Source organism: Daucus carota, chromosome 2 (assembly GCF_001625215.2).
Source record: "Daucus carota subsp. sativus chromosome 2, DH1 v3.0, whole genome shotgun sequence".
Lineage (NCBI taxonomy): Eukaryota > Viridiplantae > Streptophyta > Magnoliopsida > Apiales > Apiaceae > Daucus > Daucus carota.
In genome coordinates, this window is record NC_030382.2 from 48,318,652 (window position 1) to 48,441,049 (window position 122,398).

The window sequence follows — 122,398 nt, forward strand, 5'->3', positions numbered from 1 at the left end:
AATAATGTGACCCACTTGTATATACATCAATCACGTGATTAGAATTTTTCCACTAATCTGCCACATCATTTGGTAAAAAAAATTCGGGATACGTAACATTATTCTTTTAGAAAATATCAAAAGAATTTCAAATTCTTAAAATATTAACTTTTCATGAAGTATATAGAAATTGCTTGACAAAAAAAAGTATATAGAAATTCATTCGACAGTTAATCGTATTTAAAAAATTGAAAAATTAAAATTTAGCTACTGAAAACCAAACCGAATCAAAATTATTTCGATTATTTGAGTACGGTTTTCGGTAGGGGTGTACGCGGTTCGGATCGGATCGGTTTTAAGGTCAAAGTCGAACCAAACCGCAAATAGTGATTTTAGAAAATCTACAACCACAACCACATTTGCGGTTGCGATTAACCACACAATTTCAAACGCGGTTTAGCGATTTATGCGGATTAGTTTGCAGTTCAACCACATATTATAAACATATAATAATAAGGCAGGTGCTCAAGTGAGAACTACATGCATATGTGAGATATGAGAACTAATCTCAGCCACATATTCAATCTGATCTAACGGCCCCACCAGGGGCAGCACATAGGAATACAATAGACCAGCCCACGCACAGCCCCAGCTATCCCCTACTGTTTTTAATTTGATTTTTCATGTCAATCGGTAAACTTCTTTCAAAATCTGACTTCACTGAATTTTTATTTATCTCCCAACGAGCAATTTGCATACCATATGTGCTATGTTTCGACAAAATTCTCATTTTAATCTCATTTTAAAGGTTCTCACTAGAGTAACCCTCTATATAATAATTTAAGAAAAATAAATGCGAACTATTACAAAATATTACACACCTTAAATTCAAATTAAATCATCATTTTTACACAAAAGTAAAATAAATGAGTCTTAATAGATAATAGGGCTTTTTTTATTTATAACCACGTTTTCAATCTTATTTTCAAAAATACTACCTTATTTAAAATATTTTCAAAAATAACGTGGTTGCATATGCAACCATATATGCAACTACAAATCCTGATTTCAAGTTTCAGTCTTCAAATGTCATTTTCGACCTCATCTTTGAGATCGATATATATATATATATATATATATATATATATATATATATATATATATATATTTGAAAATAAGATTGGAGAAGATAGTATTTTTGAAAATAAGATTGAAAAAACAGTATACAAGATAATTCCCCTAGATAACACATGATTTGGATTTTATATATATATATATATATATATATATATATATATATTTGAAAATAAGATTGGAGAAGATAGTATTTTTGAAAATAAGATTGAAAAAACAGTATACAAGATAATTCCCCTATATAACACATGATTTGGAATTTTGTAACTAGGAGAAGATGAGAATATGAGAATTAATCCATGCACATCTATGGAGCAGTCGCAGAAGCACTTGAATCATGAATCAATCCAAATCTTCATCTATGTCCAGGTGAACAAATTCTGTAAATACATTTAGAGATCTTATAATATCATAAAATTAATATTATATAAATATATTTATGTATAATTTATTAATTTATATAGTATAATAATATATGTTTGAAAATATAAATGATTATAAATATATATTTGCGGCTTGTGGTTGCGGTTTTACGATTTTTAAATATTTAAAACCGCATCCGGACCACAAATAAGTGATTATCTAAAACATAATTCGCAACTAACCCCATGTTACGGTTATCCGCACAATGCGGTTCGGATGCGATCTGTGCAAGCGATCAATGCGGTTAAGCGGATTGTCTATATAACCCTAGTTTTCGGTTAACCGAACCTAATACTCACCGTGTATATAAAATATAATTTATTTTTAAATTTTCTTTTCTAAATGAAAAAATAATTTATACCGCTGGAAGGCCTGCCGAAATATTTGTCCCCGACTATAACATTAATTTGAAAAAAAGGTAAGTAGTAAATTGCCTGCAGAAAACGTCGCAGCCACAACTTCTGTGTAGTAGTAACCGTCGGCAGAGTTCGGTTGAGTGAAGTAACACCAACACGGCGGTTATTAACTTACTATTCATGATTTTGCATTATAGACAGCCCTCTCTCATCTCTACCACTAATCTTTCCAAGGATAGCCTACCAACTTTGTTAGTGACAGACATCGGGTCCCATTCCCATATTTATTCTGGTTGCTGTTTGATGTTACTCTTATCTACTACCTCCATTAGCGTTTAGTCTCTCTTGCTTTAACTTCACTAATCACATAATCACCACTCTGTAAGCACTGTTTTTCTCTTTATTAATCAAGTTTAAGGTTCTGTTTTCAGCATTATTCACTTCTCACTCTCTGTTCCCACTTCACAGCTTTGTGTTAATATACAATTTACCAGCTGAGTTCCCACATTTTTGGCAGATTCTGCTGACTGGCTGTGTGATTTTTGTAGTGATTAGAGATGGGGTGGAAGCATGTTGTCTCCTTGTCTTATTTCTGGGCTGCCCTTCAGGTTTCAAATCAATTTTTTCGTATAATTTGCCTAAAATCTCAAAGTATTCAATACATCTTATTACTGTAGTAGTACTAGTTTAATTTGTTTGTACCTAAGAATATGTTTGTTTTGTTAATCTCAACCATTCAAATAGAAGAAGATATCAGTGACAACTGCTATGTTTCTTTCCCATGTTTAATTGTTTATCCAGGAACGGCTATTTTGGTGATATTATATGATTGTGTGACAAAGAATTAGTACACAAACTTTTTCAGAATGAACACCAAGAATATTAAGATGCTTTTTTCTTAATGCTTGGAATACCAGCTTAAAGTAATTTTATTCTTTATAAAGGAAATGTGTGTGTTTATCAGGCTTGAAGTGCTTTTTGGGATTCTTGTACAGATAATTTGCGTGATTAATTTTCAGTTTGGCGTTTTCACATGTCAAATTTAAGATTCCTAAGTTGGAATATGCTGAGGATTTTCGTGGAATCCATTTGAGCTCATATGAGTAGCCAAGTAGGGATAAACTTTCCGTGTATCTTATTAAGGTCATATTTCTGAGTGAGACATACTGTTATGTTTGTTTTCAGTTTTTGGGAGATATTGGAATTTTTATGAGTAACTTTTAAGTAAATAAATATTGTAAACAATTCTTATGCTTTTCTTTGTGCAAGTCCTTTTTTTTTCTCTTTAATTACTATCCTGTTCCTCGTGGAAGCTTAATCTGATGAATTATAGTGACTTTAAAGCGAGTCATATCATTGTATTTTTCACTGTTAACAGGGAAGTACAAGGGACGTTGAGCTAGGCACGTACACTATCAAGTCTCATGGAGCGACACTCGCAAGGAATCACAGTAATGATTGGCTTATTTTGCTCTTGCTTATGGTCATAGAGATCATCCTGTATGTTATACACCCATTCTATCGCTTTGTTGGGAAGGATATGATGACAGACCTTAGATATCCAATGAAGGACAACACAGTGCCCGTATGGGCTGTTCCAGTGAGTTTGTTGTAGAAATCATAGTTGATTGAATGCGATTACTGCAATATTTCCATATCATGTAGTTGACTATCAATCTAGATACCTCTTCTATCATATTCAATTATCTAAATTAGTAGAACCTATGAGACAATTTTCGCTGTGATTCAGATGTATGCTGTTTTGTTGCCTATTGTTGTTTTCAATATTTTCTATATTCGGAGGAGAAATGTCTATGACCTGCACCACAGCATTTTAGGTAAGTTATAATACTTTGTGCAATAATCTCCTGCTACAAGGTGTGCACAATATGCAATGATCTGAACATGCGCTTGTATCAGGTCTGCTATTTGCTGTGCTGATAACTGCCGTTCTTACGGATTCAATAAAGAATGCAGTTGGAAGACCGCGGCCTGACTTCTTCTGGCGCTGCTTTCCTGATGGAAAAGATGTACAGAAGCCTAAACTCTTCACATTAATACTATAATAACACATCAGTGCTGTTCTGTTTTTAACAAATTGAATTCTGTCAGCTGTCTGAAATCATGGTAACCACTTACAGATCTGATTAGTTTTACAAATACCAAAGTGGCTTTTCTATGGAAAGGTCACCTATTTTCCTAATATTGAAGGTGTCAGAATGATATTATGTTTTTCCTTTTAGAATGTTAGCTATCTTTGTTTACCTTATCACTGACTTTCAAATAATTTTTTCTGCTTCGTATTTAGGTATATGATCTCTGGGGAAATGTTGTATGTCATGGTAAAGATAGTGAGATAAGAGAAGGACATAAGAGTTTTCCGAGTGGTCATACTTCATGTAAGCACTTCTCGCCTTAACTAATTGTAATTTCAGTCTAAGGTGTTGAGTTACTAGTATAAACTGCATGAAAGCCTTATGCAAGACACTTACTCAAGTTATACAAGACATGAATTGACACATCGAGCAGATGAGCACTAGCATCTAATTCTTCTGTAGTGCGCTTGCGAGCTATGAGGCATTTATGAAAACCTATGTAATCTTCTATACTTGCTGACTTGTTATCCAGATAATCACATGTCAAAAAATTTCAGTTTCTAATACTTTTGATTTAACAGTTAAGTGAAGTCGGTGAATTTGCATATTTAACTTGTAGTATGATGCTGTGCAGACTTGAACGAATTCAACCATTTGACAAAGAAGTGATGATATTGCAGGGTCCTTTGCAGGTCTGGGGTTTCTATCATTATACTTGTCAGGGAAAATACAAGCATTTGATTGCCGAGGGCACATTTCAAAATTATGCATTGTTTTTCTTCCTCTTCTTGTCGCCTCTCTAGTTGGTGTTTCTCGTGTGGATGATTATTGGCACCATTGGCAGGATGTGTTTGCTGGGGGATTTCTAGGTTTTTTTTCTTCCAACGTTTCATTTCCTTGTCATCAGTTGTAGTTTAAATCTTATTGACTAAAAGCATTTCTTTGCAGGGCTAGTTGTCGCCACAATTTGCTATCTCCAATTCTTCGCGCCGCCTTATAACACTGAAGGTAAACTGATAAAGCTTTTTTAGTATGTGTTCTTTCGTTTGTGGAAATTAAGTTATAACATATACTGATATATATATTACTATGCCTTGCGTATTTATGTTTAGTTTACTTTGTCATTATCACCTGCCTACAAGCTTAACATCCAATGTGATATTTCGTTTATATTGTTTCAGGGTGGAGCCCTTATGCACATTTTCAAGCATTAGAAGAGTTGCGCACAAATTCACAGCAACCACCACTGAGAGATGTCGAAGCTGTGAGAAATAACAATAACCTTATGTTGAAATCTCTAGGTCACAATTTAAACTCACCGCCGCTGCTGCAAGATGTTGATGTCGAATCTGGGAGACCGTAAAACCTCTGACCTTGCTTTAGGTTGTTTTAGCTAGAAATTAGAACAGTTGATCGTAGAAGTGTAAATGGTGTGGTAAGAACAACTGCCTTACTAGCCATATGGCTACTTAAAATAGTATCAAGTTTGTTTATGTAAAATACTAAAATTAGGCTGAGCATTCGGTCGGTTCGGTCTAAAACCGAACCGAAATAACCGAAAACCGAAATGTAACTTTTTTATTAAACGGAACCGAACCGAATTATCTATTAAACCGAACCGAAACCGAACCGAAATAATTCGGTTAATTCGGTTTCGGTTATGAGAAAACCGAATTTTCCTGAAAAACAAGCAAAAACAGGATCTGCTATGCGGCCACCATCTGCAAAACAAGAAAAAACAAAACAAAAAAAATTTAGTCCACATTAGTCTTGTACAGGCAGGAGCCAGAAGATTTTGTTTAGTTCAAATGCAATCAATCGCACTACATTATATCACTCATAGTTTATTAAAAATCGATCAACATACGGTATATAAGATACAGTACCTTTGAATCTTTGATTTGAGTCTTAAATACTAGACATGGATTCTTGAAATCGGCGAGCGGCAGCTAGTGACTGAGTACCAGGGGAGAGGCGGATGCGTGGAATTAGGTTAGAAATGTGTTGGTATGAGACTCTCTGGGTAAGTATGTTATATTATTCCATAAACTATTTCTATATTATACATATATATTATAATTTAAAAATAATACATATATAATTCGGTTATTTCGGTTATAACCAGTGTTCTAAAAATCCCCGATTTAACCGATAAATCCCCGATTAATCCTCTGCAAGGTCGGCCACCGATCTGATTTTTGAAATCCGATTAATCCTTATATATATTTCATAATCGAAGTATATGTGATAAATTATTAAAATTAAAATACTATATTACTTTAAATATAAATAATTATAGTGTTTATGAATATAGTAAATATATTAGTTACTAAATAGTTAATATAATAATAACTAAATATTAAATAATAATTTAATATTAAAATAAACCCGATTTTAACTCCGATTAATCTTTCCGATTAATCTCCGATTTCCGATTAATCCTTGAATCGGTAGCTCAACCGATTAGGTCCGATTCCCGATTTCTGTAACAATGGTTATAACCGTATTTATAATTTTAATAACCGAACCGAACCGAATTGTTATTCGGTTAATAACCGAAAACCTAGCTAAAATCTAGCTATTCAAGGTATTTTGCTTCAACTATCCTCGACAGATTAACTGGCCATCTTTTATGCTTTCAGTAATAGAAAATGCGCCTTACAAAAAAAAAAAAAGTAATAGAAAATGCGAATAACTTGATTTTCTCCCCAAAATCAAAGAAACACGGTGTAAAAATATGTTCAAGTGTTTAACTACCATATCTAACTGTAACTGGATCTTATTGTTTAAATGATCAATAAGATACTATTGTGCTGGTATCTGATCATTTTATCTTCTGTGGCCAGATTTGTCATTTGTGTTTATGATCGTTTCGTCCGAAAAGTAAATCAGGAAAACCAGATATTTCTATACACGCTAAGTAACTACCTAGAAAAGTTTATATGATAGTTAAAGGTGTAATTAGTACCGGTGCCATTTTACGGTTCAATTTTCGCTTGACGGAAAAGTTATGCAAGAATGTGATAACTATCGAGTCTGCAAATTATATTCACAAGAGAAGAAATTTCTGAAGTTCATTCACAAGAGACTTCTGAAAACGTTCAAAACATTTGAACCACGAATCCGGTCACTAGATTACAATTCGTTTATAAATTTGACAGGTCACGTCTCAGATGACACGCAACTGTCCTGGCTTTTAGATCAACGGCTAAAATTACGAGTACTTTTCTCGTTTGATTATTCTACCTGACCGGCTGAGCTAAGGTTGAAATTCTAAATAAGATTATATATTATATATTTGAAAACCTATTTCAAAATTGAGCTGTGTTCTGCAGGTGTAAATCATTTTTTTTAAATATTAATCGAAATTTTAAATGAATAAGGAAATTGAATATAGTTAAAATTAGAGATATAATATTATTATATTTAAATAAAAATACATGTAGTACTAAGAGTTTAAACTTATAATATAAATATAATCAAATTTTTTTATTTTTAATATTTTAAATTAGAAAATTAAAAGGTCACCTCATTGCTTATTTCGTGTATTACTTGATTTAGTAGCCCGCTTATTTTTAAAAGCATTTAGTCACGTGTTTAGATCCAAAGTCCATGCATTTTTTTTTATTTTTTTGATAAAAAAAGTCGATGCATTTTAATCAGCTATTCGGTTTATACGACCGTTTAATGCTCTTTTTCATGTAAATATATTTTTGAAATACTAATGTTAAATTGATTTTACTATTTTTTTGTGTGTGTTTGAGTATTGATGCAACTGTTCTACCGAATTAATTTATAAACAAGTAATTGCATATTTACTAATTGATATCGGTATTTATTACCAGCTCAATAATGGTACTCTAGATGATTCGGCCAGATATTAGGATATCTTTAAAGCTTATTGATTGAAACGATGATAACTACTCCCTCTGTTTGTGTTTATTAGACGTTTTAGAAAAATGCACTTTTTTGTAATTATCAGTCGTTCTCAGTGTATAATGCAATGTCAACTATCTCATTTCTTAGTTCCCCTTATTTATTGCCTATATTTATAATCAGATGTCACAAATGGTGTGTAAAATGAAGGGGCATCAATGTAAAATAATGCCTTCTTAATGATAGTTTAACTATTCCAATAAATTTTCATTCTAATAAATCAAAACAGAGGGAGTATTAATTATCTGAAATTAATGAACTTGTGAAATTTATATTATTTTAACAATGTTGTTTATAATGATTAACTAACCTTAAAGTTATACTAATATTTTTAATTTTTATAAAATTAATAAATAGGAGAGAAGATGTAAACTCTCAAAAGTGCAAACTCTATTTAATACACATTTTAAAACCCAATTATAGGAATTCATGTCTTTATATGATTTGCCTATGGGCACATCTAAACATCAAATTTCATGTATGTAATTCGTGTTAATTGGCTAGCACTTAATAATAATAGTGGCCCTCTACATACACAAAAACTTCACCGATCAAAGCAAATAAAATATATCAAATTTAGTGCATAACATGTGTCCATGGCACACACTAGCCAAGCCGTTTTTGTTAATACCCCTATGCTGTCTTTTCCATTAGAACTACTTTTAGGAAAAGTAGATTTTTCCATACTTTTACGAAAAATGATTTTCAATTTTTCTAAAAAATTATCATAAATTTCACTATCAAATTTTATTAAAAATATTGTCTTTTTTATATATTCTGAAAATATATAAATATTAGAAAAAAAAAATACTAAACAACTGCGTGGTAGTATAATTTTTTTAACATCACAATAATTTTTAACGGTAATCTCAATCAAACCGTTTACTCCGCCGAAAACGCCAAATGAAGCTCATCTTTACAGTCGCCTCACCTCAACTTGCTTGTTTGACCATGCTGTCCATAACTTCCATCTTTCATAAACAAATAGATACACTCCACCAACAATGCGGACAGAATCTTTATATTGACAAAGAATCACCGAGTCACAAATATATTTCGCATCCATACACCGATACGCAAATCAATAGGAAACATAGAAAGAGAGTCAACTAACAAACACTCCGATAAACCCATCTCGCGTTCTTACAAATCTCACAAATGGGCTGGGCCAACACCGATGAAATGGCCCTCCCCTCTCATCATTCACTCCCAAGCTCCTCCGTTGATTCAGGCCATGCTCGTCTCAATGAGCTCGGCTACAAACAAGAACTCAAGCGTGACCTCTCGTATATTCTATTTTCCTTACATTTTTTTAATTTAGTTTGTTATGAAATATGAAGTATGATTGTTGTGTTTGGTTCGGATTGCAGGGTGCTGTCAAATTTTGCATTTTCGTTTTCGATTATTTCGGTTATTACTGGTATAACTACGCTGTACAATACTGGGCTGAGGTTTGGTGGACCTGTGGCTATAGTGTATGGCTGGGTTGTTACGGGCTGTTTTACTATGATTGTTGGTTTGTCCATGGCTGAGATTTGTTCTTCTTATCCTACTTCTGGTGGACTTTATTATTGGAGTGCTAAACTTGCTGGCCCAAATTGGGCTCCCTTTGCTTCTTGGATCACTGGATGGTAATTTTATTCCTCCTATCTTTATTCATTTCCACGTTTATATATGTAGATATTGTTATGCTTGGGATGTTGATAGGATCTAGCAATTTTGTTCGTCATATCATACTAAAACCAGAAATGTGATGTTTTAGTCAATTTGAATATTGTACTTGCTCGTAGTGTTTATTTGGTAATAGTCAAATGCACTTTTTTAAACATATTTGGTCAGGCCTCCTCAAACCATCGACGTCTTTGTTGCCGGGGAAGGATTAGTGTCACTAGACTACTAGAAATTCAGTTAACTGGTTTTGTGTGTTGCAATGTTCATATACAAAGAGAGCTTCATTACGACTACAGTTTTTTTGAACAAGCACAAGTTACGGCAGTATACGTGGTTTTCATAATTCAAATGTACTTATAATCTTAGATACAAGTGTTACTTGATGGTTATATATTTTAAAAAAATGATCATATATGGACGTGATTCTAGCTCTGTTACAAGGCCAAGGTGGGATTCGGTGAAAGAGGTCCGTGTAAATATATGGTATAGGATCATGTGTAATTTTCTAATGTCACCTGGGTGAAAATCCTGACCGGTCCCAGCCTAATAGGTTTGAAAGAATGTCTATTGAGTGTTTGCACTCTTCCTTACCGTATATTTCATATTAGTTTTGTAATATGAGTGGTCTTTAACTGATAGTACGAAGTTGAAACCCTTATAACAAAATTGAAACAGATAATAATATTACCGCACAAGCCCCTCGTATATTATGATTGGTGTATGCAGTTCACTTTCGACACATAATGTTGAGGAAAATCTAACAAAAGTAAAATGCACTTTTAGTTACATACAGTATGCTGATCATTGTCTGTGGTTTATGTGCATAGTGTCTGATATCTGTAAATTTTTGCTTTTCATTTAATGATGCAGGTATAACATTGTTGGTCAGGTAATTTCAAATTCTCCATTAAGTTCAAAGCGTATAAAAAGCTACAATGGCTTCATTTCCAGTATCATTTTCTGTTAGCTCTAGTCATTAGAAAGACCATTCTGTGCAGTGGGCTGTTACAACAAGCGTCAATTATTCACTTGCGGAGCTGATTCAAGTAATGATTCTCCTTAGCACAGGAGGAAAGAATGGAGGTGGATATGAAGGCTCTAAATATGTAGTTATTGGTATTCACGGTGGCCTTCTTCTCGTACATGCTATCATAAACAGTCTTTCTATCTCTTGGTTATCGTTTTTTGGACAGCTTGCTGCTGGATGGAACATTCTAGGTAGGAGAAATCATACAAGTCAATTTGCTTTCACATCCATCCTTTCTTATAATATTCTTACCGGTGCTTGCAACTGTAGGTGTCTTTGTTCTTATGATTCTTATTCCATCTGTTGCAACGGAAAAGGCCAACGCCGAGTTTGTATTCACTCATTTTAATACTGAAAATACTGATGGAGTGAATGGTAGACTCTACATATTCCTGTTAGGGCTCCTCATGAGTCAATACACTTTAACAGGATATGATGCATCTGCCCATATGGTAAGTCCTGTTTTCTTATTCATGACCCACACAATGACGCAAATGTCCCCTGCTCTGCCAATTGCAGTACATTTTTCAAAATTTAGATTCCTTAAAAATTGATTTCAATCTCTACTCCCCTTCTGTAAGAACTATATAAAGTATATGCCCGTAGAGAAATATGATATACACGACTTCTCTTATGAATATCATTACAATTGAATGTAGTACTTAGGCAGCTTTTATATGCAAACATTTACTTTCTTTTATCCAGTTTAACACATGATGATTCACACTGCTACATCTAAATACATTCTTCCAGTCGGAGGAAACAAGGAGTGCAGACATAAATGGGCCAAGAGGAATCATCAGTTCTATTGGCATATCAATTATTGTTGGATGGGGTTACATACTTGGTATCACCTTTGCAGTTACTGACATCCCATACCTCTTGGACGAGGGTAACGATGCTGGTGGTTATGCCATTGCGGAGGTATTTTATCAAGCATTCAAGAGTAGATATGGAAGTGGAGTTGGAGGAATCATTTGTCTAGGCGTGGTTGCTGTTGCTATATTCTTCTGTGCTATGAGTTCAGTTACAAGCAACTCCAGGTATATTTAGTAGATTGTTTTGTATGGTGGATTATGTATAGATTAGTTTGTTGAAACCCTTCTAAGATGAGCTTATTTACAGGATGGCTTATGCATTTTCGAGAGATGGAGCTATGCCATTATCTTCTCTATGGCATAAAGTAAACGGCCAAGAAGTCCCCTTGAATGCAGTTTGGCTTTCTGCTTTCATATCATTTTGCATGGCCCTGACGGTACTAGTATATCAGTAGTTATTATTTATCATCGTTTTGCTTTCACAGATTTAGTTGTAAAATCTGCTTTCGATAATAGTCTTGTGATTTTTCTTCTGAGATATTGTTCCTAAATGATAAATATGTGGATTTTCTGGATTCAGAGAATTAGTTTTCTTAGTAAATTATATCCTTATAAAAAAATTAAAAACTTTCGGGTTGTGCCTCCTTTTTGCTTTATCTGCACATAGACTGTTGCAAACCTTCAAAAATTAGCTCACTATGCAATATACCATATTATTATGTTAATGTTAAATATTTTGGATGAATAATCTTTAATGTAATTTTTCTACGCATAGACTGCACTTCTTTTTCTGTACTTTTGGGGGCCAACTGTCTACTTATATCTGAGTATTTGCAGTCACTTGGGAGTGAAGTGGCGTTTGAAGCAATGGTATCAATAGCAACTATCGGGCTTTACATTGCTTATGCAATACCCATTTTCCTCAGAGTAACTCTGGCTCGAAGATCTTTCAAGGCAGGACCTTTTAACTTGGGGAATTACGGAGTTGTTGTTGGTTGGACTGCCGTCCTATGGGTTGCATTCATCTCTGTCCTCTTTTCATTGCCTGTAGCCTATCCCGTTACTCGAGAGACGCTGAACTATACTCCAGTTGCAGTTGGTGGTCTGTTCATTCTCACAGTCTCCTATTGGATCTTGAGTGCTCGGCACTGGTTTAAGGGTCCTATAACAAATATTGATAGATGAATTAGACAGACTACTATTTACACATCCTATTTCTAAGAAAAGGCAGTTCATCATTTTTTTTTTGTAATGTCAATTGTTTGTGGATACAAGGAAAATGTATTAAAAATTGTGTGAACAGTTACAACAAGTTTTATACTATATACAAGCCCCGAATGCAGACATGACATCTGATGTATAACACACACAGTCACACACATATGCAATTATGAGTGATGTCTTTACTTTACAGCCTGGGTTTTGAACATGCAAGGAGGATAGCTTGCTTGTGGTCTGTGGGTAGAGACTCCTCGGTCTAATTTAACTAATGTTTGTGTTGTGATGTACGGAAAATTATAATTCTTATATTGATGTAAATTGTAAATTTTTATTAAGCTAATTATAAATTACATGTCATGGTAAATCAAATGTTTAATTTAAGATAAGCAAAGATATTACTTGAATTAATATTTATTTATAACGTTTTTTTAAAACATATATTAATTTGTTTGTATATAAACAATGACATTATTTTAGTGTTTTTTTGGAGATTAATTTCAGGACTTTTATTCCTGGGGATAGATATCTTGGATATCTTTGGCTGATTATGTACACGTACAATTAACGGATTAAAAAGACAAAGGTTGTTTGGAAATTAGCGGTTAGCTGTTAGCGGATAAAATTAGCTGTTTTGACTAGTTGATTAAATTAAATGTTTTGACTAGCGGATTGAATTGGCTTTTTCTCGTAAAACTGTTTAGTAAATAGCTGATTGATTAGTTTTATCTGATACAAACCAAAACCGCTAATCCAAAAAACTCCTCAAAATAATTTTTTCAAAATTAGCTTTTTAGATCCAAACCTCTGTTTCATTCCGTTAAATACCAAACATTAATATTAGCTTATTTTAGTGGTCAAACCTCTAAAGCACCTCAATCCTCCGATTTTACCCCCTGATTTTACCCCAAACCAGGGTCAAAGTAATTCAAAAGTCGATTCAGCTGGTACATTACACGCCAGCAGTGCCTTTGAAGGCTCCGGGACGTATCGGGTTTCGGCGGGACAATAAGAATTAAAAAATTTATTCAATACGTCATTCAGCTGCTAAAACCCCATCTAATTGTATTCGAGAGTGAAGCACAGAAATATTCTTATTTGAAACGATGGTAGTTCTCGCCCTTCTTCTTCATTTGAATTTCTCTAGGGTTTCAAATTTTAATTTGTATCTATACTTCTATGTATGTATGTATCATAATCTCTCCTCAATTTAATCTTACAGGAAGATCCTAACGAAGAACTCGAGCCTCTGTTTGATTACAGCCGCGTCCAGCCTCTTGATCTTGTTTGTTTAGACGGTTCGTTTCTAATTTTCCATATACATATATATGATTCCGCGTGTGTACTTATGTAATGTTTGAAATTGAATTGAATTGAATTTTTAGATGACGATGATTGCGTTCGAATTCCTCCTAAAAAACAGAAGTTCACGGATGGAGACAAGTCGTCGGATGTAAGTTCTATTGTTTCTAGGTGTAGCTTAATGCTGTTTTTATGTTACTATAGCCTAGCTTAATTTTTGCTCATTTGATTGATTTGTATGGTTGTTTAATGTGTGTACTCTCTTTTTTCTTTTGTGAATTAGGCTGATAATCTAGCTGGTAAGGCAGTTATAAAAATTGATGATTGTGATGATGAGGAGGATTGGTTGCCTTCTCCGGTGAAAATCTCGATGGATACAAAGAAGCTTGAAGAGGATTCTATTATTAAAGCTATTAGGTATCTTTCTTACTCGGTTAATAATTTTTGTAAGGGGATTATCTGAATTTTGTAAGAGGATTATCTGTCGAAATGGTTTATGTTTCAATTGTCGATTTAATGCATGTTGAAACAACGTTATTTTGGCAGATAAGAGGAAACTGATTCATTAATCAAATTGAAACCATTTTTTTGTTGGCCAATTAAGAAGAAACAGTGAGCGTATGATTAATGATTAATGGCGTCTATTAGCTATATAATACAGTATCAACTTGAGCATCAATTGGCAGGAGCTTTTAGCTAATTCTAAGGCAATGTGTAACTTCTTAGTCTAGAATTGGATGTTTAGGAATGGGGGGCATCCGAATCCGACTTTGTTCTTTTTATGTATCTATTGAATTTTCTTGTTTGCTTTTGAACACATTATTACTACTTGTTAAATATATTGTCTGGCTTCAAATTTTTAGATTAAGCTTGAACATATCACTATTAGGTTTCTTAAAATTTGAATTCTCTCCATCTACTTTAAGGACAAGCAGGGCTGCAATTAGTTGAGATTTATTTAGAAGCAAGATTTGGTAAAGATAGTTCATCTTTGATTTAAAAGATGAATAAGCTGAGCACAAATTTACTTTTAAGCTGGGAAGCAGGGGTGCAGCACTTAGGTGGTGCACTGCGATGTATGTATATGTGTCTATATATATATGTATGTATATGTGTACAACGATGTATGTATATGTGTCTATATATATGACTAATTGTCTCTTGACTTTGACCCTTAGATTGACTAATTGATTTTTTTTGTGTATTAACTGTTAATATCATTTTGAAATGATTGAGTTAGTTTAATAATTATGTTTAATATATATCTTTTAATTGTCTTTAATCATTAAACATGACGACTTTATGAATATAATTATTTAGATTAACCAATATCTAACTCTTGAATTATAATATATATAATATATAAAACATATAATTAATATTTTAATATTTTAGAATCCACCAGAACCCGAATTCTCGTATTCTCCTATTGCACACCCCTGCACCTAGTGTTATTAAAGGCAAAAAGCGCAGTGAAGCATAAGGGGACTCTTGTAACTTAAGCGCGAATAGCAAAGCGAAGCATGTGCGTTTTTAAATGTAGCACACTACACACACACACACACACTTAAAAAAACACAGAATATTGTCATGACACTTCATTTTTCATAAAAAAAAATGATTTGTTAAGATTATAATTATATAGTTAAACACCGATTAAACTTGATATCCGAATCGAACATTTAAGCTCATCTAAATTATTAATATGAAATATTATAGAATCCAGAATGGAATCTAGAACAGAATCCATAATAGAATTATATATTTTTGCACGATTAATTTTACATAGAATCATGTTATTTTTAATCCATATTTATTATTGAACATGTTAGATATTATTGTTCTACATAATAAAAGGTTAATTAGTTTAAAATTAGAATTTAATTCAAGTTTTAGATGAGATTCTATAATAGATTCTAAAGTGTTCTCCTTTTAAGGTTGTTCTAAATTGAGGCCTAATGGGATGGGGTGGGGTCAAGTATTAACTCTTGAGCTTGTCCGGAGCCCCTCTAAGCCCTGTCAGAAGCCTTAGTAAGGCTTTAGTGGGCCCGATGTGGATTGAGTGGGGTCGGGGTGGGACCCGGGTGGGTGATGTCATATAGGACTAGTTTCCCTTAGTTTTCCGGTGCTTTTAAGAGAATGGGGAGGTTTGTGGGCCCCGAGGATGGACCCCGAACTGCGCAGGGGTGAGGCTTAGTGGGACGGGCTGGGGTCAAGTATTAACTTTTGAGCTTGTCTGGAGCCCCTCTAGGGTCTGTCCGGAGTCTTAATGAGGCTCTAGTGGGCCCGGGGCGGATTGAGTCGGGTCGGGGTGGGCACTAGTGTAACACATTATAGCACGTGTTACACCTAAATGTATTTTGCTAAATAGATAAGTTATAATCAAATTTCCATGACTAATCTAGCAAAAGACTTGAGGTGATGATAGGTGTATGCTGTTGTGTGTTTCATTCATCAACAAAGACTTGTACAAGACCCTTGCAAGAAAATAATTGTGTCCATGTTTTCACCAACTCCCTTATTCCGAACCTGTAGTTGACTTTAGGATACTTTTTTCCACAGTTTTTCACAAAGAAAATGAATATCTTTGTGATACTTTTTATTTCAAGTGCACTTCTCCTTAAAGTTCTGTATACCTGTAAATATGTATGCACATCGTAGTTCACACACTTCTTACTGTATATTATTATGGCATTCTCTGCATTCAGTAGGGCCAGTAGGCATTATAATTACCAAATTCGAAGTCATGTATTAGCACCTCATTGTGGCGTCATGGGCACCTGGTTTAGAGTCTGGATCTGACTTTCTACTTTATTATACTACTAATACTTTTATGTTTCCTTATTGTAGCAGAACTACACTTTTCTTATAACTTTGGAGACAATAATATTTGTTTCACCTTTAATTTTTTGTAGGATACATTCAGTTCTAACCTAGAAGAGATTTCTTCTCCAGATTTTTCTAACCTGAGGTTTAATGTTTATGTATATAGGTTGAAGAAGCAGGAGCTTCTGTCTTATGCTCAATCAGCTGAAGATATTCTGCAAAATGTTGACGAGCCTGTTAAGAAGGATTCAGACACTTCACTGCATATCTCTTCAGATTGCGCGGCGGAGCCCCAGCCGAAGCCTGCCAGTGAAAGAGCTAAGATAGTAATTGGTATTCAGGACAAAGATGAAGTCAAGCACTTTAGGGTGTATATGGTACATATAATTTTCCAATCATAGACTTGCCTGCCTTCTTATAGTGACATGTCTTGGTAGGACTCGGCTTTTTTACATGTTATTAACCTGAAAGATGTGATTACCTGATATTGACTTCAAGTCTCTGAGTTTAAAGTGTCTGCGTACTGAATAAAAATGGCCTATAGTGTGTTCCTGTAAAACATGCTTGCAGTTGTCGGTTGGTATATGCTATTCCCTCTGGCCCGCTTATATTTTCCCTGTTTTCTTAGTTTTTTTGTCCCAAACACACAGTTAATAAGTATAAAATGTTAAATTTGTTACTATATTCGAAAAATAATTCGCATTAGTAGTAACTTGTAGTTCATTTAATATGATTGAATAATAGATGGACGCTAGTCAATGGACAGGAAAAACGGGACAGAGGGTGTATTTTATTGCTCGAGTGAATTGTGAGATAAAAGGCATGTATTACTGCTACGTTGATGCATCTATTATATCTTTATATTTATATTTTCATCATGTATATACAGGATGATAAGTTTGAAAAACTTATCAAGATGTATGCTGACAAATTAAAGCTTGACATACAAACAATAGCCTTCTCTTTTGATGGTGATAAAATTAGCCCAACAGCTACCCCTGCAGACCTTGGGATGGAAGATGAGGACATCCTCGAGGTGCATGTGAAGGCAAGATGATCTAGGTAACGTTAACTGTCTCATGCTCTGTTATATGTTTATCCTTTACTGCTGGCTGTTATTATTTATTCTTGTAATCTCTTTTCCCTGGTTATATCTTTTGAGAATAAAATGAATTAAGGATCCTTCCTTATTTAGCCCAAAAGGGCATGAAGTCAAATCCGGGCATTTCATCTTATCACCGAATCAGTTACAAGATAACATTCAGTATTTGTTGACTATTTTGACAATAATGTAGACTTCATTAGTTTCTCATTCATTTTAGCAAGTCACTAATGAACTCCTTTACTAAAATGCATCCTGTTTTATTTGCCATTATCAAATGCATTGTTTGCTTAATGAATGTTGGTGTTGCATTTACAAGTAACATGCATGAACATGTATATGTCGACATAATATAGGCTTCTGACTATTTATAACTAAGTACCGGATAAGTTTTGGTATAAGACCCGGACTCTTCATCTCACCGTTAGAAACCCGTTCTGGATAATTGGACACTGAGCAAGTGAAATAATACATAGTTCTGATTGTGTTGTTGAGTCTAACACTTGTAGACAAATAGATACTCTTTTTTTTTTTTTTTTTGACAAACAAAGGATTTATTAATATGAATCGTAAACCCAGCCGGGACAAACCCCCGAACTGTCAACTACAATCTGATTGTGAAACAAAAAACGAACTAAACAAATAGTCGTTTTGTTTTCAGATCGCTTAACAAATAGAATATTCATATTCTTTGATCTAAAAAGTGTTACAACAATATCTCGAGCAATCCAACCTACATCAGTTATGAAACTAGTAGTCTCGCAATTGACCTTCACGTAAGCATCATCTGTAGCCCAATGTTCAGAACTATCAGTCAAATCAACTGATCCTGGAGCACCAAACGTCCCCAAAACATGAACAATTATTTGTTGTGAAAGGTGAGCTCTTGCGGTATCCACCATCGTTCCGAAATCGATGCGAGTCTTACCGATCTCCCAAAATACCGTATAAATCCTTTTCAGATTGATAATTGAACGACACATCAAGACACATAAAAATACGAAAACATAACAAACTGACATCCCAAAAAGATGGGCACACACTGACATCCCAAAACAATGGGCACACAACCTTGATAACAAGGTACTCAAACAAGATTAGATCTTGGTTTTATTGAAAAACTAGTAAAATAATAGAGGGGATGAGAGAACGAAGAGGTTAATTGATGAGAAGATGAAGATCTGGGAGGCGGAGAAGTTACGGCTGAAACCCTAATACGGGAGTCGACTCTCAAAACGAGAGAAAAAAGATATCGTCACGTAGCTTACTGTATTGGACAATTGTCAAATAGATACTCTTAAGTAGACCATGTAAGGTATCATATAAAATTATATTTTAAAGTATAGTCTTGGTGACTTTTTTTTGGTTTTTTTTTTTCCTTGTGTGGGAGTCTCGGTGACATTTGAATTCTGTCTCACAGATAAGTTGGAGGTGTTGGCAAACTTGGTTAGACTTTGTACCTGTCTTTTGCACCCCAGCAATCTCTCTGTTGCTGCTCATTTTCAGGCATATTGAATGCTCAACCAGCTGCTCATTTTTGGCTTTCAATCGCACATTGACATTGACAGACTGCGTATTTCTAAAGAAGTGTACGAGGATAAAATCCTTTACTTTTGAAATACAAGTTCAGGGACCAACATTTTTGTCATTTCATGTAGCATTTTCTTCTCAAATTATTATAGAATAGCATTAAAACAAACAATATTAGTGCTTGTGATAATGTTTTAAAAGCAGGTGATGTAAATTGTTGCTTTCATAAATAGACATGTGAAAGGTGATGAATTAACATATCTAACAAATATGAAATCATGAGACAAGTGGTAAGTGCTAACTAACACCAAACAGATTATAGGTATGGTTTTAGTGAAGATCTATAAAAATGGTTAACTACTAGTAGTAATACTGAAGCGATCCACTTTCAAGTTTTGCTTCTGTGTTACATATTGTCATAGTGTTAAATTAGCCAGTACATAGCTAGATCTAGTGATTGTCTTTTTGTTATTCCATCAATGCTCCTTTGCTGTAACTATGAGAATGATGCAAACTGTTACCAAATTAATTATTTTTTTGTGTTGACAATACAAAAGTTTCTGTTACTACATAATTACCTTAACTAAAATTTTCCTTCAAATTAAATTTTCCTTTTTAATAGAAACAAAATTTTCCTTTTTTTTTTTTGCCAAAATTTTCCTTTTATTTAGAACTTCCATTACCATCACTAAGCCGATCCAAGCGTCGGATACATTTCCCGCCAAAACCACTTGAAATCTGACGGACGATAAAACTTTAGCATGGTCCTCCCGTCCAATCTAACGCACGAAAATCATCCTTTCGAAATTATTTACATTCCCAACACTCGCAAGCAAGCTATTTTATCTAGACGAAATTACCCTCGTAAACACAAGCATGAGCTAGTCTAGCAAATTAATCGCAAGGGCAATTCTAGTAACGAAATTCCGTTTCACTTACAGTTGCGCGTTACATACATATACACACACACAGAAGTATACTCGAGTGCCTGCAATTTGCAAGTATAAACCCTAGCTAGAAGCATGTTTCTGTACATTTCTTCCATCACTTTCTCTCTCTAACCCTGTCTCCCCCTCCCTCAACTCTCTCTCTCTCTCTCTCTCCCTCTCCGTCTCCCCCCCCTCTCTCTCTCTCTCACACACACACACTCTCTCTCCATCTATCTCTGAACATCTACAAGCTAGGTTGAACTAAGATACTACAGCGCGCCATCGATCATCGGCTTCAGGTAATTCGATTGCACTCTCATTTATGTACATAATTCTTCTCTAATTAAGAAATTTGATGATCATTATTCATTTGATTGAGCTTGTTTATTGTGATTAAAGCTACAAATTGATCTATTTCCTTATGAAGCTTTCGTGTTTGTTTTGTTGTTCATTTCCTGCGTAGATTAATTTGTTCGTACATGAACCTGTTATTCGAGTATTATTTGTTTCGAACTTGATTTCCATCAGGTCGTGTTATAAACGAACAAAAATAACTAATTACGATACACTCGCACAATTGAGTGTGCTTATGATTTAACGTTTCCTGTAAGTAATTGATTGATCATTACTTTCTCGATTATCATACTCCATGACATGATTAGTGAATTATATAGATTATAGATACGCTTCTGTTGCTTGAATTTCGTAATAGTTGCAGAGATTTGATGTATAGTGTATAATGTTCAATGTTCTTCTCTGATTATGCAATTTAATATATAGTTTTCATCTGATCGAGCTTATTTTCCTATGATTTAAACAGAGAATGATCCTTTTTATTTCGAGGTTCCATTCATTCCTCATAGCTGTTTTGTTTTTACTCCTAAGGATATTATTTGTTCCTTTAGGCAGCTTGATATTCAAGTATTAATTCTAATTTAATTTCTTTATGAATTCTTGCTATTAACAAACAAATTCCGGCTAACACTTGATTAGAAATATTGTTTGTGTGACAATTTCTGTAAGTGATATCATTCTTGGTTGGTAATGTGATTAGTGAATTATATAGAGTATATACATGCTGCACCCTTTTAAATTCTGTGTTCTGTAGTAGTTGCAGAGATTTGATGAAATATGATGTTTATTATTTGATTATTTATATACATATAGTTTACATATACGCTACAGTTGCTTGAGTCTCGTAGTAGTTGCAGATATCTGATATAGTGTATGGTGTTCGTAATTTGATGAGTGAAATATAGAGTATATATATCCATCACTGCTCCTTTGTTGCAACTATGATTAATATAGCAAACTATTACCAAGTTAATTTTTTTGTGTTGATAATACAAAAGTTTCTGTTACTGCATAATTGCTTTAATTAAAATTTTCCTTTCATTTAAAACTTCCATTACCATCACTGAGCCAATCCAAGCGTCGGATACATTTACCGCCAAAACCACTTGAAATTAACGGACAATAAAACTCTAGCTTGGGGTCCCACCATCCAATCTAAGGCACGAAAATCATCTTTTCGAAATTATTTACATCCCCAAACACTTGCAAAGCAAGCTAATTTATCCAGACAAAATTACCCTCTTAAACACAAGCATAAGCTGGTCTACCAAATTAATCGCAAGGGAAATTATAGTAACGATATCCCGTTTCACTTACAGTTGCGTGTTATATACATATACACACACAGAAGTATACTCGAGTGCCTGCAATTCGCAAGTATAAACCCTAGCTAGAAGCATGTTTCTGTACATTTCTTCCATCACTTTTTCTCTCTAACCCCGGCTCCCCCCCCCCCCCCCCCCCCCCCCCCTCTCTCTCCATCTCTCTCTGAATATCTAAAAGCTAGGTTGAACTAAGATACTGCAGTGCGCCACCGATCATTGACTTCAGATAATTCGGTTGCACTTATTTATCTGCATAATTTTTCTTTAATTAAGCAATTTGATGATCAGTATTCATTTGATTGAACTTGTTTATTGTGTGATTAAAGCTACAAATTGATCTATTTCCTTATGAAGCTTTCGTGTTTGTGTAGTTGTTCATCTCCTGCGTAGATTAATTTGTTCGTCCATGAATCTGTTATTCAAGTATTAGATTTGATTCGAAATTGATTTCCATCAAGTCGTGTTATAAAAGAACAAAAATAACTAATTACGACACACTACACACAATTGAGTGTAGTTATGATTTAACGTTTAAGTAAGTGATTGATTGATCATTACTTTCTCGATTACCATCCTCCACGGTATGATTAGTGAATTATATAGATTATAGATACGCTTCTGTCGCTTGAACTCCGTACTAGTTGCAGAGATTTGATGAATAGTGTATAATGTTCTTCTCTGATTATGCAATTTAATATATAGTTTTCATCTGATCGAGCTTATTTTCTTATGATTTAAGCAAAGGATGATCGTTTTTATTTCGAAGTTCTATTTTTCGTCGTATCTGTTTTGTTTTTACTCCTGTGGATATATTATTTGTTCCTTTAGGCAGCTTGATATTCAAGTATTAATTCTAATTCAAATTTAATTTATTCATGCATTCCTGCTATTAACAAACAAATGCTGCCGAACACATGATTAAAATTATTGTTTGTGTGACATTTCCTGTAAGTGATTGCTCGATAGATACTTTTTCATTCTTGGTTACGTGAATAGTGAATTATATAGAGAATATACATGCTGCACCTTCTTAAATTCTGTACTCTATACTCTGCAGAGATTCGATGAATATGATGTTTATTATTTGATTATTGATATGCATATAGTTTACATACACGCTACAGTTGCTTGAGTCTCGTAGTAGTTGCAGAGATCTGATATAGTGTGTGATGTTTATAATTCGATGAGTGATGTATAGAGTATATACATTCATAAATGCTTGAATTTTGTTCTAGGTGCAGAAATTTGATGAATATCGTATCATGTAAACAGTTACTTTGCTATTTTTTGCAGAATCAAGATGCAGAAAGAAAAGCCAGCAAGCCACTGCAGATTTCACGATCATCCATCACTCTGTTCTCCATATTTCTGTCAATCAGACAGCTACGATTACCCCTCACTTTATCCAAATCTCAGTTCACACGTTCAATTCTCACCGTACTCACCTGGTTCCATTGATTACAGTTATCCGCCTCCATACTTGTTCACAGATCAGCAGGAGGACTTAAAAAAGCAGAAGAGTTGGTGCCTCTCTCGCCTTTGTGAGACGACTAAAGAAGCAGAAGCTCTCCGTCAAGAGAACATTAATCTCCAGATTGCTAACAATGAACTGAACAAGCAATTCAACAATCTGTTGATGCTCCAATCGTCTTCTACTCTCCAGAATTCTCGGGTTGCTCCGGTTCATGAGTATGTCAGTGCAGCGCCTGAGCCTGCTGCTTACCCCTCCAGTTCACTTATTGATGGTTTCGGACGTATAAATATTGGTGGTATGGCTGAAAAGCAGGTGGCAAGGAATCAAGAGCCTGATAACAGTGAGAATCTGGATGTGAATAGAGTTTCGCTGCCAAAAAGTATTTCGGTCAGGTCTAATGGTTATTTGAAGACGGTGCAGGATGTTGGGAGCAGTAGCAGGGGAGGTGGTCAAGTTCATGTGCCAAACCGGATTAAACCGGTGAAAGCAGCGGTAATAAATTTCTTGACATTCTAATTACCTACTTTAGATAACATATTTCACTATTAACAAAATCTGAATAGGTTTGTGGATAGTACTTGATGGAATAGTGCCCCTTGTTATGCTGGAGTAAGAGTAATTTATAACAATCTTAATAGATATCACTGAGTTGTGTAATTTAGCTCTGGTAAATTTTGGATGCTCTAACAAATTACACAAGTGAGGCCTGCTTGTTTTAATATAGATGAGTTGGATAGAAAGCAGAGTTTATAGGGATTGTTTTATATATTTTAAACTTGTGATGAGATGCAGAAGTAGGATATATGTTAATCTCACAGGCACCTTTTTGTTAAAAAATCATGATAATCTGATTATAGATTAATCCCATCCTACAGTCGTGAATCATCCCTAAACAGAAAATGTGCTGGTTCTTTTAGCAATTACTTGAGTTATCACTGAATTGTAATCTTGGAGCAACAATATATTGCAGCCATTAGCAAATTGCACAATACAGGATACTTCTTTGTGATACTGAACTAGAATCTTTTACTTAAAAATAGCATGTCTCTAATTTCTTGGTTTCAAAATACTGTTGAAATAAGCAAGTAGGAGATAAGTTGGGCTCATACGCTTACCTCTGATAATTTGTTTAGAGGTTCATCCCATCCGACAGGTTAATGCTTTTTGTGAATTAATTCCTTAACAAAGAAGGTGTGGTTACTGTTACTATCTGCTTAAATTACCATTGAGTTGCGAGTATGTTGCAATAACTGATTGATGATGGATATATAATGATGCAGCAAAGGGTTTATGTTCGTGGAGGGAGAAGAGAGGAGAAGCCACTTGAATTACAAGTGTACAATCAAGGAGTGACAAAAACAGAGCTTTGCAATAAATGGCAGCAGACTGGAGCATGCCCATACGGAAGTAACTGTCAGTTTGCTCATGGCATTGAGGAACTCCGTCCAGTCCTTCGCCATCCCCGTTACAAGACTGAGGTGTGCTTTATGGTCCTCAATGGCGAACCGTGCCCCTATGGTCATCGTTGCCACTTCCGCCATTCCCTAACTGACCAGGAGAAACTCATAGCGCATCAGTCTAAGACTCTATGAGGTCAGTGCAAAGAGGCTGAAATAATTGGTACTGCGAATATGAACATCTTACAATAAGTGTTGCTTAGGCAAAAAAGAAAGAGGAAGACTTTGATTGGTTAAAAACAAAATGCTTGTTTATGATTCACATTATCTCTATCTATATGATTAAAGTGAAACTGTAGTTCAGAGCGAGTAATATGAGGACCAAATCTGGAGCTGCTAAGGTTGATGATATACATGTTTAAGTACTGTAATCCTATTGCGGGTGTATAGCAATAGTGATATAAGCAATTAAGCATATTCCAGCTTTCAGTGGTCACTAAATATTTCATTTTAATCCTGTGGAATGTCCCGGATATGGATAGATTTATCCATATTTTTATACTACGTTTTACAAGAAGTTATGAAACATGTACAATTGTACTAATGTTTCTGCGTAGCTGGAAGTTGATGCATAACTCTTGATGTATGATAGGTTTTCTCAGTTACCAAGTCATGCAATTTATGTGTATTTTGTTATGATATTGCTCCTGAAGGATATCAATAATTGTGTCGTAGCATTGCTGTAAGATTATATTAATAGCTTGATGACAATTTTGATTGAACTGGTGGAAAAAAAAAGAGATTGAATGGGAAAAAATGAGGCAGATACATTTAGTTTTGGTTTATACACAAAGTGTTTACCACGTGGTTATGTTAAGTTATCAGTTGTCGGAACAAATAATTTAGTTACCGACCCTTAAACTGTTGTTGCTGCGGGAATAAATTTGTAATGGTGTACTAGGCGGACCAGAATTTTATTAATTAGGGGCTTGATTAATATATAAAGAGTTTAAAATTTTCAAATACATAATAATATTCTCATAAGCAATTTTTTCTTAATTTATTGACTTCACCAAGTCCAAGTCTTGTATAGTTTAGTTAATGGGCTCAGTTCAATATAAAAACAGATGGGTTCACTTTAATTTTAATGAGTAAAAATAAAAAAAAAAAAATAACAAAAAAATTTATAATATTATGACTCATGGTGGGCTGAAGCCCCTGAGCCCACTTCACATCTGGGTGTATATATTGCTAGCGATAGGTCAGGTTTGGTAGAACTTCAAGCTTTCCTCACCCAGATTAGATGCAAAAGACCAGAAACTTGTGCAGATCTCATCTACTCGCTTCTGCAATACACCTCTACACAGTTTTTACATATCTATATCTATAATTAGAACGAGAGAGAGAGAGACAGAGAGATGAATAAGTGGGAAGAGGTAGATCTGGATGAAGTCGATTGGATGGTGTGATAGGGAAAGAATAAGTTTGTACTAATAATTTCTGTGAATCAGGAAGGGAAGTTACAAACGTTATCATCTTCTTTCCTATTCCACCCATCCCATTGATTTCATCTACTTCCTCCCCTTCCCCTTTTTTCTTAGCCTTCCTTTTTCTTCCAGATCTAAGATTGGCTCTTTCGTTCTTATCTTTTTTGGATGTAATATTATTAACCTTGTTTTCACATCTTTCTATTAAGTTGCACACTCATATATGTATTTGATGATATATGAGCATACACATGATTAATCACTGAAATTACATATTGATAAGATGTGATAACTTGAAATCCTACTTCTGTTACAAAACATGGCAACGAAAGACTTGTAGGTAGGGTTTGTTCTCTTTGATCTGACAAATGACATTTGAGTTTAGATTAAACCTTTGCTTTCGTTAGTAAGCCTATTGGGCAGCCGTTAATCGTTATCATATCCGTGTTGTATGAACTATGAACTGTGCCTAATTCTCATTAGGTAACTATGAACTCTGCCTAATTCTCATTAGGTGGGCTTGAATCGGATTTATTACTCTCACATAAATAATAAATAATAATAATAATAATAAGTCCCTTTTTAATTATCACATTGCGTAAAAAACACACATCTTAGGAATTATATTGTGTAACTTGTTTGCATGCATACATCTAATTTTTTACTTAAATTAAATAAATGACATAAAAATGGAAAGTAAATAAATTAATAAAATGTTTGGATTTAAATTTGAAGCTCGGGAGAAAAATTAGCGTTCTCAACTTTTAAAAAAGACTAGCATTCTTGACATAAGCAACTTCTGCTTTCCGGAAACAACCTTGTTAAATTAACAATAAGCAACTTCTGCTTTACTAATTGGGATTTGGATCTCATCAGTGATATATTTGAAGAGAGAGATCGTGATTGTATTTTTAATACAGTGGTAGAGCAAGACTTGGACACTGATGTGTTGAGTTGGAAATTGGAAGCTTCAGGCCAATTCTCAGTTAAAAGTGCTTATAAAATGTTACAAAAACAGAAAGGGTACTGGGAGCAGAGTCTCGATGGTGATTTCTGGAAAAGATTATGGAAAGTTCCAGCTCCTCCTAAAGTGCTTAATTTTGTTTGGAGGGCGATTAATTCTGCTCTTCCTACAAAGGTTCAATTGCAGTCTAAACACGTTCAAATTAACAGTATCTGCCCAGTCTGCAATGAGGGGGATGAGTCAATATTACATGCTTTGGTTCAGTGTAGGGTGGCAGCTAATTGTTGGAAGTGTGTTGATCGTAACATTGGAGGAAATGTGAACATGGATTTCTCATCATGGTTGAAGGACAGAATGGAAGGACAGGACAAAGGTAACATTGCAAAAGTTGTAACGCTGTGTTGGTCGATTTGGAGAGCCAGAAATGATTTAGTATGGAATAATGTGCCTGTTTGGTTGAGAGAAGCAGAAGCTGCTTCTGGCTTCTGCTTCTCTTGACCCGTTTGTGTAAAGAAGTAAAAGCACTTTTAAGAAGCTGAGAATGCTAGCTTCTCTCTCACGGCTTCTGCTTCTTTTCCAAACATTTTATTAACTTATTTACTTCTCACTTCTACTCCACTTCTTTACTATAAGCAAGAAGTCACTTCTTTTAAGCTAACCCAAACGGCCCCAATAAAAGGTGGAAAGATCTGAAAATTGTTGCCAAGGCGTGGGAATATCTTTCACAGTGGACAGCAGCTCAAAGTAGGTCTTCAGGACCATCACTTCAACCTTCATTTCCAGGTGATGGTGCAATTCTTTGGGTAAAGCCACAATTAAATGAAGTAAAGATATCAGCAGACGCAGCAGTGTTTCAGGACCAGGGCCAGTCAGGTATAGGTCTTATTGCTAGAGACCATCACGGACATCTTCTTTTAGCTCGTACCAGAAGCTTTCCAGCAGTGATAAATCCAAGTTTGGCTGAGGCAATGGCGGTTAAGGAAGCATTAAGTTGGGCCAAAGAAATGCGGGGGAGATCAGTTACTGTTGAATCTGACTGTTTGGTGGTAATTCAAATGATCCGTAGTGCTGCTCCCATGAGATCAAGGGTAGGGCAGGTAATAGAGGAGTGTAGAAAATTGGTTTCTGATATTAACAACTTGAAGTTGCAGTTTGTAAAACGGTCTGCGAATATGTCAGCTCACGAATTAGCACGTGGGTCACATATGTATCCTGATCGTATTTTTGATTGGATTTCTGTTCCGATCAATGTCAAAAAATGTATTCAGAATGATTTGATTTAATAAAATCTTGCATTTCGTCAAAAAAAAAAAAGAAGTAAATATTAAAAAATATGTATAAATATGTATTGAATGCAGATGAGTAAAGTAATATGATGTTGAAAACAAAATTCATTCGATTAATAAATGAATTTATCCCGAGATTACATATTCAACTCAAATGTTGATAGATTTAGAAATATTATAGTAAATTAAAATATTTTAGAATAATATTTCAAATTATTTTTATTGAAAAATTGATATAAAAATGAAATAAACATAGGACAAGAATAAACGTATAAATACAAAATATATGATAGATTGATAGTTATATATACGTGGTTTATATATAAATATCATGTACTCATATTGCTCGAATTATTCATAAACAAACTCATATTTGACTCATTTATTTATATATTGTTTTGACTAATTTGATTTAGAGCATCTCTAAGGGCTAAGACCTGTTAGGTAAAATATCTATGTGTCATCTGAGTGGCACTTTTAGATGATATGTAAAAAAAATACTCTCCAACCATCACCTTTTAGCAAAAGAAATATAGATAATTATGTTTGATTCAATAGATTTGTTGAACTAGGAAAGCTATTATGTATATTTTTAATTTGACATAATTATACATAATCCCATTGGAGTGTTTTTCTCAAGTGTTAGCAAAAAACTTGTATAAACAATTTACATAACCATTATAACTAACAAATTTAAAAAACATCTTTGGAAATGTTCGATATTCTCGAGATGAGTTGGAGTCGAAATCCATAACTGACCATCAGTGGATAAAAGCTAAATTCTATAGGTAATCATGGATTTGACCTCACCGGACTAACCGCTAAAGGCTTCAGGTACCCAGCCCGAGCCCAGTTCATCAGAATTCAGAAAACCTACTCAAACACCGCTGCATGGTTAACAGTAGACCTGACAATTTGGTACACGACACGAACACGATACGAAAAGTTTGGATTTGGTTTTCAATATTTTGTACACGAAAGTACATGAATACGAAAAGTACATGTTACTATTAGTGTCGGGTTCGGTTTTTGATATAAGTACACGAACTAAATAAATAAATATAAATTAAAAAAATATATTATACTTATTTATATATATTCTTTAATCAATTTTAGTTCTGTTATTTCAATTCTGTTATCTTATGAATTTATTATATGTCTAATCTATTGTTTGTCATAGAAAAATTGTAAAAATAATAGATTTATTGTGAAATCCGTGTACAAATGTGTATTTCGTGTACATTTTACACGGACTGTTCGTGGTACATGGAAGGTACACGAAATTTTTCGTGTACTTAACGTGTACGGTTCGTGTTGACACGAAATAATTCGGTTCGTGTACGTGTTCCAGAACATGTACACGAAACTGAAACAGTTCGGGTTCAGGTTTAGAGTTCAGTACACAAAAACACGAAAGTACACGACACCAACTGTTTGCTATGTATAGTTAACAGTTCTGACTCCTTTTAAGTTTTTATCGATTCTCAAGTTGTGTTTGACAGGTGTAGTGTATGATAATTGGTCGAAAGAAATGAAATTTGAATTGTAATCTATACTATAATATAATAAGCCAACATAGGTATAATTTGTAGTCGTCCAAATTTTTGGTTTGGTCATTTTCCTTTATAACTACACGTCTGCAACAAGTAGAGTTCTGTTCCCCTTACATCATTAAACAGTTTCATACTGTTCAAATTACAAACACTTTGTCATTAATCAACCAATTGATAATTAATTAAATTTTTAAGAGTGAATATAATCAGCCAATTAATATAATTTAATAAAATTTTAATTCATTAATACTAAAACACTAATAAAATAATATTAAAATTTAAATTATAAATAATAAATATACAAATATATAGTCGGCCGTGCTTTGCACGGGTTTAAGGCTAGTATAATTAAATATTTGAAATAGTATTATTTTTTTCATATTCTGTTTTTATAATTTTAACCCTCCTGTCAGGATCAGGAATAAATATTTCATTTCCTATCGTCCCATTTCCAATCAAATCGCATCATAAATAATTTATATTCAATCATTTAGTTTTCATATTTACTTTCTACGCATCATTTCATATTGATTTTTCATTCATTTTATTTTATTTCATCCATTCGTCCTAACCTAACCAAACAGAACATTAAATTCCTCATCTAGACACCTACTTGCTATATATTTTATAACTGTATATTTATATTTTCCGTTCTCGCCAAAATATAAAAAGGTTGAATTAAAGTTTAAAACAAGATTAAACCATATAATGTAATTTACACCAGATAAAAAGAGCTGGGCAATATACAAGCTAGAAAACTCGGCAGAGATATAGAATTTTACAAACTAGAAGTGAAGTCGTTTAGTTACCGTCCTAAAAGGAAAAAAAAAAAAGCGCTGTAAATGTACAAACTACCCTTCACTCTCGAGTAAAAAGACGACAAGTAAAGGCTACAATTACAAAGACTAACTTTACATGTACAAAAACTCATCAAGTAAGCTTCAAGTCAAAGCGAACCAGTTTAAGAGATCCTCGGTCACGCGCCGCTCTTTCATACCCACGCGCTCATCGGAAACCTTTAACGGCGCTCTACACAGCGGGCAGTTGAAGTTAAGATGATCCAACCACCCATCAAAGCACTCTTTATGAAACACGTGGCAGCACGCTAACTTGCGCACATGATCACCTTCACTAAACCGGTTCAAGCACACAATACAATCCGAACCGGAGACCCCTTCATCTTTAGTATTAGTACTATACGTGTAAGAAAAAAGGCGGTTGATATTGAGCTGCTCGGCCAGGACTATTAGACCGGCTAAGCGCGAACCGATCGGGTTGAGTGCATTATTATTATCATGCACCACCTCGTGGCTTGAATGAAAATGGGGAGGAGAAAAAGAGTGTAGGATAGCGGAGGAAAGAGAGCGAAGATAACTTACGCAGTTGGCGATGAGAATAACAACAAGGATTGGAAGTGATTCCGATGAGACGTTGGTTAGCTCGTTTTGTAAACCCATATTTGTAAATATTTGTGAATTAGAAATAATAGTACTACTAGTTTGAAGTTTCTTAGCTTAATCCCAACATCACTACGTGTGTGTGTTTATATACCCAAGGAAAAGGAGGTACTTGTAAACTATTGCTACCAATCGGCAATAGTCTGTCACAATAATTTCTATTACTAAAAAATTGATATGAGATTTTGCATGAATATTTAAATAAAGTCATATCATTTATATTAGGAAAAGTAAATGTTTCAGATAATTATTTCAATATTTTTACCTCTTCAGTAAAAATTCGCTTGTAATTAGTTAAGAGCACTTGTCATTGAAGTTTGAACAATTGTTTTTTTTTATATTATACCAAATATAGATACTCCCTCCGTCCCCCTCAATTGTTTACATTTTATTGTTAAATATGAGATAGTAGGGGTAAATAGTGGGTGTAATGATGAGAAAAACTTACTATTTATAGTAACGTAAGGAAATGAGAGGGACATCCCAAAATATTAACCGTAAAAAAATGAGAGGGATAAACGGAGTACTATATTTGACACAGTGTTAGCAGGATTGATTATCAAAATCAATAATTAAAAAATTAATTCAATATCTTAAGTTATAGTTGTGTGGTGTGTGATACTCTCAGTTTAAATGTAGTTAAATATTTTGAACATCTTAGTAAAATAAATATAATGAAAACAAATTACAGTAAAAAATAAACAATATCATAATAATAATGGATAGAGTTGTGACCTAAGTCTATTTTTTATTTAATTAAATTTCAAATCACGACAAAAAGTTTTTATAACCAAGTTTACTACAAAGTATGAACAAACGATATATATATTCTCCAAAATCCATGTAACAACTCATCAACTCCCATGTCATATATGTTCCGATCTCGATCTCCCTCTCCTGATAGCCAAGAATATGACAACACGTTATATTGATTGATAAAAGAAACGTAGAATTTTACCATCGAATTCGAAACAAAGAAATGTCTAGTTGAGAAGTGACAGCGAAGGGGTGCTTAAATTTGTGTACATAATTAACAAACTGAATTAGTGTCTCTAATATCTGAAACATACAAATATGTTCACACATGAGTTGATAGTACTCATCTTTTTTTATTGTAATCTAGCACTTGATAATTATTGTTACCAAAATAAAAGACGCGTTTGGGCGGTGGAAGGTAGGCATAAAGGAGATTTGCCGTGATCCTCGGGGATTAAATTATTAAACTTCACTTAGTAAACTAATCCCTCAAGGAGGTAGCATTTAATTAATCACTACTATAATGAATTAATTACACCTAATTATAGGAGTATTAGATTAGAGTTAGACGACATGGGAGAAGAATTGAAAACACAACACCGTTGACGAAGATTTGCATATCCGCCGCCCACACTTGTTAAGGTCAATAGAATCGCTTATTACAACTTGATAATTATTTGATGATACGATATATAAAAATAAGTCGGCGTAATTTCCTCTCCATCTCGTTCGTACACAGGTTTTGTGATCGGGTATTTACTATATACATGATATAAATCGAGTTGTAAATTCGAATTTGCTGCCTAGTACATATACAAATTCGAATAACGCACTTTCAACGGGAGTTCTGTATAGAATGACGAGTGATCGGACGCATTATAGAAGGGCAATTCTTGAATATATAAACGGAGAAAGGTGATGGGACTTGATCCCTACTCCAATTACTTAACTAATAAACAGATTCATGCACCGTAAAAATGAGGACGTCAACTTACATTACGTATTATTGTAAAAAATATTTTCGCATCTGTGTAAATTTTGATGAACCTTCGGTTGTCTTTTTCGCCGGGTGCAGGCACCGGCAACAAATATATATGCACAGGGTACGATTTTTATTTTTTTTTGAGAAACGTGACTTATAGCCTTACAAATGAGTATCTGTTCTAAGATATTCTCGGGGTGAGTCAGGATCGAAACCAGTACCTGGGACGTCTAAGGATGAGCTCTTAACCATTGAGCTATCCAACCGTGCTCCACAGGGTACGATTTTAAGTTAGGACAATTGTTATACTTGCAAGCTTTTATATGGAAGATTTTAAGTTAGGACAATTGTTATACTTGCAAGCTTTTATATGGAATTCCTGAGTTGCTTTTTGTACTTCATCTAACATTAAGACCGTTGGACTAAAATTATAACTTAATGTGACTTATGTGATGAGCTGAGAGTTTAAAATGTCAGTTCGGATAATTTTAACTTATTAAAGACATAAAAGTTATTAAAAATATAAAGATAAAAATACCAATTAAGTTACTGAAAAAAATACCTCAAATTAACTTCTAACTTTAAATCAGCTTTCGACTTATATTTTATTTTAACCCACTTATTACACACACATACATTTTCAGCTTAAAATTGAATAACTCTAAGAGGCTCCTTTTCCGATTCAATGTACCTTGTAACTTGATTACTGATTAGCTTCGCGCAAGTAATTTCTTTTATTCATTATTGCACTTTCTATAGATTTTCCAATCATGTAAAACTTGATCAAAAGTTTCCACGAGTTCCTCGTGAAAAGAAAGGTCTACGCAAACCTCACTCTTTTAAGTTTTACTTGCAAGCAAACATATTTGGTAAAAAAGTTTATTTTATTTTTTTTGTTCACTTCTCAACAAAATAACAATGGCAACTTACATATATATGGCTAACCACGAATCAGGTTGTCAAACATTTGTTGTATTTTGGTATCTCGAAATGGATTTGAATTTCAAAACAGATTACAGGCCCCAAAGCACGACTCCAGCAACAAGAGCAATATTTGGTTCCAGTTATAAAACCACGTTATGTGCTATTTTTCACTGGTATGTCATCATTTCTGAATCTAATTTTATATTTTCAGTTAATAGCACCACCACTGCATTTGCTCCAACAAAGCAACTACAAGATTCCATGGCATATAATAATAAAATAATCAAAAAATATGCATGTAACCTTCTTTTTTGTTAGTTTTACATACGTTTTTTTAGGTTTAGAATTTAAGGGGGGTGGGGGTGTTGAGGATTTGAACCCAGACAATGGTATGTCCATATACGAAGTCTGCTATATCAAGTTTTTATTTTCCTATGCGGAAAAAGCAGTCTAGCCTTTCAAGAAGCAGCCCCTCCTACTCTTTTCTGTAGTTCCTGGGGAAAAAAAATTGAGTAGAAGAAACGGAGATGAGGATACTTGCAGGGCTTTTTAAGGTACCTTCTAACTACTAGACATGTAATACATACCAGATTGATGGCAGCAATTGATAGACGCTGCCTTTCTTTCTTTTCTCTTTGGCACTCAGCGCACCAACTTGGTGCGTGCCTTTCGTACTTCTTCATCTCTCTAAAGACAGAGCTGGATTCCGACAATTGATACAGATTAGAGAGCAACTTTATTAAGATTTAAGACATACTTGATCCTATATTGAAAAGGACGATAATAATCATATAATGAAACAGACAAATGTTATAATTTATTTATTTTTGAAAAACAAGGAATCAAGGATGCATGCAAGGTGTTCATTACCAAACAAAAAAACGCACCAAGTATATCCCTCTTAACGCGCGGGTCTGGGGAGGGTAAGATGTTCATTGATATACTAAAAACTGGCTACGCAAAGACTTGACTTTCAGATCAGCAAAAATCTGTGAAACTTAACATCTTCAAATGTATAATGGCTTACCACAACATGCCAAACATAGATTACTTTTGACTGACTCTATTCTATACGAGTTGTCACCCATCCACAAAGGTGATCAAAGGAGTCCTCTCAATGTGTGGTGTTTGAACTACAAAACACCAACACCACTCCAAAACCTTAACACACACCATTACAGTATTCCCTATTCTATGCCTCCACTAATGTGTATACAAGGCTCGATCTAAGACAGGTCCCATCCTTGCAAAACCCTTTTCAGAGAACTGAGCTAGAGTTTGGCACATTCCATTGTAACATAACACAAAAATAACCATTACATAATACCCTACTCCACATTCCCCTATTGTGTATTTAAATTAAAATTAATACCCGTCCTTGAAAAACCCTCTTCAGAGCAATTAGTTAGGGTTTGGCACATTATATTGTATAGGGTTTAGCACATTCCATTGTAACGTAATACAAAAAAGCCAGTCTTATATATATATGTAAACTGAAAAAGTTAAGAAAGGAGGGACGGGTTAATTTATTAAACCATGACCACAGGTAGTTACAACTTTATATAATCCATTCATTTCAACAAACAAGTGGTAATTTAAGATCTGATTAATGATACTTTAACATCTGCACATAAATGAAAACAGTAAGGTTTTGATGATAAGTAGCATTCTCTTTCGCAAAAGGAGGCTTACCCTTTTGATAAGGAGAATCTTTATAATACTTGACTAAATTTTTTAAAAAAATTTCATTCAATCACTGAAATTTTGTATTCATTTCTTAGTCATACAAGCATTTACTGAAATTTAGTATTCATTTCTTAGTCATACAAGCATTTATTATAAAGAGCATGTTAAACTTTCAAACAAGTTATAAAAGTCAAATAAGTGAATAAAAGGATTTCTGTACCTTCTGCACCATACAAGCATATTTACTCTGTGCCCAGATGTGGTTGATCTAGCACCATGGCGATGACGACCACGATGAATAACAGCACGCCCAGGGACATGTGAGTAATCAAAAATTTCCTATGAAAACACAAATATCAAATGAGCCTAAATTAGTGAAGACATCCCAATACCTTCCTATGATATAAGTTCACGAGCAAAATTTTGAAGTTTTGACAGACTAAAATACACATACCTCTGGCTTACTTTCCACATTTACATGCTTATCACATCGCACACCACGGAAGAACAGCTCACCACCAGAAAATTGCTCGCCCAAGCAGACATTCAGAGTTACTTCAGAGTCATCCACATGAAAGCCTGCCATGGAATAGTTGATTAAATTTTGACTTGTTCAAGGCTAAGCTATCATTTTTATAACATTAGGCTAACAGTCATTGAGTGATAAATTATCCACCAATGTGATAGGAAGTCTAGTTCACCTACCAAGATCCGCATCTCTATCTGTCCCATACTCAACGACAAAGCCATGATGTGAATCGAGTGTGGCTCCACCAACTTCAGGAAAGAAAACTGCACAAATCATATATCGCATCATTAAAAAGAATTAAGAAAGCAAATAATTCAGTTTATTGACCAGATAAGATCATTTTGCTTCAATTCAGTAGATATGAGCACATATTTAATACTTTTAGACATGGGACGTATAAAATCTTCCATCAACTTGTCAAGCATTGTTTCCAGGCCAAAGTCATCAAGAACAGCACCATATGCATTCATTGTGTTTGGTCGCATAATTCTGAATTTTGTATCCCGTACCCAACGCTCAAAGTGTTCCACCTATGCAATCAGAACCTGATGAGAAAACATAAAAGCTAAACTAAAAAGTAACTGACAGAGCAGATCAAAATTTTAACAGTAATAGATGATACCTCATCTAGCAGCATTTCACAGAAACGTGGCTGCAGCATTTCAAATGTTAAAACCCCTGGAGACGGTTCTGATATGATACTTCGAAAAGCCTCCTCTGTGTTCTCACTGATGGCCTTGGTAAAAGAAGATACAAAGAAGGCTGCGGGATTCATGTGATAAAGCTCCCGATGCATAGGCTGCGAAAGAAACAAGGTTACTCAAGAAAGGAACATAAATGTTTGTGCAGACTGCATGATCTATGGACTACAGCTTTTCTAGCTTAAACTTAAGCTTATTGATGTATGGCCTAATGTTTACATAGTTATACTTAGTGTTGCTTAGTCAACTATTGCAATTTACTCCAAACGAATATAACTTTATCCCCAACACCGTCCAGAACACTTCAGGTCAAATTTGATACAATCCTACCTCTTCCACTAAAAATTTCGAGAGGATTATTTAGCCCAAGATTTTTCGGATTAACTTAATCAAATATCAAAAGAAAAAATCTTCCTTAAACAAGTAAAACTTCTGTCTAGCAGTACCCAGCACATTAATAGCATGGATTATACCTGATAGTTGGACATAATTTTGTCCTTGTATTCCTTGTTCTTTTTGACCTGTTAAATGGTAAATAAAAGAGTCAAGCTTTAACTGATCATAGCATATGCACAAATCCTTCTCACAAAAAAAACAGCAAAACCAGGTAAATGCGCTAAAATACTTATCAAAAGTCAAGACACACATTTTGCAAACTCAAGTTTATATACCACAGCTAACCTAGTAAATTAAGCCTAAAACCAAATTTATGGGCCTTTCAACCCCCTTGCATCCCCCCCCCCCCCTTTTTTCCCGCTACAATTTCGTGTTTTCCCATAGCTATGAGTCAATAATCAAATGGAAAAACACAAAGCTTAAAAAAATTGTGCAATTTCATTTCATCAGAATGTAGTTAATAACGCTGAAACTAAAATCAAGAGCATATAAAACATAACCAAAGCCCTCCTAATATTTCCGCTAACCATCCACTTAAAAAATAATAATATTCTGTTCAATTTCCTGCACTTGCGAAAACCTAAAAATCTGTGTCGAACAGACAATTCAAATCACAAACTAACATCCACACACATACAAAACACAAAAATTAATTATAAAAGGGTAAACTCACACGACTGCGTTCACCGTCCGGCGCGTAACGCAGGAGAAGCTGGCGCATATAATAAGCCTTGGTACTCCGATTGGCACCGAGCATAGTGGACGGCAAATAACGCTCGAGAGAGCTGTAAAGGAGGGGATTAAACTCCATTTCGATGCCATCGTATCGATCTGGATTGTGCTCCGTGTTAGGGTTCAGGCGAAGACGGAGATGAGAAGGCGCGCTCGACGGAACGACGCCGTTTCCGTGGCTGTTACTTGCAGCAGACGCGTCGGGAGCCATGGGTGAGTGATTGTCTTTCCTCGGATCCACTGCTCCGTTAGACATGGTAACGGAGGGAAAGCAGTGAAATTGAGAATTAGGGTTTGCAGAAGTTTCAGAGTGCTGTTGCTATACTTTATTCATTATTTACTTTATTCATTATTTTCTCGTAAAAGGTTGGGACTTTTGTCTACGTGGACTTGTGGATATTGTTGACACGATGTCGTTTCAAACATGAAGATTCATTGTTTCTTCTTTCTTTTTTTTGTCATAAACGTGAAGATTCATTATTCATCCTTTTTGAAGCAATTCATTATTAATCCTTCTTTCTATGTTAGATTTGTGTCAGATCGGTGGTTTTTTATGCTAGATTGTTGACTAAATAATACTCCCTCCGTCAGTGGCGGAACCAGGATTGAGAGTTATGAGCGCTGAACTATTTCGTTATCCACATTTTCATAAATAGTTTTGTCGACAGTATAATCATATTATCATTCAGTCATGCATCTCTCATCCTATTACATTGATAAGTCTTAATTGTTTTTATAGCGGAAAAAACTCTCTCGACAGTAGCAATGACAACGAGTGAAATCATAGCTAACTCAACCAGAAGATAAACTACGGGATAAGCAATGTGTCTGTGTGTATTAACCATCATGACAGAAAAATTTTCTATACTTTGAAGTCCATATTACTCTTTATCCGCTTTTTATCATTTGAAATAAAGTGCCAAATCATTATGATTCTTTGTTGTAAAGCTTATGACAAATCATTAGTAATTGTCATGATAACTTTCATCAAAAGAACTCTGTTGAGTTAGGGTAGTATCAAGCGTGTGCATATGACTTATGAGAGCATGTCCAAAAACTTCTTCATATGGGCTTTTTAGCCAAAATTTGAAGAATACGGAGATGAAATGAACTCCAACAAGCTCCTAGTACCTCTTCAAAAACTTAGGAGCTCTATTTGCTTCCTCAACAATGAGGAGCACACTCTCCCTCCTAACTATATGTTATATTATTTTTCCTATGTTCAAAGCACTCAGCATGCATGATACAGTTTGTAGGTATGCATATTTTAATAACAGATATAGATAGAGAGCTTTGTAGGAAATATTGTTGGATATGTTGTGTAATTTTACCTCTTAAATAGTTAAGAGTTGATTGTTTATATTATTTTTAGAGAAAATTTAAGGAGTTTGTTGGAGTTGCTCTGAGTATATCTCTTTGAATGTATTTGTTAATTAGATTCTGTTTAGACTAAGAGCCTTCTTTTTTCTTTTTTTTTACAATAATTTCCCCCTTAACATCACAAATTCAGCGGGGGCTGGCAAAAAAATTTACACTGTTTTTTCAAGGTCAGGGAGAGCTCTAGCCTCCCCTAGCCCCCCTCTGGTTCCGCCACTGCCCTCCGTCCCCCTCATTTGTTTATATCGGGGGACGGGGGCTCGACACGCATTCTAATGCTCTCGTAAAATGTAATTTGATAAATTATTTTGGATTTTTTTCTTCTGAATAAAAATTTGATGTTTATATTTTTATACAAAAAAGACAAATTATAAAAATAAATTATAGAACTATGTTTTATATGCGTCTTAAAATGTATGTCAAGCCGTGCAAAAAAAACTGTAAAAAAATGAGAAGAACGGAAGGAGTACAAACAAAAATATGTACTTGTCAATAAAAAGCACCCGTTTCACATTCACTCGAGGAGGCGATGATTTAGTAGCAATGGGTAATAAAATGATTTTTTGGTACATCACATTCATGTATGATAATTATTAATATTTTGTAAGAGCATTATCAACAGATTAGCTATATCATGTCTTAAGCTAAAATTTTAAGAAACATGGACAAAAATTCACTTCAACAAAGTCCCTACTCATTTCCTAAATTTTAAAATCTACTTTTCATTCGTCATAAATAGGTAATCCCTAACTCATTTCTCATTTGTTTTTTAATGATTAAATATTACACTCTCACTTTTTGGACACTCTTTCCCATATTTTTCTTATTATCTTTTTGTTGAAAATTTAAATTTAATACTATAATAAATAGTTATTGTTGGAGTTGTCAATCAATATGGGATCCCTGTTTCTTAGAATTTGAATTGTATGATATTTAATATGAGTTTGAACGTATTTTCAAAAATATGATTGTATTTGATTGTTATTATTAAAAGTAAATGATATTCATATATTGGTGAACTTTTTATATTTTGTAAAATTATATATATATATATATATATATATATATATATATTTATTTATTTATTTATTTATTTGAAATTTCATTTGAAAACAATGTTTTTTCGTGAAAAAAAATGAAATTTTAAGGAACGTTGTTTGAAATCTGAAAAATCTACATTGAATAAATTTATTCAAAATCAGTTCATTAAAATTTGTTAACATAACTGAATAAATTTCCTAGATTACGAGGGGCCCTTCTTTGCGAAATCACATAACTCAAAAATGTGATAATGATAATTAAAAAGTAAAGAAATGTAGAAACTGAAAATATAAACAAATTGAAAAAAAACAGATGACGCCTATTGTGTTTAGTGAGACAACATATCCCTATCTATCACGTTGACCAAGTGAATTACATGATAGATTCATATATCTTAAATATCTTAGCTCATAAGAAGTCGTATACATTAATTATTATTAATTTTCTTTATTACTAATAATATATTTAATATGTTTGTGATGTAATGGTCTACACAACGATTTTATCTATCCGGTAAACCTGTGATGTATCGATTTGTTAGACAAACTGATCACATATATGTGGATATATTTATACATTGATCACATACATCTGGATATATTTATATAATTGCATGTTCGTACGATCAATATAATTTAAATTCAAATTCAATCTTATTTAACATTAAAGATGGTGAGACTTTGTAAACCTTATCAATATTATAAGGTCCAGCATAAATAATAGGTTAAACATATGACTATACACTCAATTGTATATACATACTACATCCTATCACTATATTCACTGAGATTATACTATTTAATCTATATTGTATATATACACGTAATGTCAAATAATACTTAGTCCACTCTAAGTCGACAAGATCATAGTACATGATACATTACACACGATCAATGTCTATCGCAATTCACCATTTCATTTTAAAAATATTTTTTTCTTTTTATGTAAAAGTCATGATCTTTTTCATATAAATCATATCCGACTAACGCAATTATGTATATATTTTATTTATACTTAACTATATACTTTTTAAAATATTTCTAAATAACCTGAATATCACATTCATTTAGATACCAATTTTTAATATTAGTAGACTTAACGTTATATTATCTTTTTATTCGTGGTAATGTTATATTATCTTTTTATTCGTGGTTGACAGATGGCACTGCAGAATTTTGACAATTATGATAACAGTATTATAAGATAATCGGATTTCAACCGTTTTAAATATTATTTTTTCTTAAAATAATCCTTTGTTGTTCTTCACGTGTTTTTCTTTTCATATTTTGTTTTTTTTTTCTAAATTTTTTTCATATTTTGTTTCATAAAACTCTTTAAACCTTTATTACTTATAAACATGTGTGCATGCTTGTATGCATGTGTTATGTGAAAATATAAACGATACAAATTATTTTTTAACAAATATGAGATCTATTTCCACAATCTCAGCCCAATTTCGTTCAATTAGAACTTATATACACGCACACACACATTCTTAAAATGAAAAATAAATACAAAATAAGAAAAACCGCCTTTATATAATATCATCTCCCACTATATAACATCATTCGTTCAATTCCGAGACCTATAAAAATCTCATTGAACATATTTTAGACAACTCAAAGAAGCAAATTTCAGTCTCATTATAGTCCACCGCGAGATCTATCACAGGCTCCACGACCCTTCTCGCTTTCCGCATTTATATTTAGTTTTTATTTTAATGATTTGTATTACTGTAAAATCACATATATAAAAATAAAAATATAAATATTAAAACTACATTATATTTTATTTAATATCAAAAAATATAGACTCCAGCACCCCCATTTTAAATGTCTCTATATTAGTATAATATAAATATAAATATCGTAATTTACTCATTTGTTTAATTTCAGTAAAATGAAAAGGGGTGTATTTGTCATTTAGGTGGGGATGGAGATCGCGGTAGTCCCTAGTGTGCTGCTCTGTCTTGTTATTGATGTGAGTCCTCGAAATTGCGGACTATACAAGGAGAGAAGATCGAAGGAGAAAACAACGTCTTCTCATTTCATCACCTAACTGCCTCTTTGCTCCTTTTATAAGCCACTCTCTCTCTCCTCTCCCTCTCTCTGCGCATATACATACGAGAAGTTATGGCGGCTACGAGTGCTGTTAAGCTGAACGCAACGTCGTGGATCGCTCAACAACCCTTTAACCAACGCACTGGATCCGCCTCTTTTTCACCTTCTGCTCGGAGAGTCTCCGTCGTTCGTGCCGGATCTTACTCCGATGAACTTGTCAAGACCGCTGTATGTATTCATCTCCTCTACTCATCTCTCTCCTTTTTTATATATAGTGTATAAGTCGTTTACATGTATGTGCTTCGTGTAAATGAATGAATGTCAAATTTCTTTTACTATCGATTCAATCATTTTTAAACCTATTCGTTCTGTTTGATGTTTCATTTCTTAATTTTTGCATCAATTTAGTATCATTTTTACTGTAATTCACTCAAATAATATAATCCCGATGTCATTTTTCTGTTGGTGGGAAATATACTAATTAGGCAAACACCTTTGTCATAACACAACTTGCTTACTATTGCTATCCAAACAACAAAGTTGATTATCTTTTGTAATTGTTTTTGTAAAATTTAGAATAGGCAAATTTTCCCTTATCGTTGTTTGTTCGGTACTGTCCTTTTCTCGATCACCTTAAGTCTTCAATTTTATATACAAAGGATGTGCTATTGCTTATATGCATAAAAGTATCTGCCATAGTTCTTAAATTGCTTTCCCTAAATCGCGGTAAAACTTTTTCATGTAAAAGAAATCTATGAACTTATTATCTTTTAATGCTATAAAGAAAACCTTTTGAATACTAAGAATTGTTCATATGAATCATAGCATTGGGAATTTTGTGTTGTATCATATATTTTTTTAGGTTCACATTCACTTTACATTCATTAAGAAGAGAGATCAAGTTTGCATATACATGAAGCAACAGTGGTGATTTTCTTCAGAAAATTTTACCTTTTTATTTCACAAAAATCATGCAAGGTTAAGTAAACCATACAATGATGACAAGTTAACTCATCATCATTGATGTTATCAGTTTGATCTAATCTTTATTGTTTTGTTTCTTGTGATAGAAAACAATTGCATCCCCTGGCCGCGGTATCCTTGCTATTGACGAGTCAAATGCAACATGTGGAAAGAGATTGGCCTCTATTGGATTGGACAATACAGAGGTCAACAGACAGGCTTATAGGCAACTTCTGCTGACAACTCCTGGTCTAGGTGAATATATTTCTGGGGCCATTATGTTTGAAGAAACCCTCTACCAGTCAACAACAGATGGAAAGAAAATGGTTGACTGCTTGATTGAACAGAATATCGTACCTGGCATCAAAGTTGATAAGGTTTTCTCTCGCTTTCTTTTGATTACTCTTCTTTCTCTCTGGAGCATACTTTAATGACTACGTGCATATTATTTTCGTCCAAAATTATGTATATAAAGAGTTTGTTTATCTTCCACTTGTGTTCAGGGTTTGGTTCCTCTACCAGGTTCCAACAATGAGTCGTGGTGCCAAGGATTGGATGGACTGGCTTCTAGATCAGCTGAATACTACAATCAAGGTGCCCGCTTTGCAAAGTGGTATGTTATCTCTAGTCAACATATATTAAAATACCTAAGAAAATTTCCCTCTTAGTTGGTTTAGTAAAAAGAACCATTGAACAGCATGTCTAAAATTTATAGATGCGTTTTCTTTAATCTAGGCGCACAGTTGTCAGCATTCCTTGTGGTCCTTCTGCATTGGCCGTTAAAGAAGCTGCATGGGGGCTTGCACGTTATGCTGCCATATCTCAGGTGTCTCTTCATTACGGGCCTTTTAATTAGATTAATTTTGATTATTTGTGTTGAAATTAGCAAATAGAATATAAAGTTGGATGATATACAATTGTTTGGCGTAATTCATTTTGTCAAGGTTTTCATCTGGAAGGATCTAATAATCAAATCACTCTGGGTTTACAGTTGTTCAAGAATTAAAGTTATTCCTTAGTAGGCGGGACTCCTTCTACTATTCAATTTGCACCACAGACAGTCAGTATAGTGTGTTAGTGTCTAGTTTTATTCATGACATGTGGTTTTTACTGGGAGATATAGAGGGCGTCATTATGTTCAAGCTGCTTCTATAAGAGGTTTCTAAACATCTTCATTTCCCTTAAATCACTATGCAAGGCTACACTTGCTGTTTTGGTTGTCTAAATTTAAATGCTCACTACCAATTTTTCATTTTGCATGTCTAGTATTGTCATATATGAATACTGAATATATATTTATTCTTTGTTTAACTTTATTAAATAAAACCTAAAAGTTTCACCATTTTTTATGCCATATTCTGCAGGATAATGGTCTTGTGCCCATAGTAGAGCCTGAGATTCTTCTTGATGGTGACCACTCAATTGATAGGACACTAGAAGTCGCTGAGAAAGTATGGTCAGAAGTCTTCTATTACTTGGCACAGAACAATGTGATGTTTGAGGGTATCTTACTCAAACCAAGTATGGTAACTCCAGGAGCTGAACACAAGGAGAAGGCTTCTCCAGAGACAGTTGCCAAATATACACTCACTATGCTTAAGAGGAGAGTACCTCCTGCAGTTCCAGGAATCATGGTACGTGATTTCAGTAATTTCTTAAATCTGACGTTTTTGTTTTTACATGATTTTAACCTATATGTATGGCCATGATACGCGATTTAGACGATGACCCAGCAATTGCTGATTATGAGCTGCAATCTTTAGTATTAATGGTCCAAGAGACAGATCTTATTTGAATTGCTGTTTGGCCATATGCATGAATTTGATGAAACAGAGTCTTTTTTATGTTATAAAAGTATGTCATGGTCATGAATTGAGAACTTAGATCTCAGGTCTTATATACTTGGGTGATTATCTTTTCGAGAATTAAGTACTTGGGTTGGGTTCTTGACAATCTTTTAAAGTCAAAAAGTCAATTCGTCATCTCTTGATAATGAGCTGCAATCATTGTGCTATCCAATGAAACCAATATTATTGGAGTCACTACCTGGCCAATGTATGAGTTTGATGCAACATTAACTATTTATCATGTTTTAGAACCCAAAGCTTGGATCACATTTCTTGAATACTTGCCAAAATAAATAAATTAAGCACCTTGCTTCTGTTCTTTTGATCTCAACTTATAGTCTCCTCTTGAATTTGGTTGTTTTTAAGATGATAATTTAAGTTTGCAGTTAGATCATGCATTCTGGATATCCTAACAGAATACTTGATTATAATTTGTATAGTTCTTGTCTGGAGGACAATCTGAAATGGAAGCTACACTAAACCTAAACGCAATGAATCAGACACCCAACCCCTGGCACGTATCTTTCTCCTATGCACGTGCTCTGCAGAACACGGTCCTAAAGACATGGCAAGGACTTCCTGAAAATGTTGATGCTGCTAAGCAATCGCTTCTGGTTCGAGCAAAGGCCAATTCTCTTGCACAACTTGGCAAGTACACTGCTGAGGGTGAGAGTGATGATGCTAAGAAAGGGATGTTTGTTAAAGGCTATACCTACTGAGTCCAAATTTAGTGGCATATTATAGCACTTGCAGAGTACTGTTTTATCTGTACTATACCGGTGGCAACTTGTTTTTTGTAGCTATGAATGCTGAGAAAGACTTGCTCCAGACAAGTTTGATTTAGCCTACATACTTCAACTGTTTTGAATAAGGACTTGTATGAAGAAAATTTCATTTTGTAACCCATTAAAAATGGGATTACTGTCAGCTGAGAAAACTGTGTTCCATCTTAAAGCCTTTAATTTTTCTTTTAAATTTTTGAATATGATGAGATTATTGTATTATATTTTTCTTTGGTACTTCATGGTCTCAGGATCATCTAGAGCGTACTGAAGTTCTAACTGGAGACAGACATATCTCTCATCCCTAAGCTGTCTTTTCCTTGAGGGGTTTGATGCTTCATTTGTTAAGACTTTTTAGCCAGCAGTTTCTAGAGATGTTGTCGAGCATCACCGACCAGGACCGTAACTTAAAAGAACCATACTGGATGATGAAACACAAATGACCAGTTGAGTATAATAATGATAGAACATAATTTTTTTTCAGAGAGAGAATCCTTCAACTGCTCATGCTGAACATTTTATTTCATTCTAAATATTTTATATTTAAATTCCATTCTAAAATTTTAGTCCAGGATACTCAAATTTCTTTTTCATCTATATCAATATGTCATTTCAGGTACTGATCATATAAATTTTTTATATAAAAAAAAGCCCCTCTCAGAGGATTCCTATGTCCGCCGCCTGATGTTTGAGTTCTTGGATTCTTTAGCAGGATTGAGAGCATTTTGCTAAATGGAAATGTTGGAGAATCATGTTGACTGTCTCTTGCACTCTGCAACATAGAGCTACCTGTGTAAATCAGGTTTGGACATGGTATACTATCCATTTGCTTGTTACATATGTTTTTATTCGCTTTAGTTCTGAATTAATCAAGAACATATATTCTTTGTTTTAGCCTTATACAAGGGTTATTCCCCAAATTTGTGCCCAGGGGTTGATACTCTTTTGAACCGCTTTTGTTTTATCATGTAATATTCTTGTTCTAACAGTCATGCAAATTGCACCAGAGTTGGAGGAGAAACCAATACTGAATTTGCGATCTTTCATTCTTTTAATTGATTATGCCTTGCAGCTGAACATGACATTCAATTTTGTGTTTTTAATTTGTCTGCATCGTCTTGTTGCCTTGTATATATGTATGAATATAGGATATTTGTATAAACCAATGTTTTTTAAGGGTCCTAAACAATCTCTGGAATCTCTTTATTACACACAACCATTAATATCCATCATCTCATATTTTATGCAGGGGACCAAATATTAGATGAACCTTGGCACAGGTTTGGTTATTTGAATCATAATTTGCTTTCTTAATTTAAGTATCTTCTTGTTGTTTTCTGTATTCTGAATACTTGAGAAACGATATCCTCAAATCCGTCCGGGTAATTTTGGATGAGCAGGCTGAATTCCTCAAGTTAATCACGATTCTTTAGGGCGGAAATGGCTTTTTGTAAAGCTTTTTCTTCCATATTGTCCTTCCCCTAACGATCTCTTCACTTTTATGCTCTCCTTTCGTTTGGAGAAGATGTGTATACCTTAGTTCCCTTCCTTCTATGGAATTAAGGAGTCCATTTCCTCTTAGAATTTCTGAAGGTAGTGAGTATCCATTTATTGGACTGTCATTACAAGTTTGATGAACCCCATTGAAAATTCCAACTTCATCAGGATCAGCTAGGGATTGAACTACATCTGAATTGCCGCATTCTCTTCTGTACTCTAGAATAATGCTAGTCAACTGGTTCTCCTCCATAAACTTCTCCGGGATTGTCTGTAAAACCACAACATACATCAGGTTTTTCTTTACACTTAAATTGTAACTGAAATTGCATATGCATAATATTGCATTACCTCGAGCATCCACCCTACATACTTGACGTTGTTTACATGGTGGTTCATGTCTAAGTCTCCCCTCTTGGCCTATAAATTAGAAAAAAATTATTAGCTCGTTTATAGTCTTTGTAGGATTTAGACTGTGTTTATCAAGTTGAAAAAGCGATTCAAATTCTGTCTGCAGACTGCGTGAACATGTACTTATGTAAACGCTACTCAAAATTGTTAACCTTCAAGTTTGAGGTAACATATTTGGCACTGTCATCTAGTTTCTCAATCTTTTCTGGTACATCTTCTTCAAATGCTCGCTTCTCAATAAACCACGGGCCTATTTCAGCCCTCACCTCGTCTGGCATTTTTGAGAGGCGCCTGGTTTTTTGGTTCATCATTACCCATGTACTATTTTATCACTAAACCATTAGTCCTGTTGTATCAACATAACCTGTTGTAATATGGCTTGAAGGACTCGGATCTCATGACATACCTTGTTGCACGTGCATAAACGATGCCAGTGTTGTGAGATCTGAGCTGCCAGTCACGTCTCATCCCATTTTTACCTGATGCCCCAACCCAGGTGTCTAGTTCCAGGACCTCTCCCCTGCAGAAATCCATTAATACGCTTGTTTAAAACTTCATCCGCTTATGATAATGGTTGTAAATGACACGGATTAGAATAGTTCCTTACCATATTGGATAATGGTCTATTTGCAGATGCATTCTTGAGACAACCCATATGAGATCATTTCTTGTCATTCCATGTGTAGCACCAAATCCATCTCCAAGAAGTCCTGACATCCACACATGATTAAGCGCTGTTTCCTGCGTGATTACGTGCACATTAATTCAGTATACGCACTTGCATGATGCATCACCGTTACATATTTACACAACCAAACAAGTTTACCTGGAGCAGATTAAGTATGCTTCCTATTGTTGCAGTTTTGTCAGGCCCGACCTCATACGAACGAATAACAACCTTCTGTCTGTACCCGACATCCTCTTCAATCATGACTGCCTGACGGTAAGGATCACGAAGTTGCTTCGTGGTTGGGATATTCTGGCGCAGCTGCTCCACACTAATGCGGCCATTTTCACTCCCAGTCACAGATGAACAACTTGCTGGTATGCTCGTAGTGCCATTAATTTTGACATGATCCATAACCATCTTACACGAGTTGTCTACTCTTCTTGGCCTCGAACACCAGACACTGTAGCTAAAAAGATAGGACTGGCAAGCTGCCATAACTCCTATCTTGTTGAAGAGAGCTAAAGTTTGGAAAGGAGCTTGGGGAATTCATTGGTTATATAGTTAGGTGACAACGTAATATCCGAGGAAATAGTGCTTACATGACAAAAGAAGAGCTAGTTTAGAAAACAATGTAATCCAAGCGGACAATATCAATGTCCAACATTTGCCTTTTGTAAACTAGAGTGAGGGGATTCTGTAGTTCTAATCGATGCGTGGGGTGAAGAAAACAAAATGAGCATAATTTAAGTAGCTTCTTGAATCTATTTATTCTTGCTCTCTCGGTGGCCACCGCAAGATTCATAGAGATATTTCCTTGCTCTAGGAACATCACATTGGTAGCTTGTAATCTTGGTAGTTGTTCAAACTGATTCTTCTGGTTGTTATGCTGAACGGTATAATTAGTGTGTGTACACTAATGTCAGAATTAAGTAATTATAAATATAACAGTAAAATTTTAAGAGGTTATGAAAAGATAACTAATGGTGCATCACAGAATGAAACATTGTACATATGGGGATCCTCTGTTCTGAATAAGATGTTAAACTCGAGATTTTGCTGGCTATGGAAAGAGGTAATTGTTGGGTATAGAAGAAATCTGTAATTATGCACATGGACAAGCATGTAAATTTAATCAGTAATCTTTTGTTTCTTGGTTAATCTACTGTTGTGAGTCGCAGGTTATTATATGACAAGATATTTTTTGGGGTTAAATTTTTAATGATTATTCTCTTACAAATATAATATGGACTCGTGTATGAATTTCAATTTCATTATTTAAAATATGTATGTTTCAAGAGTTATTTTGATACTGCTTGGCCGCGTTCACAAAATTTTGGCAAAAAAATTAGATATCATGTTGAAGTAAAATTTATATAAAAATAGAAATGTTTTATCATTTAATTAAAGATAATAATTATAGATAATCTTGACTATTTACACCGAACATCCAAATAGTGTGACATAAGATTATCATATTAAAATATCATATATTATTATAACATTTTGGATAATTATAAATTATTATTTTAGAACATAACCAATTATTAAAATTTTGAATTATTAAAATTAATATGTTAGGATATAATTGATTTTATTATATTTAAACCAATCAATTTAGTCAATATAGTCTAAGATGACCTGATAAAAAGTAATATAATTATGATAATCCTATATGATAAATTGTAAACTTTTTAATCTTATTTTTTATTTATGAATTAATAAGGTAAAATCATGACCTAGAAAAAGAAACTAATCAATTTTCTCCTTTGCTAAATTGCATTCCTACTCAACCCGTCGTGGCGTCGTTCATTCTTCAACCTGACCCTGGGCCCAAGACATCTAAAAAAGCAATCCAGCCCAACCGAATTATCGTGACCCAACGTCTTGCGTCATGCCAAGATGCGTGATCAATTCTCACGATTTTTCTAAATTTATCACCACCCAAGTTGCACAAGGACCAGACATTGTTTTGTAGACAGACACATACACACATTCTGTGTAGCGTATTCATACATGTTTTGAAGGTGGGCATGGGAACGATGAGTGGTCTTGGTCTGAATTTACAACCCCTCAATCATCATTTGAAACACCCACCTTGTTGTTTTAATAAATCAAACACATATAAACCACTTTCTTCTTCTCTCCTTAATTTCACCTCAAGCTTTCCTAAATTGGGGTCTTCAAGTAAAAGGGGTGATTTTTTCAAGAAAGTTGTTTGCTACGCTGTTGAAGATGCCACTGAAACTACATCACAGCTAGGTGTGATTTTTTCTTTTAAGATTTTTTTTTCTTATGATGAGCCTGCATTCAGCTGCTATTCTTACTACTTTGCTATGGATTAATGTCTACTGTTTTTGTCAGTAAGTGTTTTATGATTTTTTGTTTACCGAAGATTGTATCTTGTTTGTTTTGAATATTATTGCGTGAATCATATTAAGTAGCTGGAAAATGGTTTAGTGGAGTTAAGAATGGTAGGAATTGTTATTTGGAAAAAGGCTCTAAATTTGGTGGGACTTGGGAGGATGATGAATTTCATGATTAAGGTGTACCAGTGATGTCTAATGATGCTTCAGTTTGGTGGAGAATATGGAAAAGAGGTGGAAATGAGATATAAGTTATGAAAAAAATTAAACTTACAAAAGAAGTATGGAGCATATGAGACCAAGGAAATGATCATAAAATTTGTGAGGATATTAGTTGGAGGAAGTAAGTAATATCCTTTTCTAGTTTAGGGTCTATAAGCTCTAGTTTTAACTTGTAGAATAGAATGGATGAAAGAATCATTTTTTTGATATATGTCCCCAAAATGTTTTATTCATGCCGTTCCCACGTGATCCATTATTCCAAACTAAAGGTGCACAGTAAACTGGTAACTCTGTTACGGTAGCAACAGGAGGTCATGTAAATGGAGCACTGTCATCAGAGTTGGATGAGTTGGACTACTTTGTAGTGTATTCTGGATTTTGTATATGCACAGGCTTGTGAAAAAGTTTTAAAATTATTGATGAAAATAATTAGTTAGTTAGTGCTACCAGAAATAATTTTTTTTGTTATTCTCTTTCACCTTGCATCCTCAGCTATATTCTGCCTCCTTCCTATCCCGTCCCTGTATTTTTGTCTTTGATGTTTTCTTGTTATAGCAAAAGATTATTAGATATCATTGCGGAATATGTTAAAGAAGAGATATTTATTACCTCTGTGTTGGTACGTGCAATGAGCGAATGTTAACCTTAATATCAGTAGCCAGTACACTCTAAATTACATTTGGAATACCATACTGTCATCCTTCTGTTTTATATCTAAAACAATTCAATACTCTCCGAATATAGGTTGGAAAAGAAAGTAATACACTTGTGGAACACACATCAAACATCGGATATGCATGTCGTAGTGATTAATAATTCTGTATGGAAGATAGTGTCATATTTTCTCTGTTTACAAAGATCAACAATGAAGTTGCGAGATGCCGTGGTTTTTGGTAACCTAGTCAAATGTGACTTACTTTGGCACTTGGTGCCGTGACGGAACCACCTCACAAAATTGCTGGACAAAATTTTCAGCTATGTCTACTAATTTGATTACCTTACAAGCCAACTACACCTCGCCTCCATCTGCTTCTTTTTTTGTGTGTGTCCTCTCATAAGTCTTGTGTTTGCAACTTACCATCTTTTTGACTGAGATTGTTAAAATCAACTATTTATTTCTGATTTAGAGGTGCCTGATGGTACAAGCAACGGTGCAGTACAGAATACTGATTCAGAGAATGGAAGTGCCCTGTATAATTTTCTTTATCCCAGTAAAGAACTCCTTCCAGAAGATAAAGAAATGACCATATATGATCACTTAGAGGAGCTGCGGGAGAGAATTTTTGTATCAGTTTTGGCTGTTGGAGCTGCTATATTGGGTTGCTTTGCCTATTCCAAAGACCTTATTATGATTCTAGAAGCTCCTGTCAGATCAGAGGGTGTTAGATTTCTTCAACTAGCTCCTGGAGAGTTTTTCTTCACAACTTTAAAGGTTTGTTTCATATACTATATGATAACTTGAAATTAATTATGTATCTCGTGAGCCACTTTTTTTGTTCTGGCCATTTGCTTTTCGTGCATGAGCACCCATTATTTAATTCTCTTTGTTTTCCATTTACTGTCAGAGATGCTAATTTTGCTGATCTTTTTCATTATAATGATACATACATTACTAAAAAGCTGAAATGTTGACTTTTCAAGCATACAAGGTGATGGACGAAGTTGCCATTATAGATACATTACTGCTGACCTGTATTCTGGACCCCCTCCGAAATAAAAGAAATACTACTTTTTTTGAAGTTGATATATTTTATAGGTATAGGCCTATAGGGAGTGAGGAGGTAGAGTCGAACCTCCTGGTGTCACCTTTGCGACTTTGCCACTGCTCCAACACTCCTTGATTCTCTAAATACCGCGTATAAGTAATGGATAATTAAAGATGATTTCTGAATAATGCACATTTTTTACTGGAGCTACTTATCTTCACGTCAATGATGGACTGAAGGACACTTTTTCATATTCCTGTGACTAATTTCTTGCCCAAAAGAAGTTTATTTGATTTTTTTGACTAAATTCTAGAAGGTCGGAGGGGACACCAGGCCATGCTGGAGCTACTTATCTTCATGTCAGTGAAGGACTAAAGGACACTTTTTCATATTCCTGTGCCTATTTCTTGCCCAAAAGAAGTTTATGTGATTTTTTTGATTAAGTGTGCTGTATTATTACATGTCAAAATATGTGTGCAACTAGTGGCAGTAACACCTAAATAACATGAGAACCTGTACAATTAATTTTGGTGGCCTTGTGCTGAGTTTAGATCACCTTACAATCTGAGAATTTTTTTATGAATTCTGAAACATTGATTTAAGAATCTGCTATGTACAAATTGACAAATTTTTATTTGAATTTCTTTATTGCCAAAATCCTGCTCAAAAGCGAATAATTTTTGCCACAGTAGCTTCTGAGTAGGATACCTCTTTAACTAATGAAGTAATACAAATTCATAAATGTACTGCAGGTATCAGGATATTGTGGTCTTCTTTTAGGGAGCCCTGTGATTCTTTATGAGATCATAGCTTTTATTTTGCCCGGTTTGACAAGGTCTGAGAGAAGATTCCTAGGACCAATTGTTTTAGGATCATCAGTACTTTTTTACACAGGAGTTGTCTTCTCATACCTGGTTCTCACGCCAGCAGCTTTGAACTTCTTTATTAACTATGCAGAAGGGGTTGTGGAATCACTGTGGTCTATTGATCAGTATTTCGAATTTGTGCTAGTCCTCATGTTCAGCACAGGTTTATCATTCCAGGTAATCATCATTCTTTCACATTATTGTTTTCTTCTTCTTTAAGGGGCCTATGGGTTAGTCCCTATTCTTATAAGAACCTAGCACCCATTGCCACATACAGATTGGAGCCCTTCTGACTTTTTTCTAAAGTTTCTCAAAGAAAGGTTATTTGCGACTTAAATATGTTCAGCAGTTACCTCACCAACCCATTTATAAGGGCAGAAAGCCCACCATATTAGTTATTTAGTGCTTCCCGTCATTCTTCCATATGGACTAAATAATGAAATTAAAAAGCTGAGTTTTAACTGCATGAAAGAGAATAATGAGATTTTTTTTGGTTTATTTGACTTGGGAACAGGGGAAATGAAAATTGATAAAAGAAATATTGTGCTGTGGCACTATATCCAATTTTAAAAGCTAGTACAACTTTTATGTTACACTAGTTTGGAAGTTAAACAACCTAATGGCTAGTCGTAGTCTTAATTGTGTTTTTCACAACTGTTTATGCATTTCTTTCCAGGTTCCAGTAATACAACTCCTTCTGGGACAAGTTGGCCTAGTGTCTGGAGATCAAATGCTATCAATATGGAGATACGTTGTTGTGGGCGCTGTAGTTGCAGCTGCTATAGTCACACCATCGACGGATCCTCTTACGCAAATACTCCTTGCTGGACCACTCGTGGGCCTTTACTTTGGCGGTGCATGGACAGTAAAGCTTATAGGAAGGTGATAATTATATAGATTATACACAGCCACAAATTAGAGAGGCTCTGTTTTGGGATCCAGTTGTTTATATAACTGAAAATTTGCATATCATCTGTAAATGATATTTCTTTTACCATTATACCATTGTGCTATTAAATTAATTACGTCACTCCCTGGTGAACTAGATTGCATGTAGTAAAATTAAATGAGCAAACTAGGCAGATCTTGTACGGTGTATACTCTACAGTATCTGATTACACATTATCAGAAATTTAATTCACTTGAGGGTAGTACTGGAATCCTGCCAAATCCATATATATATGACATTCAAGAAAAAAAGTACGAAAAATGGCAATTATAAAAGTTTAGAGAAGACATGATACGTATTTGCATTGTTAAAGTTTTTAGGAAGTAATGGATGTCATATGGTTTGAGACTTGATCCCTTTTATGAAATCTTTCCGGGTCTTTTCAACTCGGGTGAACATTTACGAGATGGTGAGTTTCAAAACCTTGACCCTTTAAATCAAGATAAGACCTCAATTTCACTGAGACATCTCTCAGACTACTCACCCTGCTTTCTTCTCAACTCAAAGGGCACAAAATGGTATGAAAATGAATAATTAATAAATCAGAGATTTATGGTACATACAGAAACCATATATAGAAACCATATATCATTGATTTAAATTTTCTTTTATTGGTGTAATTGACCAACGGTACTCAAAAAGGACTTGCACTTTCTTAATATCGTCCGGCAGGCCTAAAGGCTAAAGCCTCGATACTTGGAAGTACAACTTGGCAAATAAGTGCATGGAGATCTTAAGGATCAGCCATAGACCAATATTCAGATAGTAAATTAAACGCGGAAAAAAAAAAAAAAAAACCACGAGAAATTCACTTGTTACCAACATAAGATAGTTTACAGTGTCAAATTTCAAGTACAAGTGCAAAACACAATGAGGTAGATCACTTTCGCTTCCAAATGGGATGAACCTAATTTAAATAATAATAAATTTTCTTTTACACGCCTCAATCTATTCACACCTGACACATCCCATCTTTCATCAATCTGAGCTGCAAAACTCTCATAGAAGATATCCACACATTCTGCTCAATCAACAGAATCGACAGAAAATTTTCATGCTTTATTCTGAGCAACAATTGCGTTCCGAATTGCATACTGAGGAGATATGGCATTCCCATTCACAAGCATTTGATCCAAGAAATCCACACGAATTGATTTGAACTGGTAATACTGCATGTCCAACATAGCAAATGATCAAACTCGTCACTCCCACTGCTGATTAATCAATGATTTGAACTAGCAACTGAATAGTTTTGTTACTACACTTGTTTGCAAAAGCAGTATGTACTAACAATTTTATGCATCTAAACACTCTCACTGCTCCACAAAGGTAATCTATAATAAAATTAGATTGTATTGACAATCTCTAAATTGTTTATTTTGAATAATCTTCATATATAGTACGTGCTCCTGGCAGTGATTCAGCTAAAAACCTGAGAACAGTCACTCTTAACATGTGCAGAACAATATAACATAGAAAATGTAAAAAAAAAATTGCAAAGTAATTGCCCCGCAGCAACAGTTGTTGTCACTGTTACGCTAAAACGTGTTATCCATAGAACGTACTGATAGTACTACTCCATATATACTATAGACATATAAACAGACACAAATTATTGTTTGGGTACATCTATCCACACGACTGTATGTTAGATTCTCAATCTCAACAGGACTTAATTCCCAGAATATAAAGTACATTATATTAAGGACTGAGAGCGCAAACCTTTTCCTTCCAAGAAAAGTTCACAAAATGGTAACAAGGTGCCAATAAAGTGACCTGATCTCCTTCTTTAATCTGAAAGGAATAAAAAAAAAATTCATTGCCGGTCTTTAGCATTTACTAATCAAATAACCATTTGTAATCAGCATAGTTCTCATCGAAGATATATGAAAAAAAGTAATTCCAAGAAAGAGAGTCTGCCATGGAAAAATTATAAATTATTAACATAAACTAACTTACAGCATCATTGCGCATCCCATACACCGTAAGAATGAAGCACACTTGATCTGAATCACAAACAAGAAAGTATCTGCAAAATCATTGCACCATTTTTATTTCCTATCAACTAAACAAATTATAAAGATCCTAACTGCATATACGTGTTTACATTACCGAATACAATTTTTACATGGGAATTTAAAGATATTTAGCATGGGCAACCTACAATGGAGTTGTACTTTCATGCTTGATAAAGAACATGACTTTTCCAAGAATCGCAATTGTTCTGTTCAGACCTTCCGATAGACGATCTATGGTCCCTCTTCTGTATGAAGAATTTACTACAACAGAAAACAATATTAAGCATAGAATGCTAAAAAGAAAGTACAATCTGCTAACTTAAAGCTATGAATGAGTTGCATACAATTAATTGCAGCTAATGATGAAGTCAAAGAAGCGAGACGTTTAGCCTTTGTCTGTCCCTGGATACAAAGTAAGGTAATTCGTTATACAGATATTTCACTAAGCAGAATATAATTGAGGTAATTAGTTATACAAATTTTGCACACATAATTCATTCAGACAGTTGTACTGATGCAAACTTTGTCAATTAGTATCTGCATGGTTTCTCCTACAATCAGCACCTCTTCTTCTGCATGTATTTTCAAGGTGCAAGAACAGCACTGAGATAATGCTGACATGCCTGTCTCCAGATAAAACACAGACAGTCTTCCTGTAGAGTCCTGATAGGTTTCTGAACAGACAGCTTCCTGAACTTATTAGGAGATGGCATTCCCCTAATTATAGAGAAAGAGGATTATACAGAGTAAATACTTTTCTGGATTGGAGGCTGTGATCCTGTGTATTTAAGTTGCATATCAAACTACTTTAAACTATGTGAATCAGGATAGATTGCATGTTGCATTCTCTTAAAAGGTAGAATTGACTGAAAAAAATGTATTAGAAACACATTCCTCCATCTTGTTTTGCCTCATTAAGGCATAGCCTAGGAGCCAACCATCACTACATATTAAATTACCAATACACAAACACATCGATTTCATAAAGGCCACATAACACATTATATATAAAAAGTCCTTCAAAGGGTTGACATGTGTACTTGCAACTCACCCTTAAAAAGCTATCGAGTTTGTCAAGAAGACTTATCAATTTGTCAGCCTCCTCAGTAGCATTGAGACCAGGATCCTTTGATGCAGCAGCTTCAAATCCACTAAGGGCCCTCTCATAGTTCTCCAAATATTTGTTTACCTGAATATATATTATTGACAATAATATAATAATGTCAGAGCTAAAGGACTCTAATATATTATCTTCCACCAGAAAAAAAGGTGGATACAAAGGGAGATTAAAAATTCAACACATAGGTCATTAGATTGAGGATAAAAACAAAAATCACAGACTGAGTGACTAAGCAGACAACAATAAAAGAAGCTCTAAATTTAGGACTACAGAAACAATGTAAACCAAATTAGTGTTGTCAGAACAAATTTGTTGCGTACATAATTCTGTCATTCTATTATGTTAACGATGTATCTTGTGGTCAGCTATCTCAAACGTACAGCCAACACATGAGAGGAATCAAGAAAACTAAGGAGGCCTATCTTTTGTTAATACAAAATAGTAAAAGATGTCACTTTTGGTTAGGAGCATGCCACAAAAACAACACAGTAACATAAGTAGTGAATGTACCTGTTAGGATCTAGGGTCTAGAAATGGAGAGATAGAGGTATTTTTAGCATTTTCTGGTTTAATAAGAGAGAAATAAGCAGATATAGCAGTTATGTAGAGAGAGATATAAGTGATTGATTGTAGAAGTAAGAGAGAATAGGTGAGAAATGAAGAACACAACTTGTAGAGAAAGCTAGGGTTTTAGAGACAGAAAGCAGTTACAGAGAGAGAAAGTGAACAGAATTCCAGAGAGAGAAAGAGATGGTTGAAACTAGTTCCATTTTCTGATAAATTGTTCAACATACTGAATTCCAACTACTTGATAACTATTTATACTAGTCTGCTTCATTGTAAAATTTTAAAGACTATAATACCCTTAATAACATTGTAAAGACTATATACCCTTATTACACCCCTTCTATATTAGTAACACAGCAGAGTTCTGACAGTACAACAGTGAAATCAGTTCTCTGACCTCATGTGCTTCTTATAATGCTCAGGATAGATTATTACAAGCTATAAATAACTCACAAGAGGAATCTAACAAAATATGATCGGTTAAATTGAAGTTGGAGATGTATGATCAGTGGCATGGCTGTACCAAAATTTTCAGGTGAATAGTTTACAGACGAATTTGCAATTCAATTTTCCAGATACATATAGATCCTTTTCTATTACTTCCCTCTTTCTTATTGTTCGAAATTAGAAGGCAAAACTGTCATTTCATATGTTAAGATAAATCACAAGCTACCTCGTTTTATTTTTGAACAGCTTATGATCTTCTTGTTAAGAGTATAGTAGGATACAATGCAATGCAAAGAGCTTCAAAGCTCCTGTGTACTATGCATACTCAACTTAGCCACTGGTTCCCCTCATGTAATCAACATTATTTAAAAAGTAGATGGAGGGATAATGGAACTCAGAAATAAAAGAAGGCCCAAGGTTTAAGATGAAAAATTGAAGAAAACAGGTAGCCGTAAAACCTGATCTTGATCTGGCCACAGGTTCACTAAATATGCTTTTCACGTTAGTACATCACTCCATAAAGAGTTAGATAACAGATTACTCGATACAGACCCAAGATTGATATTTCATATTTCTTTTAAATAAATCCAAGATATGTACTACTTGACCTTGAGTAGCAGGAATTTCCTAATATCCCATCAGGATAAAACTATATTGCTAGATTTTATAGGTTTGCTTTTTCTCTATTAAGCTGTGAAGCAGGGATACTCCACTATACTGAAGAATCGCAGGGGGTGCACGCACCGTGCGGGGGTGCGGCGCGGTGCGCCACCTGGCGTAGCACCGTATTTTGATGCCCGATACGTGGGGGTGTGGGAAATCCGTAGTTTCATAATATATTAAAAATTTGCCGAATTCCCGTATCCCCGCACTCATGCTTCCGGGCTATTAAGTATACTATCAGAAAGAGGAAAAACAATTGGATGATATGATAAACTATCACAGAGAGAAAGAGAGAGATAAAGAGATGGAAAGTTACAGTAGCACAGTTGAAGTATAGATCTGGATTAGACTTCATTCCCTCATCTTTCTCCTGAAATGTATCAGAAGTTATTAATCATTATAACAAATCAATATGGCTAGCAAAATTTCTTCTAGCACACAATCACATGAGAAATATTTTGCTTTCTTAATTGTGCACACTTACAGCATTCTGATATGCTTTTAAAGATTGCAGAAGCTTGCTATGATCCCATGCTCCAGTCACAAAAAAACAGGTGAGGCATGCATTTCCTAGGTTGTCTGTTCGGCACGGAGATATATAAAGTCATGATAGAGGAAAATTAATAAATAATAATAATAATAATGAGGGGAAAAACAACAATTAGTGGTCTCTCTAGCTAATTCTATCAAGATGTACTGAATAAGCTTTAATATGTAATAAAGTGTTCTAATGAAGGCATGCCACCAAACTGGTTACCAGTTATTACTTACACCAAGAATTCCCGTCCTTTACATCCAGAGCAATAGCTTCTTTTGCATGTTTGATGCTTTCTTGTACAATTTCTTCCTGATTATCAGCACCTAGAAAATAGATAAAAAATACATGTTAACATATATGTATGACAAGGCTTTTATACTATTATCTTGCTACAAATTGATACATCTTAAACCAAATTGAACAACATAAACCATGCATGCTCCAGAATTACTAAAAATTCAAACAAATATTGAAAGCCTAGATTCTATCTCTCAATTGGGGTTCTATATAGACGTTCTAATAACCAAACTGCAAAATGAGGCATGGCTGGGTACATATTGAAAAGCATAATAAAGATACAATCTTGCCTTGGGCCATTCTTCTTTCAAGCATTGATAACTGACAAAGTATCTTTTTGTTTGAACCCTGCAAAACATAGAAATTAGTCTACGTCGAGCAATTGACGTCTATGCATGAAGGCAGAGTTATGCTATTTAATAATATTAAAATTGTTGTAATGTCATAAATAACCTTGCTCAGTGCAAGAGTCAAGCAGTTCTTTGCTGAAGGTAGATCTCCTTTTTTCCAGATGCAGTTGCCTAAGCATAGCCAAGCATCCACAAGAGATGGATTTAACTTGACCTAAAAAATGAAACAGCCAGCTTAAAAAACAATACAACCTAAACAAAAGGAAATCACAACAGTGCAATCTTTGCTTACAGCTTTCGAGAGATGGTCCTCTGCTTCTTTTTTATAATCAGGAAATACATCCATGATCTTTCCTTTCAAATATTCATGTGTTGCACGTGTTGCAGGTAATCTCCTATGATCTGAAAAAATAATAGGATAATCAAGTCACAAGTAACACTGTGAATGACGATCACTAAGCACCTATTTGGCTTCATAACAAAATAAATGTCTTATGTTTTAAAAAACATAAAAACAGTTTCCAGGAAAAAATGTAGTGTTTGGTCCTGTTTTTAAAAACAGTTTTCAGAATAAATACAAGAGAACAGTTTTCAAAAATATAGAAAACAGAAAACATCGGATTGTGTTTCCTGAAAACAAAAAACTGTAAAACAATACCAAGCACCTCCTAAATTTCTAAAACAGAAGAACTCAGTAATCCTCAGCTTCAGCCACCAATCAGAAGTTATTATTGAGTGTCTACAGTATATAAACATCCAGGATTTCCGAAGACCACCATAAAAATGTACTTGAACAACATGCTAAGATACCATACAAGAAACACCTCTATTCTAACACCTGAAAAAATATTTAAAATCCTTGGTATCTTCATCATATCCCATTTATCAGTTAAGACTTAAGAGTGAAGACCAATTAGTTTATATCTTATTAATTATTACTATGGAACTGAATTTGCGTATGAAATTAAAGAAGATTTAATACAAGTAGCTGAAGTGTCTGAAATGACTAAAGAGGACTTACTGAATAACATTCAGTGTTTCAATTCTTAATTGCAAATATCGTGACGCCCTCCTTGTAATATATGAAACTTCTATAACAAAATCAATCTAACTATAGCTCTCAAGTCATCGAAATTGCAGACCTACTAAACTACTATATCCATTTGAAAAATGCATATTATATATAACATTCTAAAACATAGACAAAAGAATAAAATCAAACCTAGGAAAGCACGCGAGTAAAGACTACTTTAATAAGTGATGCTTCATAGAACATATCGCATAAAACTTCACAATCAATACAGAATGCGTAGCTTAAATGATACAAAATGAGTAAGTTTAGTTGTAATTGAGCAGTCAGGCTAGTATAATTTATATAAAACTGACCGGAAGGAATGGAATCGAGAAGATTGAGAGCGAGATGAGATTGGGACTGGAGAGCAGCAATTTTGTGATTTGGATCGAGCGGGAAATAAGTGTCGCGTAATAAGTAAAGCTCGTCAGCAGCTTTTGCTGCTTGGTCCATTATACTCTCTGCTGAGTCGTTTGTGCTGCTAATGCTCATCTCTCCAACACAAAATTTAGTTGGGAAGATCTATCTGGCTAGTATAATTTACTTGACCCACTCGCAAATCGATTTGAATATTTAGCCCCTCGGTGCTATTCTGTTTTCTCAGATTGACCCCGGTATTACCGATGTTCTATGTTTTTCAAACCCGGCCCAGATCCGACTACGTGTCCTGCAGTGGCAGGTAGAGGTGGCAAAATGTGTGATTGGTTTGGTTTTGGTTCTCATAAAATGGATGTGGTTTGAATAAATGAACCAAAACCATTTTCAAACCATATATTAAAAAATATGGTTATGGTTTTAGTTTGGATCATGGGTAAACTAGTTTAATAATATCTATTAGGCTACTCATCATATAATAAGAATACGGGACTGATTTAAGCCCAATAGTCTGGTTTCAATGGTTATAAACAGAATGGGCAAGTTAATTATAACCAAGTAATGACCCGAGCTGTGAGTTTGTGAATGTGATGAAGGAGTTCGCATTCGGTACAAAGTGATAAAAGGCACCATGCTGGAGTGAGTGGAGTGCGACACCGCATTGTTTGGTGACCACAGCTGCCCAGAACTTCATATTTCTTGAAAATATGGTTAAAATATGGTTAGATCCATATTTTGTGAGAAATGTGAGACCAAAAACCAAACCAAATCCATTTTTATAAATGTGATTTCATATTGATCCAAATTTATAATTTTGGTTTGGTTTGGATTGGTTTAATGGTTTTAGAACCATATTGCCACCTCTAGTGGCAGGGATGGCAATTTCATGGGTCCACTTATGGCCCAGAAAAACCAACATCAAATTAAAATCGATAAAAATCAATCCGAAAGGTGAAATCGAACCGATGTTGCAGATTGGATGTGGTTATTGGTTAAAGCAAATGAATCGAATTATTATTTAAATATTTAAATTTTATATTTATATATATAATTTATATGAATTTTAAAATAATTTGGAAAATATTCAAAAATCACAAGTAGATGAAAGGGCTAGGGTATGAGACTAAATTCAAAAATTAATATCCAAGTTTAAAGAAAATCCTTGGCTAAATAATAGCAACAATAAACAGGTACAAGTACTTAAAATCAGGTCATGTACTTTTCTAATCTTAAATATATTATTTTTAGTCAATAAAATGATAGTTTTTTATCATCATGTTTACTGCTCTAAGGAATTGTGGAAGCTTGTAGTGATAATCTTAAACACTTTGAGGAAGTGTTAATAGTGTTTGCTAGTCGATCTGCGAATAGCGTAGCTCATGAGTTAGCTCGGGCTGCACATTCTATGTCAGGTCCCATGGAGTGGTTTAATACTGCTCCGGATTTTATCTCATGTAATATTGATTTAGAGTCTCTTTAATATAAGCAAGTACCTTTTACTCAAAAAAAAAAAGGAGATTGACAAATATATGTATAGGTTTGGAACAACATACCGCGATCATAGTTGATTCATAAAGAGATCGACAAATATATCCCTTTTGATTATATATTCGCTCAAAATTCATCCCTCTGCTTGTATATTTATATTTTTGTCATGATGTTTCTGATCTATATCAAGGATTGTAGTTTTACAAAAAGTAAGTAATTTTTTTGTAGTTTTCTCCTTCTTGTCATCGAAGCGTCTACTTATTTGTATTTTTTTACTAAGCATGCTAGTGTGCGTTGATTATTATGTCTATACTACATGTATCAACTAGTCTCCTTTGTATATTATTTTAAATTCATAAATTTGTCAGTTCTATAAGCAATTATAAGCAAACTTTTTTTTTCTTTGTTAATCAAATATTAAAATTATCGCATTCCAGTAGCCTAAAACTGCGCATCTCATTCTTAATTGTAAATTGGAATGTGTGATAATATATTTCTTAATATTTTTACTTGATATAATATAATTAAATTTAAAATATTATAACTCTTCGTAAAATCTCAACTGAAATAAATATAAGAAATGTAATTATTTACTATTTTTATCAATTTTTTATTTGAAATTTTGACTTTTGACACAAATTTTAAATATTTTAACAGTTAGACAAAAACATTATTTTTAATTCTTATTATTTGAATAAAAATATTGAATCAAAATTTAAGTTACAAATAAGTCAAATCTAAATGATAATTATTACAATACATATGCCAAACATGTCAAAATAAGAAAAATAAGATAATTACTTTATGTTCGATGTATTGGATTATAACTACGATGAACAACATATCGAATGAAGAACATGAACAACATTTCAAACATGAACTCGATGACTAAATGAAAGAAAGAAGAAGGAACATTCATATCTTGATTATTGAGATATACATCATGTATGATTAACCAAACGGATTTCGTATTAATTTTATGACATAAGGAAATTTACGTTTGACACGAGATGCAACAGCTTAACAGTAACTGGAACTTATTTATGGTTAGATACGCAACAGAGGTATTTTTTATCACATACTGTACATGGTGCCATGAGGAATGTTATTATATGCTTGCAGTGATAATAGTATAATAGCTAGAAATAATCGTACGCATACTTCTAATATGTTCCTCCAGGTCCTCGAGGACCTCGACTATGAAATAGAATGGATATTCATCGGTAAAATATATAAGTTTAAATTGCGAGAATAAATAAAAATAATTAAATTCCTAAACAAGCTCTAATCCAGAAAATTAAAACATTAATATCTTAAAAAAGAAAGAAATATATAATCCATTCGTATAAAGTATTAACTCAAATCCCATATCTTCTTCCTCTTCCGGAGATATAAAACGCATTAATGTTCTCAGCTCTGTATGTGTATCAGCACGCGGATACAGGTTATTATCGTGTGTAAGAACAAAATAAAATAGTTTTCCCTACCGTCTACAGAGTGTATGAAGAGTGTTGCCACTATTTTATCATAACCTGCCTTGCCTACTCAACTTCCTTTCCTTTCCCCCTGCCTTTCTCTCTAACTTGTTTCTCATCTTGTCTTAAACTTATCTGTCACTTAACCACTCATGCACTAAAAAATAAAAATAGAAATATGTCATAAATTCTATCCCACCTCTATAAAAAACAAAAGCACTAGTTCATTTCCATCATCCAGGAATACAACTAGTCTTAAACCTCATGGGAAACTATGCCTCTTTATGCACTTCACTTGTCTCCCCTACAGCCAAAGCTTCCAAGGTCATCTTCCCCGGCGGGGAAGTGCGCCAATTCCGCCGTCCAGTGAAGGTGGCTGAGCTCATGCTCGACTCCCCCAACTCGTTTCTAGTCAACACGAAGTCACTGAATACTGGAAAGAGATTTACGCCTCTCTCAGCTGATGATGATCTGGAGTTTGGTCATGTCTATATTATGTTTCCTATGAGGAGGCTCAAGTCCGTGGTCACCCGGGATGATATGGCCAGGCTCTTCATGGTCGCAAACCCCACGCCAAGTAAATTTGCCGGGGCTGGCCATAACAAGGTCAGGGCTGTGCCAGAATCTCCACCTGTGGCGTCGCCAGAAAGCGACACTCAAGATTCTAGATTTAGCTTTGAAGGAATTGAGGGGTTCTATCCAGGGGAGTTGAAGTATAAATTATCGGTGTCGAGGTCTAGAAAACCCTTGTTGGATACTATTACAGAAGAGCCAGCGCGTTCATGGTAACAAACTTTCAGTTGTTTCCCCGGGTGTAATTCTACTTCATCCCCGCATTCTGTAAAGAGAATTAAAACAGCAAAGTTAAATTACAGACCTAGAATACATGAACATTTGATTTACTTTGATAATTTCTACAATTTTTAAATTTCAAAACACTCAATATCCTTGAATTTGAAATCAGAAAAAGAAAAACACAAATCTCAATTGAATACGTTTTTGTCCTGTGAAATGCTGGAATATACACAATAAAAACTTGAGAGTCGCACCTGATTCTTCTCTTTTCCCCTGTATCACTTAGCTGGAGAATTCTTCACTAGTTTTCGAAAAAATTCATGGAGGTAATAGAAGTGGGCTTGTTCAACATTTACACCGCAGCTGCAGACTGTCAAGTTCACTCATCAGTGATAGCCTTGTCCATCAAATGTTGTTATCTGAAATTGGAAGACACTGTGTCATAGTAACTGTACTACGGTGCTTCTCATCAGGACAAAAGCTTGGAATTATTATGGAAGAATCTTGGTCTGCAGCAGTTTCTATATTAAATCTAGCATCAGAGAAACACTGATATTTTAAGTTTGTTCTGTTTATGTTTCTCCTGTGGTAGTCATGCAGTTCATGAGTCACGGCATACTCTTCCTGTCGGTCTGTCACTGATGGTGGATCAGATCATTACTATTTTCCATATTTTTCATGTTCCGGTTATCCGGTTCATGGTTCTACTGACATCAAGGAGTACCCTTTTCGTACATCAGATGATTCTTTTTATCTATTATTCGCGCTGACAGTACCTTGACAATTTTTCTTATCCCAAATTAGATGAGCTTCTCTTCTCTCAATATACAATTATCAACAAGCTTCCAAAATTACCCTCTCTTGTTTGTCGTTTCCAATGTATAATGATACTATAAAAGTCAATACAATAAATACGGGTAAATATGTGAAATTAGCAAAAAGGTTATTTAAATTGGGATGAAGGGAGTACTTGCTTCTGTTCTAATAAGTACCATTAGATTCTGTTTTTTGTCAAGAAAACTCCATATCAAGTGGCAAGTAAAACCTAAAACATTAAAATCTGGAAGCTTCTATGATTAATAAAATGTAAAAAACATTAAATGATGGACAATAGTAACAAGGACCAATACATGACCAGCATCATACTACCCACAGACATCTGAGTTGCAACAAGTATTTAGCATAAGAATAAAACTGAAAATTACACTCTGGTTTTCTACTCAACAAATACATGTAAAAATGAGAAAAAAATCTATTCAAAACTTGACAAGGTATAAAACTGTACACTCCATCTTGTCTAATAATGTAAAAGCTGTAGATAGTATAGAAGAGACCTCACTACTAGTGACACATGATAAAAGGTTTGCAATAAGGTTGAGAAGGGAACCTGATCTACACCTACTTTTCCACTAATTCTAATTCATTGAAATATATAAGGTATTTCTATATAACAGTCTAGACTCCAGCTTCTGCTTCTTCTGAAATATACGCAGAACAAAACATATACGAATGCTTCGTACCACCTTCTAGCAAAAATCCAACCCCTTTTCTAGATATTTCCACAACAATTACTCCCATGACTTTTTTTATCCCATTCATTTTCCTCTCGAAAAAATAGTTTGAGAAACGTCTTCTTGTAGTACTCCAGAATTAATGGATTACAAACTCTCCAAACAATCATATGTTTTTTAGAGAGTGTAGATGGTGTAAGTACTTCCAATTCTTCTGCTTTAGACGCCAGTAGCAAGCGAGTGCTCCAAATGCACAAGCTGCTACAACAATTGCAAGTGCAGCCCCCCAAGGAACACGTGCATGAGTTGAAGTTCCTGATTCTTTGACAACTGCCTTGTTTCTTCCAGCATCACCAGGAAGTTTCTCATCCTTGTACTCTGTCAGGAGTCTCTTCCCGTAATAGTTAGCCAAGAAGTTGAAAACCTCATCATGGTTCCATCTAATTTGACTGTACGCACCACTCTTGTGGCTCTGAACAAAATAGCAAGAAGGGCAAAGTTCTTTCGGAGGCCAAAACATTTTTGGGAATTTAGGATCACCGGTTCCTAGAGAGGCTTCATCTCTCATCAGTCTCTCATTAACTTTGTTATGTGCAGTCCACAACCAGAGGGCATAATCACGGGTTCTGTTGAAAGGACTAGAAACACTGCAATGGTATATAACAGTCAGCCCATTGAACTTTAAAGTTTACTAAAAATCTTGAACTTGCAATATTACCTTGAACACATGTCATAGAAATGTTCTCTACACTCCTCACAGATGAAGAAATTGTGAATAAACTCACAAGTAGCTGTAAATGCCATCTGACTCTCTCGATTCTCAATTCTAACAGAAAGTGAATGTAGCAAAACCCACAACCCACAACTGCAGAAAAAAGAAATAGCCATTAAGAAATGACTAAGGATGTAATTGTAAGAACTTTAGACAATTGACTAGCAATTGTGGTTGGAGGGTATTCAAAATACACCAAAACTCACATTGCTGTCATTGGTCATAACTTGTAATCAAGTTACAGAATATTCAAAATACACCAAAACTCACATTGCTGTCATTGGTCATAACTTGTAAATTGTAATCAAGTTACAGAATATTCAAAATACACCAAAACTCACATTGCTGTCATTTTAATTTGAGTAATATCGTTAAAAATTATATTGTAATGGTCAAAATTTGCATGGTATATCAATTCATGAACTACCACTGCAGTATATATCCACATAATCTACCTCCCAAAAACTAACAATGTAGCCCATTTTTAGATGTCATATTCCATGTTCATGTCTAGGATATAACTACTAGCACTTGCCATCTTGGATGGCTACCAGAGAGGTCTTTGGCTTAACTAGTACCCCCGCCTGGTCCTGAGGGTGGTTTAGAGGGGCAGTGGCCAAGGGCCCAAAATCTAAAGGGGGACCAATTTTTGTATATTTTACAATTTTTTTTGCTAAGCATCTTAATAGTGAAAAAATATTTAAGTAAAAAACTCTTTATCATTGATGCATTTCATCCTTTACAAATCACAATACCAATATCATTCAGTTTCTCATTCTCACCAAAATGGCAAGATTAAGGACATTTTTCAAATTTTCATAACAATTATCTGCATCCTTGCTGCACTCATATGTTTTTTCAGTATTTCTAAAATAAGTTGTTAACATCAAACCTTCTTAAAACTTTAACTTTGTCAAAACTTTGATCCTGAGAGTTTTTTTTCCTATGATGTCTGCTCAACTCTCTGCTCTGCCCTTCTACACGATACTTATAATAGCTAGGTATTTCATGTTGTCAGTCTACAGATGGTAGCTAAAATAACGTATGATTTTTGACAATGATGTCATAATTTGTTTGTTCATATTTTCGGACTCTGACTCTGTAATCTATGCTATTTCATATTTGTGTGCTATCTTGTACTCCCTCTATCCCAAATTAGTAGTTACATTCTTCTTATCTAAAAAAAAACTGAAATATAATTCATGGGACTATCTTTTCTGTACACCCTAAAAATACGTGTATGAAGTGAAAGTGACTACTAAATTCATACAGATAAATACACGAGAAAATTTGACCTCTGTAAATTTTTTGTTAAAAATGCCCCAATTAATACTTGCCTAGGGCCCCAAAAATATAAGGACATTGAATTCTTAACAGTTGTATAGGAAACGGAGTTTAAGAAAAGGCAAGAGAGCGGAAGAAAAATAGAAAAGATAAAGATAAGCTTATATTTGAATAATCTATTTGAATAGAAAAGATAAAGATAAAGATAAAGATCATCATCTATTTAAATAATCTAATCAAAATCAATGAAGAACCAATATGAATCATAAAGATAAGCTTATATTGTTTACCTAAAGCCTCTGGTATCGTTCTTGCTACCGCGACAAAAACTCTGCAATGTAAATTTACAGTAATTTTCATTACTACAAAGAAAATCATATTTGCATTGTATGTATGAGTAGTTTCTAGCAGATATAAAGTTGCAAATTAATAGCAAAGATTTAAAGTACAGTTTACTGTAATAACCTTTGGAGTTTTACTAGTTCGGTGATGGCCGAATGGGAAGGTATGTAACTAGTGAAGTAAATAGGATATTCTCTATGGTACCACCGTACAATCGGCTTTTGCCAAAGGTACCCTGAGATTTTTTTGCTTACATCTATGGTAACCCCTTACATTTGGTTTTTCACATATAATACCCTTAATTTAAGTGGAATGTAACAAATTTTATTTCAGATTGTAATCCAAATTGTATATTTGAAATCTTTGTAAAAAAGTACATGAAAGAGACTCTTAAATCATGTAAACCGGAATCAAAATGAGTGAGATATAAATGATCAGAGTTCGGTTATGGAGTTTGAATATATCTCACTCATTTTAACTCTGTTTACATGATTCAAAGGTCTATTTCATATATTTTTTTGTAAAGAATTCAAATATACGATTTGTTTACGGTCTTAAATCAATTATATGACGTTTTACATAATATGAGGGTATTATATGTGAAAACCAAATGTACAAGGTTACCACATATAGAAGTCAAAACTGTGATGGTACTATTGATAAAAGCCAATTGTATAGTGGTACCATAGAGAATATTCCGGAGTAAATTGACAATGGCTGCATACTTTGTATACTGCAAAGCCTTTCATGCTAAACGAGTTGGGGTCACTCAAATTTGCATACTTTTTCCCCAATGAAGGTAGTAATGTTGATTAGTTTCAATAGAATTGTGATATTAGTACAGCAATTAACCAAAAAAATTATTAGTATTATTAATCGCTTGGCTGCAATAAATAAAGTAAAACTTGCAATGAAAATTAGATATCACACAATCAAACAACTAATTCCAGGAAAATATCCACAGAATATTTACTGGGAAACTTGTCAATTATTGAGATGTCACACAAAGAATACCTATACTTTACTAAACTTGACTTAGACTCACCCAATAACCACGAGGAATTTCGCTACCGCAAATCTGAGAATTACCAATGGTGCTCTTTCCACTACTAGTCATACACTCTTCTTCCTTGCCTGACAAGATATCTAATGGGCACAAATCGTCAAAGTTCACAAGTATATCAGCACTTCCTTTTCGGCACCTGATACAAAAAGCCGGAGCCAAAAAATAAAAGATATTGCAAAATGTTGTGACTTGGTTATGGACACAACACGGGTTGTACTGACCTCCTAGAGGGATGATGAGCAGCAATAAGTTGAAGAAATTCTATAAAAAATGCCCGTGTCTTAAATTTTATCATCTGGATAAGTGCACAAGTATAGTAAGTTACTGAAAATGAAACATTAAAATGAAGAAAACAGCAATAGTACATACCTTGTGTTCAAAGATCAAGTCAAAGGCCATATATGTTGCTTCCTCAGTATCATTATATAGAGCACGTGCAATCTTTTCCACGACAGGTGATTGAAAAGTCAATATCCTCATCCATGTAAAAAGCAATGCAATGTGTCAAATTGATATAGTCTAATACTTACGGACCTGTTTCCGATCTGAGATATCTGCTCTAACATCCTCATCTACGTCTCTCAGGTCGTCCACGCTGTATGAGCTGTCATTAGAGACAAAAGATAAAACACTTGAGAGCAATTAAAGAAACTATATTACATAACCTGCTTACTTGCATCTCTTTAGCATTATATTATACCTATTTTAATGCTACTAAGAAGACATAACCTGCCAGAATAATGACATAACTCAAGATAAAGATCTAAGAAACCTTGTTAGTGTCATTCCACCCTTGCACATTCAACATAATGTTTTGGCAGTGCAACCTCTGGCAGTAAAAGTTTGTTACTCTTCTAACAGAGACACTATAAGGGTCTTATGTTTACATGTTCCCTCTAGATAGTAAACTTCGTATCTTGTCCACCATAAACCCCCACCCCCGAATCTCACTTAAAGGTACTTAACGCTCTAAGATCGGGGCATATATTACGCAAGTTCAACTATGCATTTATCTTATAAGTAGCTTAACAGCAACAACTTGCATTTCATATGCCTACGACAATGATAAGATTTTTTATTTTTTTTTGCTTTCAGGACTAGTAGTATTATATAACTTTTGAAAGTTCACTTTCCTGTATAATCAACGATATTACATTCATCCTACTTCCGTGATGTAAAATATGCAAAAGTATGCTAAAAATATGAGTGATTTCTTACCTGCCTATTCGCTTATTAATCCATATCAGTACTCGGTCTGCTGTCTTTCTATCATCAATAAAGAGTATTGTAGTATTCCCCTTCTTACTGAAGGAAGCAAAATGAGAAGGAGGTCCCCAAAAAAGCATGGGGAACCGATCAACAGAGAATTTATCGCAAAGATTGGTGTTTATCTGTGCTGCCAAACATGTAGAAAAGGGAGGACTGATCACTAATATAGAAGATAATATTGAGAATTAATAAAACTCAAAAATCTACATTGAAAAGATGATACATACTTAAAGCGAGGAAACAAAAAAATTCATCAACGAGAACCTAGTGGGCATGTTTAAGCGTGGTATAAAAGGGAAGATTTCACCCCCCATCCTAGCTATTTTTATGGGTTAGAATAATAGAATGAGAGCGGAAATATACTTGATATACATGATGAAAAAGCTCAATAAATCAAATCTATCAGTTGCAATAAAGAAAATATTACTGAAGCTAAACCAGCATTCTTAGTTTTTTTACCCAGCATCAATCTTGTTGACTTTTTTAACTATACTACTAGTTGTTTCTAAAAAGATTCCTATATCAACGAACATACAATTTACACAGGCCAACTCGATTTACGTTCTTGCCCGAGCAAGAAATTACGCGTAGTTATGTATCACCTGTATTGCCTCAATATATAATACAAAATGGTGCCTTTGGCAGATATTTCACTTTTTAATACATGTGGCTAGTTGTCATAATAGGCTTAATTATCACAGGAAACTGAAAAGACAACTGAACAGGGAGCAATAAAGTTTATTACACCTGCAAGAAGAAAATAAGATCTACGAAAATTTAAACTAAAGCTGTAACACAAAACATGATAGCAGGCAATTTACCCTGCTGGCCTGCTCTCTAAGCAAAAGAAGCACTTACCTGATAATGGTTTCATAATAAAAGGCTTCTGATTCAATTCCCAAGAAGAAAGAAGTGAACAGGAGGAAAGTCAGGCTGTCGCGAGAATTTTGAGTGGCTAAGTAAGGATTGCCGTTAGGCTTAAGCCTAGAGGACTCGTAGCTGCACTTAGAGCAAGGAACCAAGAGTGTGCAAGGGATAGAATGTTTTATTCAATTAAGAAGACAGAAGCACCCAGGAAGCCTGGGCGCCCACTCAGAGACAGCAAGGAAGTTAGCATAGGCATCTCACCAAAAGCACGAAACTGGCGCCTCATTATAGAGCGTTGGAGAATAGGATTTATCTTGTTCTCTAGAGGTTAGGTGAAGTTCTTCAAGGGAAGGGTAAGCTCTCTGCTCTATTTACTTGCAATGCTATTCAGCTTCGCGTCCCCTGAAAGTCAGCAACCTTCGTCACCGTCAGTGTTTGGTATTCTCTTGATAGCTTCCATAGTTTATTTTAGGCCTTTGGTGTAATCCTTTTCGTGCAGCTGTAGGACAGACAGCCACCTATAGGGGGCAGGGTGGGGTGGGAGGTCCTGCTCAACCTCAGATTGTGGCCAATCTTTCTAACCGCACGCAGGGCACGCTTAGAGGCTAGAGTGTATTAAACTCATCACTACCTCGTAAGGGCTTTGAGGTTGATTAATTAGTACAATGCTTCAATTGATTTTCAGCATCAAATGATATAAAGGGAATCAACTACATGGAAATAGAGTTGTTCTTGAAGTATAACAGATATTCCCTAACAATTTGAATACACTTTTAACTTTTAAGGTATCTAATTCGCATGTCCTTATTGGTTCTCTAAAGATTACACTTAACATGACACACTTATATATTAAGTCATTTATATTTCAAGGAATTGGAAGACCAACTACTTCAGTGTATAATTCACAATAGAGTTGAAAAGGAGTGTATACACTCACAACCACAACAGACACTTCAGTTTGGACTTACAGCAGTAGATTGAGCGCCGTATATCTTTAATTCTATCTTAAAGAAAATCAAAATATTGTTAGGTCCCCCTGAAAGAGCAAATCAACTCAAACAAACCTCTTTGACTCCACTGATGCATCACTATCTCAGCAGTTCAAATTGGTCATAATCACTGAGATGATGAATTGTATACAGGTTTGTTGTTCCTCCTAGCATTATAGCTTAGTGGATACCCTTTAAACCTTAATGAGATTAAGGGTTCAAGCCTCTTAATGCATGGGTGTGTGAGAATTCTAAATTGCACATTTTGAAGGCGTGGTAAATTATGATCATATATGCATTTCAAAGATAATTATAGAATATAATCATATCTGTGTTCTCCAGTGGGCAGTACTTTGGCACACATTTTAAATCAATAAGCTCAAGAAAAGACATAACTAAATATATCTTCATGTTCACTACATCTATTATTTCAAACTTGTAACATCAAGATATAAAAATACAAATCTGAATCAGAAACGTTATATGTGCCTACTGTTACCAATCAACTCCCACTGATTAAATATCATTAGGACCGCCAGTTTTCAGCAAGAACCAATAGCAATAAAAAAAATGGTACATTGCCATTCTTACAAAGAGATAATGAACAAAGAATTATAGCAATACCTTTTCTGCACAGTCAACCCTGGTCACCAGTATCATCCCTGGATGAACTGCATTCGCTCCGTTGAAAAGCTTGGCAACTTTTTCATAGTGGGGCTGTAAGAATTGAACAACATTAAAAGATATAAAACAGAACCACAAATGTATCAGCATGAAAGATGCACATATACATACTTTATAGTTTCTGCAAGCTGGACACCTGCAAGACCAAAAATAACATGTCAAAAATCAAAGGACTGAAACATATACTTGAAGATATAAACAGAGTATTTGGAGTTTACCAGCCAAAAGATCTACTACAGTACAACTATATTAAATTTGTTAACTACATTGCAAAATCGCCTCTAATTCTTTAGGACCATTTTTTAGTGAAACCTCTGTCTCAGCCAATGCTGATCAGTTTTAAGATAACATGTCTTGCAATTGTTGTTCAGCATATCCACTAACCTCACAACTCTTGTCGAATCACATCGTAAAATGTCATTCATATTTTGTTTGGTTGGAGTGAATAAAACTGGGTGAATGGAATGAATTATACTATTTTATGGATAAACATTCATGTCCTTTTGTTCCTTCATTCTATTCCTAGCTAATTGAACTAAAGCTCATACAGCTCAAGGACCCACTAATTTGAGAAGAAATGGTCCATTATCCACCCACTCATTTTCTTCACACATCTCATCATAGAAAATTTGCACTACCTCCTTTTTTAAGAATATTTACTTTTATTTCCGTCTTTATTACCAATTCTCCCATTTCATCTTCCCAACCAAACAAAGCATAATAATTCCAAGATAGTGTAAATATGGGCACATATCTAATCTGCATCACCCGAATTTGTGAGCAAGTCCAACAGTGTCCTAGAGCTTCTTTATAAGTATTATTGAAAAAGAAAGAAAAGAATCTTAGTGATTTGGGACAATGTTTTGTAAATCAACTCAAACAACAATCCTTGTACTTGTTTCTTATCATTGAAATAATAATAAATTTGAATTCTATCGACGTTTTGGAAAGAGTAAAGAAGTGTTGAAAAGGTGAAAGATGATTATTATATTGATATACATGAAATAATCAAATAAAGGATGACTAGTGATTCCTCAATCAAAAAATACGGAATGGTTAGAGTCTCTAGTGTTTTAGGAATCATTAGAAGACACTCTTGAAGAACTATCTTTTGTTGTATTCCCTATATTACAACTTATATGGAGGACATGTGCTTTTAAGCATCACAACAACATGTAGATAGTATCTAATAAAACAAGCCAGTCCAAGTGCCATCATCATAATTCAAACATTAAAAACTCCTCTACGGCTTCAATTTCCGGAACGATGACCTGTAGCTAAAATAGTCATATCGATCAGACTCAGACTCAAACTTTTGGTGAGCTACAAATTCCCAAACAACGCGAAGAAAGCATCTTCCATGTATACAATCCAAAATCATTTTAAATTACTTTAAACTAAATGACAAAGATTAACAATTACTTTAAAATGCATGCAGAAAATAGAACAGCTAAAAAGATCTCCATCATTAATAGTACATCAACATACTAAACCTAAAAAGCAAAACAAACATTAACGAGTATATAAGGCCTATTACTATATAAAAAAAATTACCAATGAGCAAAGAATTCAACAATGGCGAAAGGGGCCTTTGTTTTCCCAAGAACATCATTGAAATCGGTGATGTTTAGATCAACAGCATAATCATGATCCCCTGTTTTTGCACTCGTAATATTTGTTTTTGCGTTTAAAGCTCGAAGAAGTGATCGAGATCTGAATGAAAGTGGAAAAGAAGATGATGAAGCTTGAAAGCTCAAAAGTAGCAGAAACAGAAACATCGTTAATGCATTCATCGAATGCGAATGATACATAACGATGTGTAGACACGAAGATGTAAGAATGCGTTCTTTCTGTTTCTTGAATTGTTTCTTGAATCAGTTGGTGTGATTTGGTTATCGACGTCTTGTGTAGCTTATTTTAATTTTTTCTAGATAATATTATTAAATTACGTTTTTACTATTAAAAGTAGTACGGACGGGTGTGTGTTACGTTTTGTGTATGAAAGGTCAATGGATTTGAGATTGACTTGTGAGAGCAAGTGACAATGCTATTAAATGATGGATTTAATGGATGCATCATGCTGATAATCTTTCTATTTTAAAACTAGTTGATAAGCACGGGTTTAAATAAAATTTAATAATTTGTTATTTATCGGAAGAAAAATGCCTTTTTTTTAATATCTTATCATATTTTTATTGTACATATTTAAATTATTATTTTTAAATGATATTTAAATTATTGTTATTTAATATAAGACTTTCTATATATTAAAATTTGATCCTACTTTAAATTTAATTCATAACGATGTGGATCCCCGTGAGTCCACAAAATAAGTGTATTGGAGTCCAAAAATATTTATAAATAATCTACTCATTTCAATTTTAATTTTTTTAGTCTACAATATTTGTAAACATCTGACAATTTACAGGTTATGCTCCACAATATAATCATTGCAATCAAAATATAAAACAATTATTTTATAAATCACTAAACACTATATATGTTCTAAAATATAACTCATAAGTAAAATTATGATCTTGATGATTGTTAATGTTGAAAAATATTAATGATTAATTGATAATTATATATTTAAAACTACTTAAAGATGGTAAATTATATATAAATTTGAATAATTAAAGATATTAATAATGATTAAACTAAAAGATTATGATTGGTACTTACTACAGTTTAAATGCAGACTTTACGTAATTTAACTCTAACAGTATGTTTTATTTTAGTAAAATTACTATGTCGTTTGATGATTTTTAAATTGTTAAAATAATATTCAAATATAACACATATATGTTCGTTTATAGAATCTTTAATCTTGAACAAAAATTCAAAATTTTAAGTCGCAATTATTTTATTCATTTAATAGGCAAACATTATATACAATTATAGTTGGAGTTTTTGTATATCTAACGGTTGTTGTAGTTGTTTGATAAACTAATATTGTAGTTTGACAAAATTGATTAACTTTTCAAAATTAATTTGATATCAAATATTTTGACGTATGTCTAGAGTTTTGGTTCTTTTATTATATGTTGCAATATGGACAATGACTTCAATTTTCCTTGAGTTTCTATTTGTCAAGTCGGTGTTACCACCACCTTATTCGTCTTTATTGCAATCTTCTGAAAACCACTGAATGATAATATTAATAATAATTATTAAAAATATATGACCAAATTTTTTGGTACTTTGGTATCAATATTGAATCTTGTTTATTTTAATTCTGCAATATGATAGAAATTTTATAGATTTGTTTCGAAAATTAAATTGTATGAGTTTTAAAAATTAAGACTAATATTTGACGTATGTCTAGAGTTTCTATTTGTCAAGTCGGTGTTACCACCGCCTTATTCGTCTTTATTGCAATCTTCTGAAAAACACTGAATGATAATAATAATTATTATTAAAAATATATGACCAAATTTTTTGGTACCTTGGTATCAATATTGAATCTTGTTTATTTAAATTCTGCAATATGATAGAAATTTTATAGATTTGTTTCGTAAATTAAATTGTATGAGTTTTAAAAATTAAGACGAATATTTGACGTATGTCTATAGTTTCGATTCTTTTATTATATGTTTTAATATGGACAATGACTTCATTTTCTTTGAGTTTTTATTTATCAAATCAGTGGTACCACCACCTCATTCGTCTTTATCGCAATCTTATGAAAAACACTGAATGATAATAATTATTATTTTTTAAAAAATATATGACCAAGTTTTTTGGTACTTTAGTATCAATATTGAATCTTGTTTATTTTAATTCTGAAATATGATAGAAATTTTATAAATTTATTTCGTAAATTAAATTGTATGATTTTACAAATTAAAACGAATAATTTCGTTGACGTTATTATTCTATTGATAGGATATTATATTAATATCAATATGAACTCCTTATTTATTTGAACTCTGAAGCATGCTAAAAGATTAATAGAGTTGTTCCGTATATTAAATTATTTGAGTTTTAAAAAATTAAAACAAATAATTTTGTTGGTAATATATTTTTATTAATGAGATAATTTGTTATATATAATACAAAATCCTGTCAAATATAGAAACTTTTTGATAATAGTAATAACTGTTAAATAAAAAATAATATGATGATTGCCAAACTTTGATACGAATTTTATAAAACTGTTTCATAAGTTAAATTGTTGGCGATTTAACTATGCGGATAGGATAAATATTATACTCTTAACATCATAGAAGTCTTTTATAGTAGTATTATAATCTTAACCAATATTGAAAGTTTTAATAATAAAATCCAAATCAATATAGAAGTTTTTTCATAAAATTCTAATCAATATAGAAATCTTCCTAATGAATATTGAGGCCTTTAATAATATTCAATATAGAAGTCTTTTGATAATAGTATAATAATGACTATAAAATCCTAATCAATATGAAAGTGACCAAATTTTGGTACTTTTGGTACCGATGTTCCACTGAAACGTGGTTTCGCTTATTAATAAAGGGTATTGATTAGACAATTCACCGATTAATCTCTGTTTCATGGATTTGCAAACTGATTAAATATCCAATTATTTTATTAATCATCCGATTAATCTCCGATCAATCCAATTAATGATCAAGTACGATTCCTAATTTTTACAATACTGCATAAACTTGTGATTTATGTATTTTTAAGAGTCTTAAGTATGTGATTCAACAAAAAAAATGTTTATAATTTTAATAAATAAAAATTAGATATACATATTCTTGGTGAATATGTTTTAATAGATTCAAAATGCTAGAAAATATAGATATTTATTTATAAATATATATTTAGGAATATTTATCTAATATATTTATTAAGATTTTTAATAACTTGTAGTGATTACTTGATATCCAACCATGTTTAATTGTGAAGACTGTTTAACTCTAGAAAATAGATATGTCTAACTGCGCTTAAATGTTGAAAATAAAATTTATTTCAGAAAATTTTCATATTTATATAATATTTTTATAAAATTAAATGTCTAGAAAATGTTTAGTGATTTTTATTTACGAAAATATATTTATGCTCTAAAATAAATATATTTAAATATTATTTTAAAATGCACTTATTACAAAATAAGACAAACATGACCTTCACGCATTTTATAAACAATATCTAATGAATTCAAGGCGACTTTCAGAGATTTTGCAAACAATATCTGATGAATTCAAGACAGATAGCTTGATATATAATAATAATTGTACCATGAGTCTTATTACATATATTTCTCATGTGATGTACAAAAGACAAATCATTTACAACAATATTGAAACCGTGCTTGCTGCCATGTTGAATGTGCTAATGACAAAAATACCTAAAAGAAATTGAAAGACAAACAATTTGTCCTGCACTTCAGGCCCCCCATTGTTAGAGGATCAAAAAGACGGTTTACTCCAGTGATATCCCCCATTTTTGTTTCCTAGGTAAAGAAGGATTGGGTGTCAATTATGGAAATAAGTTTTCTTCAACCTAAAAATAAAATGGTTGGAGATGTTGGAATTAAATCCCATGAAAATAAGTTTTCTCTAACCTTGTCCTCGCACCTGGAGATGCTCATATAGATTCTTGCTCGCACAAAATGAGTTTGTTCGTGGTGAGAAAAGAAGATTTTAAAGCAATTTTAGTAAACCCAGATTCAGAGGTGTCAACCAAACCAGAGCATACAAACTAACAAACAAGATGATGCGCACACAGAAAAATTGAACAAAAACTCCACAAATCTAACTAATCCAATCTGAACATTGAGCTTGATAAGAATAAGAATCAGTTCTCCGAAGTACAATCACAAGCATGTAAAATGGCTCTTCTCATAATTATGAGAAGAACAATCTCCACAGTAAAGAATTGAGATCAACACAATCCAAAATTTAAAGCAAAAAGGAATAACACCAACAAATATGTCGATGCACATCCTCTGTCCTCAGCATGCCAATATTAAAACGTATAGCTAATCAGAACTCCCATCCCACTCATCCACTAAAACATTTCAATCTCCTACACATATAAGTCTATTAGCTATGAAATGGTACATATAAACTACCTCCATCTTTGAGTAAACTACTTATTCCTCACGGTAACGCCAAGCTTGCCAGCCACAATCAACGTAGTAGCCATATCAAGAAACATTCCATGCTCCACAACACCGGCAAGCCTCAGAATTTCATCACTAGCAACTTTCAAGTCACCAATATCTTTCTTTAAATACAAGTCAATAATATAATTTCCGTTATCAGTCACGTATATTTCGCCATCTTCACTAACCTTCCTAAGCTTCGCCACACAACCCGCCTCCTCAAACATCAATTCAAGCCTCCGAGCAGTAAATTTCCAACAAAAAGGCACAATCTCAACCGGCATTGCCAATTTACTCTCCCCTAAGTAATTAACCAACTTCGTTTCATCCACAATCACCACAAATTTCTTACAAGCACCTTCCACCATTTTTTCCCTCAACAGAGACCCACCTCTCCCCTTAACCAAATTCAAAAACGGGTCCACCTCATCCGCTCCATCGATAGCAAGATCGATAACCGGATACGAATCAAGATCCGACAGGGGAATGCCCACTGAAATAGCTTGTTCATGGGTCTTTTTTGAAGTGGGAATTCCCACAATATTTTTGAGCTTCCCCTGTTGCAAAAGCTCCCCAATTTTGGCAACAGCATGACAAGCTGTCGACCCGGTACCCAAGCCCAAAACCATACCCGATTCGACAAATTCGACAGCTTTGTAAGCTGCAATTTTCTTTAATTCATCTTGGGTCAAGTTAATTGGGGATTCTGAAGACACCTTTACAGAAGAATCCACTTCTGACCCAATGAAATTAGGGTGCGCAAGAGCCATTTTATGCTATAAAAATGCAATCTTTATCTAAAAAAATAGAATGAAATAAAAGAAAGCTAGGGTTTATGTGAAGAACTGAATGGGAGATTAGGGTTGTGTGGTGCACAAATATAATAGGGGGGCATGAGGGTATATAAAGATGAAAAAAATCAAATCTTTTTGGGAAAAATAAATAAATAAAGAGAAAAGATTATCTTAAAAATGGATGGACAGAGCTTAACTCACATGGAGTGGAGGGGAAAAAAGGAAAATGCAGGGGTTTAAGAGGGAGAGATGGGGGGTTTAAGAAACAAAATACATACAAATTAATGTATGTATATGCGGGACAAGAGTTTGGCAATCTCTGTAAATGACTGGCGGAGAGGGGAAGAAAAAGACGTTTGGTGCTTTTTGGTGATTGGTGTGGGGTAGACTCCTTGAACCAATAAATTTAGAAACCCTATACGGTTTATTCGATCCTTGTGTTTATCGGCCCAGCCCGTTGATATATGTTGGGCTAACAGAAATTGTTGTCCCCATTTAACATGAATCTCGGGCGTAGTAACAGGGGCTGGAATCTCGGGCCTCTGGGGTGGGAGTATCAGATTCAATTTGTTTAGGGGGTTGCCAAATCACTTTTACTTTGTGCACACTAGTATATTACATTTATATCCTCTGATGCATTTAAGTAAATGAGACCCTAATTAATGTTTGACTAGACTTTTTGCGTAGGATGCATACAGCTGGCTACAAGCATTAAACCATCAGTATACTAACATTAAATCACTAGTCTGAAAAAAAAAACATTAAATCCCTCGTGTCTATAATACTATCTTATTTTATTATTGTAATATTATTCATATATGAGATTTGATATATTATTTAAAATAAATATACATATGTCTAAATCATATATATGAGAAAATATATTATTAAAAATTATTTTTCGTTTACAATTAATTCTCACATATAAGCAATTAAACACTTAATTTAAGATAACATAAACGTACCATTATATATAATTATGATATATAAACATTATTATAAATTTAAATATCATCTTTCAACTACTAGCATATGCACATTTCAAATATAGAAAATTATTCGATATAAATATTTTCTTTTCAATTAAAAGTTCTCTCGCCATGGCCTAACGGCCATAACTCGATCTCTAATAATAAATTAAATATTATTATATTCTAGAAAAAATTATATGAAATTCTTGATTTATTTATATTCCTAAACAAGTAGCATTACTATTTAATTTCTCATGATTCATATTATTTCAATATTTTTATTAAAAAATTATTTATCATAATAAAATAATTAAAATAATATATAATTTAATTTATGTTTTAACATTTTGTTTAAAAATTGAATATTATCTTTTATCTAAGGATATAACATAATTTCCAAAAATAAAAAATTGTTCAATATAAAGCTACTCAAATATTTATGTTATTTTAGTAGTGTAAATATAAGTGAGATTCGGTTTATCCAACCCGTAAAGAACTTATTACTCAACGTCTCAGTTATAAGTTAGAATCTGAGAAGTTGAAATTTAGTAACATATTTTTGTTTTTTAAATTTGATTACACAAAAACGTATAGATTCATTTTAAAATATAATTCCTGTCAAAAAAAATTTAAAATATAATTTATAATATTTTATGATTATAAAGATAATTTTTAAAAATATAATTTATAATATTCAATTTTAAAATTTAATATTATACTCCATTTGCAAATATATTATAGTTTTTTAATATTATTGTTTAATTTGTTATAATTCATATTATTACAACAACTAATATTATTGTTAATTTATTATTTTTAAATTTATACACGAAATTTCTGGTCTCGGATAAATCAATGAGATTGAAATTAAAGATATTATCAGTTTATTAGGGAGCTGAGCGAAAATTTTAAATTAAAAAAAGATATCCAGATATATAAATTAAAAATTGATTTTCACTTAAAAATAAATCTCACTAATAAGCAATAAATATTTGTTTTAGTAAATCAGACGACCTCTGATAGTGAATGTCGGTAAAATAACGAGTTTCACTATTTTCATTTTTTTATTTGACGTTTTGATTGACATATATTTTTAAGTTTTTTATTCATAATCAAAATTATGAATAAAAATTATTGATGGGGTAATTAAGATTATTATTTTTTTCAATTTTTTTGTTATGAATAAAAATATAAACACAAAATTTTTTAATTTAAATAAAATCAATCAAAAATAATATCATTATCCGATAAAAAAGTTAAAAAAAGGGGTTAGTAAATGGAAGTACGCAAATCACTGATTTAGCGGAGGATATGGAAGCAAAAGAACACTGATACTACGATGATTATTCTGTATTAAATGATCTCACACAAAACTAGACCTGATTACAGGTAGTGCACAGAAAAATAAGAGGGATAGTAGGGTAATTTCCGTGATTTGCATTTAGCAATTTTGAATTGCATTTAGCAAGGTAACTCAAAAAATATTACTAATTTCAAGGGAAGCCAGTGAGCTACTGGACAAGTTTCGGGGCAGTTTTGTACATCTTATGTAATATTTCAAGGTAACTCAAAAAATATTACTAATTTCTTTTTAAGATTCTAATTGACAATGTTTGTTTGATTGATTTCACATTAAATTAGTTTATTAAAATCAATTATTTATTTATCACGTTATTTGAGAATTTTTTTAAAAAATCTAGACAAAAACGTCCTTGTAACTGTGTGGGCTGCATACATCAAACTAACCCAGAGGCCAGAGCAACTCCCTCTGCAGACAAAAATAAAATGAACATAACTTCAATTTTTTTGACAATTATAACTTCAACTTTTTAAAACAAAAAATCAACTGTCTACAGTAGTATATTATACTCATTAATAAATTTCTGCCTCCTAATAAAATAATTCTACAGATGGATTCCTGCATTGACAATGTCAAAAAAACGTGACACGAGCAGAGCAGTAGATGTGGGCACACTCAGAGCAATCAAAGCCATCATCCCAATAGCCAAACTGGGTCTTGTATTCATCAACTGGGACTGCAAGAACCCCATCGCTTCACAAATATATGTATCGTAACTTGCGTAATATCTTTTTTCCCAGTCCATCCAATCAGCTGGTGGCTCGTAGTTTCTCTCTATCATCTTCATTTCATGAATTCGCTTTCGCAGAATGATCAAATTCTCGTCGACCACTCGATGTCCGCTGTAGTTTTGGCTATTATAGGCTCCCGAGGACGATCTTTTGAGACAAGAAATTTTGTGTGAGATAGCTGATTTTATTCTGGGATTTAAAGAAGGGGCTGAAGATTGAGCAAGTGGAAAAGTTGAAGTTGATGATGATAATGCCATTGTGATTGAAATTTTGAGAGTTGGTCAGGTTTTGCAGTGGAAAATATTATTTTCGTCGAGGAGGTTTATATATTACTGGGAACTAGAATTGATTTGGTTTGCAATGGAAAATAGTATGGGAAGGTTTATATAGGAACTTTTCGGGAAGGGAACGGGGACGTGGGTGGGTCCCTCTGCATGTGGTGGCCTACTATATGGGAGCTTGGGGATTCCGTGTTTTTAACGGCTAGTTTGCGCGTTAGCAGTTGTCTGATGGCTACAGGTAGTAATTACGTAATTCGGTGAACATGGCAGTATCTTAAAATATTTGATGAAGAAGCGATCCAGAGCAAGCTGACTCATTGTAGATTAACCTAATGCAGGTGATTTATCACCCGTTATAAAACCATTCTAGATGCTGAAGTTGCAGGATGCTTGACATGCCAAATTTAACAGCCTTGACTTTAATGACGGGCGGTGCCTCTTATTATTGGAGATCCACTTGACTTGAAATATTCTAATACTGCTAGACGTTAGGAGTATTTTAGGAGTATTAATTTATTTAAGTAGTGTAATATTATTTAATAAATACTACAAGAGAAGACGATTTCTTAAGGAAGTAGGCCAACTTCTAGAGGCAGATGAGAAATTTCCTCCATATGGTCACAGCTAATAACCTGATGGATAGCTTCTTCACATATCAAAGATACAGCAGGCGGCTATTATATACACACACTCTAATACCTGTCTTTTTACTCCATTTATTTATACCTAGTTTTGGGCCTTTGGCCTGTCACCACTCACTAGACACGTATATTTATTTAAATATTAGGATTAATAAATAAAAGAATAAAAAACAAAATCAAGTGAAGGCAAAGTCTACTTCTGGAATCATAAACTTTAAATGACTAAATGAATTTCAAGACCTTGTACTAGGACATGGCAAGCCATCCACTACAAGAAGGCTGAGGCAACCATGTTTACTAACAAAACAATCATCAATACAACAGCCGTCATGCTTTCTCATCTAACTAGCTCAATGACCATGACATGAGACCTTCCTTTATTGTATATGCGTGTATCTCCTTTAGATAACACCTGTATGGAATAAATAGATGAAAAGTGGATATCTCATTTAAACACCACCAATTCCCCGTTAATCAAGTTAATCAGAAACCGTCTAGATCAAACAGATTAAGTTGATCAGTAGTAGGTGATTCATACTCCTGGTTGGGTTTACCTTGCTCCGACGGAGAGGACTCTGCTTCCTGGTCTTCATCCGTAGGACCATTTTCAAGAGGCTCGAGCTCTGCTGATGGTTTTTCTTCATCAAGTGATGGAGGTTCAAGCTTCTGATATTTAGGTTTATTTTTCTCGAGAAAAACATAGGTTGTGCAATACCAAAACAACAGTATTTTACTTTGGGCCACTAACGTGTCTCTTATTTTACTGCCTCCAAATGATAGCCTCTCCAGTTGCTGCACAATATAGTGAAATTAAAGGAAAATCTGCGAATCATTCATGTACTTCAATATACATTAAAGGCAACAAAACTCGACAAGCTAACCCAGCCAAGGCCCAGGGGATGAAGATTACAAAGTAAATTCAACTCATTATACGAGAAGACATACTGCTTCCCATAACGCCTTATTAAGCATGATTCTATTATCGTAAAAGATTAATTTCCATTCTTGCTCACCTGCTCGCCAGATTGTATATCAAACGAATGTTGACAGTCGAATTCAAGGCCGCTAAATTCGTTTATGCAAAGCCCTTCAAATGCCCTGAAGTAACAGACAATATACGAATTATTTGAAGCCACAGTGTCATGTTATTTCATATTATCTCCGTGTTCAAAGTGCATAATAATCAGATATGTGATTACCATCTTATCAATGAAGCACGGGGAATCCACCGAAATATAATTGGTGTGTTCTCTGCATTGACATAATAACCTCCAAATACAATAAAAACCGTCATTAAAGAAGGCCCCAAGGCTAATGCTGCTTCTGTGGTTGGGACCAAAGCCCCCACAGTCAGACCCATTGCAGATGCTGAAAAGGACTCCATGGTCACAATTCCACAGAATTTCCCAAATCTGGCATATCAAGAATTCAATTGCTGTTAAATACAAGCCATATGTGTATATAAGTCAATAGTCTAACAAGAGACTAGTTATCCACTGTGTCGTCCGTCATGCAACTTAGGCCATCACGTCACAGAATCTTTTCTAATTACATTTTTTTTGTTAGTTGTTTTTAAGGAATGGTTGCATTTATATATGTTAATGCATTTCACATATTTTTTGGCATCAAAATATTATTTGCTACTTTAAGAAGCACATAATACATGGAGGAAATCATTTGATTTTGTGTAATCTTGCACTCTTTACCATTATATAAGATTCGCTTATTACTGTTACTTGACTAACAAAATATCAACAAAAATCAAAATCCAAGTCGGCTCTTCCAATGTAATACGCTGGCTGCACTTTTGATTTAAAATGAACTAGCTGTGTATTTAAGATTAAAACTCAAAACAGTAAATTACAACCATCAAGCAAGTAAATAGTACCCTACCTTGAAAGACTAGGATTGAGACGAGACATGGGATACAGGATGCTTCCAAACAATAATGGAAATGCGGCTCCAATAGGGATCTCTGCTAGCAGCTTTGAAAGCAAGTATGGTCCTAAAGCATACGACCCCTTTGTACGCTCCCTGTCAACAATTGCACGCTCCTTGGGAAAAACGCCAACAGTTTTTGTGAGTGCAGCCATTGCCGTGTTTATTGCAGCAACCTTAATGGAACAAAAAAAACCAATGAAAATCCAATAGTTGACAAATAAATAAAGCTGACAGCCACCTAGCATATGAAGGCCAATACATATATAATGATAACCTAACCTGAAGTAATCCCATTCTGTCTTGTATTGATGTCTGTGACTTTCCCATTCTCCAAAATACCGACCCAAATATCATAGCCGATGCAATTGACATTCTTGTCCGAACTTTATTGGTGGGCCCATCACGAGAAGCCTGATTATCAAATTAAAAATAGACATCTGATTAGTGCATATACTAGATTAATTAAAGGCACCCTAAACCAAATTGAAAAGCATCAATCAAAAATAGACATTGGTGACTTTTCGTTCTTTTTTTGCTAAATTATTGGTGACATTTTTAATTTTTATACCTTAAAAATGGAGTGCGCTGTTCAGCTCAACTATGGCATCTAGTGTTATACATATGTATATCGGACATGTATAAAGTATCAAACCTTAGTACATAAGCACCTCTAGTGATCTAATTCCCTAGCGCCACCACTAGTAACTTGGAGTCCTGTGGATACTAAAATTCAGTGTAAAATGACGAGTTCTAGAGGTGAGAGGTGGTACCTGCATCCATGCACGTCTCAGGAGCAACCAGAACTGCTTCCACCAATTGCTTTTCCTTTTAACAACAGTTTTTAACCTTGCACCCACACTCTTTTTAGAGGTGTCCAATACAGTAATCGGAGTAGCATATAACATTAATGATGTTTGTTGTGAGAATGCCTCAACTAGACCATCTATTCTTTTTTGGGAAGCATAGACACTCTCAGCAGAACTATAGTCTACAGATATAAGATCTGCTACAAATTCTGCGGGGTTAACATGATCTGGGCAACTGTACCTGTTAATTAAACGATGACCCAATTAATAGGTTGCAGAAGGCATTTGTGCATTTGACGGAAATCAACAAGGCAAAGATTGTTACAAGGACAGAACAAGTTAAACTCAAATACTCACAAGGAAAGTATCTCTACAAGCAGCTGTCAGAAAACATATAGAAACAATACTGGAAACAAGTGAAAGGTATATTTAGTTCAAAATCTAGCTGGCAAATCTGTATATTCTATGAACGGAAGCAGCAGATAGCATTTACAAGGGCGGAACGTTGGAATTCTGCTAACTCATGCAGGTTTGTTCATTTTCTCTACATTTTACTTTGCAGGTAAAACTTTGAAAACGGCAAAGTAAAACTTTGAAAACGTACACTACATAAATAACTAAACGAATCTAATTAGATGAAACGGCAAGAATATGAGATAAGCAAGTGACAGAATTATCACATTTTTATGAAATCATGTATATACAGTAGTTTAGATAACAACCCAAGTTTTGAGAAGTATGCTAGAGGTTCTTCATGAGCAGGACCAGCATAAACTAACGTGCCATCCGTAAGCAACACAATGTCATCAAACTTTGCATAAACTGAACCTCTAGGCTGGTGAATAGAGCAAATAACAGTGTGTCCTTCCTGTGCAAGCTGTCTGAGTGTTTCCATCACTTTTTCTGCTTGGAAGGCATCAAGTCCTGAAGGGGGCAAAAACAAAACAAATTCAAGCACAGTCTTTCAATAATCATATTTTCTTAAAGCCATCTAAAACTTGATCATAATCCGCCTAGAATTTTAATAACTCCTTTTAGAGGGCAATGGACTTCTGCACCTACAGCTAGATGCTTATTCACTGGTTATGCAATGTAATTATCATATATTATAGACATAAAGTTTATGTTTTAATGTTCTTTCCAGAATGCTGGTGGCTCTGAAGGCCTAGTTGTTTCTATTTTAGACCAAAAAGGTACTCTGCTGTGTGTAACTAAAATATGTGGAGTTTGTCTGAATTATATAATGGGACACTATATTTAGTGAAGAAGAATATGATAGATGTACCTACTTTCCCCATTATATACAGAATTATTTTTCAATAGCCAACATAAACAGATAACTATACCTTCAGTTAAGATTCTAAAAGTTATTCAACCACAACACTAATATGAATAGTTGAGTTAAGAAAGCTCACAGACCAGTTGTTGGCTCATCTGCGAATATGACGGAAGGGCTAGCAATAAGCTCACATGCCATTGATAAGCGTTTCTTCTCACCACCACTGATTCCACGGACTTTTGCATCCCCAACACGGGAGTCGGCACAACTGACCTTAAGGAGGTAAACAAAGTAGCACCACAAAAATAGCCATAGATTTCATTATTAATGCCAAGAGAAATAGCAGGTTTAGTGTAAACTTCTTATCACACAATTTATAACAGGAACAGTTTATGTGTGTTACTATCAAAACATATTAACTATTGAACAAAAATGCGAAGTAGAAGGTAATTCTCAGGACTTTTTAACATTGTCATAAGGAATCCTATATATTCAAAGACAACCTAAAATAGGTCGAGTCAAAAGACAAAATATGTCTTGCTATGCGATAATGATAGGATTTTTTAATTGCCATTGTGAGTAGAAACATAAAGCATCAAATGATCAAATCAGCCTTACCAAACCTGTTTTGAATAAGAGATTGTTCACGTATTCATCTCTATCTTCTATGGAAGAGATCTCCTGAAGCTGGAGTTCAGCTGCAAGAGACAATGTTTCTCGAACTGTCAACTGAGAGAAGAAAAGGTCCTCTTGTCTCACAAAAGCAAATCTGCAAAAGACAACACACCCTCCAATAACCAAACCCAGTCAAGAAGAATTTGGAACTAACAGTTATTACTAATAAGCAAAACGAATAAGGATATATACAATGTTTACTCAAAACATACTTGTAGGCTTTGTTTGCCATAGGCCTTCCATTAACCTCTAAAAGGCCAGACAAATGTATCCGAGGCGAGGACACTGTCTGACCTGCCAAAACATTGAGCAAGGTAGTCTTCCCTGATCCCGATGGTCCCATAATTGCAAGCAATCTTCCAGGTTTTGCTTCTCCATTCACATTTTTAAGCAAGAATCTCACCTATCAATTTAAAACACGTAAAATGAAATAGTCCGTATAAGTACTAACTCAACACTAACTCCGTTATCCTATAAGGCCAGACACAGTATTCCCCTTTTGTTCAAAGCTATAGTTTAAATAATCTAAACTTATATTTCCATCATATATCTAATCTTCCGATCTCAATTTACAATTTCACAGTTCTAGCGACTACGAAAGTACAAATACATTATACATACAATATGTGTGCGTAATTTTGGAAGAGACTCACTGATTTAGTCGATTTATCCGAGAGAGAGCAAGTAATATTTTTCCACAATATAGTCACCGGAGACACCTTTCCAGGTACCGGAGCATCGCCGGAGTCTCCTTCTCCGTCATCCACACTCTCATCTTCCGGCAAGAGCGCCGGTCCCGGAGCGGAAAACAAACGGAGCAACAACGCGGCCGCGACCGCCGTCAGAATCTGAGCTACACCGCCTTTCCCGCCAATTCCAACCATAGCTGCACTACTTATACACTACACTGTATCAGTATATCTCTATCTTTATCTATAATAAGTTTAACTTGCAACAGAAATGGCTTCAAAAGAGGAAGCCAAAGCTATTAACGATACTCGCGACGACACCGTATAGGGAACTGCGGCGTCGTTTTCCATTTGACTATACAACTCAGAAGAAAGTTGACACGTGTTCCGATTTTAGATAAGATACCTGTTCGGGTCGGGCATAAGACCCATTTCGCAGGCTCCGCTATCAAACTGACTTCCCGCCAAAATTAAAATTAGTTATGGAGTTGGTTGTATTTTACACGCACTAGACATAAACCATTTTTAAGCTACTCTGTATCAGAACCAGAGCAGCAATGGCGGCGAGAGCTTCATTACTGCAACTTATAATTCTCTCTCTCACGATTCTTTCTCTCTTCTCTCTCTCCGCATCTCTCCCGACCGAATCGATTCTCAACGCCGTCGAGACACTCTCAAATGCCGGCTATGTGGTGATGTCTCTCACTCTCCAAGTCTCCTCCGAGGCCGTTTTAACATCTCAGTGCCGTTCCGCCACCGTGTTCGCACCGCCGGACTACAGCTTTTCGCGGTCTGGCCAGCCTTCGCTGTCTCTTCTCCGGTATCATTTCTCTCCTCTCGCTTTATCGGTTGATAGTCTCAAATCTCTCCCGTACGGCACTAAAATTCCGACTTTATCTGCCGGAAAATCACTCACCGTCACTTCCTTCGCATCCGATGATCGGATCTCGCTGAACGATGTGAAGCTCAGTCGGTGGCCTATTTACGACGACGGCTCGTTAGTGATTTTCGGAATTGAGAGTTTTCTTAATCCGGAATTTACTAGTACTATTCAAATTCGAAACCCTAGCTTTGATGTGGGCTGTGTGGTGGTGAATGATTATCCAAATACCTTGTCGAAAGGCTTTATGTTTGGGGAGGCTTCGGAGACGCTGAGAGCTAGAGGCTATTCGGTGATGGCAGCGTTTCTAGATTTGCAATTGCTAGGGTTTATTGGTCAACCTAAGTTGACTGTTTTCGCTCCAGTAGATGAAGTGATGGTTAATAGAGCTGGTGATATACCGGATTACCCTTCTTTGTTTTTGAGGCATGTTGTTCCATGTAAGCTGTCTTGGATTGATATGGTGAATGTGAATCAGGGAACGGAGTTACAGACTTACTTAGAGGGATTTGGTATGAATGTGACAAGATCTAGTGACCTTTTTATGGTGAATGGAGTTCAAATTACGTTTCCGGATATGTATTACAGTGATTGGCTTGTTGTTCATGGTCTTCCTGAGATACTTCCTGTACCAAGTACTCCAGAGCATGAGGGAAGTGATCCGGATGATAATAAAACCGATGACAAGTTTCCTAAGGCTTCGATTGCGACTAGCAAACCAAAATCATGATTTGTTTGGTGAGAAGTTTGTTTGTAGTTTGTGAATGTAATCTTGTATGGTTGGGCTATAGTTGCTTTCTTCACTAAAATTCTATGATATGTGAAAATTTGCGACAGTATGTCAAGTTCATTGCATTTACTTGTACATACATAATCACACGTGTCTATGATTAATTTTACTGCTAAATTTTTTTCTTATGATATATATATTCTCTTCTCTTTGGGTGGGATGGGTACCAGGTCAATGCAGCCTGACAAGAAAGGTAAAAATTGCACTTTTATTCAATTTTATTATAAAGTTCAGAGTACTAGGAGATTAAAAGTTCTATTATCTGGTAAATTTAGTTATGTTATTTGAGCTAAATGAATTGAATTGTTGATTCATAATATATGTTATATGCTCCATGACTGTTAGTTTGCAGTATGCTCTAATTCATAATACTTGAGTGGTGGTGATCGATGATGACGCGAAAGAGTGTGGCTTTGAGTTTGTTAAAGATGCTTTGTATTCTTCTTCTGGTAATGGTTGTAATGGTGAGGAGTTGGGACGATGAAGCACACAAGGAGTTATCTGAAACAAAGTTACTCGGCTTCTCAGAGGTTACAATTTTTCTATTTAATTTTATAATATCTGTAGTTTATAATGTGTGAATACCATGGTTAAGGTGCCCTTGGCATATCACATTTTGTTCTGATTAAGTTGATCTGGATGGTTGAAAAGTTGAGATTAGTTGGAGCCTTTTGTGTACCCTAGAGGCCACGACAAACTTGTTCAACCAATTTAATGCAACTATAAGCTACTGTTAGATCCTGAGCTATATCAGTGTTTTTGACCTCACTCTCTCCACTCCTGGGCTATGATAATTAGCCTGCGTTCACATTTGACTGGTTGCATAACAATATAACAAAGTTGCCTGTAATCACACAGAGCTACCATTTGTTCTTCTCTAGTGTGTAAGCATATGGTTTCACCATGCAGCCCTTGTGAATTGCACAATGTATCAGCCTGCACTTGTTTGAGCAATAAGATTAATATAAAATGAAATTAACAGTGATCATAAAAAGTTGGTTGGGGAGTACAAGATACCTCTGAATGAGGAGGATGATTTACATTTTTTGTGTTGGTTGCGTCCAGCAGGTCCAGTGGACCTTCAGTATGACATCCGAGGGACCAAAGAACCAACATTTAATCTGTCTTCATCTTGACTTGTTTCTTGTAATATGCATCTGGACTTGATAGTTTGCATAGGAAAATAAGTTACTGTATTAGGACTTGCAGTCACTGCTTTTATTGTTTTGTTCCACATCGCATGGTTATAGGTTGATATTCAATACAGTTGCATTTATATGAAGTAATCCTTCCCTAATGCTTATAAAATTAAAATTTTGAAACCCAAAGCTCCTAAATTCTGGATACTTGCCATATATTGATGAAAAAACACTTGGTAGGGTATAATGTCTTCATACTGCAGTATCTTCCTGGATAAAATGCTTATCTCTCCTGAATCTCCTAAATGAAAATTGTCAAAACTGAATGTAGTTATGAGCTCGAAGGCTTCCCAATTCAAGTAAAATGCATGACATTACTACATGTTTCTCAAAATTTGCGTATGCAGACATATTGCAGTGCAGGTGAGGGAGTTAACAATCTGCTGTTCAACAACAATATTTTTTAAAGAATATAATATGATAAACTAATCAGAAACATACTGCCTCTGCACTGAGAAAAGGAGACGATTGAGACCACCAAACACATCCACATTCCACGCTGAGAAACGTAGGCAACTGATAGCCACAAATGGAATACGTATTCAACAATGTAAGTATTTTGGTGGAGCCTTTGCCTTAAACTTTCTACAGTCATTTGTGTGCAAGCCATATGCGTCCTCACATCTACCTTTCCCTTCCATTCCGATCCGAGCTATACACTCTGCTGAGCTATATGACCTTAATAGCAGCACCTCACACAAGAAATGGGGCCTATGACCACAGAATGCATCTTAATCATGTTCTCTAGTTGGTAACAGCAAATGTATGGGCAGAACAGACTCAGAATCAAAAACCTTTCTTCCTTATTTACATTGTTCTAATCTGCACTGATTGGACTGCGATTTCCAGTCAAGAAGAAGGCTGATGCCTGATAGTAGGTGCTTTAAACTTCTTCACATGACGCCCTGGCTTCAAAATATTGACATCATCCCACTGTGAGCATAATCAATGAACAAGCTTTTCCGGGCTGTGCACCATGCACCTGGCTTAGCATTATGCCTACCATGCTTGAGAATCTTCCGGTCAATCATGCCCAGCACTGCCTCATTTTTCTAAAACTATCCGGCAAAAGGCTCCGCTTTGAATCATCTGCTTGTAACCTGAAATAGTAAGGAAAAGAGGTCCCATCTGCGGGCAATGATCCCATACCATATATCTCAAATCACAATTGACAGTTGTGTTTCTGAATTCGGGTGAATTGCAGATAACTGAATAAAATACACTTTTTGGGCCAAAATTAAGTTTGTACAATACATTAACAGAGTACGTGGAAGGTTATCCCAGCCAAATAACATAGTGTATTCGCTTTTGAGTGGCATGGAAATCAAAACTCTCCTAGCCAAGCAGATAGCTGGATCAACAACATAATAAACATCTATCTCGCGCAGGTTTAATACGTGAACTATGAGCGAAATACATCTTATCACACTGGGATGATCAATGAAATTTAGGATCTCTTCTCACAGAGAAGAACGCAAGGGATATGTCTAAAAAAATGACAGTGAAGTTTTAGCATTATCAACATTCTTTTTATATAAAATGCATCTCAAGATGTCAACATATCTAACTTACCGTCTGGTCAGAGAATAATGCCGAATTCTCTCTGCTTGCTATATAGATATTTCTAGTTTCTGTAGTAATGTGCGTGAAGCAAAATCAATGGGCCTGGAAAAAATTATTAAAATAAATTTATTAATTAAATAATATTTTATATAAATATAATTATTTCTTTAAAATTCAATTTGCGTACTGTCATTCTAAATCAAAAATAAATTCATACACAAATTAATATTGTTAAATTATATAAATTAGTTGGTGGTTCATCCCAAAAACAAGAAAAATAAAAATTAACCATCAATTCTAACCCGCATGTATCCATCATCATTTGTATTAACAACTGTATGTTATTAGTGAAAACAATTATATTTAATTTTTATAAACATAAGAAACTTATATAGTCATATTTTAACGAGACTAGTTGAGAATCCGCGCGTTGCGGCGGCCTATAAAAATTATATTAATGATCCAATATTAATATTTGTAGTATATTAATGTTTCAAGTTAATATTTGTAGGATAAATAAAATTATATTATAAAAATCTTGATGTAATACAAATACAAATATATAAAATTGCAAAATTGGACTATAATTCATGGTGAAAAAATGAAAAAAAATTTATACACGTAACTAACAATTTAAAGCATGACGAATCTTATTATTATTAATTTTTTTGGAAAAGTAATCATGTTCTTACATTATCACCTTCCTCCAATTTTTTTAAACCGATTGTGCACAAAAACATTTAACTTAAATATAACTACCCTCCGAAAAGTTGCTTGAACGGAGCAAACAGATAATGCATGAATAATTTTTTCATGTATACAAAGTAAATAATATAAAAATTAACAACAACAAACATGTCCGATGAACAAAACAAATATTATAAAAAAATAACCAACAAACATACATCATTAATAGTTAATTTATTTTATTGACATCAACCATCAATATCTTGTCAAGACTATAATCTTTTCCCGTGTTTGGATTTGTTGACTCCAATATAACGGTCTATAATTGCATTTGCTTGCAACAACCTTTACTGTAACTGCCTTCACTTATTGTTGCAGAAGAACGACACCTCTGAATCAGAAATCAAGCAAGAGGAAGGTATTTCCAATTTTTGATATTTTTCATCCAAATATTTCAGAAAATTAAAAAATAGAACGGAGCGATGTGAGAGGCGACACCTACACGCCCCTCGCTTCTCCTTAAAAATCGAGTAAAAAAACTCTCAGGTAGGTTTGTGGTATTGAGAGAGGAGGTTGTGTTTAGATGATCCAAAATCCTACGATATATACGTGTATTTATAGGTGGGCGAAAGACTTGTTTGATACTCTTTCCCATAATTAAATAATCTGAACAAAATCAGATTAAAATTTTCAAGCTACTATATTCCATAAATAATCTGATTTTTCCATAATTGAATAATCTGAAACAAAATCAGATTAAAACTTTCAAGCTACTATATTCAATAAATAATCTGAAACAAAATCAGATTCTGAAACTTGCTTCTAATATACCCGAAACTAAAAAAGGTAGTTCTAATTTTTGATATTTTTCATCCAAAAATTCCAGAAAATTAGAAAAATAAAACGGAGCGATGTGAGAGGCGCCAAATAATCTGATTTTCCCATAACTAGTTGAGAAGCCGCGCGTTGCGGCGGCCTATAAAAATTATATTAATGATTCAATATTAATATTTGTGGAATAACAATCTTTATTTTTTAATGCTGTATGAACAATTTTCACTTAAAAGTTGCTTGAATGGAGCAAACAGATAATGCATGAATAATATTTTCCCGTGTACAAAGTAAATCATATAAAAATTAACAACAAACATGTCCGATGAACAAAACAAATATTATAAAAGAATAACTAACAAACATACATCACTAATAGTTAACTTATTGATATCACCCATCAATATCATGTCAAGACTATATTCTTCTCCCGTATTTGGATTTGTCGACTCCCACATAGCGGTCTGCAACTACTTTTGCTTGAAATAACCTTTACTTTTTTTTAATATCGTATAAACAACTTTGGATTTGTCGACTCCCACATAGCGGTCTACAACTACCTTTGCTTCCAACAACCTTTATTTTTTTAATATCGTATAAACAGCCTTCGTTTATCGTTGCAGAAGAACAGCACCACCGAGTTAGAAATTGAGCAAGATAACTATCACCAGAGAGAGGTAGGATTGTGGTATTAAGAGATAATGTTGTGTTTAGATAATCCAAAACCTTACAACATATAGGGGTATTTATAGGTGCACAGAGACTTGTGTGCTACTCTTTCCCATAATTAAATAATCTGAAACAAAATCAAATTAAAACTTTCAAGCTGCTATATTCCATAAATAACCTGAAACAAAATCAGATTCTGAAACTTGCTTTTATTATATCCGAAACTAAAAAAGGTAGTTCTAATTTTTGATAATTTTCATCCAAAAATTCCAAAAAAATTAGAAAAATAGAACGGAGCGATGTGAGAGGCGCCACCTACACGCCCCTCGCTTCTCCTTTATATAAGTATATTGATTGATTGAATAATCTGAAACAAAATCAGATTAAAACTTTCAAACTACTATATTCCATAAATAATCTGAAACATAATCAGATTCTGATACTTGCTTCTAATATACCCGAAACTAAAAAAGGTAGTTCTAATTTTTGATATTTTTCATCCAAAAATTCCAGAAAATTAGAAAAATAAAACGGAGCAATGTGAGAGGCGCCACCTACACGCCCATAAATAATCTGAAACAAAATCAGATTCTGAAACTTGTTTCTAATATACCCGAAACTAAAAAAGGTAGTTCTAATTTTTGATATTTTTCATCCAAAAATTCTAGAAAATTAGAAAAATAAAACGGAGCGATGTGTGAGAGGCGCCACCTACACGCCCCTCGCTTCTCCTTGATGATTGATTGATTGATATTGATTTTATAACAAAAATATTTAATTTTTATGTATATAGGCACTACATATATAAAGTGTTTAGTATAAACAACATAAATACTTAAAACAATTCTTTCGTATAATCGTTGGGTCTTTTTAGACTCTTCAAAATTTTCTTAGTTTATGTATATAGAACTATCAATTTATTCAGAGACAAAAATTATTAATTTATTAAATTATAATCAGATATCTATTAAGTGTCTGACAGAAAAAAAAGGCCATAATTAACTTTGGTGAAAACGGGCTGGTATAACTTGGGCTTCCGTGATATTTTGGGCTTGGCCAGTTAGACCTAACGCGATGTGTCCACTATCAAATTTTGATTTTAATTTAGGAAATTTGAATACCTAAAGCTTGAAGCTTGAGCTCGCAATTTCAGTCTACAATGGCTTCTCTCTTTCAGAAATTTCAAAAGGTACTCGTAATTCATACAAGGTGTCCTAGAAATAAAATTATAAATAGTTAGATGCATAATTTAAAGTTTGTTTATTTCTTACTGATTTTTATTAGGCTGTGGGAAGCCTTGCTAAAAGTCCCACCTTTGCTAAAGATCCCAGGCACCTTCAATTTGAAGCTGATATTAACCGTCTCTTTCTTTACACCAGGTACTAATTCTAATTTGTTACTATATTTTTACATAATGCCTTAGATGAAAGAGCTTGATCTTGATTTTTTCGATTTCCTGCTGCAATTGACTAAAGCTTCATTATCTTTAAGTGAAAGGTGCTTGCTTTGTCACTGATTAGTGCCATGTTATACCGTTGTCTATCAATTTTACGCTGTCAGTACTCAGTAGGGGTTTATTCTAAATCATATTATCGAGTTGGTGTGTTAGTTGTAGAAATCAATTGTGATTTCAGGATCCCTTTGTAATCTACGTATTATAAAGTTTCCTTTCATTTTTGTTACACAATTCACTTGCGGATACAGATAGACGATTAGTAGAAAGTACTAGGCAGCAAACACCTGAGCTATCAGTTGTTTGATACTCGCCATTGTGCACTTGTTGAAATCCTCTAAGCTTCTTTACCCTAACCACAAGTTGATCTTTAGTTACCGAGTGAAAATATTAAACTTGGCAGAAATACATATTTAGAATGTTTTAAGGGGCACTATCTTGTAAGAAATTTACTAGCGGAAATATCATCTACCAGAGTATAATGCATTTATCATATGGCTATTGATATGTGCACTGTATTCCATGGGTGTTTCCTGGAATTTGCTTCGTTAAGTTAGACGGATAGATAAACAGATAATGCTCAAATCTACAACATGGCTGACAATTTAATTTTATATTGACCTCCTTCACATCTACATTACTTAATATCAAATCCCTGTGATCTGACGGCCTGGATCTGAAACAAAGTCAATTTTCAGCTACAATCGTGTGGGAAAGGATGCAGGTGATGCAGACATAGAGGAGATCATTGACATTGCCAGTAAGGCTTCATTGGCTGACCAACAAGAGCAGGTCCAAGAAAACATTTACTCTCAAATTAAAACCTTCTGCGCTTTGATGGATGACATTCTCCATCCTAGTTGTAAAAGCACCGAAGAGCCTTTAAATTCACCCACTGAGAAAGCTGCTGGTCCACGTCGTAGTGGCCTTAGTCTTGCTGTTGGTAGCAATTCATCGATGAAAGTCAGTCCTGGTGAGTTGCTGACAGAATTTTCAGTTTTTGTGTGATGGCATATTCATCTGCTTTTGAAGGTGCATATTTTTTGTCACAGTCAAATATATGAATCTGATGATTGTAAATTGCAGCACAGGTGTACCGAAGACAAAGCCGTTAAAGCTTTCTGAGGTATCACAGAGGATTAAGGATCTCAACAGCTATACCCTTGAGCTTAAAGCATCTCAAGTGCCCCATAAGGAGGCAGGCCAAGGTCTATTCATTAATGGCGAGGCCAATGTCGGTGCCATTATAGCATTTTACCCTGGTGTGGTATACACTCCAGCATATTACCGTTATATACCTGGATATCCAAAAGTTAATGCACACAATCCTTACTTGATCACAAGGTATGATGGAACTATTATAAATGCACAGCCTTGGGGCACTGGAGGTGAAACACGTGAAGTATGGGATGGATTAAGTGTGCCTGAATTCAGACCAAACATTCAAGGTGCTGATACAGGGTCAGATCGTGTCTGGAAAATGCTAAGTAAACCTTTGGAAGCAACACGACTGGGGAGTAATGCTGAGGTACTGGAGCGTAGAAACCCACTAGCTTTTGCTCATTATGCCAACCACCCAGCAAAAGGAATGGAACCAAATGTCATGGTGTGTTCTTATGATTTTCCACTTGTTGAGAAAGATATGAGAATGTATATACCAAACGTAGTATTTGGGCGCGGGGAGGAAGTAAAGATGAAAAGATTTGGCAGTTTCTGGTTTAAATCCGGGACTTCTGGCAGTAATGTATCAGATAATCCTGTACTGAAGACCCTTGTTCTTGTGGCTACTCGGGACCTTAGTAATGAAGAAGTCCTTTTGAATTACAGGCTAAGCAATGCCAAAAAGCGACCGGCCTGGTATACACCTGTAGACGAGGAAGAGGACCGAAGGAGATGGAGCTAAATCCATTCATCTGACAAGTTTCAAGTCGTTTCAGACGATTTCACAATAATGTATTGCCAGATAAGCTTCTTGGTAAATTTTTCCAATTTTCACAGGGCACAAAAAACTTTAGCAAATTTTATACAGTTAAAGTCCTGGTGGGACTTGAGTGTACTCCGTGCTGTATGCAACTATGTTGCGATCCTTGTTTCTCACAGAATTATCATTTGAGCCTGCATTTATTTTCTATTCTGGTAGACAACTTGAGAATAATCCTATGGGACAGTTTTGTTCACATAACTTGTTCAAATCACAAGGCTGCAATTTTACTTGAAGTATCAACAATCTGAGAAGTATATATGTTAGACAAAATTCCTTCCCTTCTTTACCACAAATAAAAAAATCCAAATCCAATTTCGTGTATTACAAGAAAAAATAATTCACCACTATTCTTAGACGTGTATACTTTAAATTACACCTGTTAAATTTCTGTATTTCACTCCTTACAGCACGTCAGCACCTGGGCAAACATTTGTCAACCGGAATTGCCGATTTGCAATCTCCATTATTAATCCAAAACACTATTTCCACCATCTTTACTCAAATAATATTATTTTATTATGTCGGATGGATAATGACAAAACACAATTGCATTGGTGGCAATCGATTAATCGAGAAACTTATAGGCGTCTAAATTCATGATTTTGGGTGGAGTTGTTACTAGAGGGCTCAAACTTTTTAGGGAGGGCTCGCATATTTGCATTTTCATCCATATTATTAAATGCAACTCCTTTATGTACTTAAAAAAAAATATTGCGTCACCATCGCAGTTGATTAAATCGAACTGTACACGAAAATGACAACTGTATATATGGCAAACTCAATCAGAGATTTCTTGATGATCTAGCTTTTAGCTTGTTGATGAGCATTGGACAATAATGCAGCTAGGACACACAGGGCTCCAGATCATTTACTTCTGCTTCTTCACAACCACATCTAACTCTACAGCTGCTTGATCACTGTTTCTTGATGATCATCCCAATTACTAACACATTTTACATACTCCTTAACTTTTCAATTAATTAAAAAAATATGTTAATTAAGTAAAACATGATATAGTTTCTGATGCTTTTGGGCAAGATGAATTGAAGGGTCTGTTTTTATTTTAGTTGATGAATTATACCATACTTTATCAGAATAGATTGCTTGCAAGTTATTTAGTGCTGTACAAATGATTTCATACTCTTTAGACAAGAATTATAACTGCTTGATAAATTAGTCTCTGTTACAACTATATTTACTATACAGTTTCACAAGCTTACACTACCTGTACAGAGTCCATACCATATATTTCAACTCATTCCCTCCCAATATATATAGTTGCCACTTTCCACTCTCTTAATATATCATTCTCAAGTTTAGAATTTAACACATTTGCCTCTTTAACAAAGGGAGGAGAAGAGAGTGGAAGCGAGATATGGGAGTTCTTGATCATTTCTCCGACTTATGCAGCACTTCATCCACGAGGAAGAGCAAACGCAAGCCGATGCAGGTCTAGCTTTCTCTCTTCATATATATGTTTTCTCTATTAATGTCATCAGTTGATGACTAAATGCATCGATGTTTCAGACAGTTGATATTAAGGTGAAGATGGACTGTGATGGCTGCGAACGCAGAGTCAAAAATTCTGTTTCGTCTATGAAAGGTTCTGCTTCTGATCCTTCCCTCGCAAACACACTATAACAAGATGTAGCTTTCCACATGACAAACAGTTGCTGCTAGCTAGCTAAAAAGATTTTGTTTATCATCAACTAAAATCTTGATATCTAGTAATCTTAGATACAAATTAATATATTCTGGATTTCCTGCACCTAATTAAATTGAAAACTTTTACAATGCATGCAGTCCACGTTTACTTGGCTTATAAATACTTAAGGTTTCTCTTCATGACCTGATTCTTTAAGATCATGTTAGAGCTTTTAGGCTTTTGAAAGTAAAGCAACGAGGCATTAGTTAACACGTTAGCTAGCTATGCGCTAGATCATGAGTTTAAATCTCAATAATCAACTATTTATCAAAAATAATTAAGGTTAAGAATGATCCTCCAAAGACCTTGTACGGGACCTCAGAGTGCAGAACGACACAGATAGTCTTAGAATCGGACTAATAGCTTCAATGTAGCAGTCTCGCAGAAGAGCCACAATTCCATAAAATATTTACTTATTTGTGTTTTTAAATTTTAATCTCATCTGGCCTTTTTAAAACTATAATCCGTGCAATAAATTTAACACGACGTCTCAACAAACTAAACACCCGCCCTGATGAATTCTCCACAAACCAAGAACTTTGAGGGTATTTATTTCCCAGGTCGCATCATATAGCTAAATGTTCTTATCATCTTATTATATACTATATAATATACATTGTGCACAAGTGGTGCATGTTGTTTGAATATGATACCTTAAATATTAAATTTTCGCGATTCGCCTTTGGTTGTGGAGCAGGTGTAAAATCAGTGGATGTAATACGAAAACAAAGCCGGCTAACAGTTACAGGTTATGTTGAACCGAATAAGGTGTTAAAGAAGGTTCAGAGCACCGGAAAGAGAGCTGAATTTTGGCCCTATGTGCCGTATAATCTAGTGGCCCAGCCGTATGCACCGCAAGCTTATGATAAGAAGGCTCCTCCTGGGTACGTGAAGAAGGTTGTTCAGAGTCCTAATGCCCCTGTTGAGCGATATACTACTATTTTCAGTGACGATAATCCTAATGCTTGTTCTGTCATGTAAATGGATGATCACTACTTTATGTGTTGATGGATGTTTGAGTACTTTCTAGTAAGTTTTATCTTGGAACTAAACATTTGTTTGTTTTGAAGAGAGAGTTGAGACGAGAGTCTGGACACGTAAATATGATAAAAATAATTATTTTTATAAAATATTTTACATGTGTCGAATTATTGTTTAAAATTAGAATTAAATCTGTAATCGAATTTTAACAGACGATTTGATTCCGAACGAGCTGTTCGACTTTGGCTTAAGAATTTCCATGTCGATGTGGTCATAAAAAAGAAAAATTGTCTATCAAAACAAATGCACGTTCTATTATAGTCGATCATGTGAATTCTTCATTTATAAATGTTGTTTATGATCATAAATTTGTGAATATTATTATATGCCTTTTATTTTACCATCAAACTTTTTTTTTTTTTTGAAACTACTTTTACCATCAAACTTGAAAAAAATTATTCATTTACTTTTTATTATGCATATAATCCGTGTGTATCACGACAATTACAAATTTTTGATTATTTCTATGTTTGATAATATACTATATATTATATAAATAAAATAGTAATAGTAGGATATGGTGTTTTAATTGGCTGAGTTAATTTTGAATTGGGTGTTCTTGAATTATTTTGTCTAATATTAAATAATTGCGTTGATTAAAATATATAGTGATATATATTATTCATATAGATTAATATTTTGAATATTAATTATTATTATTATTACATATTAAATCAAATTTTGAATTTTTCTAACAATTTCCTATGTCACATGTACTTATTTCTGAATTACGAAAGTTATTTTTATTTTATATAATATGGATAAATTGAGAAGTATATTTTAAAATTAAAAGAAATTTCAATTAAATTAAAATTCAAAAAGATTACTAAAGTAAAAAAGTTAATTTTAAACGGGGTTTTTTCCATTCACAGGAGGCTGTCCACGTCTCACGTTTGTCGAGCTTCGACCATAGTTGCGGACGATTATTTAATTGGGTGGCTCACGTGGTATGATGGGCCGAGCTGCATGTAGTGAGTCTGAATTTGAGACTTGAGCCCAATGAGGAGGGATCATAAGTAAAGTGTGAAAGAATGTGGTTAAAAATTGCGTGTTCCAAACTCTTCTGAGGTGGAAGGAGTTTCCTTAACAAGGTTTTCACCTGACGTGGAACTGGAAGGAACCGCGGGGGGAAGAGACTCTGGTTTGACCAAACTTATGAATTTTGGTATTGTGATGACTGAAGGGGAAGGGCAAATAATCATTGTCTATTGATCACCTACTTCATTACAAATACTCCCTCCATTTCTTTATTCTTTTCTTATTTGAGATGTCGGTATTGTTGAGACAAATTACTAATTTACATCTAATCTGAAGTTTTTATATTTAATGCGACTACGAGATGAAAGATATTAACGATTAAAAATGTGTATTGGCAAACGTGAAAAATACAAACAGGAAAAGTATTTAGAGACGGAGGAAGTACTGATTTAATTATTTGGTTATTTATATATCTTTCATTTATCATGTTTAAAATTAATTTGTGATTATTAATTTTTAATTAATAATATTTTATAATTAATAATTAATAAAATTTACAATAATAGGAAAGCAAATTTTATTGAAATTAAAAAAGAGTACATTAACTGCATAAAATAAAAAGTACATAAAATAAAATTACAATATTAGAAAATGACTAGAAAATAATTCGATAAATATAAATTTTGATTTAATCAAACAGATTATTTCTGTTTCCTCCGAGATAATCAAAATATTGTTTGTAGCTATTCATATCATGTTGGGATTCTTGAGTTTCATCTTCATTTCTTTGATCTAGTTGCTTCTCTTTTTAATGAAATCAACAAGCACATTATTTTGTTTACTTATATTAGCAATTAAGTACATAATTTAAATACTTTTACATATGTTAAAAGAATAATTTATTTAGTTAATCAAAAATAATATAAATAATAATTAAACATTAATTTAAGATTATATAGTTTGATATAAAAAATTTATGTAATTTAATATACAAAAAATAGTTTGGATCAAAATTTTGATCACGCGGAGTTAGACAGAAATTTGGATCAGATCCAAATTCGAATTTTTGGATCCAAACATTATATATTTGTTTTTCATTCTAAAAACAAGTCTTAGGTTTTCAAAAGTAAAATAAATTAAAGTCCATTTTTAACCAATTCTTGCGGGCATTTTTATCCTCTTGGATTACGATTAAAAGAGAACCATCCTCTTAAAAAGAATGAGCGGACGATTAAATATTTCATGACAAAAAATTTGTACATTGATTTTTTTACACGTATTTTAAAATATTAAAAGAAATTATATTTAAAAATAATTATTCTTTTTAAAATTTTATTAAATAAAAATAAAAAGTTTAGAATCCAAACTTTTATTTATTTGATATAACTATATAAGAATTGAATATTTTTTATTAGATATGAATATTAATTTTTTACACCTTAACATAAGTCTCACCAAATCAAACATCAATTAAGGAATATAAAATTATAATTCGGGATCAAAATTTTCACTGTTCATTCCACCAACGGAGGGAGTGTTGGAGTGAGGTAGGTGCAGCGAAAGTGAGAGTGGGAAGAAACTGAAAATAAAGGGCGGAAGAGAAGAAAAGTCACGAAAAGAAGTGAAATGAGAGAAAAAACAGGGGGACAACATCCTGGAGCTGCTAGTACAACAATACTACTCCTATTGAAATCCACTTTTACAGGCATATATGATAATCTGCAGCCTGCAGGCTGAAGCAGCTTGTGTTGTGCTTTCAACCGTCAGCCTAAGCAATGATGACCCCTAGCCCCCCTCTACCCGCACACTCTATTTCATCTTTTTATGTTTACTTCTCTTCACCCAACCATCTGCTTCGTCTGTGTTTCTGCATTCTACACCCACATTGTTTCCCTGTATTCTTATTCTATAATGAAAAAACCAGAGGAAACTGTATGAAATTTAATTACAGTTTTCTTTAGTGTGGGTCATGAGCACATGCTAAACATTAAATTCTATAGATTTAGAACATTTTGGTGGATCCTGTATATACAACCACACCAATTAAAATGTTTCAAATCTATAAAATTCAGTACTTAGAGTGTGCTCATGAGCATACACTAGACAAAACCATTTAAATATATACTCCTTCTTTTTTTAATATATGACGTTTGACTTTTTGGCACACACTTTTAAGTGCTTTGATCGGGTAGTTAAAAATATTATTTTTAAAATTTTCTTTTTCTGAACAAAAATATGTAATCAAAATTTTAATTCACAATGAAAATCATTTAAAAATAATAATTTTTACTATTCGGTCAACTCACCTAAAATTACGTGCTCAAGTCAAAAGTGACATATAAAAAAATAGAGGGAGCATTGAAATGGAATTTAGGACTTGTTTCTGGCTCCGATTTATGAAGAAAATGTGATTTTTTTTTCCTATAATCTTATGGCTTTTGAAGTGATGCAATCTGCAATTCTGCATGTATGGAAGTTGTAAATCATTGAGCGAAATTTATGATACAACAATGTTATTCTGAAAGAAAGATAAGAAGCGCAGGACCCTGGACCCCAGAAATGATGCCTATATCAGGATATTAATTTTTGATTGCATTCATTTGAATAAAATAAAATTTAAAAATATATAAAATCACAAAAAAATGAGAAACTATGAAATAACAATGACCGGATAGTACCGAAAGAGCCTAATGTTGAATAAAAATTCAGCGATACAAACAACTACGATCGAGAACAGAGAAAGCACTAGAAATACGAACGATACAGGGAAATACCAGTGTTACAGAAATCGGGAATCGGACCTAATCGGTTGAGCTACCGATTTAAGGATTAATCGGAAATCGGGGATTAATCGGAAGGATTAATCGGAGTTAAAATCGGGTTTATTTTAATATTAAAATATTATTTAATATTTAGGTATTATTATATTAACTATTTAGTAACTAATATATTTACTATATTCATAAACTCTATAATTATTCATATTTAAAGTAATATAGTATTTAATTTTAATAATTTATCACATATACTTCGATTATGAAATATATATAAGGATTAATCGGATTTCAATAATCGGATCGGTGGCCGACCTTGCAGAGGATTAATCGGGGATTTATCGATTAAATCGGGGATTTTTAGAACACTGGCAAATACTATCAAATTGCATACAGTGGAGTAGTATTTGACTAGAGTATTTATTATTCGGGTCTCACTTTTCAGAATTCCATAGTACAATTTCCCTCCATTTACTACTATCTTCCTCTGCACTTCTCTTTTTCTGCACACCACTTCTCTACCTCTTTGTCTTCTCATTTATTTTGTTTACTCCTTTTAATTTTCTCAGCCTTTTCCTTCTCTTTCAAGTTTTAACTTCTTCCCCTGCCTCTCTTTACTTAACTTTATCATCCCATTGACTCAGAGTCTTTCAACTCAACACAAAAAAGAAAGTAAGAAAGAAACAACTCTAGCCCAGCCCCTCCCACACACACTCCTCTGCAGTGACAAAAAATGACTAAAGATGAAGACTTTAAGCTCCTCAAGATCCAGGTTCTCAATCTCCTTCTTTACTCTCTTTTCTTGTTCTTTTCTCTCACAGAAAGCTTCACATTTTCAGATATCTAATGATTATTTGTATGTAACTATCATGTTTGAATAATGTAGATAGATAACATCGTTGTTGTGCTTGTTGTGTTCATATGCATCATTGCTTATTATTGTTTTCAGACTTTTGTTCTACGAGTTAACATTCACTGTGATGGTTGTAAGCACAAAGTCAAGAAACTCCTCAAAAGAACTGAAGGTACTACTACTGTTTTATTTAGTTGTACTTCTAATGTTACACAGACACACAGCTATATAATCTTGGATGTTTTATACAAGGTCAAAGAAAATGACTACTGAAACGTGCTATTAGTCTCCGAGTCATAAATATCTCAAAAAAAAAAATACATGGTGGGGGGAGTTGTCAATGTTTAATATTTCAAGTATGTGTATTAGTTATAGTTTTAACTATATTTTAGCACTCTGTTTCTTTGTGTGTACATATGTAGTTCGTTTGGTAGATGCTGGCGTTTCTTGTTTTTTACAATTTCGCTATGGGATTTCACTCTTTTTACCCTTGAGCTTTTTTAATCATCTTTGTATTTGGGATTTAAGAAAATGAGCCTTAGTGTTTAATGAATTGCCGGTTTTTTCAATTTCTTATAGTAGGATATTGGTACAGTATATTTTTGTTATTGTCAAAATTATTTTCTCCCAGCAAGTATTGCTTTGTTGTGTGATTTTACCCATTTTCTGAGCAGGAGTTTTCCAAGTAGTCATTGATGCAGAACATCAAAAAGTGGCTGTTTCTGGTTGTGTTGATTCTGCTACTTTGATCAAGAAATTGATCAGGGCCGGTAAGCATGCTGAGCTTTGGTCAGCTAAAACTAATCAGAATCAAAATCAGAATCAGAAAAAGAAAGATGGCTGTATCAAGGGTGACAAGAACAACAAAGGCCAAAAGCAAGTTGCTTTCAGGGGTGTTGATACAAAAAACCACCAGCAAGAGCTATCTGATCTAAGCTTTTCGGAAGATAATGAATATATTGGTGACGAGGAAGAAGAACGTTATCTGAATCTTCTAATGCAGCAGGCTGAAGCTAACAATGCTCGGAAAATGCTTGAAGCTGTGGCGGCACAAAACAAAGGCAAAATGAATAATCAAGGTGGGAAAAGGGGAAATCAGAACCAGAACATGGTGATGACTACTAATGCAAGTGGCGGAATTGATCCAAAACTTCTTGCTGCTATGAACAATTTGCAATTTGGCGGAGGAAATACCGGTGAAATCAGAAGGGGTGGAGGATCGAATGATGTGAATTCGATGATGATGAGAAACTTTGCTGGCTTTCAAGGAGGTGAAAATAACAACATTGCTGCTGCACCAGGAGGAATTTATCAAGTGCAACCTACTGCTGGAATTCAAGGAGGGTCTTCAAGTGGGCTTAATTTTGCGAATTATCCAGCATACAACATTAACAATTATTCTCCTCAGCTGAACAATCCCGCAGCTGCAGCAATGCTGATGAACATGCAGAACAGGCAAGTTATGTTGCAGCCTCAAGCTCAACCTCAGATGATGTATCAGAGGTCTACAGTTGTTCCTCCCAGCACCACAGGGTACTATTACAACAATACTCCAGGTCCATACACTCCCTACAATGAGCCTGTCTATTATGCTGGAGCTGCTCATCAATCGGCTTCTCATATTTTCAGTGATGAAAATACAAGTAGCTGCTCAGTTATGTAAGGTGGTCTCAAGTAATAAAAGACTTGGTTTTGGTTTTTGAAAGCCCAGTTATGCATTATTGTTCAGTTGATGTTTCCCTGATTAACTAGTAGTCACTTTTGTCCATTTGGTAAGCTTTTGGTTGTAATATTTGCTAGTACTGGTAAGCAAAGTCAAGATTATGGTTCTAGTAGTATATATATACTATGGATAATGCAAGACAATGCTTGGTGGTTTATCTTCAATCTTTTTTCCTGCAAGGTAGTAATGTATGTCAAGGGACAGGGAGTGACATTGGTTTGTGTGATACTAACACGCAGACATGATAACATGATTCAATACTGGTTAGCAACTGTGGGGTTGATTCTTGCTAAAATATTTTGTTTATATATGCGCAAGTACGTGTCTCATGCACGTGCATGAGTATAGTATTTCTGGAGTAGCATCTAGGGGTGTGCATGGTGCGGTTTGGTGCGGTTCCGGACATTAACCGTTACCAAACCGATGAATGCGGTTCGGTTCGGTTAATCATCATTAACCGTAACCGCACCAATTAATACGGTTTTTCGGTTGCGGTTAACCATTAGTCGGTTGCGGTTTTTTTTCGGTTTTTCCACTATTATTTGCTACTCTTGTGCATAATGATTTTAAAAAAAATATATAAAATTTTCATGAATATGTACAATATGTTCGGTTACTATTTACTATTGTTTCTATATGAGGATATAGGAAACATTACATACTTTCATCTAAAAAATTTTAATACACAATAAAAACTAAAACATACATATTTTGACAAGAAATTAGATGATGTCAAGTCAATAAAATTACCTAAAATCAACTAATCATGAAATTCAAATAAAAAGTTTTCAAAAAGTACATAAATAAAAAAAAGTAGAATAGGTTTCATAATAAAATTTGATTAGCATTTCTGCTTTGGGGCAAATCACAATAGCCCTATTTTCGATCAAGCGCTCCTCCAAATATTTGGGTGCCCGGTTATTTAAGTGACTCAGCAAGTATGCAAGTATGGAAGAAGAACCTCCATATAAAATTAGATGTGAAGTTTAAAAATGACTAAGGTGCTTTATTACTATTATTAATATATATATATATATATATATATATATATATATATATATATATATAAATAGATATTTCGGTTCGGTTAATTTCGGTGCGGTTTTAGCATAAAACCGAAAATAAAACCGCACCACTAATTTCGGTTTTTTATCTCGGTTATTTTCGGTTTTATTTGCGGTTTGGTTTTTTTCGGTGTGGTTTTTCGGTTTTTTTAGGTTTTTTTTGCGGTTTCGGTTTTTCCTGCTCGCCCCTAGTAGCATCTCTATAAAACTTGGATGTTCCGTAAATTGCTAACTATTGCACTAAATACTTTGCAGTTAGATTGCATTATCTCAATCACCAACAAGTAGACATTTATTTCATCACCATTTTATAACAGATTAACTCTGTTAAATATTAGTGTCTGCAACTTGGTTGGTAGTGCTAATAAGCTTACAGACATTGGGACCGTTTGGGTTAACTTAAAAGAAGTGACTCCTTGTTTATAGCAAAGAAGTGGAGTAGAAGTGAGAAGTAATAAGTTAATAAAGTGTTTGGAAAAGAAGCAATAAGATAGCATTCTCAGCTTCTTAAAAGTGCTTCTACTTCTTTACACAAACGGGTCAAAAGAAGCAGAAGCCAGAAGCAGCTTCTGCTTCTCTCAACCAAACAGGCCCATTGATTGGCCGATCAATGGTGAATGTTGTTGCAATCGTGGCAGGATTCCCAGATAATGAAATTGAAGACGCAAGATAACTAATGACAAGGACTTGTAAGATATGGTAATTACAATTGCTATAGCAGTCCTGCAATCATATACGTAATCGAAGTACATAGTTGTTAACTTGACACCTGATGCTATAGGAGGAAAATCTACACGTTAAACTTCCCAGGCTAATACTTGTGTGTATAGAGCAATACAGAAATGAGTGTTTAGATAGAAACAGAGAAAACAAGAATTGAAAATGTAAACACCATTCTCATTATTTCGAAACTAAAAGCAACAGAATATATATATAGTGCAGACTACTACTACGAGATAAGTACTAACAAAACTAACATACTAAAGTCTATCTAAAATCCCTCTACTACTTATCTTTCTTAAGCTGAACTCCTGCAAACTCTGAGGCCGTTATAAAGCACTCATCGCACCATACGACTCTGCATGCATGCAAAGACTCCTACTGATATACCAACTACTGCTACTTAGTTTAGATTAAACCAACATTCACCCCCTTAATCTAAACTTTCTGAGACAAATCTTTGACTCCTAGAAGTTCACACATCTTCTCAAATTTGACGATAGACAACGCCTTGGTGAGTACATCTGCTCTTTGTTCTTCTGTACGCACGTGCTTAACAACAATTTCACCACGTTCAACACACTCCCGGATGAAATGGTAGCGGATATCAATGTGTTTGGAACGACCATGGAACACTGGGTTCTTTGCCAAGTCGATAGCAGACTTGTTATCAATGTACAGAACTACTGGACCAACGCTCCCATCTGTGATTTTTCCCAGCAGATTTCGAAGCCATATCCCCTGACAAGCTGCTGCAGTTGCAGCCATAAACTCTGCCTCACACGAGGATAAAGCTACGCATTTTTGTTTCTGAGAAACCCATGATATTAAGCTTTCATTCAGATAATAAACCATCCCAGCCGTGCTTTTCCTATCTTCGATATTACCGCCCAAGTCACTGTCAGAATACCCAGTGAGCATGTTGTTCTTACTATCCTTCGTGTAGACTAAGCCATAACTCATTGTGCCTTTAACGTATCGTAATATACGTTTTGCTGCATTCAAGTGCATCTGTGTAGGTCTCTCCATAAAACGACTTACAACCCCTACGGAATATGCTATATCCGGTCGTGTATGCACGAGATAACGAAGGCCACCCACCAAACTTTTAAACTCCGTCGGATTCACAGCCTTTCCCTCTTCATCTTTTGTGATTAAAAGCTTAGGGTCCATTGGATATTTAGTTGGATTACAATCACCCAAGCCAGCCTTCTCCAAAATTTTCTTAGCATAAGCTGTTTGCTTCAGCTTTATAAAACCTTCTCCTTGCTGTACTTCTATACCCAGATAATACGAGAGCTTTCCCAGATCGCTCATATCAAAATGACTGCTCATTTCTTCCTTGAATCGTTTGATGATACTAGTATTAGTACTTGTAATCAATAGATCATCGACATAAACGGCGACAATCAGCAGTTCTTTTCCCTCCTTCTTAGTGTAAACAGCATGTTCATATGGGCACTTTGACAGTCCCATTTCTTCAAGACATCGACTCAGCTTTGCATACCAAGCCCGTGGGGCTTGTTTGAGTCCATACAGAGCTTTGTTCAACCGATACACCATGTGTTCTTGTCCCAGTTTAACAAAGCCTTCAGGCTGAGATACATACACAACTTCATCTAATTCACCATTAAGAAATGCAGACTTGACATCCATGTGATGAACCTCCCATCCATGTTTAGCTGATAATGCCAAAATTAAACGAACTGTCTCCAGGCGCGTAACTGGAGCAAAAATTTCTTCAAAGTCTACACCGTGTTTTTGAACATACCCCTTTGCCACAATCCTTGCTTTGTATTTCACGATATTTCCACCAGTGTCCTTCTTTAATTTGTAAACCCACTTTAATCCGATTGCTTTATTTTCTGGAGGCAAATTAGTTAACACCCACGTATTATTTTTCTCCAGGGACTCCATTTCTCTCTCCATTGCGCTTCTCCATTCCTTCTGCTTGCATGCCTGTTCGTAGTTGACAGGTTCATCGACTCCCAATAGACACAATTCTTCTTCGAGCTCCACTTCCTCAGCATCATTATATATATCATCGAGTAGCCTGAACTTTCGTGGTTCACTGTTAGTTTCAGAATTTTCTATATTTGATGTTTCGGTAGTTGACGCAGTGCCACTCATTGACACAGAGCCGCTCATGCTCTGCACATCAGCGTATGTGTTAATGCTCTTGTTTGCACTGTTTGGAGTCCCAAAATCCCTTGTTTCATCACTCAACTCCTTTTCTTCTGTGTCAAAACCGGGAACTGTGAAGTAACCCTGCTGTACCAATGAAATCTTTTCATTCTGCTGACTCCAGGGCCATATTTTCTTTTCGTCAAAGACTACATCTCGACTAACATGTACTTGTTTCGTCTCAGGATCAAACAAACGGTATGCTTTTGTTCCGGGTTCCCTTCCAAGATTGATAACAGGCTTACTACGATCATCCAGCTTCTTCAAATGGACATTTGGAACCTTCATGTACGCGGTGCATCCAAAAACCCGGATATATCCCAGACTAGGCTTCACTCCTGTCCAAGCCTCATAAGGGGTCTGCTCTGATAAAGCACGGGTTGGTAGTCGATTCAACAGATAGACAGAGTGTCTCACTGCCTCTCCCCACAAAAATGACGGAAGTTGCATATCTTTCAACAAACTCCTAGCCATGGCAACTACAGTACGGTTACGCCTTTCAACCACCCCATTCTGTTGGGGTGTGTATGGAGCTGTGTAATGACGATTTATACCTGCAGATTCACAGTAGGACTTAAACTGGTTTGAGCAAAATTCACCCCCGTTATCTGTGCGTAACGTCTTCACCCTCTTCATTGGTCCATCCTCAACCTGAGTGCGAAACTTCTTAAATGCATTGAGAGCTTCATCTTTATTTTTTAAGAGGAACACCCACATAGCTCTGCTATAGTCGTCTACCAAGAGAAAAAAGTATTTATTCCCCCCCGGCGTCTCCGGTGCAATAGGTCCACATTGTAACAACCGCAAATTTTCAAGTACGTGAATAAATCGATCACTAAATTTTATGCGGCTAAAATTAGTATTTAAATAAAATGTGAAATTATTGGTACGTAAAATATTTAAGGCTGGTATGGGATTAGATTATATTTTTGGGCTAGCAAATTAAATTCAGTTACGTACCATTAAAATTTAATATTTGTTATGTAAATAATTAGTAGACGTAAAGTTTTAATTATACGACCCGATAATAGATAAATGTTACGGGTTAGCTAAAATAAATATTTCGTTGTGATTAATTAGTTTCAAAATATTTGGAAGATATTAGAATAATTATTTAACTAGTTATTTTAGTATAGCTTTATAAAAATTCGAATAATATATTATTTTTAGCTATATTTAAAATAGGTAGCGTTAAATAAGCCGGGATCGGGATATTCGAAAATAAATGAAGCAAAAGCATGAATTTTCCAGAATGTTACCTGCCCAAGTTACAAAACCTGGTGCCCAAGTTGTACACGTGGTGCCCAAGGTTTTTGTATTGTGTGAAGGCCAAGTAATCTTGTGATTAAGGTTAAAAAATGATTAATTAAAATGGCTAATTGTAATTAATAGTTGGCTATAAATAGCTTGGGAATAATTGAGGCATTTGAGAAAAATCATCAAGGGGAGGACTTTTTGAATCTGGAACAACACAAACAGGAGCAAAGTTAAAGGAGAGATTTTGTAGCAGAAAATCTAATTTAATACGGTAATTGCATCTTTAACTCATCTTCTTCCTTATTTAAGGATATGAGTATTTTAATTTAAGAAGAAAAAAAAAACTTTAGTGGTGATATATATATAACCACATGGATTCCTTTTTCTTTTACACTGCTGCTTTTACACATACAGTATGTTAGGTCCTGAAACGATTGTAGAAGGGGGGGGGTTGAATACAATCGTCACTAAAAATCGCGGCGGAATAATCTGATTTGAATTAAACTTGTTAATCAGATTTTAATTAATTAATATAACAATGTTTTAAGTCGTTATATAATTAATAAGGTTCGTTTTAATGTCCACTAAAGTTCGTAGAATAAATTCGACAGGATGTATTCTAGTTTAGTGATTAAAACAACCGAGTGATCAAAGCACAGAAAACTGTGGATATAACAATTGCAAGTTACAAACAACTTGAAAGCTTTTACAATGCTTGAACACTTGGAAATGAAGAAGTGAGGCCATATTTATAGGCAAACCACTTAGATCTAGGTATGACATTGAAAGGAATGACTTTCTAGATTAGGAATGACTTAAAACAACAAAGCCATGCCAAACAAGAAGAAGGAATGACATAAACAAGCAATGTCATACTGCATAGGCACGGTATGACATTTTAAACTTGGTCATTAAGTCATTCGGTATGACTTACACATCAAAAGCCATGTAGAACACTTCGGTATGACATTTATATGTCATGATAACGCAAGTCATACACACAACTGCCAATGTCTGAATGGATGACACGGTATGACTTAATAAGTCATATCAGACAAAGCCTAAAGCAAGCAAACGGTATGACTTGTTAAAGCCATACGGACAATGTCTGTAGCACAGACACGGTATGACTTCTTGAAGTCATGCTGAGAAAGTCTAAAACAATGACACGGTATGACATTCTCTGAGAATGTCATGCCGAGTCATTTACTCAATAAAACCTATATATTTAATTGAATAAATACTCAATAATCACTCACTTAATTATATTAATTATATAAATTCATAAATTAAATTAATTCGAAGGTGAATTAATTTAATAAATAAATTATACAACTAATTTAATTATTTTGATAAGTGAAATAATTAAAGAAATATTTATTAAATTATATTTCTTCAACAACAGGGACTCCAGGCTTTGATGAATGTTGTAGATCTTTGTCAAGATTGAACGGCCACTTGTAGTTGATGCAGAATACTTAATTAGAGTAGCTGACACACAAATGTACTGTCTGGTTCATCTGTATCTAGCTGAATTAAATATTCTTTATCAAATAGACACTTGAGATGTGGCTTGTTCGTCGATTCATTGTCTTCGTAGTTCTTCTTCATTAGTAACAATAGTATGGAATCTTCTGAATATATAAAGTATTAAAACTTTATACCTTCTGGACTTCTGGACGTGCTACAAAGGATTATTTGTACACTGAGGCTTGAACATATTAATGAACTTCTTCCAGTGGTATGCAGCAGCATCCTGAAATTCCTCAGACATATAATTTCAATAATTCACTTGACGTTCTTCGTACGGATTCCTTCAACAGTACTTGCTATTTACCTTGCTTTCTTATCAGAGTTGAGTTGGTACCTCTTTAATTACAAATAGGCTGAACATATGCCTTTCAATCTCCCCCTATTTGTTTGTTAACATAACATGCAAATTATCGAGAGGATAACTCAACTAACTGATAAGACAAAGGATTAAACATGAATTGTAAATAGCAAAAAGTTTCTGGTATTTCATTAAACATTGACCAGAATTCAAAAGATTACAATAGATTACAAAAGGATGTTCTTTTTGAACATATATTACAAATCCCTAATGAATCTAAAGATCAACTTCTCCTTCTTCGATATCAGACGTGTGAAGGATAGGAGTTGATGGTTCTTCCCTGGTTGGCACTTCAGATGTAGTGGATTCACCACGCTTCTTTCGTTCCTTTGCCAGAGCCAGTTGATGAAGTACTTCCAAATCCACAGGGTCTTCGCGGAAGTCTGATGGCTGAGATTTTGTAACATTTTTCATCCTTCGAAAGTATTGAGCAACATTCTTTCGAGTGCAGTAAGCAAGAATCACATCATTAGCATCAGACTTAGCTTTAGAAGCAAAGCCCTTGGTTCTTAAAAGAGTGGAGGCAAGAGCAAGTTGTTTAGCTGGATACTTTGGCAAGGCTTCTTCGTTCAGATAGACAGTGCTGAAGATCTCCTTGTGAACGAACTTAACACAATAAGGATTCCTGACAACCTGAGGACTGTTGAATACAGCTTGTTCCAGCAGTTTGTCACGAAGAAGTTCATTCAGGTTGGAGCTGCGCTTTACCTTATTCCGAAGTACCCAGAGCTCAGATACAGAGAATGATTTCAGAGATTCGACAGATAATCTGAAAGAACCATTCCTCTGTGTATAGACAATTAGCTCCCATTGCTCTAGCAGATTGTTGACCCCCACTGTCACATAATTCAATTCCAAAGCAAAGGCATGCATAAAGACATCCTCGTCAGGGTTTACCTCTCTAAGATCATAGATCAGAGATAAGAACTTTTTGTCGTCGAAAGGCTCCCTTTGAGGTCCATTAAAGATTCTTCTTGCAATGTCCCAGCTTTTTCCTTCTTTTCTCCTTATATCAAGATTCTTCTGCTTGATTGCAGCATCATAGATTTTCTGTTTCTCGATCTTGATTTGTTCTTCTGTGATCAACTTGTCCTCTAGAAGTTTTTGGAAATCACGAAGCTTACGCTTCCTAGCTTCATTTTCAGCTTTGAACTTCCGGACATTCTCCTCATGTTCTAGGTCAACAGGTTCTTCATCCTGAAACAAATAACCCTCATCAAATATACCTTCTTCTCCTTCTGCTTGACGATAGGTAGCATCGAAGATGTCATCATCATCCATATCCTGTGGATAGTCATCATAACTATCAGAATTGAAAACATTATCGGACTGATGTAACGGTTCTTTGCCTTTAGACTTATGAGTTTCTTTGTCAGGGGCAGATCCAGAAGTGGTATTTCCCTTGTTGCTTTGATTTGAGCTATTGCCTCTATCATCCCTGTCACCTTTGTCTCTATTCTCCCCCTTAGTTGAGGGATCCTCTCCAGAGGGTTGATCATCAGACTTGTTGGAGTTTCTGAGGAGTTGATCTAACTTGCTGTCGATGGTCTCAAATTTGGACATGTAAAGTTCATGATTAGACCTCATTTCAACAGCCAAGTCATGGATTTCTTCTTTAAGCTCATCCCTGTACGAACTGGATGGCCTCTCCTCAGTCTTCTGTTGTAGGGTCACCAACTGTGCACCCTTGAGCTTTTCATTCTCAGCAATCATTCTGGCTAATTCTGCTCGTAACTTAGCCATTTGTTCCTCAAACAGAGCCGGGTCAGTGTGTGCACTCACCTCACGTACACTCAAAGCTGTTTCACTAGCCTCACGTGCATGTGTATCGCTCGGTGTTTGCCTTACATCACTCTGTTCATTCACTCTTCCCGCTGTACCTGTATATACTACCAATGTCCCCTGAGATGGGTTCAAAGGTAGTGGAGGAACAAATTGTCCTCCGGAAGCCTGTGAGGGCAGATTAACTTGCATGCTGCCAAGTTCCGCCTGATCAGAAAAGAAAGGGAGATCAGCAAAGTTTTCATAAATAATACATTGATTTTGAAAATCTGTGCACTCAGTAAACATAGTAACCTGTGTATCTGTTTGGGTTGGCACTAGCGTGAGTGCTAGTGCAGTGCTTGACTCAGTACAAGTTACCGCGGCCGGACGGTCAATTTCAATGGCCACATCCTGTAGAGAGAATGGGTCCAGAGACTGCTTATCTGCCATTTCAAAATCTGAGCCTTGTTGGGAAGGCACAGATGAGGCTACAGTTGTCTCCAAAGTTTCCACCCTTTGCTTCTTTGAGGGAGACAGAGCTGTGGGTTTATTCATCAAACTACTCGAACTCCGTTTCCTCGCAACTTTACGAACAGGTTGCATTGAAGTGTTGGTTGATGTGTTTGGAGAAACGAATATTTGTTGAAGAGAATCTTCAGCTAGGTTATGAACCTGTGTGTTGTCAGGTTCATTGCTGGTAGGCTGGAAAACAAAATCCATGTCACAAACAAGATCACAACGATAATCTGACGTATCAACATTAAAATTAGATGATAAGTTAGAAAGTACCTGAGCTACCTGTAGGTCCTGACGAAAGGACTGCAGCTCTGGGTTGATAGGAGAGTCAGAGGGTAGGGGTTGTGAGGTAGATTGTGTTTGTGGGATGATTTGGGATTGTGTTTGGTGTGGGAGAGGTTCAGATGAAGATGGTTGATGCTCGAAGAGATCATAATCCAAAGTTTGATCTTCAAATGAAGGGTTAGATTGTTCTGTTTGAAGGATGGGGGAGTGATATGATGATTGGTTGGATGAGTGGTGTGAAGATTGTGCTTCTTGAGATTGTTGAGGTGAATGCTGCTGTTGTTGTTGTTGTAGAAGTTGTTGTTGATGTTGAAGTGTAGGTTGTTGAGTCTGTAGGGGTTGAGGTTCTTGAAGCTGTTGCTGCTGCTGCTGTTGTTGTTGAGGTTGAGGTGGATGAGCCACTTGCATTTGATATGGTTGAAGAGGAGCATTGAACATTTGGAGCAAGTGAGGAGTGGTGATTAGTGGAACATTAGCAAATTTATTCTTGTTATCCAACTGAGTCATAAGTTTGGTGCAGGCACGAGGAACTTGTGCCACAGGAGAGTTGGAGTAGTGTTCCTTCTCAGCGTCTGTCATCTTGTCATTCAGAAACAACATGATGAAGCGAGGATAAAAGCATGCAACCTTCGCGTTCTGTTCAACAGATCTGTTCCTTAAGGGCCCTAACTTGGAAAGAATGGCTTGAAGAATAAGCTTTCCAAAGTTAATCCGACGATTATAAACAATGCTGAACCCAATCTTCTGAAGCAGCGAGGTTATCACATTAAAGTTCTTGCGAGTGGTCGGAGCAAACACTTTAGCCAAAGTGTCGAAGAAAAGATCCCACTCAGGCTTCAGATTGCCTTTCAACATTCTAGGTAAATTGATCTCTCCCTGATATAAGATTGTCTCGAAGAAATTGGAGAGTTCAGCTTCGGTAGGGAGTTCAACAAAATTATCCCTGGGAAACCCCAAAACCCTATTAACATCATCAGTGCTGACAGTAATCGTACGTCCTCTGTGTACATCTCCAGAAATCCGATGATTATCCAACAAAGTAGTGTTCAGGGCTGTCGTGTAGAAGTCCTGAATAGGCTGTATCTGGAGATCTGCATGAGCTGTAATAGCAGTGCTGACGAGCGACTGGCTATTCAGAAACCGGACCCACGGTCTAAAACGAGCCAAACTGGCCTCGGGGTCGAAAAATCCATTCAAATTAGTCTCCTCGATAACAAAACGACCGGCCATTTTTAAAATTAAAAATTGAATTAAGTGAGAATTTTTCAAATAAAATAATAATTTTCAAATTTCTCACAAATTTCAATTAATAATTAACAAATCAATTAATTAATTAATTAATAATTCGATTTAAATGTGTAAAATCGAATTAAAATTTAATTAATCCTTAAAATGGCACAAATTAGTCTCCAAACAATGTCTTAGCCCTCACTAACTTCAAAAATCCCCAATTACACTCTTAAAACCCTAAAATCCGAAATCCAAAAACAAGGGTTTCAAAAACTTTTGATTCAAACTTCCACAAACTGATCAGAACAAGTAATCCACGGCAAGAGGGTCACAGAACCGGCAAGAACTCGGGCAAACTCGGTCCAACGCGTCTTGACTCAGTCGACCCAGTCAAACTCGGTTTGAAAAATCAAAAATCCGGCAGCACTTTGACTTGTCTTGGTGAGAAATTAGTAACCAGCAAGCTTTATGGGCTTGAATTAAAGTAACCAGCAAGTTTTGATGCAAAAACTTGAAAAAAATCGAGCTCAAGAACAATGTCTGTGCGTGTAGGCGTGTGGAGGAGATGAAGAAATGAGGTATGACTTTCTTTTGTTAAGTCATACGACTTTTGAATGGTCGGTATGACTTAACAAAGAAATGTCATACCGAACGAGTGAGTATGACAAATTGTGAAGTGCGGTATGACATTTGCTCAAAATGTCATACCGAGATCTGGACAGGGGGTAGGTGATGACTACGGTATGACTTTCTTTTAAAAAGTCATGCCGTAGTGTGTAGTACCGTAGAAGCTACAGCCGGTATGACATTTTCTAAAAATGTCATACCGAGCTCAATAAAACGGGATTTTAATAAAACTGAAAATAGAATATTAGGATTTTTGATTATTAAAAACAATTAAAACCTTTTGCACTTATAATCAAAAATCTAATACACACAATATATAAAATATTACACATATATTTTGTAAAATTCAACTTTAATTAAATATAAATACTTATGAAT

The 122,398-nt window shown here is 34.4% G+C and overlaps 19 protein-coding genes and 1 long non-coding RNA gene across 24 annotated transcripts; 12 read left to right on the plus strand and 8 right to left on the minus strand.

The window, feature by feature from the left end:
• The first annotated feature begins 1,986 nt into the window (after window positions 1-1,986).
• Window positions 1,987-5,579, plus strand: LOC108205883 (lipid phosphate phosphatase 2). Of its 3 annotated transcripts, none has more exons than XM_017376000.2 (9): window positions 1,987-2,273; window positions 2,410-2,500; window positions 3,271-3,492; window positions 3,643-3,730; window positions 3,813-3,922; window positions 4,201-4,291; window positions 4,669-4,857; window positions 4,937-4,996; window positions 5,170-5,579. In XM_017376000.2, exons 2-9 carry the CDS (start codon window positions 2,450-2,452, stop codon window positions 5,349-5,351), a joined length of 993 nt encoding a protein of 330 aa, XP_017231489.1. In that variant the 5' UTR covers window positions 1,987-2,273; window positions 2,410-2,449; the 3' UTR covers window positions 5,352-5,579. The 3 variants fall into 3 exon arrangements, with proteins under 3 accessions (XP_017231489.1, XP_017231490.1, XP_017231491.1); XM_017376001.2 differs by having other exon boundaries at window positions 2,441-2,500; XM_017376002.2 differs by lacking the exon at window positions 1,987-2,273 and adding an exon at window positions 2,292-2,310 and having other exon boundaries at window positions 2,441-2,500.
• LOC135150779 (uncharacterized) lies at window positions 5,064-6,100 on the minus strand. Its single transcript, XR_010289044.1, has 2 exons — window positions 5,875-6,100; window positions 5,064-5,709 (listed from the first exon to the last, which is right to left on the minus strand). It is a non-coding gene; the product is annotated as an uncharacterized LOC135150779 (long non-coding RNA).
• Window positions 6,101-8,874: 2,774 nt separating this feature from the next.
• On the plus strand, window positions 8,875-12,789 carry LOC108206068 (amino-acid permease BAT1 homolog). The gene is made up of 8 exons (XM_017376242.2): window positions 8,875-9,210; window positions 9,295-9,555; window positions 10,466-10,484; window positions 10,594-10,813; window positions 10,893-11,074; window positions 11,376-11,665; window positions 11,748-11,877; window positions 12,278-12,789. Exons 1-8 carry the CDS (start codon window positions 9,083-9,085, stop codon window positions 12,623-12,625), a joined length of 1,578 nt encoding a protein of 525 aa, XP_017231731.1. The 5' UTR covers window positions 8,875-9,082; the 3' UTR covers window positions 12,626-12,789.
• A 799-nt stretch (window positions 12,790-13,588) lies between these two features.
• On the plus strand, window positions 13,589-19,590 carry LOC108206493 (uncharacterized). The gene is made up of 7 exons (XM_017376814.2): window positions 13,589-13,767; window positions 13,881-13,956; window positions 14,044-14,111; window positions 14,244-14,377; window positions 16,953-17,163; window positions 17,676-17,848; window positions 19,309-19,590. The coding sequence occupies exons 1-6, from the start codon at window positions 13,765-13,767 to the stop codon at window positions 17,841-17,843; spliced, it is 660 nt and encodes a 219-aa protein (XP_017232303.1). The 5' UTR covers window positions 13,589-13,764; the 3' UTR covers window positions 17,844-17,848; window positions 19,309-19,590.
• Window positions 19,591-20,349: 759 nt separating this feature from the next.
• LOC108205897 (zinc finger CCCH domain-containing protein 15) lies at window positions 20,350-25,513 on the plus strand. The gene is made up of 3 exons (XM_017376018.2): window positions 20,350-20,646; window positions 23,320-23,992; window positions 24,781-25,513. Exons 2-3 carry the CDS (start codon window positions 23,327-23,329, stop codon window positions 25,090-25,092), a joined length of 978 nt encoding a protein of 325 aa, XP_017231507.1. The 5' UTR covers window positions 20,350-20,646; window positions 23,320-23,326; the 3' UTR covers window positions 25,093-25,513.
• Window positions 25,514-26,145: 632 nt separating this feature from the next.
• Window positions 26,146-28,650, plus strand: LOC108205898 (uncharacterized). Its single transcript, XM_017376019.2, has 2 exons — window positions 26,146-27,721; window positions 28,028-28,650. Exons 1-2 carry the CDS (start codon window positions 27,687-27,689, stop codon window positions 28,629-28,631), a joined length of 639 nt encoding a protein of 212 aa, XP_017231508.1. The 5' UTR covers window positions 26,146-27,686; the 3' UTR covers window positions 28,632-28,650.
• Window positions 28,651-30,865: 2,215 nt separating this feature from the next.
• Window positions 30,866-31,718, minus strand: LOC135150780 (E3 ubiquitin-protein ligase RHA2A-like). The gene has a single exon (XM_064087890.1). It carries the CDS (start codon window positions 31,642-31,644, stop codon window positions 31,129-31,131), a length of 516 nt encoding a protein of 171 aa, XP_063943960.1. The 5' UTR covers window positions 31,645-31,718; the 3' UTR covers window positions 30,866-31,128.
• A 2,850-nt stretch (window positions 31,719-34,568) lies between these two features.
• LOC108206064 (2-oxoglutarate and iron-dependent oxygenase domain-containing protein CP2) lies at window positions 34,569-38,701 on the minus strand. Its single transcript, XM_017376237.2, has 9 exons — window positions 38,292-38,701; window positions 37,696-37,743; window positions 37,144-37,320; window positions 36,901-37,051; window positions 36,698-36,784; window positions 36,447-36,571; window positions 36,213-36,331; window positions 34,894-35,005; window positions 34,569-34,800 (listed from the first exon to the last, which is right to left on the minus strand). The coding sequence occupies exons 1-9, from the start codon at window positions 38,604-38,606 to the stop codon at window positions 34,765-34,767; spliced, it is 1,170 nt and encodes a 389-aa protein (XP_017231726.1). The 5' UTR covers window positions 38,607-38,701; the 3' UTR covers window positions 34,569-34,764.
• Window positions 38,702-42,703: 4,002 nt separating this feature from the next.
• LOC108209921 (fructose-bisphosphate aldolase 1, chloroplastic) lies at window positions 42,704-46,657 on the plus strand. The gene is made up of 6 exons (XM_017381136.2): window positions 42,704-43,056; window positions 43,899-44,168; window positions 44,295-44,404; window positions 44,527-44,617; window positions 45,156-45,425; window positions 46,079-46,657. The coding sequence occupies exons 1-6, from the start codon at window positions 42,901-42,903 to the stop codon at window positions 46,355-46,357; spliced, it is 1,176 nt and encodes a 391-aa protein (XP_017236625.1). The 5' UTR covers window positions 42,704-42,900; the 3' UTR covers window positions 46,358-46,657.
• Window positions 46,658-47,443: 786 nt separating this feature from the next.
• Window positions 47,444-49,535, minus strand: LOC108209922 (palmitoyl-acyl carrier protein thioesterase, chloroplastic-like). The gene is made up of 6 exons (XM_064087891.1): window positions 49,155-49,535; window positions 48,936-49,069; window positions 48,735-48,848; window positions 48,481-48,649; window positions 48,269-48,337; window positions 47,444-48,188 (listed from the first exon to the last, which is right to left on the minus strand). Exons 1-6 carry the CDS (start codon window positions 49,491-49,493, stop codon window positions 47,850-47,852), a joined length of 1,164 nt encoding a protein of 387 aa, XP_063943961.1. The 5' UTR covers window positions 49,494-49,535; the 3' UTR covers window positions 47,444-47,849.
• Window positions 49,536-50,919: 1,384 nt separating this feature from the next.
• On the plus strand, window positions 50,920-55,185 carry LOC108205707 (sec-independent protein translocase protein TATC, chloroplastic). Its single transcript, XM_017375737.2, has 4 exons — window positions 50,920-51,257; window positions 52,711-53,015; window positions 54,042-54,332; window positions 54,832-55,185. Exons 1-4 carry the CDS (start codon window positions 51,029-51,031, stop codon window positions 55,039-55,041), a joined length of 1,035 nt encoding a protein of 344 aa, XP_017231226.1. The 5' UTR covers window positions 50,920-51,028; the 3' UTR covers window positions 55,042-55,185.
• Window positions 55,186-55,890: 705 nt separating this feature from the next.
• LOC108205876 (uncharacterized) lies at window positions 55,891-62,808 on the minus strand. Of its 2 annotated transcripts, none has more exons than XR_001804025.2 (13): window positions 62,491-62,782; window positions 61,397-61,506; window positions 61,208-61,318; window positions 61,045-61,102; window positions 60,691-60,780; window positions 60,404-60,498; window positions 60,236-60,289; window positions 58,174-58,311; window positions 57,467-57,524; window positions 57,269-57,383; window positions 57,064-57,110; window positions 56,827-56,898; window positions 55,891-56,273 (listed from the first exon to the last, which is right to left on the minus strand). XR_001804025.2 is itself a non-coding variant. In XM_017375991.2 (13 exons), the coding sequence occupies exons 1-13, from the start codon at window positions 62,666-62,668 to the stop codon at window positions 56,157-56,159; spliced, it is 1,266 nt and encodes a 421-aa protein (XP_017231480.1). In that variant the 5' UTR covers window positions 62,669-62,808; the 3' UTR covers window positions 55,891-56,156. The 2 variants fall into 2 exon arrangements, 1 of the variants encoding a protein (XP_017231480.1); XM_017375991.2 differs by having other exon boundaries at window positions 57,064-57,133; window positions 62,491-62,808.
• A 2,970-nt stretch (window positions 62,809-65,778) lies between these two features.
• On the plus strand, window positions 65,779-66,303 carry LOC108208337 (uncharacterized). The gene has a single exon (XM_017378862.2). It carries the CDS (start codon window positions 65,779-65,781, stop codon window positions 66,301-66,303), a length of 525 nt encoding a protein of 174 aa, XP_017234351.1.
• A 1,234-nt stretch (window positions 66,304-67,537) lies between these two features.
• Window positions 67,538-77,007, minus strand: LOC108206651 (sulfhydryl oxidase 2). Its single transcript, XM_017377023.2, has 11 exons — window positions 76,648-77,007; window positions 75,205-75,229; window positions 75,034-75,126; window positions 72,503-72,675; window positions 71,819-71,888; window positions 71,654-71,725; window positions 71,506-71,579; window positions 71,264-71,420; window positions 70,167-70,207; window positions 68,539-68,685; window positions 67,538-68,467 (listed from the first exon to the last, which is right to left on the minus strand). Exons 1-11 carry the CDS (start codon window positions 76,902-76,904, stop codon window positions 67,987-67,989), a joined length of 1,590 nt encoding a protein of 529 aa, XP_017232512.1. The 5' UTR covers window positions 76,905-77,007; the 3' UTR covers window positions 67,538-67,986.
• Window positions 77,008-80,830: 3,823 nt separating this feature from the next.
• Window positions 80,831-82,322, minus strand: LOC108206046 (probable ribose-5-phosphate isomerase 2). The gene has a single exon (XM_017376216.2). It carries the CDS (start codon window positions 81,952-81,954, stop codon window positions 81,169-81,171), a length of 786 nt encoding a protein of 261 aa, XP_017231705.1. The 5' UTR covers window positions 81,955-82,322; the 3' UTR covers window positions 80,831-81,168.
• Window positions 82,323-86,159: 3,837 nt separating this feature from the next.
• On the minus strand, window positions 86,160-91,648 carry LOC108209406 (ABC transporter G family member 7). Of its 2 annotated transcripts, XM_017380285.2 has the most exons (12): window positions 91,317-91,647; window positions 90,876-91,066; window positions 90,607-90,757; window positions 90,129-90,261; window positions 89,432-89,633; window positions 88,674-88,950; window positions 88,183-88,314; window positions 87,856-88,076; window positions 87,162-87,374; window positions 86,976-87,060; window positions 86,517-86,754; window positions 86,160-86,374 (listed from the first exon to the last, which is right to left on the minus strand). In XM_017380285.2, exons 1-12 carry the CDS (start codon window positions 91,545-91,547, stop codon window positions 86,364-86,366), a joined length of 2,085 nt encoding a protein of 694 aa, XP_017235774.1. In that variant the 5' UTR covers window positions 91,548-91,647; the 3' UTR covers window positions 86,160-86,363. The 2 variants fall into 2 exon arrangements, with proteins under 2 accessions (XP_017235774.1, XP_017235773.1); XM_017380284.2 differs by having other exon boundaries at window positions 86,305-86,754; window positions 91,317-91,648.
• A 123-nt stretch (window positions 91,649-91,771) lies between these two features.
• On the plus strand, window positions 91,772-93,071 carry LOC108209407 (putative fasciclin-like arabinogalactan protein 20). Its single transcript, XM_017380286.2, has one exon. The coding sequence runs from the start codon at window positions 91,910-91,912 to the stop codon at window positions 92,960-92,962; it is 1,053 nt and encodes a 350-aa protein (XP_017235775.1). The 5' UTR covers window positions 91,772-91,909; the 3' UTR covers window positions 92,963-93,071.
• A 5,934-nt stretch (window positions 93,072-99,005) lies between these two features.
• On the plus strand, window positions 99,006-101,555 carry LOC108206204 (uncharacterized). The gene is made up of 4 exons (XM_017376427.2): window positions 99,006-99,160; window positions 99,256-99,350; window positions 100,123-100,397; window positions 100,516-101,555. The coding sequence occupies exons 1-4, from the start codon at window positions 99,131-99,133 to the stop codon at window positions 101,325-101,327; spliced, it is 1,212 nt and encodes a 403-aa protein (XP_017231916.1). The 5' UTR covers window positions 99,006-99,130; the 3' UTR covers window positions 101,328-101,555.
• Window positions 101,556-102,588: 1,033 nt separating this feature from the next.
• Window positions 102,589-104,245, plus strand: LOC108206993 (heavy metal-associated isoprenylated plant protein 20). The gene is made up of 3 exons (XM_017377450.2): window positions 102,589-102,858; window positions 102,936-103,011; window positions 103,811-104,245. Exons 1-3 carry the CDS (start codon window positions 102,784-102,786, stop codon window positions 104,092-104,094), a joined length of 435 nt encoding a protein of 144 aa, XP_017232939.1. The 5' UTR covers window positions 102,589-102,783; the 3' UTR covers window positions 104,095-104,245.
• Window positions 104,246-108,501: 4,256 nt separating this feature from the next.
• On the plus strand, window positions 108,502-110,646 carry LOC108206959 (heavy metal-associated isoprenylated plant protein 37). The gene is made up of 3 exons (XM_017377413.2): window positions 108,502-108,678; window positions 108,856-108,931; window positions 109,434-110,646. The coding sequence occupies exons 1-3, from the start codon at window positions 108,640-108,642 to the stop codon at window positions 110,420-110,422; spliced, it is 1,104 nt and encodes a 367-aa protein (XP_017232902.1). The 5' UTR covers window positions 108,502-108,639; the 3' UTR covers window positions 110,423-110,646.
• The last annotated feature ends 11,752 nt before the right edge of the window (window positions 110,647-122,398 follow it).

Excerpts from the sequence above, each read along its gene's own strand:
- LOC108205883 (XM_017376000.2), top strand. The coding sequence starts at position 2,450 with ATGGGGTGGAAGCATGTTGTCTCCTTGTCTTATTTCTGGGCTGCCCTT. Across the intron at positions 4,292-4,668 it reads TCCGAGTGGTCATACTTCAT|GGTCCTTTGCAGGTCTGGGG; the intron begins GTAAGCACTTCT and ends ATGATATTGCAG. Across the intron at positions 4,997-5,169 it reads GCCGCCTTATAACACTGAAG|GGTGGAGCCCTTATGCACAT; the intron begins GTAAACTGATAA and ends ATATTGTTTCAG.
- LOC108206068 (XM_017376242.2), top strand. The coding sequence starts at position 9,083 with ATGGGCTGGGCCAACACCGATGAAATGGCCCTCCCCTCTCATCATTCA. Across the intron at positions 10,814-10,892 it reads TGCTGGATGGAACATTCTAG|GTGTCTTTGTTCTTATGATT; the intron begins GTAGGAGAAATC and ends TTGCAACTGTAG. Across the intron at positions 11,666-11,747 it reads TCAGTTACAAGCAACTCCAG|GATGGCTTATGCATTTTCGA; the intron begins GTATATTTAGTA and ends GCTTATTTACAG.
- LOC108206493 (XM_017376814.2), top strand. Across the intron at positions 14,112-14,243 it reads ATGGAGACAAGTCGTCGGAT|GCTGATAATCTAGCTGGTAA; the intron begins GTAAGTTCTATT and ends TTTGTGAATTAG. Across the intron at positions 14,378-16,952 it reads TCTATTATTAAAGCTATTAG|GTTGAAGAAGCAGGAGCTTC; the intron begins GTATCTTTCTTA and ends TTATGTATATAG.
- LOC108205897 (XM_017376018.2), top strand. The coding sequence starts at position 23,327 with ATGCAGAAAGAAAAGCCAGCAAGCCACTGCAGATTTCACGATCATCCA. Across the intron at positions 23,993-24,780 it reads TTAAACCGGTGAAAGCAGCG|CAAAGGGTTTATGTTCGTGG; the intron begins GTAATAAATTTC and ends ATAATGATGCAG.
- LOC108205898 (XM_017376019.2), top strand. The coding sequence starts at position 27,687 with ATGGTTGAAGGACAGAATGGAAGGACAGGACAAAG. Across the intron at positions 27,722-28,027 it reads AATGGAAGGACAGGACAAAG|GTGGAAAGATCTGAAAATTG; the intron begins GTAACATTGCAA and ends CCCCAATAAAAG.
- LOC135150780 (XM_064087890.1), bottom strand. The coding sequence starts at position 31,644 with ATGGGTTTACAAAACGAGCTAACCAACGTCTCATCGGAATCACTTCCA.
- LOC108206064 (XM_017376237.2), bottom strand. The coding sequence starts at position 38,606 with ATGTCTAACGGAGCAGTGGATCCGAGGAAAGACAATCACTCACCCATG. Across the intron at positions 37,052-37,143 it reads GTGAAATGCTGCTAGATGAG|GTGGAACACTTTGAGCGTTG; the intron begins GTATCATCTATT and ends CTGATTGCATAG. Across the intron at positions 35,006-36,212 it reads ATGCTTGTATGGTGCAGAAG|CTCTGTCTTTAGAGAGATGA; the intron begins GTACAGAAATCC and ends GTCGGAATCCAG.
- LOC108209921 (XM_017381136.2), top strand. The coding sequence starts at position 42,901 with ATGGCGGCTACGAGTGCTGTTAAGCTGAACGCAACGTCGTGGATCGCT. Across the intron at positions 43,057-43,898 it reads ATGAACTTGTCAAGACCGCT|AAAACAATTGCATCCCCTGG; the intron begins GTATGTATTCAT and ends TTCTTGTGATAG. Across the intron at positions 44,169-44,294 it reads CTGGCATCAAAGTTGATAAG|GGTTTGGTTCCTCTACCAGG; the intron begins GTTTTCTCTCGC and ends ACTTGTGTTCAG.
- LOC108209922 (XM_064087891.1), bottom strand. The coding sequence starts at position 49,493 with ATGGCAGCTTGCCAGTCCTATCTTTTTAGCTACAGTGTCTGGTGTTCG. Across the intron at positions 49,070-49,154 it reads GCATACTTAATCTGCTCCAG|GAAACAGCGCTTAATCATGT; the intron begins GTAAACTTGTTT and ends GTAATCACGCAG. Across the intron at positions 48,338-48,480 it reads ATGTTACCTCAAACTTGAAG|GCCAAGAGGGGAGACTTAGA; the intron begins GTTAACAATTTT and ends TCTAATTTATAG.
- LOC108205707 (XM_017375737.2), top strand. The coding sequence starts at position 51,029 with ATGGGAACGATGAGTGGTCTTGGTCTGAATTTACAACCCCTCAATCAT. Across the intron at positions 53,016-54,041 it reads TTTTCTTCACAACTTTAAAG|GTATCAGGATATTGTGGTCT; the intron begins GTTTGTTTCATA and ends AATGTACTGCAG. Across the intron at positions 54,333-54,831 it reads GCACAGGTTTATCATTCCAG|GTTCCAGTAATACAACTCCT; the intron begins GTAATCATCATT and ends ATTTCTTTCCAG.
- LOC108205876 (XM_017375991.2), bottom strand. The coding sequence starts at position 62,668 with ATGAGCATTAGCAGCACAAACGACTCAGCAGAGAGTATAATGGACCAA. Across the intron at positions 60,781-61,044 it reads TGAAAGAAGAATGGCCCAAG|GTGCTGATAATCAGGAAGAA; the intron begins GCAAGATTGTAT and ends TCTATTTTCTAG. Across the intron at positions 60,290-60,403 it reads TAAAAGCATATCAGAATGCT|GAGAAAGATGAGGGAATGAA; the intron begins GTAAGTGTGCAC and ends GATACATTTCAG.
- LOC108208337 (XM_017378862.2), top strand. The coding sequence starts at position 65,779 with ATGGGAAACTATGCCTCTTTATGCACTTCACTTGTCTCCCCTACAGCC.
- LOC108206651 (XM_017377023.2), bottom strand. The coding sequence starts at position 76,904 with ATGTATCATTCGCATTCGATGAATGCATTAACGATGTTTCTGTTTCTG. Across the intron at positions 71,421-71,505 it reads GCTCATCATCCCTCTAGGAG|GTGCCGAAAAGGAAGTGCTG; the intron begins GTCAGTACAACC and ends TTTTTGTATCAG. Across the intron at positions 68,686-70,166 it reads AACGATACCAGAGGCTTTAG|TTGTGGGTTGTGGGTTTTGC; the intron begins GTAAACAATATA and ends TTTTTTCTGCAG.
- LOC108206046 (XM_017376216.2), bottom strand. The coding sequence starts at position 81,954 with ATGGCTCTTGCGCACCCTAATTTCATTGGGTCAGAAGTGGATTCTTCT.
- LOC108209406 (XM_017380284.2), bottom strand. The coding sequence starts at position 91,547 with ATGGTTGGAATTGGCGGGAAAGGCGGTGTAGCTCAGATTCTGACGGCG. Across the intron at positions 90,758-90,875 it reads ATGGCAAACAAAGCCTACAA|ATTTGCTTTTGTGAGACAAG; the intron begins GTATGTTTTGAG and ends TGTCTTTTGCAG. Across the intron at positions 90,262-90,606 it reads TCTTATTCAAAACAGGTTTG|GTCAGTTGTGCCGACTCCCG; the intron begins GTAAGGCTGATT and ends TACCTCCTTAAG.
- LOC108209407 (XM_017380286.2), top strand. The coding sequence starts at position 91,910 with ATGGCGGCGAGAGCTTCATTACTGCAACTTATAATTCTCTCTCTCACG.
- LOC108206204 (XM_017376427.2), top strand. The coding sequence starts at position 99,131 with ATGGCTTCTCTCTTTCAGAAATTTCAAAAG. Across the intron at positions 99,161-99,255 it reads TCTTTCAGAAATTTCAAAAG|GCTGTGGGAAGCCTTGCTAA; the intron begins GTACTCGTAATT and ends GATTTTTATTAG. Across the intron at positions 100,398-100,515 it reads ATCGATGAAAGTCAGTCCTG|GTGTACCGAAGACAAAGCCG; the intron begins GTGAGTTGCTGA and ends ATTGCAGCACAG.
- LOC108206993 (XM_017377450.2), top strand. The coding sequence starts at position 102,784 with ATGGGAGTTCTTGATCATTTCTCCGACTTATGCAGCACTTCATCCACG. Across the intron at positions 102,859-102,935 it reads GCAAACGCAAGCCGATGCAG|ACAGTTGATATTAAGGTGAA; the intron begins GTCTAGCTTTCT and ends TCGATGTTTCAG. Across the intron at positions 103,012-103,810 it reads TTCTGTTTCGTCTATGAAAG|GTGTAAAATCAGTGGATGTA; the intron begins GTTCTGCTTCTG and ends GTTGTGGAGCAG.
- LOC108206959 (XM_017377413.2), top strand. The coding sequence starts at position 108,640 with ATGACTAAAGATGAAGACTTTAAGCTCCTCAAGATCCAG. Across the intron at positions 108,679-108,855 it reads TTAAGCTCCTCAAGATCCAG|ACTTTTGTTCTACGAGTTAA; the intron begins GTTCTCAATCTC and ends TATTGTTTTCAG. Across the intron at positions 108,932-109,433 it reads ACTCCTCAAAAGAACTGAAG|GAGTTTTCCAAGTAGTCATT; the intron begins GTACTACTACTG and ends TTTTCTGAGCAG.